Here is a 144,179-nt window from a genome sequence, read left to right on the forward strand (position 1 = left end):
GATGCCGAAGGGCATGCGCAGGGGTTAAATTGGGATTGGTTATGTGGGGGGGCTCTGCCTCGTACCCGCCCCTGCCCCTGCCACCCTGCCCCAATATACTTTTTGGAAAATAACCCTCTAATTTGATAACCATATCATATTGCACAGAGATATACACCTTATCTGTGTGTTGTAGGCCTATGTGTGTCTTGTAGTGCCCCCCTACACATTATGGCAGTTTGAATGTAGATTGGTTGGCCAATGTAACAGATTGTACAGGTTGTTGTACATTGGTTTGAAGGAAATGATTAGTGGGGGGTCTGGGGGTCCTCCCCCAGAAGTTTTTTATTATCATACATGTTATTTGCTGAATTCTGGTGCATTTTAATAAGTTGTTAGCTGACTTTACAGAGGTAGGTTGAGCAATATCATGTTAAATCTTGTCACATGCCTACAGGTGAAAAATGTGAAGGAGAAATGTTCAGTGAGAAAATTTGAAGGCTTGCACAATCTTAAACCAAAACAGTTGATTTATTTTGGAGGATAAATGTTAAATATGCCAAAACACTGTCAGTCAAATTGTCAATCAAATATATTCATGCAGTGAATGCAACCAAATACAAACAACACTATAACATTGGAAGCATTTATTATTATTGTTATTATTATGTATTCAATTATTTATTTGGCATGTGGTGCTTTTTGTATTGTCTAGAACATACATAAGATGAGCATATTATAGCAGCAAAATAGAAGCACAATCATTTGAATGCAGCAAAAGTTTTGCTGCATTCAAATGATTGTGCTTCTATTTTGCTGCTATAATATGCTCATCTTATGTATGTTCTAGACAATACAAAAAGCACCACATGCCAAATAAATAATTGAATACATAATAATAATAACACTAATACACTAATAATATTAACAATAAATAATAATAAATTAACATTAAATTAAATATTAACAATAAATAATAAAACACTAATAATATTAACAATACAGTGAACATAATCATTATCATATTTTTTATTATTAAAAACAAAATATCAAATAATACTGAAGAGGGGAAAAAATAATACTGATCTAAATATGTTGTGTTTTTATTTTTAGACAATATGTGTTTTGCAAAAGTTGTTAGGCTCAACTTTTGGTCAATCTCAGTAGCTAACTTTAACTGACATCTCCCCCTTCCCCCTGGCTAATTTCTGTCAATAACTGGGGACTATGGAAATTGAACTCGCCAAATGCACAGACAGTTCGTTCAAGCACCTCTGATGGATTAGGATCGTATGCAGGTAAAAGGGGAGATGGTGTATGGAGAAAATTATAAACAAGTCACAACGCTGAAACACAAGCCCAAAAACCCGCAAACCACGACTTCTGATTTTTTTTTAAAGCGAGCTCACAAAAAAAGAAACCCCAAAGTCGCTTATAAAAAGCGGAATTGACAACCCACGCAGTGTTCCAGAAACCAGAATCTCTGATCGCAAGTTCTGTTCTAAATAGCTTTGACAGGTCGTCTTGTTATCAGGAAAACTATGATCTATCTCATAAAAGTCATGGGTTTATTGATTAATAAAACGATATTTAATTATTCAGAACTGAAAATCATGAAGAGGGTTTGTTGCTTTTGATGTGTGCGTGATCATATGCCATCCGCTCCGAGCTTATGTGCTGGGGCTCAGCCCCGGACAGCCCCGGCCCAATTTAACCCCTGGGCATGCGTAGGAATCTGAAGCGCCCAAACGGGGTACTGAACGTGGTCAGCATTGAAGATTTCTTGTCAAGGCGTATCTGCCAGAAAGAATTCTTGGCATCCAAAACTGAGAACACTGTCGCTCCCGACATCTGTGCTGCTACTTCTTTGATGCTGCGCATTGAGTGATGGGGCCTGTTCAATGCCGTGTTGAGGTCTTTTGGATTGATACACAGCCTGATCTCGCGCTTGTCCTTGTCTGCTGCTACCATGGATGAGACCCAGTCGGTTGGCTCTGTGACTGGTGTTATGACGCCGATGCGCTGCATGTGCTCAAGCTTGCCCCTGACTCGCTCTCGCATTGCAACAGGAACGCGGTGGGCAGGGCAGACCACAGGCTGTACATTGGGATCCAGCTTCATGGAGTACGTGACAGGAAGTTCTCCTAGCTCGTTGCTGAACAGATCTTTGTACTGGGCTAGTACCTGTGAGCTGAAGTCGGTGTTGCTTTCCACGCTGATCTGGTGGACATCAGGACTCATTTTAACGATGCCCATGTTCTTGCATGCCTTAAAACCTAGCAGTGGTTGTACCTCTCTATCCACCACGAAGAAAGGCAAGGGGTGGTATTGCTCCTTTAAGCGACATGGCAGTGTGACTACGCCACTGGTTTCAATTCTGGTACCCCCATAAGCAACAAGGCTGACAGTTTTCCCTCGCTTGACAAGTTGTTCTCCATTTGTCACTCTTTTGAAAGTCTTCAGTGACATTACATTACATCTTGCTCGTGTCAACTTTCATTTTGATGTGCTTGTTGTTTATGTCCATAGTGACGAATCCCTCGTCCTTTTCAATTGCTTCCGAACGAACACCATCCACCTGGCTGTCTCTCTCAACTCCATCCACATAAAATGTCTCGTCTTTGAATGTCGATTCATCTACTTCTATTTCGTTCATGGGCTGTCTGGTTCTGCGTAGCTGGCTGCGTGGTTTAGACTTGCAGCACTGTTTGTAGTGATTTAGTTTCTTACAACTGTGACACTGCTTTCCAAATGCCAGACAGTTTTCCCGCCTAACCGCGTGGCTGCCTCCACAATTTGAGCAGTTTGTGATCGTCTGTGGGGCGGACTGTGGCTTTGATTTGAGTAGATTGCTTGAGGCTGGTTTAACAGCGTCAACACTGGTAGCTGGTGGTGCCAGCGTCCAGAGGTGGAAAGAGTACTAAAATATTATACTCAAGTACAAGTACTGTTACTCTGACGAAATTTTACTTAAGTACAAGTAAAGTTACCAGACAAAAAATCTACTCAAGTAAAAGTAAAAAGTAGATCATTTAAAATGTACTTTGAGTAAAAGTAAAACGTTACTTTTAACAATGGGTGTTTTCTGCCTCCATTGTGTTGTGCAAAAATGAAAAAGAAGAGGAAACAAGGATATATGTACATCTCAACCCAGATGTTTTATTTAAAGGAAGTGCATCAAATTGAATGCTTAGGATAATGCTGCATTAAAACTGAGACAAACAAAAAAGGTCAATACACACACAGTCATGTCGTTTACATCGCCCTGACCACACACAAAGCATTGTACATGAAATATGAAAGTGAAATGTTGCACCGAAATCTCGTAGCTTGCCTGTGTGCACTGTGTGTTATTGAACAATTCAATTCAAACATTATTTGTTTTGCTTAGTATTCCTTTCTGGCCTGTTGGATGTAGAATGGTAGGAGGACTGATCACGTCAGGTTGGCGAGCTAACTTGCTTGCATGATTAGCCAACCGAATAACAGACTAGTTACCGTTATGTTACAGTACCAACAGGTTGCTACTTCAACATTAGCAATGCCATCCACTATTTTTGGAATATAACCAGCCTATTGTCGGTTTTACTATGGAAAGGAAACATTATGATCAGGGGCGCAGATACGTTTTTTGAACTGGGGGGGGGACAAAAAACTGGGGGGGACAAAGCTGCCAGCAAACCAACCCCAACCCCGATATGCCTGTCAAACTTGTTGTGGGTAACCATAGCAACCAAGCTCGAGCTCGCAACCTGTGCAGTCTGCACAGCTCAACCAACCGAATATCAGTCTTTGTTTTGTTTTATGTGAGTTGTTGCAACTATGTATACACTGCTGTGCACCTCAATAAACCGAATGGTAATTAGTCTTTTGATTTTTCCGTGAGGTTTGCCTTATGCAAAGAAAGACAGCATAGACGTTTTTTCCTCCCTATAAGTGGGGGGGACCGAACGAGGTGAATTTAAATCTGGGTGGGACGAATCCCACCCGTCCCACCCTCTATCTGTGCCCGTGATTATGATGCCAATGACAATACTTACCTCAACATGCTTGCGCAGATTAGACGTCGAATTTTTGTATGCCGCAATGGTTGTCTTCTTGGGCACACATAATCTGCATTGCATAATGAAACTGTCACCCCTTTTCTCTACACAGCTGAAGTGATCACGTATGTAGGGCCAGGGGTGCACTTCATTACTGGAAGAAATTGCGTTTTCTGCAGGGTCGTCCACCACAGGTTCCTCGGTCTCCTCCATGTCCACAGGGGCACTTTATCAACACCCGTGGCCCAGGGGCTAGGCCCCTCATAGGCTACCTGTCAACCCTACCCTTACCATTGGCCAGGAAAACACTCTTATTTTATTTGCAATACGTGTCAAGCATTTACATTGTAAGCGCGTAATTAGCCTAGAAGCCTACGATAGGTTACGTTTGGCTCAGTGTAGCTGCGCAAGGCCCACGCTCATATCGCTCAACACATCTGACCACAGAGGGAGAGAAGAACGCGTGCATTATCATTACAGAGCTGGTTCTGATTATTACCACGGACAGGACAGTGATACTGCGTAACTTTCACGCAGGGGCATGGCCAGAGATAACCACACAAGCGCGCGTGCGCTAATGTAGACCTATGTGTTGTAAACATAAAACACACACACCTACAGACAAGTCCTTTTAAAAAATAAAATACATAAAAATAGCTCAGCGGCATGAAAACAAACATTCACTGCAAGACAAGGTGCCCTAGAATCACCATCAGTTTTTAATATCTATATGGACTTTGTTGTCAGGATTGCACAGCATGAGATATCAAAACTGTACCCAGATACAGGCTTCAAGTTCAGATATTGGATTCCAAATGAGGTATCCACAAGAGAAATGCGTACGAAAGCACGAGCATCAGGAGAGGGTTGCATAACAGATTCTATACGCAGATGATCAGGCCATACTCGCTGGATCCATCGAGGAGCTTCAGAATATTCTTCAGTTGTATGATAAGACCTACACCCGCTTTGGTTTACAAATATCATGTCAAAACAGAAACAATGGCTTTTAACGTCAATGAGGATATCAAATGTAAACCAAGTATCATTTCCCTTGGAGGCACTAATATTAAAAACGTCCGCACCTTTAAATATCTTGGTTATAATGTCAGCAACTGTGATGAATCCTCACACTTCCTGCATGCTAGGATAAGTGCTGCATTCATGAAATGGAATGAACTGAAACACGTTCTAACTGACCACCGAATACTACTAAAAACCTGTATAAAGTTCCTAGTGGCATGCGTTCGATCTTGCCTCCTGTACAGCACACAGGCATGGCAACTATCATCCAGTGAAATTCACAAAATTAAGGTAGTGTGGCACGGCTTCTGAAGGAAAATGATTAAAGGTGGATATAAACGAAAGAATGCCCCTGACCAAAAGAACACTACAAATGAAGATATAGACTGGAGCTACAAGATGTCCAATGCTGACCTCCGGAAACTGACAGGAACCCAGGATATAAAACTATCCTGCTACGTACAACAACTAAAATATATTGCTCACGTTTGCCGGATGGGCAATAACCAAGTGCAAAAGCAGCTCCTGTTTGACAAAAATGGTTACAAATAGATGAAATGGGAAAATCTGCTGGGCATAGACACCCAACAGATAAGACGTATGATGATGGACAAATCAAACTTTGAGCAACTGCTGCAACTGCTACAGCAGAAGCACCCCTAGAGAATTTAACTTTTGACAGGGGAACATGATGATGAAGGTACTTGGCTCGGCGGCCACATGAAATGTAAACACCATGGACAGCGGCCAAACTCATAACTCTACAGACCGAAATACACGAAACCAAGTCCTACTAGGGTCTATTTTACCGATCTATGTTCAAGCATCATGCAAGTCTTCCTTCTCCTTGAATAAGACCGTGCATTCAACTGCCTTTTTGACATGACTGCATCGAAATACCACTCAACAATATTTCACGCACTCCATCAAGAAAAAAGTTAAACATGATGAACAGGGGCATACTGTTTTGAGCATACGATTTTTTAAAAAGAAACTAGCTACATCAAAGTCCTTCAATAAACCCATCCTTTAGCGCAAATGAGCTTAACCTAGTTCAAAGCATGACGCTAGCAGTAGCTGCATAAGGCAAAATCGTGTGGGCCTTTCGTCAACAACAAGCCACGGCGGGCAAACATTAATAATCAAGTGTCCTTACCTTAAAACGTTGTCTTGACCACAGAACTTCTCAAGTATTTCACTTAAATCCACACGGGTTAACAACACACCCAACACAGCTAGCGAGAAATGTGGATCTGCGCTAGCTTTGTATTGCTATTCCCCTCAGTATGCTTACTCTGTCTGCTGCCCGAACTGTGAACATTATAGCCTACAATCTTTTCATCAATTTCTTCAGCAGATGCCGTTTTAGACATTTTATTATCCCCATCGAAATATGCTATTATACTAACAGGATTATAACTCAAATCACATGACACGTATTCAAAATCACAACTGATTTATTTTACTGTTGGACAGATCATAGCATATCTAGCCTAGCTGCACATAGCCTAGCTGCTGGTAGGCTGATAACTGATAAGTAGCTGATATTCTGAACAGATTGGTGATCCTTACCTAAAAAAGTCTGTGACTTTAGGCAACGATTCTATCATTACCTGCATCTCTCTCTTTTTTTCCTTTTATGCACCCCGCTAACATGTGAACGCTTCATCTTTCAAAGCCTCTAAATTTGTGTCTCAGTAGTCTGCAGTCTTTGGCGCGCTTTCGTGCATGATGTTACATTTTGTTACATTTTATTCTGGTACAGTTGTGGGTGTTCGTTTCGCGAACCACATCCACCATGTCTCTTACAGCAGGCTACTGTGCGCTCATTTATTTCTAACCTTATTTCTATCCGTACATTAATGTAGGCCCACGATTCCGACAGTTTATTATTTTATTAATATTACAAGGCCCCTGATTGGCTGTGGCCCAGGGGCTTGAGCCCCCCGAAGCCCCCCCCCCCTTAAAGCGCCGGTGCATGTCCGCCATCGTCTGTGTGAGACTCACTCGTGCGCGCGACAACTGTCCTTCCCGTGATTCATTTCCAGAACGCATTTCCCCTTCTCTGTTTTAGCCTTTTTTTATTTTTTATTTATTTATTTTTTACTCAGTAACGGTTGTGATGTAAAATGTACCGAAGTACACTACTTAAAAGAAAACATACTTAAGTAAAAGTACACTCTTTAAAAATTACTTGAAAAAAAGTACACAAAAAAGCTACTCAAGTACAGTAACGCGAGTAATGTAATTCGTTACTTTCCACCTCTGCCAGCGTCTTACTACTTTCCTCAGTCATTTCATGAATGCGAGTGATTGAAATGGCTTTGGCTAGAGTTAGCTCGCTATCTCTTAACAAGGCTTTCCTTAAAGTGTCACTGGTGATGCCATAGACAATGCGGTCACAGATTAGCTCATCCGTTATTTCTCCAAAGTGACAACACTTGGCCTTTATCCTCAGATCACTAATAAATGATTCGATAGTCTCACCTTGCTTCTGATTTCTTGTGTGAAACTTGTGTCTTTCCATCATCCTGTTGTTTTGTGGGTTGCAGATTTCACAAAACAACTTCTTCAAGCACTCCGGATCCTCTCTGGACTCGGCAGAGGTGACAATCCTGAACCTTCCTTCTTCGGCAGGAACACGCACCTCTGGGGCATAGACGAATGAACGCTCCCATTCAATGGCATCTGGCCCAGCGATGTTGAGGAGGATGTAAGCCTGGGTCTTAGCTGGCTTGTCGGAGTGTGCCGCGGCAATAAAAATGTCATACTCTCGTTCAAAAACTCGCCAATTCTCGGCAATGTTCTCATTGAAGATGAGGGGGTCGGGTCTGCAAAATCCGTCCGCCATTACGGGGAAGAAAAGTGGCTAGCGTCGGGTAACTTTTAACGAAAACAAAAGACTGCACGAAAAAGACAAAAAAAAAATACTCGCAGGCGAGAAGGTCTATCCCACCGCTGCCACCATGTAAAGATTCGCTTATTGCATGAGTCAGTCAATGATCACACAAGGTTTACCGTGACTGTAGTTTAATCCAACCGGGAACAAGGCTGGCGCCAGATACATATAACATAATAGAGCTGGGGGGCGGCACGGTGGTGTAGTGGTTAGCGCTGTCGCCTCACAGCAAGAAGGTCCTGGGTTCGAGCCCCGGGGCCGGCGAGGGCCTTTCTGTGTGGAGTTTGCATGTTCTCCCCGTGTCCGCGTGGGTTTCCTCCGGGTGCTCCGGTTTCCCCCACAGTCCAAAGACATGCAGGTTAGGTTAACTGGTGACTCAAATTGACCGTAGGTGTGAATGTGAGTGCAAATGGTTGTCTGTGTCTATATGTCAGCCCTGTGATGACCTGGCGACTTGTCCAGGGTGTACCCCGCCTTTCGCCCGTAGTCAGCTGGGATAGGCTCCAGCTTGCCTGCGACCCTGTAGAAGGATAAAGCGGCTAGAGATAATGAGATGAGATGAGATGAGATAATAGAGCTGGGGAGAAGAGCATTCTGATTGGGCCACGTAACAAGTACGGTGGCCAGTGGTAGACAAACAATGCAGGGAATCATTTACCAAATGATCTACAATCTGGTTTGGGAATTGTACAGTCGTCAAGTCAAGTTTATTTGTATAGCGCTTTTAACAATAAACATTGTCACAAAGCAGCTTTGCAGAATTTGAACGACTTAAAACATGAGCTAAATTTATCCCTAATCTATCCCCAATGAGCAAGCTGTGGCGACGGTGGCAGTCTTGGATCGCAAGACAGTACAGCGACTAGTGAGGACAGCTGAGAAGATCATTGGAGTCTCTCTTCCCTCCATCAAGGACATTTACACCACACGCTGCATCCGGAAACCCACCAGCATTGTGGATGACCTCATGCACCCCTCACACAATCTCTTCACCCTCCTGCTGTCTGGAAAAAGGTACCAAAGCATTCAGGCCTTCACAGCTAGGCTTTGTAACACATTTCTTTCCACATGCCATCAGACTTCTTAACTCTGAGGGACTGGACTGATATACACGGACTGTTGATCACATCACTCTGATTGCAGACTTTGCACAGTGAACAATAACGCACTATCACTTTTACAATGTTTACAATGCTTCTCTCACACACAGTGTTTACATTTATTTATTCCTTTTTACATATACTACCTCAATACACACACACAACTTTCTGCACATTAACAGGTACTGGTTGGCAATATACTGTTTGTGCTTGTTGTCTGCACTTTGTTGTATGTAGTTTGTCTGCAGTGTTTGCACTCGCTGCACTCTTGCACTTTATGTTGTAGTCCTCTGTGATGTTTAATGTAGTACCATAGTCATGGAGAAATGTTTTGGTTTTAACTGTGTACTGTACCAACTATATATGGTTGAAATGACAAAATAAAGCCTTGACCTTGAGATACAGCCCATGACAGCAGCAGAAAGTGTTGCAAGACAGAGCTCATAAGTGTCTTTAAATTATTTCACATTTGAACTCATTGTGCATGACATCATTGCACAAGTGACAAAAACCTTGCATCAATTTCATTGATCCCCAGCTCTTGAGAATTTTTTTTCTAATCCAAATCCAATTTGTGGAGATGTAACTTAAAATCTAACTTTGTCTTGTTTTCCATTCAATAACAAGAGAATGGATAGTGATACAAATAATCCTGCAGCCAGCCACTAGAGAACCTCAGGGACATTTTGGCTTCAAATTTAAACCTCTGTTACTAAACTAGTCTAAAGAGAGAAAATCTGCAGGCTAACAGCCACCAAACTGCCTACGTCAGGTGATTGTGATTTGCCGATTAAGAGGAAAAAAACCAAAAACAAAAACGATACGTGATGACTGGCTGGTTGTTTTTGTTTAGTAGCTGACAATGTTTGCTTAGCTTTATGATTCAGGTGCTTCATTCAATAAATAAATTTCGACTGCCTTTCAAATTCATGTGTGTGTGTGTGTGTGGGGGGGGGGGGTTTAGATATAGGAGTATTCACAGAATTAAACAGTTACATTAATCTCTTATTGTCCCTAAAGAACCCTGCATGTTACTTTGAGTGACGTATGTGTTTCTGATGTAAGCCTCCCACTGTTCATTTAACCAATAAAATTGAGCCAAGTTATTGATGGAAGGATTACATACTCAGGAAAATCAGGAAAACATTTCCACATGTTGTGAAACAACTTTTGAAACTTCCACCTGAATAAAAACATGAACAAGGTTTATAATCTGCACATTTCTGTTACCTGATCCAATCTTCTGTAATCAAGGATGTCTGTTACTATCTCCCGTCGTGTGTGTCAAGCCCCCGTCCCTCCCTCCCTCAAAATCCACCTGTGGCGCACTTTACCACCACAAGCTCCACACAAACAGATGTGCAATAAATTACAGTACTATGCATGACTATCCTAGAGCTCACAGACAAAGCCATTTTTATTATTTACTCAGTTAAGGTTCCTAATATTAGTTCTATAAGTTTTTTGTTCATGTTTTTATTCAGGTGGAAGTTTCAAAAGTTGTTTCACAACATGTGGAAATGTTTTCCTGATTTTTCACCTAGACTCACTGTGGCCCCATACTGTCTGCGCTCTACTACAGTTAATGAATTATAATGAAAAGAGGGTAGGTGGTTATCAATCAAGCTGTGTGCCCAGTCAGCACTGACTCTCACACACTCTCACTTGCACTAATTAGCCCCTTTTATTATAGTCTACCACTGACCCAAAACTTCACATTTTCCCACAGGTCTTGACCTTTGGCCTTAAAGCATATACACAGAGCCATGGCTTCACTTTCATTTATAAATGCCTTGAGACCTCAAGAATGGCATAGGAATAGTTTTAAGCATTAACAATAAATCCATCCATACATCCATTATCTGTAGCCCCTTATCCTGTCCTACAGCTGGAGCCTATCCCAGCTGACTATGGGCGAGAGGTGGGGTACACCCTGGACAAGTCATCAGATCATCACAGGGCTAACACATAGACACAGACAACCATTCACACTCACATTCACACCTACGGTCAATTTAGAGCCACCAATTAGGCTAACCTGCATGCCTTTGGACTGTGGGGGAAACCGGAGCACTCAACAATAAATCTCATCTCATTATCTCTAGCTGCTTTATCCTGTTCTACAGGGTTGCAGGCAAACTGGAGCCTATCCCAGCTGACTATGGGCGAGAGGTGGGGTTCACCCTGGACAAGTCGTCAGATCATCACAGGGCTAACACATAGACACAGACAACCATTCACGCTCACATTCACACCTACGGTCAATTTAGAGCCACCAATTAGGCTAACCTGCATGCCTTTGGACTGTGGGGGAAACCGGAGCACTCAACAATAAATCTCATCTCATTATCTCTAGCTGCTTTATCCTGTTCTACAGGGTTGCAGGCAAACTGGAGCCTATCCCAGCTGACTACGGGCGAAAGGCGGGGTACACCCTGGACAAGTTGCCAGGTCATCACAGGGCTGACACAGACAACCATTCACACTCACATTCACACCTATGGTCAATTTAGAGTCACCAGTTAACCTAACCTGCATGTCTTTGGACTGTGGGGGAAACCGGAGCACCCGGAGGAAACCCACGCGGACACGGGGAGAACATGCAAACTCCGCACAGAAAGGCCCTCGCCGGCCACGGGGCTCGAACCCGGACCTTCTTGCTGTGAGGCGACAGCGCTAACCACTACACCACCGTGCCGCCCAACAATAAATCTAATATAGTAATTTTTACGATTAAAGTGATTCATATAGGTAGCGGTCTGAGTGAATGACCTTGACGTCCGTAACTTCACAGCAGGAAGTCTGTCGGTCTCCTCGCCATTTCCGCCATACTAAAAGACAGAGCTGACTGCAACTCTGATCCTCCATTTGGAGCTAATTTATTGCCATGCCATGTAGATGTGTTGCTGGTCAGCGCAGCAACATGACAGAAGGTGGATTTATGTTGCATTCATGGCCCAAGAATGTTCAAACTGCAAAGATTTGGACGCGTTTTGCGAGAAGTTCAAGGGCACATTGGGTGGCTACAAAGTGGTCTCTCTTCTGCTCTGTACATTTTACTGAAGACTCGTACGAGACCTCTGATCTGTTGAGGAGCGTTGACTATAAGCCCGTATTGAAAGAGTGCAGTACCAACAATTAGGGGAAAATAAAACAAGAAAAGGAAAGTGTTGATTTATTTTAAAGGAAAGTGAGTTTAGTTGCACCAGTTCTCCCAAAGTGAGCCGAGGGTTGTTGCTAAAACCTGGGATGGAACAGGACGGAACGGGATGGGACATATCGCTTGGGCAGTGACTTCCCCGTGGTTGCTGCTAAAACTGGTGACATCCCGTTCCGTCCCGGATTTTAGTAATTGCCTGAGCCAAGCAGTAATGGCAGGGTACTCAATAATGGAGAAAATGGAGAATGAGTGGAGCAGCCGTCTTATTTCTGCGCTGGATATTGCTGCCATCTCGCCCTTACATGGAAGAAGTGAATGAATGGAGAACTGAACGAACACCTGAAAGTCAAATTGTTTCAAAACAATTGGCCACAAGGTCGGCCTTCAAGAAGCGAGAACACAGACAGGTAAGCTTCGACTCTCATTTGGATACAAAACAACAAAAACGACACGTTGTTTACCTGCATTTAGATTAATACATGTAACTTGTATTGTGTGTTTAAGTTACCGGTATAAGATTATTTAATTTGCTTCAGAATGTGATTGTCTCAGTTCATCTGATTTATTTAATTAGCCTTTTACGTTTTATCAGTGAAAACGCATGCATGTACATGTATGTTGCATCAGTTATAACACCTGTCCTGTTGTAATGAGAGTCAACCCACAATCAATGAAATCAAATCAGTCTTAGTTGAGCAAATCGGTAACGGTATTTCTTACTTTCACCATAAATTTTTATGTATATGACCTTGGTCTATAGCTGTCAAAGGCCTTGGCCTTAAAACCAGTTACTACTGTGACATCATGCATTCAGGGCTGGCTGGCTCAGCGGGGCAGCTCCAATGACAACTTTGCAGTCAATTTTAACTCTCAAAAATATATATATTTTTAATTCCCATTTATGCAGCATACAAGAGTCAAGGATGGAGATACTATCCACTCAGAAATTTATTTAAAAATAAAGGCTCTGCGTATCTGCTTTAAACTGAGCAAGTCAGCAGCATGTTCTCAGTATGCAACATCAGCCCCCTCCTCTGTCAGGTTTTGTGAGATCGCCTCCTGTTGAGCTTGATTGGTTCTGAAGTGTCTGACAGATACATAGAGACTAAAAACTGCTAACAGCTTGAGTGTGACATAAATCAAAACAACAAAAAAACGCAAGTGGATCAGTTTTAATCCAGATAGAAGTTTCACAAGATGTGGAAATAGGAAAAATCAGGAGAATGTATTGGGTGTAAATGAACAGTTGAAAACTAAACATTAACTTGTTTTTAACCGTGACAAAAATGAATGCTCAAATTAAGTTTTCCTAAAAACTCGCCATTTAAACAGCCAGCTCTACTGTCAGCATGAATGTATTTTGCCTCAAGATTTCCAAGATCTTCCTGTCAAATAGATTAATTACCTGCTTCACAGAAAGGTGAACCACAAATCTAACGTAGGTTTAACTCTTTACCCCTTAAAGCAGTTGCTACAGCCACCCTTGTATATGTATATACTGTTCACCCTGAGAACATATTTACAAGAAAAAAAGTCTAAAGACAAGGTTTTGACAAGGCATCATATGTCGTCATTATGAGATATACACGGGGTTGTCATATGTCGTCATTAAGGGATATACACGGGGTCGTCATATGTCGTCATTAAGGGATAAAAAGTTAAACTCTGACTTTTCTGCACCTTTTTGGCTGGGAAGATCACCATGGACAGGCCAAGATGAATCTAACCACACTGAGCCTACATATCTGTGAAAAAGTATTTGCCCCTTCATTTTTTCCCTATTTTTGCATCTCATCTCATTATCTCTAGCCGCTTTATCCTGTCCTACAGGGTCGCAGGCAAGCTTATCCCAGCTGACTACGGGCGAAAGGCAGGGTACACCCTGGACAAGTCGCCAGGTCATCACAGGGCTGACACATAGACACAGACAACCATTCACGCTCACATTCACACCTACAGTCAATTTAGTCACCAGTTAACCTAACCTGCATGTCTTTGGACTGTGGGGGAAACCGGAGCACCCGGAGGAAACCCACGCGGACACGGGGAGAACATGCAAACTCCGCACAGAAAGGCCCTCGCCGGCCACGGGGCTCAAACCCGGACCTTCTTGCTGTGAGGCGACAGCGCTAACCACTACACCACCGTGCCGTCCCTATTTTTGCATATTTATCACAATAATGGTAATGGATGCAGATACAAAAGGATAAGGAGAACATGAAGAAACACAAAACAGTCTTTAGTCTTCAAATGGTCATTTCATTTATTGAAAGAAAAAGGTTATGCAACACCTACATCATCCATGTGAAAAACTAAGTGTTCCATAAAATTTTAAAACTGGGTTGTCCCACATTTAGCAGCAACAACTGCAACCAGATGCTTCTGATACCTGAAAATCATTCTTCCACAGTGCTGTGGAGGAATTTTGGTCCTTTCATCTTTGCGGAATTGCTTAAGGTGGGCTGTCGAGCATAAATTGGTCCTGCCACAGTATCTCAATGGGGTTCAAGTTAGGACTTAAGATTTGGGAATGCGGACTTGCTCTTGTGCTTTGGATTGTCTTGCTGCAAAACCCACTTTTGCTTGAGCTTCAGATCATGGACTGATGACCAGATATTCTCCTTCTGGAATTTCTGGTCGAGAGCAGAGTTCATGGCTATCACATGACCACCACCATGTTTGTTGAGGCGCATGATGCTCATACTGTGGAATGTTGTTACACCAGATGTAAAGGGACTCCAGTCTTCCAACAGTTCCACTTGTAACCTATTAGTTCACATATTATTCCAAAAAGCCTGAAGGCCATCAAGGTTTTTTGATAAACATGAGACGTTTTACTCCTTTAAATGTTCCTCTTGATTAGCAGTAGTTTTTGCCTTGCAACCCTTCAATGGATATCATTTTGCTCTGGCTCTTTCTAATGGTGGAATCATGACTGCTGATCGGAAGTGAGCAAGGCCTGCAGTGCCTTAGATGGTCACTTGGGTTCTTTTGTGATTTCTTGGACAGGTTGTCAGTGTAGTAGCCTGGGCACTTGTAGGAAGTGTCACCAATGTTCTAAGATTTCTCCATTTGGAGGTAATGGCTAACACTGTCATTCACAAGAGTCCCACAGTCTTAAATATGGCTCTGTAGCTCTTTCAAAACTAAAAAATACTGTATTTCAATCGCTTTCTTATCTCTTCCAGAATGTGTTTTGTTTGTGGCATAGTGTGCTGCTTGTTGAGACCTTTTTTCCCCACTTCACATTGCTGGAAAGGTTTTTATTTAAGTGATGTTTAAATCAAACTGAATTGCCTGTATTCAAGTCTGGGTGTGTCTAGTCCATCCATCCATTATCTGTAGCCGCTTATCCTGTACAGGGTTGCAGGCAAGCTGGAGCCTATCCCAGCTGACTATGGGCGAGAGGCAGGGTACACCCTGGACAAGTTGCCAGGTCATCACAGGGCTGACACAGAGACAACCAACCATTCACGGTCAATTTAGAGCATAACCTGCATATCTGTGGACTGTGGGGGAAACCAGAGCACCCGGAGGAAACCCACACACACACCATATTAACATGCCATTGTTGTGTGTTATGCCTGATGTCAAGACTCTCGTCTCTGTGAGCCTACCACACAGACTTAATACTTGTCATTTTTAGGGCATACCTAACATGTTTTCTTTCTCTCTCTTCCCCCCCCCAATCTGTCCCTCTGAGTTACATGTTGGGCCTGGGATTGAGATGCTGGCCTCTTCTGCCCCTCGGGCCTGCTTGGTCCATCCTGGTGCTCTGTGTCTGGTCGGAGTTTTATCGCATTGCTCCTGTGAAGGACGGCCCCATGAGGATAGTTGAGGGTTATACCTGGAGGATGCTCTGGACTCTTACAGTAATGCTTTTATGGCTGAGGACTACAGTTGTCTTGCTAACTTTAGGACTGCAGTTATCATGAACAGTTTTGCACTCAAGTTCCCATCAATGAAGAGCTATAACATCAACGAGACTGTCCTCATGTTAAAACTGTTAATATTATAGTCAGGCTGTCTGTTGTTGCCCAAATGAGGATGGGTTCCCTTTTGAGTCTGGTTCCTCTCGAGGTTTCTTCCTCATGTCGTCTGAGGGAGTTTTTCCTTGCCACCGTCGCCACAGGCTTGCTCATTGGGGATAGATTAGGGATAAAATTAACTCATGTTTTAAGTTGTTAAAATTCTGTAAAGCTGCTTTGCGACAATGTTTATTGTTAAAAGTGCTATACAAATAAACTTGACACACATCAAGGGACAGAGAACATGCAAACTCCACACAGAAAGGCCCTTATCGGCCACTGGGCTCAAACCCAGGACCTTCTTGCTGTGAGGCAACAGTGCTAACCACTACACCACTGTGCCGCCCTGTGTTTAGTCTATCCGTCCATTATCCGTAGCCACTTATCCTGTTCTACAGGGTCGCAGGCAAGCTGGAGCCTATCCCAACTGACTATGGGTGAGAGGCGGGGTACACCCTGGACAAGTCGCCAGGTCTGCATCTAGTCTAATTGAACCCAAATAAATTTCTTTAATTAAGGGGACAATTACTTTTTCCCACCTAGGTACAGTTGGTGCTGGATAACTTTTGCTTTCAAAAATTAAATGATTGCTGAAAGTCTGTTTTTGTGTGTGTTTACTTGGGTGTGACAAATATAAATAGATGAAATAAAATGGGGGAATATACTTTTTCAGAGCACTGTATATAAAACCTGCCTTCTACCCAATCAAACCCATAGGCATTAAGATCACATCACATTTCCTCAAGGATCATATAGCACTGAGCTCATGTAAAAGATGACTAAGAAAACCCGAATGGATTCTGTACGTGTCTACATTTTATATAGATTTTATTCATAGTCTTTACTTAATAGCAGGTCTTAACAGCATACTGATCATTAATTGCAAATTATTTAATCAGAAGTAGAATATCCTGCAAATAACCAGTATTCAGTTAGCTAAAATTTTATTTGCTGTATAGATAATTTAGAACAATTTCACTAAATTTGATGCAAGAATCGAGGTTAGTTAAAGCACAACGGACTACTGACTGACTAGATCACCTAATAATATGGGGAGATGTTAAACGGATTCAATAATTCATTTTTTTTTAAGATATAGATTTACCTCTGAAGTCAGTCTGATATGCCTACATACGGAGGTTTCAACTTGGAGCACACAAAGAGCCCCACCCCACAAAACTTATTAACTGTCTTTGTCCTCCACGTTTTGTTTGGTCTGTTCCCCAACTTGCAACCTGATTTGGAACTTTATAAAGTGCTTTGACATCAGTGCTTTTTTGAAAATCTAAAAATCTGGGGGGGGAATGGTGTACCCTAACCTAGTAGTCTGTTGGTTATATCTATTGTAGCTAATGAGGTTGTCCAAGTGTCCCATCTGGATTATAACACATTCAGTGTTTAGAACAGAGTCTTATTTACAGAATTACTAAAACTGCTGCAGGATTGGCTATCTTAATGAGGCACATTCCAATACAGGAAATGGAGCAGGGGTCATCATATGACAGAGTACAGCCTGGATTCAGACCCAGGAAAGAATCAGTAATTAATATATATATATTAATTATATAATATATATATATATATATATATATATATATATATATATATATACACACACGACACACACCTCTGGCTTTATATCCCTGTAGCTGATCCCACATTGCAGGGGGTAGTAGCAGTAATAATTCTGGTAAACAACATGAAGGCAGTTCATCAAACCAGAGTTTAGTTACCGACCATGAAGTCAGAAAGGAAAGTTTTCAGAATTAAAAAAAAAAATTATGAAAGTGACCTTTTCTGGTGTGACTAGTGTTGCAACAACATGATATATAAAAATGTTTAAAGATAGATGGAGAAGAATGAAGCAACAGTTAGAGTTACCTAACCCTCCTGCCCCCAGCCCGCGATATAAGCAGTTCTCAGTTATAGATCAGCAAAGTGTTGGTGTCACTCTAATCAACTTTTCTGGCTGAGAGTCGCTTCTTTAGCTGTCGAAACACAGAGGTGGTTCAAGATCACTGCTTCATGAACCAGTCCTGCAACTGCCTTGGTGGAAACAGGGTAACCAAGCAACTTTGCAGTCCATTTTCATCAGGATTTGAACTTGTCATCTGACAATTGTGATCTTTAGAGTTTTTTTCCCTCCCTCTGAAAATGAAAATAGTGAAGGGTATAGATCAATAGATCAATGAAAAAAAAAATATATATATATATATATATATATATATATATATATATATATATAAACAAAAACTGCTGTATTTATGTTTGTGTATGGGTGTACACACCGTCAATAAATTACTTACCTTTAGCAAACATTTGGATAAATCAATGACATCTAAGGCAGTTTGAGTCAGGTTTACCTGTTTTAATAAACCCTGATTACAGTTTTAAAAAGGAGACACTAGAATACATGATATCAAGTTACATATCTTCTTTAGAGTGTTACACATAACTGCTGAGAGTATAAGCGTGAGAGAAAGATTAATCCATGTACAGAAAAAAAAAAAAAAAAAAGACACCTTGTACACAAATTCATTGCTCTACATCTAACCAAAATGCAAAAATATGTACACTTTTTATATATATATATATATATATATATATATATATATATATATATATATATATATATATATATATATATAGTGAGACATCATAATGTTACCCCTCCCCTTTACCTGGTTTTTGGTGATTAAAACCAGCAAACAAAGCAAGAACTGGGTCTGTATTATGGAATACACTTTGTTGCACTTTTAAGAAGCTAATCTTTCAAGAAATATATCTGTTTAAAAATAAATGATGACATGAACAGGTATAACAGCAATATCTATACTGAAGATATGAAAAATATATGCTTTTTTTTTTTAAACAAGTATGAATAAGTAAGGCAGCTGTCAGATAGAGCTGGTGTAATGCAGCAGCACTGATGAATCTAAAATAGAGATAAAAGGAAAAGGAGGAAAACTGTGGCAAAGTTTTGCACTGCCATAAAACTGCTTACAATATGTACTCCGCAATGGGGGAGGGGATGATACACATTTTAAAACATGCCTTGTTTGTTCCAATGCTTACGGGTGTAGCATTTAACATCAATGGTCACTCCTTCATGATCTCCGTCATCATTAATGAAGGTTCTGAGTTGGCCGGGAAGCGACAATTCAATTCAACTTGCATGAACGATCCCTGCCTTCACCTTGCATTCTGCACTTGTGTGTGATCCATCATCATGAAACATCAATGCTTAAGGTACAAATCACTTTGTCTTTTCTTTAATAACACTTAATAAACCCTAATCCATTCCCAGAAAGGAAATGTAGAATCCTTCTAATTACATAGTTGAGGTTGCGTAATGCGTATTTTAAAAATTATTATCTTGAAAAATATAATTACCAAAACTATTCCAAGTTTTGAATATAGATCATCTGTATCAAATATATAAATATAGATAAACATATGCAATATATGGGCTTTTATTTTGATTTTCTTTCTGCTTTAAAAAAAAAAAGTCCAGGACATTACAGCAGTCTGAGATCACATTTTTCTGTTTGAATGTGGGAGAATTTTTTTTTTTTAAAGAATTGCAACGCAAATGTGTTTGTATAGAAAAAGGCACAATCTCTTTTTAAAATTATTTTTGTAAAAGGCTTCATGGACCCGCAGAGCCGAGGTTAGATCTTGCTGACGTATGCCTGAGATTTTTGCTCACAAACTTGCTGTTTTTCAGAAACTCTTTAGACCGGTATGAAGAACAAACACATTACAGCCTTCTATTCCCTATCCTCAGCTGTAAGAATAACCGCTCAGTGTACACTACTGTCTCTGTCAGGGTTAAAACTGACTAAAAGGGGAGAAACAGTCATTATTTACAAATCATACTTGGTTGCGGGGATTAATGCCAAGCTTTAAAGAGGAGAGATGCACTAAAATTTATCCTGCATCAGGGATGAATATACATGTGGAGACATCAGCAGAAGGTCGAGTGGTCCCTTTAACTAACGAGGCTGAGTGAATAGGATGGGAAAGAGGTGCTCTGCTATGCCTCTGAAACACTTTTTTGGACCCCAAGTGTGTTATAAGGCAGTGTTTAGCAGTTAGCATGTAGCATCAAGGTGTGAAGGCGGAGAATTTGAGGTGGTACTGTTTTGGGGGCAAAAGGCAACGCTGTTCAACAAAAGGCCAACATGTTCGGCAAACGTCCCTCAAAGGACCTGAGTTTTGTTTAAGAAAGTCACATTGACAGAAGACTGTTCTTAATTTAATGTCTGGGAGGATAAAAAGTCACCATTGAATGACTGACTTTCCTTATCTAATTTGTCATAAGCACTACAGCCCAGAGATGAGAAACATTTCTCAGTATGGGTTTGGAAGGTTGCCACCTCTCCTTTTCTTGTTCTGTATAGCAGAGTGCATTGAACACTGTTTCAGGCACTTCATTAACTGTTAAACTGGGCATGAAAAGCATTGATGCGCCTCCCTTTAATGCAAATAGCAGAGTCTCTAAGGAGTTCCAAGGAAAAGACATATCCATTATAGTGTGTCACGGTCAGTTTATACATGTAAATTTGATAGGATTGAGTGACTAAGAAATGGAGCAGACCAAGCCAGCTGCGAGCACAGGACTGTTCACGTCATCCTGCAGGAGGAGGAGCAGTCAGTATCAGACATTTGTAGTGTCTCAGCACCATGACGTGAGTAAAGCTGTGATTCTGTGTACATGTGTCAGGTATTCAGGTATGAAAAACAGCTGGAGAGTTACTGCATGTAGATTTATTCTTTCAGCCAATGGTTCTGAATGTCTGTATCCACAGCCAATAGCTAAGAGCACAGCTTGGTGCGTATGGTCTTGCATGCGACAGTATATACAATTTTCCCCTCAGCACCCATTGTTTTCTAAAGACAGCTGTGCTGTTGCTTTCTGAAGCTCAGAGCTCACTCTCCTCTGGCCTGTGCACAGGGGTGCAGCCAAGTTCACAGGGCTCCTTCCCTCATCACTTGGCTGCATCCTTTGTGGTTGTGCTTCTCGGGCTAAGGGTTCCTCCTTTTCAGCACGGCTCTTTTTGTCTTCAGCCTCCTCGGCTTCTGCCTCCATTCGCTGGTCCTCACTCCAGCGGCGCTTGAAGCGTAGTTTCAGTGGGATGCACTGGGTGCCACTGGGGCTGCTGGGACTTCCCTCTCTAGGTTCAGCTTTGAGGCCTGGCAAAGTCATGCCAACCCCAATGGTAATGCCACTAATGGTGCTAGAAGGGGGTGCAGCTGGGGTTTTAAAGACGTCTTCCTCAAGATCATCTTCCTCATTGTCTATGATCCCATCAGGGCAGGGCAGAAGGGCAGGCCCTCCATTGCAGTGTGATGGGGCAAAGACGTCACAGTTATCATCTTCACTTATATCAGTGACCTCTACTTCTTCCTCAGATTCTATGTCTGAGACAGGTTCAACCTGGAGAAGAGAAGGGTTGGAGTATTTAAGCCACGCATATATGTAACCATTACACCATGTCTGATGTGTATAAAGTGTTGAATATAACATATTATTCTGGATGTCCGCCATGCCTCCTGGTTGCAGAAACAGTTTTTTTTTTTAATTTTTTAAATGTGTTATGTTGTGATCTTCGGTGTCAGAATCAGAAATGATCATAGACGCGCTTATTTGATACAGCATACCATCAAACTGGACACCTTTCCAAGACAACAGAAGACAGCTGTTGTTACAGGCATAGTAGGGGATAACTGGCCCAAGAAGCTCCTTCTTTGTTATTCACACTTCATCTCAAAGTGGCTAACTATATCAGTGAACTAAATAAGAACTTAAATGCAAATATAAATATAATATAATTAAAGCAATATAAATTGGGGAGGTTAGCTAACTAGCAAGCTAATCAGCTTGCTAGTTAGCTAACCTCCCCAATTTATATTGCTTTAGCTCACCTAAAACCTACATCAAGAAGCTAACTAGATAATGCTAGATACCTACCTCACATTCTTAATGAGAAAAGTTGAACGTTTGCTTAAATCGTAAATCGTTGTGTCTTGAATGTTCCCACAAACAATGTTGTACTCATTAAAAGACTTCTATGCTTTCAGTTTGTCTCTAGTATCAATGCTAGATCAAACCAGTTTAGCCAAATAGCACTCCCTGTCGTTCAGTGGTAATCCATAATAAGTGGATAACATTTTAGCCCATGCCAGCCTAATTCCTAATTAAAATTCTTAATAGTTACAGAGTCCAATTATGCACAAAGTCTCAATATGCTACACTACTCAAATCTTTTTTTGCAACCAGATTATGTAGGCTATACATTATATTTATTTCATCATATTACAATGCTCTCAAAAATTTAGTAAAAACCCAACCTTGATCTTTGGTGGCCCTCCGGTACCACTGTTGGCCAGTTCAGATGGTACAGAATTGGAACCCTGCCCTGTTGCAGAGCCACATTCACCCACAAACAAGCCTGTGGAGGAAGTACCAGAAGGGAGGTGTCCTGGTGCTGAGAGGGGCGGGCCATCCCGATGTTTTCGACCCAGCGGTGGTGGCTGAAGTTTGAATTTAAAGGGTGAGGGGTGTGGCTCTTCAGGCTGCGGGAGGTGCAGTGAATGAGCGGTGAAGTGTGCACCTGCTGCTGGCCCCGCCAGGCCCTTATCAGGACGTTGTGGTTGGGGCACAACAATGCTAGGATAGTGTGGGAAGGCACGTGGACTGAGGTGATAGTTGTAGACACTCTGAGCATGTGCTTGTAGATAGCGCTTCATGTCTTCAGGGCTGAAGGAGAAGCGTGAACCAAGCATGGGGGATGCCAGCGAGGGTGAGGGTGTATACGGCAGGTGTGAGGTTGGTGTAGAAGTCATGGACAGTGCAGGCGAGAGCTGTGGGGGCAGTAGGGGGCCACCAGGCACAGGTGAGGCTGGGAAGGGTAACGGGGCAGGAACACCATATATGCGGAACAGAGAGTCGTGAGTGAGCCGAGGATGGTGTGGCAAGAACAGAGATCTGAAGGCTCGCTCTGCTGGGCGCTCGTCACTGGCAGCGATGCCCACCTCCTCCAGCTCCGAGGCTACAGAGGTGCCGTCACTGCAGTCGGAGACAGACCCCCGTGCTGCCCGCCGTGCCACACTGGCAAACACACCAGGACTGCGTAGCTCTTCACCGTTCGGGGACAGAACATCAGATGGAGTAGAAGGAGGAAAACGAAAGTGGGTTCCAACACCTGATGGAACAGGAGGAGCACTCTGGGGTACGCTTGAACCTGACATGAAAGCAGGAAAGAGAGAATGTAAAAAGTAAGCAGACATACTGATATATATAAATATATACCCAGCAAACATCCTATAAAACAGTGAATTTTACCTGCAGACCCCATGTCAATGAACGGGTAGTTGACTAGCACAAGCTTGTTGAAATTAAACTTGTAGGTGAACCTTTTTCCTTTAGTTTTGTGCAGGATCCTTTTATTGTAGTAGTATCTGAGAAAATAAGGTCGGTATGGTTATACGTCTGTGGAGCATGAGTGAGACTGAATTAAACAAGACATTTGTTTCAAATATTTGTAGTAGTGTACAGAAAGACATTTAAAAATAAATAAAATAAATAAAAATCCCACACATGTGATGCTGTCCTGTGAAAGTCCTTCACTGAGGCAAAACAGAAAAGGAAAGTGATTGAGACATCACTTTCCTTTTCTGTTTGCCTCAGTGAAGGACTTTCACAGGACAGCATCACAACTGTGGATTTGTTTATGCGGACATATTGTCGAGCAAGCTGTGTGCGTGACAACGACCGGCACAGTAGCATCCATGTTTACATGAGTGATTGCGAGCCCAATTTAGTAAGCATCTACAGATAAACTCAGAAGTTGCATCTAAAAGAACAATGCCAGAGACCTGTAGTGCTTTTGGATGTAATAACAGACGTGGAGATAAGCCTTTGAAGCACACTGACCTCTCCATCCTTTTCTTTTCACCGCTTCCCAGCGAACTCAGACAAGAAAAATGGCGAGCTGCAGTTAAATGGGAAGACTTGATAAAGCACTCATGTGTGTGGAAAACATTATCAGGTTAGTGTGAAAGCTCTGTGCAACATTAAAATACGTCTGGATGTGGGCTTTAAATGCGATAGATTGTATTAGACCTAATGCTTTGCGAGACGACCAGCATGTCTGTTATATACTGATAATGCAGACGAGGCTAAACACCATAAAATATGCTAGATCTCGGCCCTGGCTTGTTTATTACTATTCGAAGTCCACGTTTGATCTTACCTTTGTCGTAAGGTATTTTTCTTTATCAGGAATTTCTCATAACATTCTGGCATGCACGAAACCTGCCTCAAAATATTGGAAGGCACCTGTACTTTCGTATGCCTTTAGCATCTCTGGTGCATTTAGAAGTCCCAAATACTAAATAGTTCAGGATGGCATAGTATCCCAAATCCGGTAGCTAGTTTGCCATACACTTTTCAAGTGGAATAAATACATTTCAGTCAGGACCACCGTGTCAGAATTTTAATTTACATGCAACAATTTTATTTGGCCATGGGGCTCTGTTCCATGTGCCTACATGGAACAACTTAAGACAAAGACAGCAGCAGCCAAAGACTCTACCTGGGGTACAGAATGAGCAGACAACAGAGTGACAAAGGTCAGAACAGCAAAAGGAGGAGGAGCTGAGGTAGAGGTGGGTTGCAAAAAATGGCTTGCAGAGGGAGCAGGCAGGTTACAGCAGCTTAAATAGGCGCCCTGTGAGAGATGTGTCAATAGAATGCTTAGAAGGGAATCGGCTGAGCCATCAGTTCATGTGGGTTAGCTTGAGACCGGCTGCAATCAGCTGATGTATGTGCGATTGAGGGCTGAGCTTGACTCCGTGACCTGCCCGAACAATGCTATGCTCGATTTCAGTCAGGACCACTTTGTCAAAGAATTTTAATTTACATGCAACAATTTAATTTGGCAGTGTGGCTCTGTTCTGGGACCTCCCTGCCCCTCCACGCACCTACATGGAAAGCCTTGAGGCAAGGAGAGCACAGCTCCCTGCCGTTCCATGTGCCTAAATGGAACGGCTTAAAACAGGGAGAGCAGCAGCAAAGGGTCCCCCCCAAATAAATAAATAAAATCACCCTACCACACCAGGTAGCCCTCCCTGGCCTTCCATGTACTTACATGGAAGATCCAGCAGGAGGAGCTTGCTTTAGTCAGTAGAGTGTGAAATTGAGATGAAATTCAGTAAGGGAAACTGAAGCTTCACAGATTACGAGTTGAGGTATCATAGCTAATGAGTTTATACATATGGCCAGAGCAGTTATGCAACAACATTTATTGTATGTGTCAACAGATCATAATGCACTCATAGCTTTTTGAGCTTTTATGATGGCTTGAGCCTCAGCCAGAGATAGCATTCCTAAGCTGATTATGCCCATCGAGCCATAGCCTTCAGCGTTGGAACGAGAGTTATGGACGTTGCTGTCGTTGCCACTCCTATGCAGAAAGAATAAGCAGTGTAGTGTTCAGGTGGGAGCCCGCAGGATTGGCAGAGGTGGCAAAGGCGAGTGGCAAACCAAACTCAGGATATGGATTTCCCCTCCTCTGTGGCAAAGAGGGGCTCTTGACGGCTGGCTCAAAGTCAGTTCCTCAGATAGCGAGTTACGTAGAACAGAAAGCAGAATTAGTCTCAGAAATCAAAATCGATGCTCCTTTCGTATCCCTGTAGGTTTTAAAGTGTTTTAAAAATAAAGAGAAGTAGTGAGGTTTGATAGAAACCAACTATAGTGAGGTCCTGTGAAGGGTCAAAAAGATTCTGTGCGAGTAGTGAATTCTCCCCCTCTAAGAAATCCATAAAAAGCGGTGAGGAACACGGTTTCGAATAAAAGGTCTGTATAAGACCCAAAGCACCCGAGAGTAAAAGGGAGATATACATCATTGCCTTGTGGTTTCTCTCCCTCTTCAGGTCATTTAGCAGGAGATGAATAGATGGGGTCCCAAGTAGAATGGAGGTGGATGGATCTATACAGCACAGATGAAACTGAATACCTGCGACGAGTCCTTTAATGGAAGATGGCTGCATTTTGCAGGATTCCAAAACAGTGAACTATGAAGGTACATATGATAGAAATATTGACAGGCAGGATAACTAGAGACGGTGGCATAAAAAGAAGTGAAGTAAAACCATGCAGAGTCATACATTTTTAATATGGATTTGGCTAACCCTGATCACATATAGCAAGCAGCAGAGCGCATGCAAGTTTGCAGGGTTGTCTCTAATCTAGCAGAGTTTGAATGAAATGGGGAAAAGGACAGGCTGGATGGTGTTGCAATCAGGCACAGTTGGCAGAATTTCTGAAAATCAAAGCGTGATTATATCGACTGCATTCATCTCAATTTTCATTATTACCTGTTGCCACTGTTTCTTTCTTTGCCTGGCAATATGGTGGACATTGCGTGAAAAACAAATTTGTGATGACAGTGAAAGTCCTCTATGTTGCCAGGTCAGAAAATCGAGTTTGTCCCTTCCTTTTCTATGCCAAATGAAACTTTTTTTACCTTCAACTCCAAAAGGCTGAAAAGGATCTGACCAGATGTGCATTCATTCGTTTTCATTAACTGCTTTCCCCTGGTGAGTGCCTCAGTCACTACGTTTACATGCACATAGAGAGAATCGAATTTCTGCCGTTGCTCGACTGAAATCGAAGTTCAAAATGCCATGTATACACCTTAATTCGGCTGAAATTGAACCGAACTTGATTTCTCGGAATCGAGCTACACGACCTAGTTTATGCGATTTCTGCCGAGCTATTTTGTGCATGTAAACCCTATCGAGCTAGTTGTCGAGCTGCTTCAGGAAGTGACGAGTGACGAGACCACAAGCGGGAAACACAACAGCCTCGGTCGGCATGACAACGAATCATGACAACGGCATGAATCTTTTCTTTTTGTGGCATTGTTTGCACTGTTAAAATTTAGCTCACTTACTGTATCACCAAATACATCTGTACAGCTGTTGCATAGCTGTGAATTGTGTACATAAACAAGTCATTGTATTTGTGTGTGTATATATGTCCAACATCTGAAGAATGTCAATAAAAACAAAACAACTGAACTTTGTGTGTTTATTAAGACAAGTTAAATTGTAAGCAAAAAAAAAATATATTTTTTTGTAAGCAAAAAATGGACTTTAGAAAAATATTATTGTGCAAAATAAGTTGTCTTACAAAACAGTGGTCTGCGCCGGACAGTTTGTAGCCATAGTCTGTTAGAGCAAGCCTAACAGCTTGAACACGGAACTCTAGTGTTGCCAGATTGGGTGTTTTAAGTGCATTTTAGCGGATTTGCACATGTTTTGGGCTGGAATACGTCAGCAGTATCTGGCAACACTATAGCTCTTCTTCATGACGACAACCGGAAGTGTACCAACACGATGGGGCGTGTAGCGCCACATGTGGTTCGGGTGCACAATGCACCTTGCACAATAGCCCGATTTCACTTGTGCATGTAGGATTGGATTTCTCTGGCACCCCTGCTGGGACCCTTTGCTCGATTACCAACAGCAGCTCGATTTGGACGTGCATGTAAACGTAGTCAGTGTGAACACAATGTATAGACTGGGTTTATGCACAATAAGACTGGGTTTTAAAAAAAAGTTTGTATGATGCTGATTATGTAGTTGGTGGTCTACACCAGCCTCTCTCAACCGGGGTGCCGTCTGGCTTCGTTAGGGGTGCTGTCAAAAAAATTATACATTCTAACACTGAAATAAATAAAATGAATTAAAATTCCAAAAAGCGACAGTTACACTAATGCAGATCACCGCCTCAGGCATCATCAAAATTTGTCTCACAGCCCCCTTTCCCAGGTCACATCACTGCCGGGGTCAGCGTGACTGCGTATATTTTATATGTGGGGTGCCTTGAGAATTTGCATACTTCTGAAGGGTGCAGTGAATGAAAAAAGGTTGAGAAACACTATTGTCTAGATTTGCACATGCTCATACTCTCGATTTTTTTTTTTTTAAATACCTTGTAACTTAATCTCCATGAAATTGACAATGCTGCGACTAGTTATGAGATCCCTAAAAGAACCTTTACCTTGGAAAGTGTGACAGGAGTTTGAAATAACAATTGAACGGTCAAACATTTTCTACAGACAAAGCCAGAACAGAGAGCTGGACATAGAGATGTGTACATACTAGGGTTGTGACAGTACTGTGTATTGTATCATAATGCTCAACACAAGACTCTCGATTCAATACACCTGCATACTGTACAATGAATTCAACAGACTGAACGATAAAGTAGGACTTTTGGCATAAGATTCTGTGTGGGTCAGTTGTTTGTTGTGACTTATGCCGTTCCAAACACAGGGAGTTGCATTGTGCCCTCTGGTGGACAAACTACATAACAGTCATAAGTGTTCTAGCCAGTTTACCAGGGAACCACACCCTGCCCTCAAATACCAACTCCATGCCCAAATGTATATGCATCCTGCTCATAAAAGTGCCCTTGACATACATTCCACCACAGAAAGCGTGCCTTAACAAGTAACAACCGTTGCCGATTTCGAGTGGAAGTAACGCATATTGACCAAATCACAGCACACTATTAGCGTGGGTTAGAGTCATGCTCTGTCAACCATTTTGTCTTATTAGCAGTGCTCCCCGCTATTTAAAAACACTGGGATTATTTGCCAACACATTTTATGGAAAATATTCACAACAGTTTCAGATTTTCCTTCACAAATTTCCAAGATGATATGCTGGTGGGGAAAAAAAAAAAAACTCGAGAGCCTGGGGTTTTGGCCGGATTCCCCGACGCATGTGCAGCCAGGTCACTAACGAAATTAGTTTCGAGTGTTTTTGCTACTTTTTATTTTCATACTTAAGGTTGGTACCAAAATACTTCTAATAGCTTGTTTTTTTTTTTTTTTTTACAATCACAACAATGCAACAGAATAAAAAGTCTAACCATTTTGAAACTGCTTGAGGAATGTTGTAACAAAATGGTGAGTTATCACTTTTTATCCTTTGAAACTGCAACGTGAGAATTCTAGATGCTTGCCAATGAATTAAGCGGACTCGAGCTTAACTTTAGTCTTGTAGAGAAACTGGATTATTTAAGCTTATTTATTAATATTTATTATTATTCTATTCAAGTTGATTGTGCTCTTGCAAATATTTTGCTCATATTCTCACTCATCTGGAGCGCCGCTTTTAGGTAGTGCCTAAATAAATACATTAATACAGCAATAATCTAAATGTTACATCTTTAGTTTGTTGTACATCAATAGGTCTAAGGGCCTCTGCATGCTCTTGCGACAAGGCTTTCACAGATAGCTTTTCGCAGACAGTTGTAATTTATCGTTGAGCAGGGAGTAATAGGCGTGCGCGATGTTATTCACTGCCACAACGCAAGGGGGCGCGAAGTCGCTAGGAGTAGTTGGTGGGTGTGGTTAGTGGAGTGTCTATCCTCCGGTTACTTATAATGACTAGAACTGGAGTCGTATAGATGTACGTACTTCCTCACTTCCTCGATCAACCGCTCTTCGTGATGCTCCATCTTCGCTCGTGTTTTTAAAAATGGCGGTCGTGAAAACAAACCAAACCGGGAAAGTAGGGAAGTGGAAGTGCGTGTACAGCGGATGTAGAGTGGACCAATCAGAACCCTCTTGTCTGCGGTGGTCACAATTTTTGGGAGGTGCGCGCAGAGCGTCTGCGAAGGGGGGGGCTTCGCAGACGCCATCTGCGAGGACTGGGTTGTCAGCATAAATTGGCCTTAATATTATTGGTCTACATTTGGCCCATGATCTCGTTTCAGGTGATTTACAGATCTTTATTCTCTAATATTTGTGCAGCAATATTACTTAAAACTAAATCCCAATGCACCATGTTATTGCCGATTTGTGCAATATACAGACATGATTAAAGCTACATTTATGAGATCTACACTGACAAGTCAGCACTGAATCCATCATCATCTACAAACTTTTCCTTTAAGTTTGTTTAGTGTATTGAAAAATTTGCACAAATTGACTATTTGAATGTAGAAACTTGTCGGTGAACTTATTAAAGCAGTCTGTCTCGGATGTAGCGTCAGCATGGTGCATTTTTCTTTAATAATATTGTATTAACCAGGATGTAATGCTGGGTCTGTTACAAACAGAGATGTTAATTGGCAGCAAATGTCTACATTCAGGATTAGTTTTTATATAAAAATGGCCTGCACTGCTTTGCAAAATCTCCGCCTGTTTAGAAAAAACAACCAGTTATTCTCAGCAGGTCTGCAGCTCAATGCAGGGATTTTTTGTCTCTGCATCATGTTGCAGAGACAAATCACTTCAAATGCCTTTTTTAGAATTATTAGAACACCTCTGAAGTCTCAATTTTTTTTTTTTTTACACAGTGTGTGTGTGTGTGTGAGAGAGAGAGAGATATATGCATGTAGATCAGAGCATCCTTGTGATGCAGAGATGGCGAGACGTCAAAAATAATTAAATTTTTATACACAGCACATCTGTCATAGGAACTGTGTAATATTTGTGAGAAAGTATGCATAGAAGATTGTGTCTAAGACATTAAACTAGGACACTGTGTGCACGCGCACGTGCGAGTGAAATCGCTGTTCCAAAACTTCACATGCTCCAATATCATTTAAGAGAGATTTAACTGCCAGGGGGGTGGTATGGTTTGGATGCAGTGTGTTAGCAGCACTGCTCCTTTTAGTGCAAGCTGATGTGATATTATTATGGGGTGGCAAGGACAGGTTCAATGGGTTTGAGTGGGTATCTGCTGTTGCCGTGGAGACAAATGCAAAGACATGACTAACATGCAGACAGACAGAAGGACTGCAGCACAGTGGGGGAATGTCAAACGAAGAAAAGCAACAAAACCAGAGGGGAAAAAAAAAAAAAAGAACGAACAAGTTATGAAATGCCAATCAATTTTCTTCTAAAAAGAGCAACACTAATTCATCATAAATAAATAAAACGAGTACAAGAGACTTTTTATGCATCATGACCAGACTTTGACCAAAGAGAGAAAACTTGAACATAAATTGAAGATTTTATGAGATGGTTTGTTTTGTAGCAACCCATCCTGTGTAAAACTAAAATCCCTCACAGGATCTGCCAGCGCCGCTGACGCACACGAGCGATTTAATGATTAAATGAATGAATATTAAGGAGTACACAAATCACTTGTTGCAAGTCTGAGTCAAGTGAAGTGCAAAACTTGAGACTTGACACCTATAAACTTTAGCTTATTACACATAAGAGGAAACAACATTTCAAGGAAAATCACTGTGGTGCACAGCAAACCACCTTCCAACTACTAAAATTATTATATTCTGCTGAATGACACCATCATCTGTCCAGTTTGGGCAAGACTGACCCTCACTGACAGGACAGGAACCCAAGATGGTTTTTTTGCTGTTGTAGCTCATTCACCTCAGTGTTCAATATGCCATCGGTGAGCAATTCATCTCAGGGTAAAGAAATGTCATACTTGATGGTTACAGAGCACAGGAATCCAAGCACTGTAGTGCTACAGCAAGCTATGTTGCCCCTTTTCCACCAAAGCAGTTCCAGGGCTGGTTCGGGGCCAGTGCTTAGTTTGGAACCAGGTTTTCTGTTTCCACTGACCAAGAACTAGCTCTGGGGCCAGAAAAACCGGTTCCAGGCTAGCACCAACTCACTGCTGGGCCAGAGGAAAGAACCGCTTATGTCAGCGGGGGGGGTGGAGTTGTTAAGACCAACAACAATAACAAGACCGCGAAAGATCGCCATTTTTAAGCGACAAGAAGCAGCAGCTGTACAAACGCGAAGTCATTTATTATTATTGTTGTTGTTGCCGCTGCTGCTTCTTCCGTGTTGTTTTTGCTTTGATATTCGCGCCAAGGTTTATGTAAACGTAGCGCCGTAACTGACGTATACAGCGACGTAATGACGTGGCTCCGCTTAGCACCGCGAGCGATGGAAAAGCAAACTGGTTCTCAGCAGGCTCGCAAGTTGAACGAGTTATGAACCAGCACCGGCTCCGAACCAGCCCTGGAACTGATTTGGTGGAAAAGGGGTACGTGACTTACATGAAAACGCACAACTAAAGAGCAGAATAAGAAAAGGTCTGGTGGGGCAGACACCTATGACGACTACCTCTCGGAAGCGGTTTTAAATTTCATCCATTTCACAGTGCTGGGGTTTCATCTGACAGCACTGAATTATGGGACCTTATGTCCAATCATGAATTTTCCACAGGTTGACTCAAACACCCAAATTCAATCCAGGGGGGGCACAACCCAGCCCACTCTGTAGCTCTTTATTTGCGTCTGGCTGCATCTTGAGGTGGAATATTTATTTACTCAGGAGTCAAGCTGTGTTCAGCATTGTAATAAAATGTTCAAGCTCAACACTAAAGAGCAGTCTTGCTCTCGAGGCATATTTAAAATAAAGTAACAATAAAACTACAGTTTGTAAATTTGCCAAATCACTGATTTCAATACCAAAAGTGCAACAGAACACATCAGAACAGACATCCTGATCCTCACCTGAGTGCTCGGCTGAGCTTGTCGTAATTCATCTGAGGTTTGCACTTGCGGGCACCCCATAGTCGAGCCACTTCATCCGGGTCCTTGATGACAAACTCACCGTAGTCACCCTGCCAGGCAATGACATCATGGTACTCCTCCTTCCTGAGCAGCTCCAGGATGAAATGCCAGAGCTGGATCTGTCTGGAGCCCGGGCTCGACTCTGGCTTGTACGCCCATTCCGGGAAGGCAAACCCTGCACAGTACGGACATGGAAACTGTTAAACGGTATCTGTAAAGCCCATGACCAAGTCAAGACCTGGTTTTACCTTTGCATACTACAACATGGGAAACTGGATGTAATTAAGAGAGTAAATTACCCTCACCCTAATTATTCTAAAAGAAACAATACCAAATACTTCAACTAAAGTTCTCTTTTACTGTTAATATATTTTTGACTAAAACTTGGGTTTAGCAGAATTTTTCTTCTTCTTATAAGAAGTACTGAACACAGCATCCTTGAGACTGAAGTCAAAACAGAACTCAAGCACTTAAAAAACTGTACACGTTCATGCGTTATCAACTGGACAGACTCAATAGCTTCTTAGAGAAAGGCCATACCCTGGGGACTGGCTACATTTTCTGCATTCATACTAGATGTAATATGGAAAGGAAAGCAAACATTTCTCTCTCACAGTCAAATAATATTGTCTGTGTACAGTCAGAACTCCAACAGTGCAGAATGGGAATACAGAAAAAGTCTCTAAACTATTAATACCAACCTTGTGTGAATGTTAAATACATCACCACCCCTGACTGAGTGTGATAACATGTCTCCTGATTTCAATTCCAGAAACCTGCAGTCAACTAAAGTGTTTCAGTTTTGAAGTTTACAGCTTTGGCCAAATTGACCTAAACCAGAGAGTTATTCAAACTTTTCCCCACATGAGCCCCACTTCCCAGTGTTTTTGACTTTTTTTGCTCAATATATTTTGGTGGTTTCCCTAATAAACACAGTTGAGCTGATGTTGACTATGTATTAATTTTGTTTTTTTGCTCAAAAGATGGCGCCGCGGATGGTTGCCTTGGTACTTTGCTCTCTTGTACTTTCTACGTTTTTGTGTATTTGTTGTGTTTTTTGCGCTTCTTCTCTGGTCACATACTCCAGAGAAGAACTCAAACATTGGAATAACACCAGTAAAGTTTTTTTCATCGGTTTTCATCGATCCGGAAAGTTTTCCAGAGCTACTTGTTGGAGGGGCAGCAGCTCTCTATGGTCTCCGCCGAGGACACCGGGGGAAGCGAGCCGGCGTGCTAGTCAGGCTGAGGCAGCGGGGGTTTCGCACTGCGCTCCCATCTATTCACCTGGCTAATGTCCACTCTCCGGCCAACAAGATGGACGAACTGCTGCTCCTCAACACAACACGGATTTTAACAGATCTGCTGCCTTGTGCTTCACCGAAACCTGGCTCGGTGGACACATCCCGGACACTTCTCTCCACCTGCCTGGATTTCACCTGCACCGAGCGGACCGCGAAACAGAGCTCACAGGGAAAACGAGGGGAGGCGGAGTCTGCTTTTACATTAACGAAGCTTGGTGTACTGATGTCACAGTTCTAAACAAATCATGCAGTCCTCATCTGGAGACATTATTCATAAACTGCAAACCGTTTTATGCTCCGCGAGAGTTTTCCTTGTTTATTCTAGTTGGAATCTACATCCCTCCTCAGGCTTGTGTTACTGAGGCATTACAACACCTGGCTGACCAGATAAACAACGTGGAGAAAAAAAAACACCTGGACACTTCGCTCATTGTTTTGGGGGACTTTAACAGAGCAAACCTCAGCCACGAACTGCCAAAATATAAACAGCACATTAAGTGTCCCACCAGGGACACTAACACTCTGGACCATTGTTATACCCTGTCCACACTAGGGATTTTGTACCGATATGAAACTACTTTCATACCACAACACCTGTCCACACTAGCAACTATACCGGTACTGTAGCGGTATAACTGTATCGGTACGAAACCCACAAATGTATGGGTGTCGTACCGGTACAGTATCGGTACTGTAGTGCTTCGCTGTAGTGTGGACAGATGAAGCGGCTCTGTATCGATACAAATATAATGCGCATGCGCAAAGTCACACACCTCAGTCGATGTCTTCGCCGAATAAAATAGTGAAGAACGGAGATTCGTTTGTTTCTTTCTCAACTGCCTCGCACGTTTTATACGATTCGACTGAATAAATGACCACCAGAAATACAGACTGTACACTGACAACAAAAAGCACACACACGCTGTTTCATCCGTACGGAAGCCGAGAGAGGCCCTTCATATATTCCTTTTTTTTTTTTTTATTCACCTTGTTATCCCGAGATAACGACATAATTCAGGATCTCGAGAAAACAACACAACTAATTCGAGATCTCAAGAAAACCGTTATTTCGAGATCTCGAGAAAACAAAATTATTTCATGATCTCGAGTAAACAGCTGAGAAATGGTTCATTCAGGTGCGCCAAGAGACTTGTGATATGCTGACTTTGGGGCTATTTCTCATTCTGTATAGACGCAACTTTGGTCATTAGAATGTCTGGAATAATCGATCACCTAATAAGGCAATATTTTGATCAGGGGTTGACACAGGGAGAGATTGCATCAAGTCTTTTAATAAGAGATAATTTCAAAATTAGTCCGCGGCACCTCCGCAGAAGACTGGCCCGGCTTCGTCTCTACCGACGGAGATACGGTGATCCAGCTGAGATCATGAAATAATTGTTTTGTTTTCTCGAGATCACGTAATAATTTTGTTTTCTCGAGATCTCGAAATAACGGATGCCATATATTCTCAGAAGGAAGTTACTCTGTAACCACGGAAACATTTCACGCATGCGCATTTCAACTACCGTGAAAGAAAACCACAAACATTTCTCACTAGTATGGACAGATGCACTAAACTGTACCGGTATACTTTGTATCGATACAGTTATACCACTTTCGTACCGGTATAAGTGTGAACACAGCAATACACTGTTTTAAAAGGACTCATACCACTCTGTCCCCCGTGCAGCCTTGGGACTATATGATCACTGTATGGTTCATCTTATCCCGTCCTACAGGCAGAAGCTGAAATCTGCTAAGCCTGTGGTAAAGGCGGTGAGGAGGTGGTCTGATGAGGCCAAAGTGGAACTACAAGCCTGCTTTGACTACACTGATTGGAGTGTTTTTGAGGCTGCAGCTTCAGACCTGCATGAGCTGACTGATACCATGACATCTTACATCAGTTTTTGTGAGGATGTGTGCGCGCCCACCAAGGAGGAGGCCTACAGAAGTGGGGACAGAGTCCTGTACAAACAGGCCAGAAACACACTGACGAAAGAGGTGAAAGCAGCTAAGAGGAGTAAAGGCCAATTTATGCTGACAACCCAGTCCTCGCAGATGGTGTCGCAGATGGCGTCTGCGTAGCCCCCCCCTTCGCAGACGCTCTGCGCGCACCTCCCAAAAATTGTGACCACCGCAGAAGCCTCGCAGACAGCGTCGCAGACAAGAGGGCTCTGATTGGTCCACTCTACATCCGCTGTACATGCACTTCCGCTTCCCTACTTTCCCGGTTTGGTTTGTTTTCACTACCGCCATTTTTAAAAACACAAGCGAAGATGGAGCAGCACAAAGAGCGGTTGATCGAGGAAGTGAGGAACTACGTACATCTATACGACTCCACTTCTAGTCATTATAAGTAACTGGAGGATAAACACTCCACTAACCACACCCACCAACTACTCCTAGCAATTTCGCGACTTCGCGCCCCCTTGCGTTGTGGCGGTGAATAACATCGCGCACGCCTATTACTCCCTGTTCAACGATAAATTACAACTGTCTGCGAAAAGCCATCTACGAAAGCCTTGTCGCAAGAACATGCAGAGGCCCTTACGTTGAAAGGATCAAAAACAGCCTTTCAGCCAATGATCCAGCGTCAGTGTGGAGAGACCTGAAGAACATCAACTACAGGAGACCATCCCCCAACACTGCAATGAACCATCAACTGGCTGACGAGTTGAATGTGTTTTACTCCAGATTTGACACATTCACACCTCTCCCCCCCCCGACATTCAAGACTCATTTACACCCCCTGCTATTCTGCCTCCTCTCGCCTCTGACCCCACACCAGCACTCAAAATCTGTGAAGAGGATGTTGGTCAGCTTTTTCGCAGACAAAAGATCAGGAAGGCACCTGGCCCAGACAGTGCGTCACCCTCCTGTCTGAAGGTCTGTGCTGATCAGCTGGCCCCCATCTTTACCCAGATCTTCAAAAGATCCCTGGAGCTGCGTGAAGTCCCCTCATGCTTCAAACATTCCACAATAATCCCGGTTCCCAAGAAAACCACCATCACAGGACTGAATGACTACAGGCCTGTAGCCCTCACATCTGTAGTCATGAAATCCTTTGAGAGACTGGTGTTATCACACCTGAAGGACATCACAGACCCCCTGCAGTTTGCCTACTGGGCAAACAGGTCAGTGGATGATGCAATCAATATGGGACTGCACTACATCCTGCAACACCTTGACTCTGCTGGACGTACGCCAGGATCCTGTTCGTGGACTTCAGTTCGGCAACACCATCGTTCCAGATATCCTTCACACCAAGCTCACCCAGCTCACTGTGCCCTCCTCCACCTGTCAGTGGATTATAAACTTCCTGACTGACAGGAAGCAGCAGGTGAGGCTGGGGAGCATCACATCCAGCACCCGGACAATCAGCACTGGCGCCCCCCCAGGGGTGTGTGCTCTCTCCACTGCTCTTCTCCCTTTACACCAATGACTGCACCTCAAGAGACCCGTCTGTTAAACTCCTGAAATTTGCAGACGACAACGGTCATCGGTCTCACCCGAGACAGTGACCAGTCTGCATACAGACGAGAGGTTGAACGGCTGGTCTGTTGGTGCAGTCAGAACAATCTGGAGCAAAACACGCTCAGAACTGTGGAGATGACAGTGGACTTTAGGAGGAGGCCCCCCCCGCCTCCCATCACCAACAACATTGTGACTGCTGTTGAAACCTTCAGGTTTCTGGGTTCCACAATCTCCCGGGACCTGAAGTGGGAGACCAACACAGTCACCATCATCAAAAAAGCCCAGCAGAGGTTGTACTTTCTGCACCAGCTCAGGAAGCTTAGACAGGTTGTCTAAGGAGCTGCTGACAATTCTACACTGCCATCATTCAGTCTGTTCTCTGCTCTTCCATCACTGTTTGGTTTGGATCGGTCATCAAACAGGACAAGAACAGACTGCAACGGACAATAAGGTCTGCAGAGAAAATTATTGGTGTCAGCCTGCCCTCCATCCAAGACCTGTACCTGTCCAGAGTCAGGGAGCGGGCAGGTAACATCTCTGCAGACCCATCACACCCTGGTCACAAACTGTTTAAACTTCTGCCCTCTAGGAGACGCTACAGAACACTGTACACAACAACCAGACACAAGAACAGGTTTTTTTTTTTCCCCCTCAGGTTGTCTCCGTGATGAACAGCTAAAACCGGACTCAAATATCAGTAACATCAACTGTGAAATATCTGCACACTCGTACCGTCATTCTGTGCATACTGTATATTTATATTTACTAATTCATCCTTGCACTATGCTGTCTATACATATATTTACCCTTCTACATGTACATAGCTTTGTTTTTTCTACGCTTTTTATCTGTTTGTACTAAGAGAGCTAAGTGAAACCGGAGTCAAATTCCTTGTGTGTGTTCACATACCTGGCAAATAAAGTTTTTTATTATTATTAAATGATAGTCAAGTTGGACATACACTATGGCCAAAAGTATGTGGACACCTGAGTAATGAACATCCATTTCCAAAACCACGGGTGTTAAGATTCAGCTCTTCCCTCTTTGCTGTTACAATAAGTTCCACTCGTCTTTCCACAAGATTTTGGAGGGTGGCACTGTGGGGATGCATGTTCATTCTGTTCAGCTGCAAGAGCATTAATGAGTTCAGGCACTGAGGCTCCAGTCCCAGTTAATCCCAAAGGTGTTCAGTGGGGTTGAGTTCAGTTGAGCTCTTCCACTTCAACCTTAACGCACCATATCTTCATGGAGTTCACTTTGTGCACAGAGGCACTGTCATGCTGGAAGAGGTTTGGGCCTCTTAGTTCCAGCGAAGGGAAATTGTAATTCTACAGCATACAGACACATTTAATACAACTGTGTGCTTCAGACTTGATGGAAGAACCCCACATATGGGTGTGATGGTCAGGGGTACACATACTTTTCACAACAGTGTACACTGAATTTTTATTTCACATGAACTAACCAAGTGGCTCCCCCCCTCCCACTTTATATCCAGTCTGTTATATTTCAGCACCTTTATTACAGTTTGGCAGAAATATTGAGCTCGGTGTTGACTACAGCAGATTATAATTCTGTATAGCAATGTGATTTAAAATTAGCAATTTGTTCCAGAAGGTCTCGAATGAGATTTATTCCATTTAATTATTCAACATTAAACAGTTAATCTTGCTCCCAAAAACAAAAAGCCAAGGGTTTGCCAACACAGTTGAGAGACACTCCGTGTGAACAGACTGAGGGCTTGAAGTGACGCTTGGTGGGATTCCAGGCTTAGAATGATGCTCTGCTAAAAGGGGATTTCAGTAACAATTATTAATTTTGCCAATAGCCTAGTCTTGGTCACTGCTGAAAAGCCCTATTGGCACACTCATTCTGAACAATTTAAATAGTAATGAATCAACACACTAAAACCTATGATAGACATGCTTTATACTTAGAAAAATGTGCTGAGAAGGACTTTGATGTAGAAAACCTAAAGGCTTTAAAAAAAAAAAAAAAAGGTCACAATGAACTCATGATCGAAGCAGCAGAATGAATTCAAAAGTCTACAGAAAAACATTGGCTGCATTTCTCTGGAAAATGTCAGACAATCTAATTGGTAGGAACTTCATCATGCAGCAAGACAGTCCTAAACAAGCTGCGAAGAAAACAAAAAAGACTTAATCGGGGAAAAAATTGAACGTTTTAGACTGGACAAAATCAATCACCAGGCCGTAACCCAACAGAACAGCATTACACCTCCAGAAGAAGAGACTGAAAGGAGAAACACCCCCAAAACAAACAACCGAATGAAGCTGTAGCACAAGCCTGAAAAAGCCTCATAAAAGAACAATGCAAACAGTTTGGTGCTGTCAGTGGGTCACAAGTTTGATGCAGTTACTGCAAGCAAGGGATATGCAACCAAATATTAAGACCGTCTGTTCCAATACTTTTGCTCGCTTAAAGATTGGGTGGTCTGCCACCAAAGATACTATGTTCCAAGTTGTTTAACACATCTAGATGTAAATATTAGGAATGAAAGCTGAAATTCCATTTAATATTAAAAAAAACAAACAAAAAAAAAACCACACACTGCTCAGAGAGCACAATATCCCCCGCTGGCAACTATGCCATACCTCTGGTAAAATGTGACTGAATTGAACAAAATTGCAATATGCGTATTACTGACAAAGAATCCCGTCAAGTTTCGTGAAATTCCTCCAAAAATTGAGAGAGGAGCTGATTTCAGAAGGTGACTACCCTTCCCAGGACAGACAGACATCGCCACAACATAATCCCCCTTCGGGCCTTTCGGCCAATGGGGGATAAAAACCACATCCACGACATATAGGTCAAGGGCGTTTCTAGCTATTGAAAGACCAGGGGCTAAGTCAAGTTTTCCTGGGGCTTGCATTTTTTTAAAAGGAGTTTGACAGATACAGTGGGGCAAAAAGTATTTAGTCAGTCACCAATTGTGCAAGTTCTCCCACTTAAAAAGATGAGAGAGGCCTGTAATTTTCATCATAGGTACACTTCAACTATGAGAGACAAAATGAGAAAAAAAAAATCCAGAAAATCACATTGTCTGATTTTTAAAGAATTTATTTGCAAATTATGGTGGAAAATAAGTATTTGGCCAATAACAAAAGTTCATCTCAATACTTTGTTAAATACCCTTTGTTGGCAATGACAGAGGTCAAACATTTTCTGTAAGTCTTCACAAGGTTTTCACACACTGTTGCTGGTATTTTGGCCCATTCCTCCATGCAGATCTCCTCTAGAGCAGTGATGTTTTGGGGCTGTCACTGGGCAACACGGACTTTCAACTCCCTCCAAAGATTTTCTATGGGGTTGAGATCTGGAGACTGGCTAGGCCACTCCAGGACCTTGAAATGCTTCTTACGAAGCCACTCCTTCGTTGCCCGGGCGGTGTGTTTGGGATTACTGTCATGCTGAAAGACCCAGCCACGTTTCATCTTCAATGCCCTTGCTGATGGAAGGTTTTCACTCAAAATCTCACGATACATGGCCCTATTCATTCTTTCCTTTACACGGATCAGTCGTCCTGGTCCCTTTGCAGAAAAACAGCCCCAAAGCATGATGTTTCCACCCCCATGCTTCACAGTAGGTATGGTGTTCTTTGGATGCAACTCAGCATTCTTTCTCCTCCAAACACGACAAGTTGAGTTTTTACCAAAAAGTTCTATTTTGGTTTCATCTGACCATATGACATTCTCCCAGTCCTCTTCTGGATCATCCAAATGCTCTCTAGCAAACTTCAGACGGGCCTGGACATGTACAAGCTTAAGCAGGGGGACACGTCTGGCACTGCAGGATTTGAGTCCCTGGCAGCGTAGTGTATTACTGATGGTAGTCTTTCTTACTTTGGTCCCAGCTCTCTGCAGGTCATTCACTAGGTCCCCCCGTGTGGTTCTGGGATTTTTGCTCACCGTTCTTGTGATCATTTTGACCCCATGGGGTGAGATCTTGCGTGGAGCCCCAGATCGAGGGAGATTATCAGTGGTCTTGTACGTCTTCCATTTTCTAATAATTGCTCCCACGGTTGATTTCTTCACACCAAGCTGCTTACCTATTGCAGATTCAGTCTTCCCAGCCGGGTGCAGGTCTACAATTTTGTTTCTGGTGTCCTTTGACAGCTCTTTGGTCTTGGCCATAGTGGAGTTTGGAGTGTGACTGTTTGAGGTTGTGGACAGGTGTCTTTTATACTGATAACGAGTTCAAACAGGTGCCATTAATACAAGTAACGAGTGGAGGACAGAGGAGCCTCTTAAAGAAGTTGTTACAGGTCTGTGAGAGCCAGAAATCTTGCTTGTTTGTAGGTGACCAAATACTTATTTTACAGAGGAATTTATCAATTAATTCATTAAAAATCCTACAATGTGATTTCCTGGATTCTTTCCCCCCATTCTGTCTCTCATAGTTGAAGTGTACGTATGATGAAAATTACAGGCCTCTCTCATCTTTTTAAGTGGGAGAACTTGCACAATTGGTGGCTGACTAAATACTTTTTTGCCCCACTGTACATCCCATGGAAATTGGAGACTTCTCAACATAGTTAAGCAAACATTTCACTCTCTTGATACAGTGCCTACAGATAAAGGAGACATACTTGGAAAAAAACAAGGAAAATTAGCTCTTTCAATCATTTACTGAACAAAAATATCAATTGATGTAATATTTTTCTGTGGAGAAAGTAGCTTCAGAAGCTAGTATTGTCCCCTTTAACAGAAATAAATTCTAGATGTTTTGCATAATTGTCCACCAGTCTCTGACATCCGCTTGCTGAAAATTTTCACCATTCTTCCATGCAACATTCCTTCAGTAGCAAGATGTTTGAGGGTTTTCTTGCATGTTCTTCCCTTTTCAAATCTCCCCACAACATTTCAGTGGGGTTCAAATCTGGGTTTTGACAAGGCTTAATGAAAATTACAGGTCTCTCTCATCTTTTTAAGTGGGAGAACTTGCACAATTGGTGGCTGACTAAATACTTTTTTGCCCCACTGTAGGTTGGGGAGGTTATATGCAACTTCACAAGAAAGATCACCCACACACATTCAAATGTTAGAACATCTTTATTACTGATTTTTGCACTCCTTTTTTAATTTATGTAGTTCACTTCAGTTTCTGTCTCATTATTAACACTCCATGTCTCAGGAAACTGAGGCGTGTGCTAATTGGCTTAAATATCACTAGTAAAATTTATCATCAGTTTAATAAAAAATACATAATTTCTCATAAATGCAGGGCTCGAAATTCACCGTGGTCCGGTCGCCCGAGGCGACTTAATTTGTCATTTGGCGGGTAATTCTTGTCACTAGCCAGCCCGGCTGGCTAGTTGAAAATAAGAAATATATATATATGAAGCAAAGATTCAGCCTAGGGCTGTGCGATATATCAAATATATTCGATATATCTCCGAAAATTCTGTGTGAGACACAGTACATAAAATTATTATATTGTAACTACAGAGTATTTTATGGTCATCTGCCGACTTGCGTTTGTTTCATGTTTGTTGCGTTTGTTTAAAACCTTTTCCGGTGGTTTTCTCCCTGTCCCTCAGGCAGTAACGTGAGAGGCTGCCTAAGAGTTTAAAAAAAAAAAAAAAACAACCCATCACACACTTCAACCAATCCCGGGCGACATCTCGGTGCTGAAAGGAACTTGCGGGAAGATTTTCTAGTTTCGGTTTACAGCGCTGACCCAGTTCATGCAATCGCTGGTGTTGCATAGGCTACCGTGTAAGCTCTGTCAATTTCAGCGACAAATTAAAAATGGAAGCAGATGAATTGGTTCCTAAAAGAACTAGTAAGTGGTCAGTCATCTGGCATTTTTTTGGATATCGCGAGGAGGACATGGAACAGCAAATGCCAATTTGTAAAGTGTGTTTAAAAAAAAAAAACAAAAAAAAAAAAACTTGTCATCATGAAAGGCAGCAGCACTACAAAGCATGTTGGACATATTTTGGATGCTATAGTCATGATAGTAAGTATATTTGTTTTCAATACTCATACACCAAGTTGCCAAGTTTCCAATATAATAATATTTGTTATTATATTATGGTGCTCTGTGTTGTTCTCATTTATGTATTTAACAACTGTATTAAAATACTCTGGTCTTGAAATAAATGCACATTAGTCATGAACAAATGGTAACTGCTCTCTTTTTTGCGTTATTTTTGACAGAAGTAAAATTCATACATGAACAAATTTTGGCGAGTTGGTTTTCTGTTTGGCTAGTTACTTTGGAAGGTAACTAGTCCGGCTGGCTGGTGAAAAAAATATATGAATTTCGAGTCCTGTAAATGTGTCTTCCATGTTTCACTCACACACACTTTTCTCCACTGCATCCAGGCTCAGTTGACTGCAGCAGCTTATGTTCTCTGGACAATACAAATTTATGCTGACATTAATATTGCGTGGCCGATTTTTTTTTTTTAAATGCCTATATATGCCAAGGACTGGCTATGGTATGGTCAGCTGGCTGGGCTATATGTAGCATGAAACATATGATTAAATTAATGTTAGGGCAACTGTTAGTGTTGACATGAACACAAATTGTTGTTGACTGGTTAAACAAACTTAGCTGGGGCAAACAGACCACCACTTTAGATATTCATTAAACCACTTGCACTTTTGAGCTTACCTGCACACTAGTCATACAGACCTTACGCAGTAAATTCAAAGGCTACATGGAACAGTTTTTGTGCATCAACATAATTCAATAGGTTACACTGTTGATATATTTAAAAACATACACACAGTCTATGACACCATGTTTTAGGGTGTATTCAGACCAGGATAGTTCGATAGTTCACTTGCTTTGGTCCGAACCAAATGTTTTTTTTATTTTTTCATTTTGGTGCGGTTCGCTTTCACACTGTACATTTTAGTAAGCGAACCAAAATGTGTCAACAAAGCCACGCGCCCTGAGGTCGTTCAGCTATTGGTCAGAGACGACACGCGCACAAAGCCTCAAGTTCAAAAGTAGTCATGGAGGCTTTCCGTGCTGTTATTCTTTTTAATGTCATCAAAGCTATATGTTTTTTCCAGTTTTTACTGTTTTCACAATTGTGCGATTACTATGCTGTTGTACAAGTAATTTATCAACGACGACTTCAAAGGGCAAGGCGGCTACGGAGGATAGCGCTGATGAGCACACATCATGTGACAGTTCTGGCTCTTCACGCAAGACGGAGGAGGTATGTGTCGGGATATTCGCCTTATCCATCGTAATAGATGAATTTCTTTTTTGCGTCGCTAGTACCGCCACTTTTTGAAAGAATGTCCCTGATTTTAGCAGACATTGTTCTGGGGAGTGCGTGAACCCCTTCTCCATTTTCTCACTGAATACAGCAAACACGTCGGCATTTTTGTGTGTTCTCTCCAAAAGCTCAGATATGTGGACATCTGCCCATATATCCAGAAGGGTACGCGTTTCTTCCTCGGCCCACGTTTGCCCCCTACTCATTTTTTGTACTCTGTAGTCTAACCTACCACTGGTCTGAATGACTGAACGACTGTTGTAAGGTTTCCTTGACAACCGAAACAGTGTTTGCACTTTGCGGTGGAGTGTCAAGACTCTGTTTCCCATAATGCTCGACAAACGACGGAAGCTCCCGAGGTACAAAAAAGCAAAACCGTCAGATTAGGTCCGGTCTGCTTTCACACCTCCAAAAGGTCCGCACCAGAGTTCCTTTGGTCCGGACCGAGTCCGACCTTGCAGCTCGGTCTCAGTCCGCTTGTTTGGTCCGGACCAGAGTTCGGCGGTTTGTATTCAGACCAACCCAAAAGGTCCGGACCAATGGAAATTTGGTTCGTTTAGTCCGGACCAAACAACGTAGGTGTGAATACGCCCTTAATCTTGAAAAATCCGGGGGGGGGGGGGGAAGACAGCGACACACACAACAAAGTCATCTTCCAACCAGTTCTGAATGTTGTTCTGTTGGCGGTTACCAAAATTTTGTACGTGCACCGTGTCGCGCTCAATTACGTCCCCCCCTTTTGGACGCTGCAAGTCAAGTTCCAATCCGTTTCAGTTACTTGTTTTCTATCAATCAATCTCTCTTTTTTTTTTTGAGGGCGAAAATACCTGGGGATATTGCTCCTACTGATAGGGCCAAAAGACACCACTGATGTAGGTAGGTTTGTGTCAAAACACAATGCTCTACATTTAATTAATCTAATTGCTTTATCAAGGTATATCTGCTTTTCACTTACACCAGGTTACCAGTAGCTGAACAATGGTGTCTCCCATGGACACAGAGATATTGAAATTGGATTATTAAGGAGAGGGAAAACCTGCTGGATTCGACAAACCCAGGTATGTTCTATAGCAACTATTAGGATTCCATCCTTTCTGCTGTATTATCAGTGTACAGCTTTAAAGTTCAGTGCACCTTCTATGAGAGTCAAGTGAAAAGCTTAATTTTTAAAATTTGCATCGTTTACTCCTCCATCACTAGTTTGTGGAGGTGCTACATTTTTGAGACATCTGTCCTTACAAGGTTTTCATTAATGCTACATGTCCAGAGTGCATGGTCTAAGATTTTATGGAATTATCATTAATCATTACAGTCGGTTTCTCTAATACATTTATCACTTAAGGTCTTCAACTGACTCGCTCTTAGTCATTTTTGATGCAAAACTTGCTGAAAACAAACCTGTGAAATATGCAGTTAAGACAAGTTTCCCACCTAAAGTAGATTTTATTTGCCTGCTGTGATCGACAGAAAGGTCACACCACACAGATGGAGCTCATACATGATGAGCCAAGTATGTGTGTGGGACAAGAGCTGGAACATGTGAGTGGGAACAGCACTGACTCATGGTATGAGTGAGCGTTTGTCATTCAGATACCATAAGTAAGGCACCTTTTCACTCAATTCTCATCCTTTTCTCTCTCCTCTTATTTGCTCCCTTGCTCTCATGACATCTAGCAACAAGAGACTTGTGACAAATGCACTTTAACTACAAGAAGACCAGATCATTACTGTAGGTACTTCACTAGTGACCCAATATATGCTTCGTCCCAAATAAATGGTCAGATTATGAATTAGTCACTATCAGCAGGTTATGGGACTAATGCAAAATCGACACACTGTTAAAAACCAGAGCAAGTTTAATTCTGGGCTCTCTCAGCAGAGCCCATTCCATATTTCATTACGTTGTCTATGCTGGAAATCCAACACAAGCACACCTCATTTTACTTGAGCTACTGATTACGTGAATTATCTGAACCAAACCTCATTTAGTGAGGAAAAGTATAAAAACCGCTGCTGTGGTCATCACTATCCCCTTGCAAATTACGTTTGGATGGCAAAAACCGTGCTAGTAATACCTTAAATTTAATTGCAATAAAAGATACTTATCATGCCAAGAGTTAAAAAGAAAAGTTTTGAGTGAGGAAAAAAGGGTTCAATTCTGGCTTTACTGGCAGAAGGATACAGTGAGTGTCAGGTTGCTTCCATCCTCAACATTTCAAAGGAAGCAGTTCATAAGAACTAGGGGTCGACCGATAATCGGCCTGGCCGATATATCGGGCCGATATTCTGCATTTTTAGGGTTATCGGTATCGGCCATAATTTCTACCGATATGCCGATAACATGCCTTTTTGCAGCCATTTTGTTCCTAACGCGACTGTCACTGCACGTCCTTTCCTGCACTCGCCTCTCGGAGTTCAAGAACACGGTCCCACCCACCACAACATCTGATTTGTTTGGCACAAGAGATACAGCCAATCGACACCCGTAGCTAACCGCTGTGAACTGTTTCAAGGCGCCCGTATGGGCACTCGGGCAGAAGCAGATCCCACTTCAAGGTAAGGACACGCTGCTTTTGCCGCAATAAGTCACAAACACACAAGTTGCAAAAGCACAACATTATATGTTTACATTCTTCATCTACTACTCGTTAAAATTGTCCATTTGCATCTGTGTAGCCAGGCAAACTTAGCTTATGGAAGGAAGCACTTGAATTAGCCTACAACCAACTAGTCTCGCTGAAACTACATGTCATGTTGTCCATAGTAAGCAGTCCCCAGCATAACGTAGGCTGCAGTCATTTTTAAATCCCCGTCTGGAAACGTTGTGAATGTGTCAGTAGTTCTACTCGAACAGTAGAATGACAGCCATACAGAGAGGTGGTCAAGGGAAGACGAAATAAAACATAGTGTTTGTGTTCTGTAGGCTAGCGCAAGCCTACTGGCTGTTTGTTATGGTGATGAGTGACTTCATGACGTGACTCGTGCTCAGAAAGCGCATTGCACTTGTATATGTTAGGTAACTTTATAAAGCGCTATTTGAACATTTAAACAAGCCAGGTGTGACTAGTATTTATAATTCTTGCGCAAGTGATTCTCCTCGCTAGCGCTTCTGATTCGGAAAGCGATATACTCTTAAAGGAGCAGCCGCTCCTTTTAACCAGAGCTTTTAACATGCAGAGCAACTGTGCTTCCTTCACTACAATATAATCCTAAATTGGGAATATTAGGCTTGGGCATTCAAAGCATTAGAATGTAGATGGTTACTTGTTAAGTTGTTACATAATAGGGAGCGATAGCCGACTTTGTTTGATTTTACTTTTTAAAAAATGCTGCAGGCAGCTCCCGACACTTGATTTGTTATTTAAAAACTACTTGAAGTTGGTAAGTCTTACTTAGTTCTTAGTGTAAAAGAATCCAGAGTGTATTTTCATTTATTTTCCACTGAAAATGGTGAGCTGTAATATAGTAGGGAGTGAGTTTTTATTTTATTGGTGAATATTTTATTATTATTTTATTTCTCATTTTATTCTAACTAATGTTTGACTTTATTGTACAAATGCTGCCGGCATCTCCCTGCACAAAATTTCATGTTCAATTTTACAATTAAACATACATTTCATGGATATGAAGGTCTGTGTCAGTGTGTGCCATGTTTAATTTCATGTGAATTATAATGTTTACATTTATCGGTTGCACATATCGGTTATCGGCATCCCAATTCCATAATAATCGGTATCGGCCCTGAAAAAAAAAAAAAAAAAAATCGGTCGATCCCTAATAAGAACAAGGTCAAGCAGCAGACAATAAGGAGTCAAGTCATTTGTGTAGGGCTTTTAACAACAGACATTGTCACAAAGGAGATTTACAGAAAATTAATTACTTTAAACATGAGCTATTTTATCCCTGATGAGCAAGCCTGTGGCAACGGTGGCAAGGAAAATCTCCCTCAGACGACACGAGGAAGAAACCTTGAGGAACCAGACTCAAAAGGGAAGCCATCCTCATTTGGATGATAACAGACAGCATGATTATAAATAACTTGTTTCTATAACCATCTATAGTCTCACAAAGAACAACTGGTCTAACCAGGAAATTCATTATAGTTTTATCATGAAGTCTAGTTTGCTGAAGTTATCAACTGTTCATTGACAGAGACTTGGAGTGCAAAACTGTTCATGACAACTGCATGTGCAAAAAAAAAAAAAAAAAAAAACATGAAGGAGCGCGAGAGGGAATATGTTGTGTTCATGGGCGCCGCCAGGGGGGGAAAGGTTAGAACAATTCTTGGGGCCCAGCACTGCCATGGGGCCCTTTAAGGGGCTGATAATATGCTTTTAATGATTTTAATAAGACTTTTGAAATAACAATGCAATATTCCATCTGGTAAAATGAGCTAATTGAACAAGGTTGTCTATTTCTTGAGTTCTTCAACATAGTCATTTAACCCTCCCCCTTTTGCGAAATGGTACGGTCCAGTTCTGGTAGAAGCGCGATGCGTTAAATCTGTGTGCTGATCAGTGCAACGCTACTTGCTGCTGTGTCGCGGTGCAGCAGCCAGCCAGCCAGCAGTGGAGTGCGTACAGTCTATGATTGCTAAATATGAAGAGTGGCTGTCAAAAACGTAAAGAAAGGCAGCTGAAAGCTGAGAGGGACCGGAGAGGCAGGCAACTGGTCACTCAGTTTTTCCCAAAGAAAGGTAGCTATCGCTCACGTGTTTTCAAAATATTAGCGAATGGTAAATGAACAGTATGAACATGGTTGGATTAGCCTATCAAGAGAACACTTTTACAGTTTGTACAGTGACATTTTTTCCATTTTAATAACTGAACTGACTTGTGTGATAAACAAGATGAAATATTACATTATGCTGGTGCTAATAACCAGTTTCATAACTAATGGGGTGCCCTAAATATGCACAGATTCAGCCTCAGGGGGACCTCCGCCCTACCAAACCACTGAACCCCCCTTTGGAGAAGGAGGTAAGCAGCAATACAACCCATAAATGCTTTAGGATTGAAGTTTTTAATGAGCGAGCGCCATATACAGTTTGCTAGATTAAAGTGTTGCTAATAGTTTGCTAGATTAAAGTGTTGCTTAGCAGCAGTGGCGGCTGGTAGTCTTTCAAACAGGGGAGGCTGGTCGGTTACGATATTTCCAGATTTTAAAAGAAAAAAGAAAAAAAAAAAAACATCACTTTTGCCCATACTCTTGCCTCTGATCTGGCTGATTGTTGGCAGGGTCACAAACTGTGAAATAACAGGTTCTTTTGGCCCATTAGCCTACTGTCCAATATACATGATGGTGGTGTTGGGGGGGGGGAGTAATATTTTAACATTTTATATTTTAAAATTGTGGCATGTTGTTTAAAAATTGATTATTGAAAGCAGCTCTTTGTCAGGAACCTCAGCAGTAACAGCAGAGTGTTCTGGAATAGGCACAAGCACTGACCTTGGGGAGCCAAACATAGAGCTGGGTGCCACACATTTCATTCAATGACACTTTCCCTATATTTTACTTATTTTGACTAAGAAATGTTTTATTGACAATTTTGATAACCCTTCACTTTTAATCCAGGTCTGTAGTGTGAAATGTTCTCGGCTGTGTTTTTGTTTAAAAATGTTTTCCAAATTGTAGCTGTGTTTAATTCATATCCAGATAAATATATATTCCAATATAATATACTCAGCATAAACATTTTAAATAGATTCTATATTTTTGGTCCATCCATGACATATTACTAAAGTAGCCTATTTACTGTTGTTGATGTGGGTCACTTGCTGTTAGCTAATTCACTTTCTCGTACCAGGAGAGCTGAAAGGAATGAGTATTATTCCCTACCTTTTTCACCAAGTCAGTTTGAGGCGTTGGTCTACCCTGCTCTTTAATTTTAATTTTTTCCTCGAAAGGAAGACTGGCAAATGGCTTCGCCAAAATTAAATCAGCAATGCTTGGCATCCGTGCGCAGCTTTCTTGCTAGCTGACTAGCCCCCTCAAGTTCAAGTTCAGTCACTCAAATAAGCGAAATTTCTGGAACTAAGACAGCAAACTTGACAACACTATATTTACACTTTATTTACAATGAAAATATATACAAACTAAAAAAGCTGGTAGAAACCGTATGTAATGAATGAAATCGAAATGCAAGCTGATCTCTTACAATACACCACAGCACTTGCGAATCTGCATGGGACTGAACTGAAATTCACCGCTGCCTGTCTATTTGAAACGAGCTGTCAATCAAAGAAAATATCCGGCCACTTTCACCAATCACCAGTCTCCTCGCGGAAAGCTTTGCCATGTCCCTCCCACTGTGAGGCTCGGAGTCCGTGGGCGGGCATTTTCGCAGTATTTGTCCAATAACCGTCTTGCATTTTGAGATTGAAAAGCACATAGCTCCCAAATGCCACTGAAGTCCACTGAAGCTGGGAGTCCGTGAGACTCCGTGGGCAGGCGTTTTCACAGTATTTGTCCAATAATCGTCTTGCATTTTGGATATTGAAAGTGCATAGCTCCCAAATGCCATTGAAGTGCACTGAGGCTGGGAGTCCGGTGGGCGGGCGTTTTCGCAGTATTTGTCCAATAATCGTCTTGCATTTTGATATTGAAAAGCGCAGAGCTCCCAAATGCCATTGAAGTGCACTGAGGCTGGGTTGCATCGCACTGTCACGAGGGGGAAAAACTCACGCGCACATTAGGCGAACTGGGGAAAGTTATAACGGAATGATTTCGCACTGTAGTTGGGTTGAGCACATATATTTCTATGATTCTGGATCTGAAATAGCAACGTTATAAGGTCGGCTAATAACATAAGCCTAGCGCAATTCATCCTACATGATGTTCGTCATTTTTAGAGGAGGCTGAGCCTCCCTCGTTGTCTTAGGCCAAAAAAAAAAAAAAAAAAAGTGTTTTTTTCCGGTTACGTAGATTTCAAAACTAGGGTCGGTAGGCAAGCTTTTTTTTTTTTTCAAGATGGCTGCCATAACCTATATTTAGACAGGAATAATTTCACAAAATATAATGAATTTCTTTGCAGGTCACCTGAGTTACCACCTTCTGATGAATCTGATGCAGCATGAGACACCTTTTAACATGAATTTTTCTGTAAATATAACAGCTCAATACACCATGAGAGAGAGAGAGAGCAGCCCCGCCCCTCTCTGCTCCCTGAGTGGAGCTCGTCGCCTTGGTAACGGTGCAGGGAAAAGACAATATAACAAGCAAAGAGCGCTTTTTCTCAGAGTTCCCTCTTCTCGAACAACGCTGATTTACACGGAAACGAAAGGAGCTATTAACAAAATTCTTTCACATTGAGTGCTACAAGGCTCCCATGAACACATAAATGTAATTTTTTTTTGTCCCTAGTGTAAAAAATGTGGACACTAGAGCGAGTTAAAAACAAGTGACTTTTCTGATTTTGCATTAAAAGCGCTGCCACGTTTATAATGTGAGTCTATGGGAGAGCGCGGCTGCCCTCTCCTTACTTTCAGGCTTCTCATTCAAAAACTGTAAATCCTATCGCTCAGGGAGACACTTGTCTTGATTCACACAATGTGTGACTACAACTTTTGAGAAAAGTTGTGTGTGTAGGGTGAAAATTGTGGCTGAGAAAACAGTTTAAATGAGAAAGTTAGAGCTTTTTTTTTTTCAAGCTGCCTAGACTCTAAACTCCTGAGCTCCGCTGGTGTGTAACGCCATAGACCCCCATTATAAAGCCTGAATTTCTCCAGATTTGCTCATGGTGTTTGATCTGTGACTGATCAAAAAGTATAGAACCTAGGAAAAAAGTTGAATGCCAGATCCACACAGGAGAATTTTGTCTCCGTTTTAAAGTTTGAATCATGTCTCTAGGTGAAAGACAAAAGCGTCATCTCTACTTCTGTTCCCTCCGACAGCCCCGACACACTACTGCCTCCGCAGAGTGCGCGCACACACCGCATGTCAGGGCCGCGGATGAGTTACTCTCCTTTGATCAACGAAGTCTGCGGGGAATTTGTGGTTATTATCAGTACAAACAGCGCGACTCACAACTTAAATGAGTGCGGTTCAGTTTGACATTATTGTCAGTCCGTTAGATAAACATTTAATTTTATTAAAATCGAAAATTAATATTTAGAGCCTGTGGGCTACAAAAATAAGTCATTAAAGTAGCCGGCTGGACTTAATTGTGTAGTCGGCTGTATGGCCAGCAGCCGGCGCTTGCGGAAAGCCCTGATTTTCCCAGTGAGTGACAAAAACTTCCGGTTCACGCGGTTGGGTTATATGTAAAAGTCGCGACTGGGAAAAAAACGAAAAAAAAAAAAAGTTTAGAGTCGGGCAGTACGGATTAGGGTCGGTCGGGTAACCGGAAACACACACACTTTTTTTTTTTTGGCCTTAGAGCAATCGCCCGTGCTTAGCAGTCACATCACACATTTCACTACCAATTGTCCTAGCACAAGAAGGCATGTGGCAAAATCTTGAATTTTCATTTGTGATTGTAAATGCACCAGAATTAGTCACTGACCAGTTTTCATCTAGTCCCTGGTAGGTTAATACATAAAATGTAATAAAGTCACAAACTCAAGGTCCATGGGCTATCAAAAGTCAAATAATGACAATAGTGCAATTGTGACGAGGGTGGGCAAAGTTGGGGGGCCCAAAATTCTAATCTTTCATGGGGCCCAAAATTTCTGGCGGCGCCCCGGTTGTGTTTAACATATGTATTAAGCTATATTACGATGGCTGCAGAAAGTCTTGAAAGGTGTATTTTGCAGGGACTTTGCAGTGGTTTGAAAATGATTAGCATCCTTAATTAATATTTTTTCTGATGTCTGCCCAGTTTTTTTGGCTGAAATATCCTGATAACAATCAATCTTCACAAAGCAGCCTTCTTTACATCACTTTCAAAAAATTTCACAAAGAGATGCATTTCATAAATTTTTTTTTTTAATGTTTGTAAATATAAACACTCAGACGATCAATGGCTGAAGGTGAAATTTAGAGAAAGCATGTAAAAGTTATTAGAATGTTCGAATTACAATGTTGTGACCATACACCCTACAAGAATTCAATTTCACTGCACAGCATCCGCAATATGTTCTATAGAGGACGAATAGTGCAGTTGCCAAACTGGTGTTGGTCTGACCATATGGCTGCTGCTAGACTATCATTTATGAGTTACTGCATAGCCGGTTCAGATTTCAGGCGGCGTAAAAGTGATTTGACAAAAGCCGATCATGTCATCATTAAAGCCTGAGTACTTAAAGTTGTGCACAGGGCATGTAAAATGAGAATTCATGCTCACTGTTCATCTCCAGCGCTTTTAACCACTTCGAGGACCCATGTGTGTAGGTTTACATGTTAGCAGCCTCAGATTTATACCTCAGAGAAACATGACCTGGATAAAGGCAATGGACTGCCTGCAAATTATAAAGAACATAAAATTCAGGAATTACATATTTTGTTTGCATTCATTAAAATACTCTATGGCAGGGGTCTTCAATCCTATCCACAAAGGGCCAGTGTGGCTGCAGGCTTTCATTCCAACCAAGCAGGAGCTACACCTGATTTCACTTGTTTAATCATTTCACCCTCGTCTCCAGTCAACAATCAAGTGAGCCTCCAATTTGGCTGTAATGAAAGCCTGCAGCTACACCGGCCCTTTGCGGATAGGATTGAAGACCCTGCTCTATGGTTATCAATAATTTTGGCACATGATTTTACTATTTTGTTGAGAATATATATATATTTTTTTGTTGTTGTTGTTCAAGATAAATAGTCCCCTACCAGGCTTGTCGAATAAAAATTTTATTTCTCCAGCATCAGATTCGGACCCACCAACCTTTATACATGGTGTCGAAGCGCCTCAATTTAACAGCAGGAGGCGCTTATGAGAGTCATCATAGAAGTGCAGTCTCTCGAATTAAACAGATCAACAATTACACCAACAGTGCCTCCTCTTCCCCATCACATTCACTACACTCAAATCACAGAGTTCATTAATGTCTAATTAAATCTTTTGGTGTGTTCCACTTTGCCAACATTAGACCCATGCAGATATTTAACAGTTAACTTCTCATTTACACACACACACACAAAAAAAAAAACCACAACCCGATAGCATGGCCTCACGTCTGAGTGGAAATATCAAATAAATTACTGTAAGTATTTTTATGAAAGGGAGCCAATAATTCTGGAAGGCATTTTAAATAATATTTCCGTCTCTTGTGAGGGCTTTGAGAATGTTTAACAAGTCAACATTCTGAAACAAATGCAGCGCACCTTGACATACTGCAGCTGAGAAACACACACACGGCCAAGGTGCAATAACAGGCACAGCCCCTGAGGTCTTTACACTCTGCTGGGACTGCTGCTTCTCGAGTACTTACAGTCACCAGTGGGTACAGATGTGAGAGACCACCTGACAACACGCATACACCTCACCTAATGTAAACACCCTGACACAATCCTTACATGATACAAATGTACAAACGAGAATGAGATTCAGGCTCCCAAGTGAGACAACAAAAGCGTTAGTCCCATCATCTGGCGGTCACGGCTTCAAGTCCTGACAATGTTGCAGCCATCCATGGCCAGGAGTTTCAATGTGGGAGAGGCACACACTGTGGGATGCCCTGTCAATCACACTCAGTACGTTTACATGCACGTCCAAATCGAGCTGCTGTTGGTAATCGAGCAAAGGGTCCCAGAGAAATCCAATCCTACATGCACAAATGAAATCGGGCTATTGTGCAAAGTGCATTGTGCACCCGAGCCACACGTGGCGCTACACGCCCCATCGTGTTGGTACACTTCCGGTTGTCGTCATAAAGAAGAGCTATAGTGTTGCCAGATACTGCTGACGTTTTCCAGCCCAAAACATGTTCAAATCCGCTAAAATGCACTTAAAACCCCCAATCTGGCAACACTGGCAGTTGCGTGTTCAAGCTGTTCGGCTTGCTCTAACAGACTATGGCTACAAACTGTCCGGCGCAGACCACTGTTTTGTAAGACAACTTATTTTGCACAATAATATTTTTCTAAAGTCCATTTTTTGCTTACAAAAACATTTTTTTTTTGCTTACAATTTAACTTGTGTCTTAATAAACACACAAAAAGTTCAATTGTTTTGTTTTTATTGACATTCTTCAGATGTTGGACATACATATATCACACACACACACACACAAATACAATGACTTATGTACACAATTCACAGCTATGCAACAGCTGTACAGATGTATTTGGTGATACAGTATGTGAGCTAAATTTTAACAGTGCAAACAATGCCACAAAAAGAAAAGATTCATGCCGTTGTCATGATTCATTGTCATGCCGACCGAGGCTGTTGTGTTTCCCGCTTGTGGTCTCGTCACTCGTCACTTCCTGAAGCAGCTCGACAACTAGCTCGATAGGGTATACATGCACAAAGTAGCTCGGCAGAAATCGCATAAACTAGGTCGTGTAGCTCGATTCCGAGAAATCAAGTTCGGTTCAATTTCAGCCGAATTAAGGTGTATACATGGCATTTTGAACTTCGATTTCAGTCGAGCAACGGCAGAAATTCGATTCTCTCTATGTGCATGTAAACGTAGTGAATGACACTAACCAATCATGACCTTTTGAGAGCTGATGCATGTGGAACAAGGTAGACAGCACTTTCCACCTTCAATGCTAGAACAATTTCACTCGATCAAAAACCGTGATTTCATCGTTATACTCATCAGAGCTTCTCATTCAGTAAAAGCCAGTCAAAGGCTCTCGTTAATCTCGCAAAACAGTGGAAGCTCTATGTACCTGCTTGAATATTAAGCGCTGTAGTGCTTACAAGACGTCTTGTGAGGGAAGCCGTGACCTAATGGTTAGAGAAGTAGCTTTGGGACCAAAAGATCACCAGCTCGATTCCCTGGACCAGCAGGAACGGCTGAAATAGCCTTGAGCAAGGCACCTAACCCCAAATGGCTCCCCAGGCTAACTCTGGGTATGTTGCACATTGCTCTGGATAAAGAGCATCTGCTAAATGCCATTAATGTAATGTCCTTCCTGATTTTCCAGCCATCACACACATCTTCCCTATTCAATCAGTAAACAGCATCTTGGGATACTTCAACAAAACACTGTGCTTGAATGATGCTTCAGTGGGTTAAAAATAAAGGAATTAAGTAGAAATACTCAGACTGTTCCAGTAACCTAATCAATATAAAATTAGCTCATACTGACTGTACAGCCACTGCCAACACCTTTGATCTAAAAGGTAAGGCTATTAAATATTAGATCTCTTACATCTAAAGTGCTAATTGCTAGTGAACTTATTACTGATGAGTTTAATGTACTGTGTTTAACTGAAACATGGATTAAGCCAAATGAATATATATAGCATTAAATAAAGCGAATCCTCCTGGATATGGTTACATACACCAGCCTCGTCTAACTGGCAGAGGAGGAGGCATCACTGTTATTTATGATTATCTAGGTGTAACACAAACCTGGTTATAAATTTAATACATTTGAAGTTCTTCATAATGTACGTAGCCTCAAAAAAAACAAGTCTACCCAGTTAAATCAGTTATTTATTATTTACAGGCCCCTGGGGTCATATTCTGAGTTTCTTTCTGAATTTGCAGATTTTCTCTCAGACCTGGTTATTTCCTTAGACAAAGCTCAAGTTGGAGATTTTAATATTTCACTTCGATAACCCAGAAGATCTTTTGAAAACACCGTTTGTGTCCATTTTCTCATTCAGTAGGGGTTAATCAGAATGTCATAGGACCGGCCCATAATGGTGGTCACACTCTCGATCTAATACTAACATTCGGGTTAAACATGGAAAAATACAGTCACACTTCCACATTCTGAAGTTCTCAGATCATTATCTCATCTCATTCAAATCATGTCTGAGTAATAATATGCGCACATCACCACGCTACTGTATTAAACGTACATTCACGTCAACTACTGCACAGAGTTTTATAAACGATCTCCCAGAGTTAACAACTTTGATCGGGTCACCGTCAGCCCCCGCAGAACTTGATCAGGCAACTGAATGCTTAGAGTCAACTTTCCACTATACTTTAGATAACGTAGCACTCGCACTTTAAAACAGACCACTTGAAAATTGGAACGCAAATTGCGTCAAACAAAATTGGTAGTGTTCAAATTAGCTTGGAAAGAAAGCTTCCTGAATTACAGAAAAGCTCTTAGTGCTGCTAGATCAACATATCTCTCCTCCCCAATAGAAGATAAAAATAATCCTAGATTCCTATTTAATACTGTAGCAAAATTAAACAGGAAAAAGACCACTATAGACACATGCACACCTGCAGTATGTAGTAGCAACGACTTCATGAATTTTTCAATGACAAAATTGAAAATATCTGATAAAATTCAAGCTACTAATTTAAGGTCAGACAATTTAAGTAACCCTTTAGTTAACAATATAACTATCAGATCAGCAATTAGAATGTTTTACTCCCCTTAGAGAAATTTAACTACTTTCATTAATCTCCGCATCAAAATCCTCAACTTGTGTACTAGATCCCTTACCTACACGTCTATTCAAACAGACAATACCTGAAGTAATTAAACCGCTTCTAAAAATAATAAATAATTCTTTTAGGATTGGCTATGTACCCAAATCTTTTAAAACTTGCAGTTACCAAACCCCTGATTTAAAAAAAAAAAAAAAATTGACCTCAATCCCCATCAGCTATCCAGTTATCGGCCAAAATCAAACCTCCCCTTTCTTTCCAAGATCCTAGAAAAAGCTGTGGCACAGCAGTTATGCTCATATTCACATAGGAAGAACATCCATGATATCAGTCAGGATTTAGACCTCATCATAGCACTGAGGCAGCACTGGTTAAAGCAGTAAACAACGTCCTGTTAGCATCTGATCAGGGCCATGTCTCGCTGCTTGTGTTTCTTGACCTTAGTGCAACATTTGATACCACTGATCATTCCATTCTTCTGGATAGACTAGAAAATGTAGGAGTTAAGGGAACAGCCCTCTCCTGGCTCAGCTCTTATTTAACTGATCACTATCAGTATGTTGATTTTTCTAGACATGCTGATGTAAAAAAGTTTGGTGTTCCACAAGGTTCTGTCTTGGGTCCACTGCTTTTTTTCTTTATATACACGTTACCTCTGGGTGATATTATTCCAGTGTTTCCGCTATGTACAATTGGCTGCGGCGGGCCGCCGCACCTTGATTTTTGCCGCTGCACCTTCAGGAATTCCTGAAGGGGGGCCGTGGCCCGGGTAACTTTTTGAAAATTATTTTTGGAAATTATTTAAAAAATAGGCTAAACCAATATTTTTTGATGTTGAGCGGACTCGAGCCTGGCATGAACCGCTCCGACGCGTCATAATGACACCAATCTATCACCAGCCAATCAGGAGAATCAAACGCATCCCCCGCCCACCAATCTATCACCAGCCAATCAGAAGACTTAATCAAACGCATCTCCCGCCCACTTGTGTCCGCGTCTGAGAAGTTGAATTTTCACAGGAGGGAAGAAGTTGACTGAGGTAAGACTGTGAGATAAATTAACTAACTAATAAGAGAGGAATTTCAACATATAGGGCTTAAGTTTGTTACCGTTAAATAAGCATTGCTTGTACAGTAGCGTTATGTCGTTACAACGTTGACCCATTTTTAACGTGCCGAGTACCGACTGTCGCCGCTAACAAATGCTAATTAGCTTGCTGTCAAAAGTGCAAAGACCTTAAATTGCTCTGTGAAAATTAGAAAATGGTGCAACTTCCTCTGTAGCCGTCAACTCAACTTGTCTTGAGTTTTGAGCTGATCACAACAGGGCAGCACTGTGGCCTGAGGTAAAACAATAGTTTTAGTTTGTTTAAATTACAAAAATGAGTAACCCAATGACTGTCTCATATACTCATACTGTTTAAGTAATGCAATAAAACTAATCTTTAAAAGTGGAATTTACTCAAACTGTTTGCATAGAATGAACTTTCGGGTTAACAGTGTAATAGTGTTGCAGTGCTCTGCAAATTTGCAATTTAATATTTCAGATCTTGAGACATGAAAGTGCTATTTTAAAAAATAAAAGGTCAGAAATGTTTTCTTTGTCATCCATTTAGTTCATTTTATTTCTTCAATAATTTTCCTTGATTGAGAAATCAGTCTGGGCTCTTATGGGTTAATCAGTAGCCTGCATGCTAGTATATGTTCCATTTACAGTCCAACATTTTGATGAACTCCAGGCTCAGTTTTGATTAATCAAAAATCTGTGTAGTAGTACAGTCTGAAGATGCTCTTGCACATTCGGTGTCAATTGAACAAAAATTATGGGAGGATATAGGTTTAAGTTTTACAATTTTTGAAGTGAGTGATGGATTGATAAGTTTAGATGTGTTCAATATTTTCTTATCTTCAGACATAATATTGTAGATGTTTCTTTACCTGCTTGATAGTTTTGACCGGGACTCCAATCTTCCTCAGAAGAGTCATTAGTCCTTAAATTAAATTCATTATAGACATGAACTTAAAATCATGGTTTTATTTTCTGGCCTCGGTGCTCTGGCTTTTGGCCTTCGTGCCCTCGACATCAGCAGAGCATTCGTTTTCCACACTTCGTCGACTGAAATCATACCTCCGCCGATCCACAATGACACAAAAGAGACTGAATGACTTAATGAACTGCCATATTCACCGTGACATTCTGGAACAAACTGACATGACAGCCATCGCAAAGGAGTTTGTGCAGGCCAATGACAGACGCAGGCAGGCCTTTGGGAAGTTTTAAGGGTAAGTCATTGGTTACTTCTGTTAGCACCGCCGAGTGCACTGCTTCCTCTGTTTTCAATGTTTCTATACTGCATTGGTACTGATACAAGCAAGTTGTTTAAGTTGAGTTAGCCTACTACCGAGGTGCTTTTGTTGTGTACTGTTGGCTGTTTTAGCATTTTATTCTGCGCAGTTATGTGCTGGCATGTTGTGGGCTAAAGTCATGACCGATGGATTAATCTATGTATAGCCTTCTGTGCTGTTGGCTGTTTTTATCCTCATACTGGGGTGGGACGTCTGAGCGCAGGTCTTGCCACCGCACCTTCAAACATTTTCTAGGGGAAACACTGTATTCGTAAGCATGGTATTAGATTCCACTGTTATGCTGATGACACACAGTTGTACGTTTCTGCAGAACCAGATGAGAGACACCAGCTTAATAGAATTGAGGAATATGCGAAGGACATTAGACACTGAATGCTTATTAACTTCCTTCTGCTTAACTCTGACAAAACAGAAGTACTTGTACTCGGACCACATGCAGCTAGAAGTAAGTTTTCTGATTACACAGTAACTCTGGATGGCCTTTCTGTTTCTTCATGTGTAGCAGTAAAGGATCTCGGGGTGATTACTGAGCCCAGTCTTTCATGTGAAACTCATATCGATAACATTACCTAGATAGCTTTATTTCATCTCAGAAATATTGCTAAGATAAGAAATTCAATGTCACTACATGACGCAGAAAAACTAATTCATGCTTTTGTTACCTCCAGGTTGGATTATTGTAACGCCTTACTGTCTGGATGTTCCAATAAGTGCAGAAACAAACTCCAGTTAGTTCAAAATGCAGCAGCAAGAGTCCTTACTAGAACTAGAAAATATGACCACATCACCCCTGTCATTCACATTGCATTGGCTCCCAATCAAATTTCGTATTGTTTCTAAAAAATACTACCATTGACCTTTAAAGCACTGAATGGTCTCACGCCACAGGACCCGAGCGAACGTCTGGTCCTTTATGACCCGCCACACCTACTTGGATCAAAAGGTGCAGGCTATCTGCTGGTACCTCGTATAGTGAAGGCTACATCAGGGAGCGGAGCCTTTTCTTACAAAGCCCCACAGTTATGGAACAGCCTTCCAAGTAGTGTTTGGGAATCAGACACAGTCTCAGCGTTTAAGTCTAGGCTGAAAACACGGCTGTTTAGTCAAGCCTTTTGTTAAGAGTGTTTATGAGGTAAAGGAGAGGATCCTAAACTGGGATGTATGGATGCTGTCAGTCCCCCACTCACTCAAGCTTGTTGACTGTGTAGTGGCTGGCTGCTTTAGGTCCCAGGCTCCCTCATGCCTGTGTTACCTTCTGGCTCTCCCGTTTTAGTTATGCTGTCATAGTTAGCTGCCAGAGTCCCTGCTTGCACTCAGTGCAAAATGTCTACTGTTCCTACTCATCAGGTGACATTGTGCATACCTAACCACCTGTGTTTTTCTCCCCCCGTCTGTCCATCTGAGTTACAGGTCAATCCTGAGATCGAGATGCTGACCTCTTCTGCTCCTCAGACCTGCCTGATCCATCCTGATGCCCCATGTCTGGAGTCTCATCACATTGCTCCTGTGGAGGATGGCCTGATATGGACAGTTGAAAGTCACACTTGGAAGATGCTCTGGACACTTCTAATGCTTTTATGGCTGAGGACTACAGTTGACTTGCTAACTTTTGGACTGCAGTTGTCATGAACAGCCTTGCACTCAAGTTTCCATCAGTGAAGAGTTATAACATCAACGAAACAGACTTCATGTTAAAACTGTTAAAATGCTATCTGTTATCACCCAAATGAGGATGGGTTCCCTTTTGAGTCTGGTTCCTCTCGAGGTTACTTCATGTCGTCTGAGGGAGGGTTTTCTTGCCACTGTCGCCACAGGCTCGCTCGTTGGCGATAGGTTAGGGATAAAATTCTCATGTTTAAAAGGTCATTAAAATTCTGTAAAGCTGCTTTGCAACAATATTGTTAAAAGCGCTATAAAAATAAACTGGACTTGATTAGTCAAGAAGATGAATGTTTTCACCCTTCCAAACACAGTTCATGCCATGAAAGATGCATGTGCAAGTATCTTTTTGTTGATCAACACTACATTATTTCTTTTTTTCATCTTTTTAACAAGTCAATTATCTGATTCCAGCAATGAAATCCAAGTCAACCCCAAAGCTTTGGAGTCAATTCAATACACCAAAAATGAGTCGCCTTACACTGACATGGCGAGCAAAATTCATTTCACATCAGTGTGTTTCAGTTAGCGAGACGGCCAGCAGACATTTATTTTGAATTGATCTGATCAGAAGAAATCATGGGATGAAATGCAGACAAGTTGGAAAGAAAAGTGCAAAACACCATCACCTTATGTTAGTTTCAGTGTCGCATTTGGTTGGAACAAACAATTATTATAATTTCATGCTGTGACGGTTTATCCGATACATTTCAGATACTTAGTGACTTGATATTTAATTAGGACTAGTTAAGAGTTCTGAGCAATGCTCTTATTGGAGTTACTTAAGTACACATACGTATAAACCAGTATGACACTATTCCCCCTTATTCACTTTAACCAATGAGCTCTGATGACGTACCACGCAAGTGACGCATTACACACTGATGCCCCTTTTCGATCAACAGGGAATGGGTCCTGTTCTTGCTCATGCACCAAATGTTGAACTGTTCAGAGCATTTTGACCAAAAATAAATTGATGCAAAATTTGGGTCCCAGCTGGAACCAAAATATAGCTGATTTTTCCAGCACGAACCGTGACATCAGTGTGGGTGTCATTAGTTTGAGAGGAAGTGGGGCACAGAAATGGAGAATGCAATGGAAAAAAAAAGGGGGGGGGGGGGGGGGCAAACATATCTGCAATAATAATTGAAGAAATAAGGATCCAAGCTTTTTGGTTTATAATTGAGAGCATAATTCTTATGATTTTTGATAGATTTTATTAGGGACAATGTGTATGTTTGTGAAACTCTTACATTACGGTAGCAGGCTCACCGATAATGCGCACCACCATCTTGCAACTAATGTTTACTCCCATTGTGATTTGTGCAACGCCCTCTGTTCATGACGCATCCTTGATTACAACAGTTCCACTCAAAACCGGTGAAAACATGGGCCGGTTCACTAACTGGCACCAACATTCAGGAAGCGGTTCCCTGTAGCTTGAAAAGGGGTATACGAGAGTGTGAGTGTGTGTGAGAGAGAGAGTGAGAACGAGAACAAAAACATTAAACTTAAATGGTGTTAATACTAATGTTTGATTTTAACCTTGTGCTCTTGGTACGCTAATATGATTAGCATTTTATACAGAGTATTTAACAGCTGTTGCAGTACAAAATGTGCTGTTAAATCCGTAATCTGAAATGCAGACAACTGAGTCAATACAGCCTGCTACCATAATGTAAGAGTTTCACAAACGAACATATTGTCCCCAATAAAATCTATCAAAAATCGCAAGAATCATGTTCTCAATTATAAACCAAAAAACTTGGATCCTTATTTCTTCAACAATCCTGAACCTTGAACTGTAACAAAAATATTTTTGTGGTGATTATTATATGAGAGAAGACAAAGTAAACACTTGAGACTGAGACAGGGAGAAAGGCTGAGAACACGTGAAGCAGGAAGAGATGTATGGAGGTTAGGAGGAGAACATCAAAAGAGAGAGGAAGTCAGCTACAGGTGCCAGATGTCGAGCTTCAGGCCGCAAAATGTCAATGTGTTACTCTATCACAAAACGGTGTGTGTGTGTGTGTGTGTGTGAGACAGAGAAAGAGAGAGACTCTCCCTCCAAGTACAGTCTAGAGCACAGGTTCCCAAAATTTTTGGCTAAACACCCCCAAGTGACCATTATAAACCATCATCAACCTCAAACCTTAACATTACTTTAAAAGTTCCAGATGTATAATTTAGGACTAGTGTAACATTTGAACTTATTATGCTAATAACATACATGTGTGTAATAATATAAGGGACTAAGACCAAAAGAATATTCCTTACATTGACTCACCAGTCTATTGGGAGTTGTTGTGTCATTTTTTTTTTTTTTTGGGGGGGAAGATCCATGCTGGGGTGGTGTGATGCAGCCCACCACAAAGCTGAAGAGTCTGGCTTATACTTGACGTGTGCTGCTTTGAATGTGTGCAGAACCAGCAATAACGTGAGCAACATTATTCATTCAAACACTCACCTGTGTGTCTTTTGCACATCTGGAAGATTTAAACACACTGATGAGCTCTTTCACCTAATACCTTCCACTGTTATGATCATCAACTGCATCTCAAATTTAAATAAATAAAAATTTAAATTCAAATGCTAACTTGGTTAGGGTTAGCACTGAATATCAGTCTAGAATAGAACATATGTACTGTATGTGATTTGATACACAACACTAGCTTGTTTAGTGACACGAAACAGATGGGGCAATTTATCCATTTTTAGCACAGCGTGTTAAGACAGTGAAGTGACTAAAACGTACATTAATTTAAACATTCACATTCATGTGATTCATGACTGTGTGTAAATCAAGCAGCCCCTAGTTTGGGAAGCCCTGATGTAGGCTCACCTTGCAAACACTAGTTGCCCAGTCTGAGAAAATGAAAAATGATGAGGTGAAGGCTACTAGCTATGGATGGGCTGAGGACCTGTGACAGTGAAATGTTTATTCAGAACATCAACACCACAGTTAGGATGCTTTCACACTTGGGACTAAATATTCAAATCTAAACCATGGACCAACTGTGCAATTAAATACACATGCAATTTGTGCACACAGTTTTGAAAAACAGTAAGCACAAAGTTCCTCCATTTGCTTTTTTTGTTGCTTTGGTCCCAACATTCAAGTGAAGAACTGCATTTTTGGTGCCATGGTATAATCTCAAACTAGGTGCCATTGTAGAACAAGAACGGTTTGAGCCCAGAAAAACATTCAGGTGGGTAAACGACCTTAAATGTGCATTAAGCTAAGCTCTCATCCAGTACACATTAACAGTAATGGTGCTTTATGTCATCTCTCAGCACAGGTTAGTCTTTGGGAGTTTACGCTTTCCAGTTTATCTGCAAAATGACAAGTGGCACAGATTTGCGGAGGTGTTTTGTATTCTCCGATATTAACTGACCCCCATGTAAGCCCCGCCCCTTCTCCCAATCTCATGCACCTTCACTTTCTGCCAACAATGTTTTGGGTGAAAGTTTGACTGCGCCAACATTAGACAAGAGGCTTAAAGAGGAAAAAAAAAAAGTACAAACCCTTTGACCTCAGAATTAGATCAGCATCCCTGCAAGTAGGTAAACAAAATCAATACCACACAGAACCCGTACCTTTAGTGTACACAGGTTTTAGTGTAGAAATCTGTGCACACACAAGCATGTTAACGGTGATCAGTTAAACCTTGCATTTCTATTAACACAGTGAGAGAAACTGATTAGCGTAATGCAGCCTCTCTGGTCAATAGGCTTGAGATGACTGATGATAAAATCAGGAATCGCTGATAGATTCCAACTTTCACGTCAGCCATCAAGTCAGACGATTTAAAAAAAAGTCAGTGGGAAAACATGGTGGCTGCAGCTTTAAAGTGCACATCTTGGGTATATTTAGGAGCAAGATCAATGCAATTATTTTATATTAAACTTTGGTCAAATATCTGTCACATTTGGCGCAATTTTTTTTTTTACCTTGAGCAATACCGGAAAAATTCAGTTGAAATCAAGCCATTTGAGGTGAATTGGTCCGCCTCTGAAAAAACTTGCCATTTGGATTTCCCGGCAAACATTGATTTTTGTGACGTCACGTGCAGGACGCCTCCTTCTGAATCCTAAGTCAGCGTTGGTTTGTTTATGAGAAAACGACCTGGTGGTTTTCTGCAAATTTCTTCAACGTTAGCATGTAATTATTAAAATGGTTAACAGATGTATCGTAGGAGGGTGTAGCAACACCAATCATGATGGGATTAGTACTCATCGTTTTCCAAAAGACTGGACAATTTGAGAGAAATAGGAGCGCCTCGTGCGAGGCACCCGGAAAAACTGGCAACATGCAACAGACCACAGCATCATATGCGGGGCTCACTTCATAAAGCCCGATGACTTTGAGAACTATTTGCAGTGGGAAATGGGCTTCAAGAAGCAACTTGATCTGAAAAAAGACGCAGTTGCATCTGTTAGAATGCCCAAAGCAACACCGTCTCCATCCGTGTCAGCGTCACCAAAGGAGCCAGCCGTGTTCGTCTCCCCTGACCGAAGGCGAAGTGCCGCATCCGCTGAGGCCCTTGAAGCCGAGGGCCAAGCAGAGCCGAGAAAAAGACCAAGAAAATCGGCAATTCACAAGCCGACTGTTGCCTGAGTAAGAAATAGAGACTATACTCTAAATTAGGTGTTCCTGTGGTACACGGATAACGTTATTTATTGACACACACAAAAGTAAACACAAAAGCGCTGGGCAATAACACACTTCACATGCATCAAGGGATATGAGTGACAGGGCTTGAGATCTTGGGACCTGTCAAACACATTAAATGTACATACAACCCTGCTTAGCCGGTTCCATGTGTGTAGCTTATGAAATCTTTCTCCTACAGTAGCCAGTACACTTCTAAACGAATATATAAATACATAATTAGAAAAAAAAATATATGATTTATGTAACAATAGATAGATGAGCAAAATCGCTAGCTACTAAACTTTGTCTACACAGACTGTACACCGAATCCATGCAGGATCTCTCTGCCTGCTGGCGGATCCGCACGTGACGTCACGAATCCGGATCAATATGGCTCCAGACTCCCTCTGGATTTTTCCAGACGCGTTTTATTTTATTTTTTTCTGCTGTAGACAGATGGCCTTGTGCAAAATTACCCTTTTGGATGAGTGTGTAAAAGGGACATACTTTCATATACATCTAAAAAAAAAAAAAAAAAAAAAAAAAAAAAAAAACCACTAAATTGGTCCAGGATATGCCCTTTAAGTGAAAAATAGTGTTGAATTTTGTAACACATTTCCTTTAATCCCATATGAACTTTCATATGGGATTAAAGGAAATGTGTTACAAAATTCAACACTATTTTTCACGCCATAGTTCTGTGTACATATCAAAGGTAACCAAGTCCATTCACTCCTATGGGAACCTCCATGTTATCTGATGTTTGCGCAAAACTCCTACTTCCATTATTTCCAGTCCAGAGTTTGCCTCGAGTATGCTGACAAATCTGAACTTTTGTGGCAGGTTTTTTTGTGGTCATTTCCTTCAGTTCAGTTGTTTGACTAAAAGAAACTAATTTAGCTAGTTTAACACTTGGTAAATCAGTTTATTTTGCTAAAAATAGGGATGGCCAACAGCCACCTAAAACTAAAGTTAAATAAAAGTCAGTGCTGCATGTACATATTCCAAACAATTGGATACAGAAAAACAGAAAATCCATCCGTAAAGAAACATTTCCTTGCATTGAACAACTGCATTTCTCTACATCTCTCGTTTGGAATTAAACACAAAACAAAACTTCAAAGCAGAGCAACTGAACATATTTCTCTGATTAATCTTCCCCCTCCTTTTGCTACTTTAAGGCTACGTTCACACTGCAGGCTGAAGTGACTCAAATCCGATCTTTTCGCCCATATGTGACCTGTATCCGATCTTTTATTGACAATATGAACGACACAGATCCGATTTTTTCAAATCCGACCCAGGCCGTTTGGATATGTGGTTCTAATTCCGATCCCTATCGCTCTTTTCATATGCGACTTCAGTCTGAACCGCCAGGTCGCATTCATCCGACTTACACGTCATCAACAAGCCACAAACGTCACTATTCTGCGCTGAAGTAGGCGGCGGGTCTCTCAAAAAAAGTTACAACAACATGGTGCATGACATCAATGCGAGGGACGCTTCGGGCTGTGAAGGTTCTGAATCTTCTCAATGGAAGGACGCAGAGGTTAGGGAGCTGATTTCCATTTGGGGGGATGCAGCTATTCAAGCTAGATTGGATGGGTCATACCGCAACCGGGCGGTTTTACTTCCGTAAACACTGGCCATGCTCACTGCGTGTGACGTCGTCGTATCCTGCAATGCGCATGCGGAACACTTTTAGGTCGCTTTTCGTTCATACTGAGGATCACATACAAGTCGCATATATTTGTTAATGTGAACGACCTCACAAAAAAAAAAAATCGGATTTCACAAAAAAATCGGAATTCAGCATTAAGCCGTGCAGTGTGAACGTAGCATAAGAGCATCAAGCACTATTTAGATTATAAAAAATAAAAATAAAAAAAAAAAACACTATTATTGCGTTGCAGAAACTTTTTGTTTAGTTGTGATGCAGGCAGCAAGTTTAAAAAGATTATGATGCACAGACCATGACAATCCTGATGAAATATATACTGCTAAATGCACTTCATGTTAGTCCATGCTCACAGAAGCTATTTGATTCTCAGGGGATGAAAAAAAAGCCAGATCATCTGCTGATCCTTGAGGACTGAATATTAGAGCTAAAAAGACGACTGGCACATGGATTGTTTCATGTTTTCACAGGGGTAGACTACACAGGGTTGACAGGAACGAGAATTAGTTGAGTGTGCTTGCCAGCAACTATGGCTATGGCCTAGTCATAACACCAACCATGTGTTGCTTGATCCAACGTGCTTAAGATCAAACACTGGCAAAAACTGTTTAGGAAAATTTAATTCTGTATGAGACACCTGAGGCCATGTTGCATTAAAGTTATTCCCATATACAACACATCTTGGTAGGTCACACAGACTATTCCCAATCTAAGGCCTTGTGTCTAAAATGAAGCAACTGTTATCCATGTAAGACTTGAACAGATGTGTCTCTGCAAGCAGAACATCTAGGAGCTGTTATTTTCACATCTTTGTGTCAACACAGGCAAGACTAAAATGCCTGTTCCCGGCAAACGGCGGTAAAGACCATGCTCCAGATGTCCGGGACGCCACAGTGCAACAGCCAACTCTGTCCAGACAGAAACCAGACACATCACAGGGGAGTTCCTTTTAGGGCTGTGATTAAATCAGCCATAGATGGTCAGGCAGGGCGCATTTCTGGGCCAATTTTCCTGCTATGTGAAGACTGCTAAGCATGAGAAGCAGCCAAGTGACTCCACCAACAGGCCCGAGCAGGTCTACAGCATGCTCACCAACAGGACAGACACGTTAATGGTATCCTTTTGACAACACAAAAGAAGAGCCTCGTTTACTCCATTCCACCAAGAAGTGAAAAATTATAAACTGTTGCACATTAGCTTCACAGACATCCACAGAGGATTATGTAGTGGTCAGTGATGGGTTGGAATGGTCCTGAATTAATTACAGTTCAGAATGCAATTAAGCATGAAAGATATGGATCAAACCAACTTTGTGGAAATTGAAGAAATCCACGCCAATCAGAATTTGCCGCAATAATGCTCAAGTCTTGTTCATGCATGGCATCAGAAATCCGACTGCTGAGCGAAAGTAATCAGCTGAGACAGAGTGCTGCAGCTCCTGATAGTGTTTATCCTGACTCATCTTCAACCTCAGGGTAGGGGCTCACCTTCCTCCTCCTCTTCATTGCCCAAAATAACACAGAAGCACATCTTTGAGACTCAAACCTTAAAACTGAATTTAAAAAATGTTAAAAATGTTACATGCTCAGCAATAGCACTCTTCTACAAGAGTTTGGAGCAAGGCGGAGAACACGACCCCAGCGTTAACTCAGCCCAAGCACCTCTGTTAGAGGGCAGGTGGAGGTCGGCCAGTGTGAACCCAGCTCAGGTCAAACTTAACTTCTACTTCTTGTTGTATGCTCGTTCTGAGCATCTAATTTTAAATGCCATTGCCCTGCCTAGATTAGATTATACTAGGCTAGATGAACAGTGTGTCTCCTCTCCAGACACGCTCAAAACAGCAACATTTACTGTAGTCATGCAGCCAAAACAGTTTTGTGAGCAATAAACATGCTCCACATATAATCTCCCGTCTTGGCAGGTCTTCATTTTTAAGTCAGATTTGAAAGCACTAACAACTAGATTTTCTGCCTGTTGCAAGTTCTTGTCTCCCCATGGATTGCATTGGATTAAATTCTAACTGGTCTGAGAACAGCTATTCCTATTTTAATTCAGAAATGAATGAGGCCTTTACATGGTGCATCTGAGTGTGAAGTGTCCTTCCGCATTGTTCCGGGATGTCACCAACCACAGACTCATCACAGAGTGTACAGCTACAAGTCAAGGTTTTTCATTGCACTAGAATCCCTTGTTAACTGATAGTGGCCGTTGGTTAAGAACACCACACTAAGGCTACGTTTACATTAGACCGTATCTGTCTCGTTTTCTTCGCGGATGCACTGTCCGTTTACATTAAACCGCCTGGAAACGCCGGGAAACGGGAATCCGCCAGCGTCCACGTATTCAATCTAGATCGTGTCAGCTCCGGTGCTGTGTAAACATTCAGAATACGCGGACACGCTGTGCTGAGCTCTAGCTGGCGTCTCAGTGGACAACGTCACTGTGACATCCACCTTCCTGATTCGCTGGCGTTGGTCATGTGACGCGACTGCTGAAAAACGGCGCGGACTTCCGCCTTGTATCACCTTTCGTTAAAGAGTATAAAAATATGAAAATACTGCAAATACTGATGCAAATACTGCCCATTGTGTAGTTATGATTGTCTTTAGGCTTGCCATCCTTCCACTTGCAAGTGGTAAGTGATATGCGCTGGGATCACACACAGCGGCTCAGTCCCGAATCACAGCTTGTGCACTTCACTCGCGTGCTGTGTGAGCTGCGCAAGGCCAGAGTGCGCACCCTCCAGAGGGCACTCGTTGTTCAGGGCGGAGTGATTTGGAGCGCAGGATGCCTGCAGAGACGAGCGTATCCGTGTATTGGTGTTGCTGTGTGCAGGCGAATCGTGTATTGGTGTTGCTGTGTGCACACTAATCGTTTTAAAAACGTTAATCTGATGAGCCGCTGATACGGTCTAATGTAAACATGGGCTAAGGGCCTCTGCATGCTCTTGCGACAAGGCTTTCACAGACAGCTTTTCGCAGACAGTTGTAATTTATCGTTGAGCAGGGAGTAATAGGCGTGCGCGATGTTATTCACCGCCACAACGCAAGGGGGCGCGAAGTCACGAAATCGCTAGGAGTAGTTGGTGGGTGTGGTTAGTGGAGTGTTTATCCTCCGGTTACTTATAATGACTAGAAGTGGAGTCGTATAGATGTACGTACTTCCTCACTTCCTCGATCAACCGCTCTTCGTGCTGCTCCATCTTCGCTCGTGTTTTTAAAAATGGCGGTAGTGAAAACAAAAACCGGGAAAGTAGGGAAGCGGAAGTGCGTGTACAGCGGATATAGAGTGGACCAATCAGAGCCCTCTTGTCTGCGACGCTGTCTGCGAGGCTTCTGCGGTGGTCACAATTTTTGGGAGGTGCACGCAGAGCGTCTGCGAAGGGGGAGGGGCTTCGCAGACGCCATCTGCGACACCATCTGCGAGACGAGAACTGCGTTGTCAGCATAAATTGGCCTCAAGTAAGAGCTGTTTTTTCACTCACACAAGGTCATCTAGTCTGCATTTGCTGCTAGCGATGAACAAATAGTGATGTTTTATCAGGTGACTTGTATTGTAGGAAGATGTTGTAGTCTGTGTTGCTTCGATCATCATTCATGTACTGGCTAACAGAAATGTGCCTCATCAAAACTTGAGAAGGGCCAAGAGATGATGATCTGGGCTCCAGGCAATCACTTCAAGGTGGCACGGTGGTGTAGTGGTTAGCACGGTCGCCTCACAGCAAGAAGGCTCTGGGTTCGAACCCAGCAACCGGCGAGGGCCTTTGTGTGTGGAGTTTGCATGTTCTCCCCGTGTCTGCGCAGGTTTCCTTCGGGTGCTCCAGTTTCCCCCACAATCCAAAGACATGCAGTTAGGTTGACGTGGAGCGGCCTTGGGTTGAGGTGCCCTTGAGCGAGGTACCTGACCCCTGACTCCTCCCCGGGCGCTCTGGTGTGGCTGCCCACTGCTCTGAATGTGCGCGCGCGTGTTCACTGCTTCAGATGGGTTAAATGCAGAGGATGAATTTCACTGTGCTTGAAGTGTGCATGCGACAAAGGTTTCTTCTTCTTCAAGACCTGCTTTTCTGTAACTTACATCTCTGGATTTCTTAACCTTCTAAATGTGCATGCAAGAATAATCAATTTTTTAAGTTGATAAGCAAATCAAGAGTCAAAGAATGAAAAGCAAGCAGAAGGAATAAAGAATGGAAATGAGGCACAGACAATCTGTGGAAAAAGAGGAGAAAGGAGGGGAGTGAATGTGTAAGAACAGGAGAAAGCAATAGACTGTCTATTTTTAAGTTTGTGTTGTGGTTAGGTCTCGAGTCTCCATCTTTACTTTCATTTTGCTCCAGACGCACACGGTCTCACACACAGACACACACACCACAAACGGAGTGCTGATGACACGTGCTGGCTCCAGCTGTGGGATTAGAACGCCGTCTCCACAGGGAGAGAAATGCGACCAATCCTGTGATTTATAAATGCAACTTTTACTTCTGAGACCCCAGAACTCCTCAAAGTCACACAAAGCTCTCTGCCATATCAGCATCAGAACAGAGAAAAACCCCAGCTGAGAGCACAATGCTCTTAAATGCTGATCGACTTCAAAGCCCTTGACTGAGCAGGTCTGGAAATCACCTGGAGGAAAGACGTGGCAGCTCTTAGATGAAAATATTGTCATGTAACAGATTTATTTCCACTGAGCTACGCAAGCGGTTCCAGTGCACTCAATCGGAAATCCAACGGTGGGGTGAGAGAGTGAGGTCTCCTTCACATATAGACCTATGCGAGTCAGATCAGGAAGAACTTTAATAGCCACACATGGCACTGAAATACACGCCGTAGTCAAAACACACACTCTTCTAACGTTTCAAACACCACACGTGCAGCTCTGCAGAGTCCAAGCCGCACTGTGCCAACACTGGCTCTGCCTTCGAAAATAAATTAGACCAGCAAAAATAAGAAGGAGCACGTCAAAGTGGCGTCACCACAAAGATGGCAACTTAAGAGACGGAGACGGGCCCAAGTGTGTGCGTGTGTAATGCAATGCAGACACAAGCCATTAAAGTGGAATGTGGAGGAGTCAACACCCCAATAAACTGTGCAAGAGCCTGTGTTAAGCGCCATGTCGTATAAACCCGCTTTTCTTCTATTCATTACAACCAAATGAACACCAAATGAACCATGAAGCAAAAAGGCAGGGTGACAAAATGATTTAAGTGAACTGGTGTCAACACAAGTGTCTGAGCATTAGTGTCAGCTCAAGTTATTCATTTAGTCTTTATATTTTAGAAGCTATACAGTTTTAAGTGCTAAAAATATAAATATAGGGCTTAAAACATTCATATCTGTTTCTATATTGGGTTAAAACTCAAACTTGAATGTGTTTGTTGTTGACCTTACCACTATGCCCTGGAAATAAACATTCACAAATTATACCTAATAAAAGATTTCTATCTCAGGTTACTCAGTCAGCAAAGTTAACCATGTTACAAAACTTTCCTAAAAGGAGAAACTTGTTTTGGATACAATCAACTTTATCCATCGAATAATATTTCAACAGATTTAAGTTTTTAGGTTTGTTTGTTCTAGTCCAGCAAATTTCACTGGGCACACCATCAGAATCTACGATACAGCTGGAAGCTCCATCACTCCTACTGAGCATCAACATGGCAGCCATAAGCAGTGCTTTATAAAGACTATGACTTTCTGAAGGTTCGGGAGCAGCATTTAGGTAACTCATCTCCTCTAAGTATCACAAAACTTCTAATTCCCGTGAGCAGGCTCGAATAACAGCTCATAGCCGCAATGTCATCAAACAACTTGGTGACTTTTTGTCAAGTTCATGAATAAACCGTGCTACATGATGAACTTTATTCAGACCATGGTCATACTGTGCTCCCCTCCCCAGAACTTCAAATACTCATTCATTTCCCTTAGCCTGTATTAATGCACTTGAGTAGCGATCTAACTTAAGGTCAAGTAAATTACATTTCCATGCAACCAAAACATGGGACTGGGCAGGCACACTTCTCACACAAGCTAAAAAACAATTTGTTCACAACACTGCTAGGGTTAAACATGGGTACTCGGCTAACTCAACTAAAGATTTTAACACTTTTCTAAAAAGCAAGAGGACATCTAAGGCTACGTTCACACTGCAGGCTGAAGTGACTCAAATCCGATCTTTTCGCCCATATGTGACCTGTATCCGATCTTTTATTGACAATATGAACGACACAGATCCGATTTTTTCAAATCCGACCCAGGCCGTTTGGATATGTGGTCCTAATTCCGATTCCTATCCGCTCTTTTCATATGCGACTTCAGTCTGAACCGCCAGGTCGCATTCATCCGACTTACACGTCATCAACAAGCCACAAACATCACTATTCTGCGCTGAAGTAGGCGGCAGGTCTCTCAAAAAAAGTTACAACATGGCGCATAATCACGGGCGCAGATAGAGGGTGGGACTCGTCCCACCCAGATTTAAATTCACCTCGTTCGGTCCCCCCCACTTACAGGGAGGAAAAAACATCTATGATGTCTTTCTTTGCATAAGGCAAACCTCACGGAAAAATCAAAAGACTAATTACCATTCGGTTTATTGAGGTGCACAGCAGTGTATACATAGTTGCAACAACTCACATAAAACAAAAAGACTGATATTCGGTTGGTTGAGCTGCGCAGACTGCACAGGTTGCGAGCTCGAGCTTGGTTGCTATGGTTACTAACAACAAGTTTGACAGGCATATCGGGGTTGGTTTGCTGGCAGCTTTGTCCCCCCCAGTTTTTTGTCCCTCCCAGTTCAAAAAACGTATCTGCGCCCCTGCGCAGGACATCAATGCGAGGGACGCTTCGGGCTGTGAAGGTTCTGAATCTTCTCAATGGAAGGACGCAGAGGTTAGGGAGCTGATTTCCATTTGGGGGGATGCAGCTATTCAAGCTAGATTGGATGGGTCATACCGCAACCGGGCGGTTTTACTTCCGTAAACACTGGCCATGCTCACTGCGTGTGACGTCGTCGTATCCTGCAATGCGCATGCGGAACACTTTTAGGTCGCTTTTCGTTCATACTGAGGATCACATACAAGTCGCATATATTTGTTAATGTGAACGACCTCACAAAAAAATCGGATTTCACAAAAAAATCGGAATTCAGCATTAAGCCTTGCAGTGTGAACGTAGCGTAATAGTCATAACGCACAATTTCCGGGGGGGGGGAATGAGAATTTCTACTCAGGGACTCGCATCAAATCAGCACAAACACAGGAGTACTTCTTTCCTTTGAATAAGTTATACTGTACATACACGCACACACACGTTAGATCAATCAACATACAGACATGCTCACTTCTTAAATCTATAACACTGACTACAGTTCAACCTTGTGTGGGACTTGGAACAAATCGCCGACCACTAACGTTCCCCACAACCAATCTCTGACCACCACTTACACTTCATTTTTTAATTCTCTTCTTGGACATATTTTACAAGTAATAAAGGCAAGCAAGTGTTTCCTTCACGGCTACTCACCACTGCTGCTTCTTTTTGTTTGCATTCTTGATAGAAAGTGCCACATTTTATGAACTTGTTAAAAAAAATAAAGATTAAATAATTTTTAAAAAGTGTTTTGAGGAGGTAATCAATCACTCAGCACAGTTCGTTGGCTAGCCGTTTGCTAACAAAAGACAAATATGGAGGAGTCCATGTTTTCCCCACTGTGTAGCCTGAGAAAATTACATAATTCCAAGTTCCAGCTTATCAAAACTATTGAGTCATTTTATCCATGAAGTAGTGAATCCCACCAGTAGACCCTCTACACTTCCACCCCAGGTCACTCCAGATACACTTTATGGCTGCCTTTCCCTGAACGTTGGCTAACTGCCCATATCGGTCCTTTCACTTCACATTCTAAAATGTGACGACAATTTGCCCGTTTCCAGATGTGCCAGACTATTACCATAATGAGTAACACAAGTGGAGTAACACACGCTGTTTTAGTAAAGAACCAACAGGCTGAAGTGCTTAACACTGCCCAATAGCAGGCATCATGTGAATATGAGAACCATAAAATATAAAAATGATAAAACAGATGATGCAAATGATAAAACATTAGGTAGACAGTCTAATTGCATTTTCCTATCTCAATTTCACTATGGACACTTGGTGTTGTGGTTTGAGTGTTGGAAATGGATTTCACAAAGTCACAGTTGCACGAAAAATGTGTGATAAGACTTAAAAAGTAGCAAATGAGTTGTATTATTAACTCAAAAATAAAATAAAAAAATAAAAATTGGTGTAATATTTCCTCATGTGTGGCATACACAAGCTTCCACTGTAATTAATCCCTTGGGTGCACAAGCATGAATTTACTGGAAGGGGAGAATCACAATTCCTGAAAAAGAGCTGGAACGAGTAACACACAGAGCCTGAACACAATATTCGGGGAAAATTTCTCGACTACTTGACACAGTTTAAAACGCTGAATTTGTACAGAACCTACAAATCAGTATGGATTTATATTTTGTTGTATAAATCAGTGTTTATGGGAAAGCTCTATTGTAGCGTAGCTGTGTTTTTATTACATTTAGGGCCCGATCTTAACACTGAAAAGAAAGTGCTTTAGTACTGAGAGGAAAGGGAAATAAACATAGCACAGAAATTATGATGAGTGACATCACAGCAAATATCTGCATAAACAGTAATATGAACAATGTTCTCTCACACACGATTGGAGCATACTTCTGCACACATCACTCCTATAAACACTCATTTACACAGTGTTAATTTAGCAACTTTGTTGAGTAAACCTGGCTCTCTGCAAAGTTACGCACCCTGGTGAAAATCAGGGATTCTGCCTTCAAGTCCAAAGACAGAGAGGCTTATACTACAGCTAGAGCCAAACTTTCATGATCCATCAAAGAGGCAAAGCAAGCATATGCAGAGATCAATGGTCACTTTACGGACTCAAAGGACATGTGGCAGGGCATTCAAACCATCACAGACTACAAGCCAACACATCAGGCCTGCAGCAGTGAGTCCTCTCTGCCAGATATACTAATGACTTCTTTGCATGTTTTGAGACACAAAACAGGGAACCAAAAGACGGTGACCCCCTCTCCCAACAACCAAGTACTCTGTCTTTCTGCAGAGTCAAGACAACTCTTCACAGACTGAATCCACGAAAAGCAGCAGGCCCTAGCAACATACCTGGCCAGATGCTCGGCGATATCTTCAACACACCCCTGAGCACAGCTGTGATACCTGCATGCCCCAAAATCGCCAAAATCATCCCGGTGCTTAAGAAGTCTACCGTCTCAATGACTACTGGCCTGTAGCACTCGCACCCATCATCACGAAGTGCTTCAAGAGGCTGGTATTGAGGCACATGAGAAAACAACTGCTACAGGAATTAGACCCCATACAATCTGCTTACCACCAAAACTATGCCGTTTACTGACTTTGGTTTAGCACTCAACACAATCCTACAGAAGCTGGAACAGAAGTTGGATCTGCTGGAAATAAACACCTCCGTTTGTAATTGGATCCTGGACTTCCTGACAGACCGGTCCCTGGTCGGACTCGAAAGGACAACACCTCCAGGGTCCTCAGACTGAGCACAAGCGCCCCTCAGCGCTGTGTGCTCAGCCCACTGCCATTTACTCTGCTGTCACACAACTGTGCTACCCAGCACAGCTCAAATTACATCAGGTTTGTAGATGACACAATAGTGGGTCTCATCAGTAACAACGATGAATCCGCATACAGAGCAAAAGGTCAAACACCTGATGGAATGGAGTTAAGACAACAACCAGCCTTGATGTCAAGAAGACTAAAAACAGATGGTTGTTAACTTCAGAAAGAATCTGGGTGCTCGCTCCCCACTGCACATCAACAGCTCTACTGTTGAAATAGTCAGCAGTATGAAGCTCCTGGGAGTGCACATGGAAGACAACCTCTCCTGGACCCTGAACACTACCGCCATCACCAAGAAAGGTCAAAAGCATCTACACTTTCTGCAAAAGCTGAAGGCAGCCACCCTTCTACAGAGGGACCACAGTGTGTGTTCTCTGCTGTAACATCACTGTCTGGTTCGGAAACTGCAACGTCGCTGAACAAAAAGTCCCTGCAGCAGATAGTGGGGATGGCAGAGAGGATCACTGGGGTCCCTCTCCCACCCATCTCCCACCTCTATAAGAAGCACATTGTCCACCGTCCTGCATTATGCTGTTGGCACAAGCCTCACCCATCAAATGCACTGGTCTCCCTTCTACCGTCTGGCAGAAGGTACCAAAGCATCCGAACAGTCACTGCCAGACACTGCAACACCTTCTTCCCCTGGGTAGTCAAGAACCCTCAACTCACCTTTACCCCTGAAGGAGTGACAGTAGTCAAACAGTTCAAACTGAAACTAGAGTTTCTCATCATTTCTCATCCATTTGCACACACATGTACAACGCTCACTTTGCACCTGTCTCTCGTCATTCGTGTCGTTTATTGTACTAACCTCATTTCCAGAAAAGTTGGGAGATTTTCCAAAATGCAATAAAAACAAAAGATCTGTGCTTTGTTAATTCACTCAAGCCTTTATTTAACTGATAGAAGTACAAAGAAAATATGTTCAAAAGTTTTATTGATCAACCTAATTGTATTTTGTAAATATAAACAAAGTTAGAATTTGATGTCTGCAACACACTCAAAAAAAAAAAGTTGGAAGAGAGGCATTATTACCATTGCATTACATCACCTTTCCTTTAATAGCACTTTTTAATCGTATAGGATCTGAGGATATTAATTGTTGCAGTTTTGCAATTGGAATTTGTGTCCATTCTTGCTTGACAAGACTTCAGCTGCTCAACAGTACGTGGTCACTTGTTAGATTCTCCTCTTCATGATGCACCATACATTCTCAATAGGAGACAGATCTGGACTGGCAGCAAGCTAGTCAAGCACGCACACACTGTCTCCAAAGCCATGCTGTTCTAGCCTGTGCAGAATGAGGCCTGGCATTGTCCTGCTCAAATAAGCATGGATTTCCTGGGAGGAGACGTCACCTTGATGAATATGTCTCTCTCTCTCTCCAAAAAAAAAAAATTATTATATATTTGCACCAATAAATGCACACACGTGCACCTCACCCATGTCATGGGCACTGTGCCCTCCATACAATCACAAATGCTGGCTTCTGCACCTTTCTCTGATAAACGTTCACCTTTGGCACTCAGAACTCGACATTCGTTTTTTCCAAAAGCAAGCTGAAATGTGACTCATCTGACCACAGCGCACGGTTCCACTGTCTTTTGGTCCATCTGAGAAGTTCGGGCCCAGAGAAAATGGCTGCTTTTCTGCATAGAATTGATGAATGGCTTCCTCCTTGCATAATAAAGTTTCAGGTTGCATTTCTAGATGCAGCGGTGGACTGTGTTAAGCAACAACTATTTCCAAAAGTACTCCGAAGCCCATGTGGCTATATTTGTCACATTAGCATGACAGTTTCTCAGGCAGCGCCACCTGAGGGCTAGGTCAGCACATTCAATAGTAGTTTCTGACACTTTCCACACTGATGTCTCCAAATTCTCTGAATCTTTTCACAATATTATGTACTGTAGAGTTTGAAAGACCTAGAATCTTAAAATCCTGCATTGAGAAATGTTCTTTTTGAATTGACTAACAATTCTCTCATGAATTTTGGCACAAAGGAGCGAACCACAACCCATCCTTGATTGCAAACACTGAGCCTTTGGTGCTGCTCCTTTTATACCCAATCATGGTAACAATTAACCTGCTTATTGTGGAATCTTCCAAAATAGTGTTACTTAAATATACTATAAAAACTTTTCAATTTTATTTTGCCTCTGTCCCAACTTTGTGTGGTTTTTTTTTTGCAGGCATCATAATTCTAACTTTATTTTTACAAAATACAGTTAAGTTGGTCAGTAAAACTATTGAAAATATTTTCTTTGTACTTTTGTCAGTTAAATAAAAGGTTCACCTGAATTAACTAATCACAGATTGTTTTTATTGCATTTTGAAAAATATCCTAACTTTTCTGGAAACAGAATTAGTACTTAGATAGCTACATGTTTAAATACCCAACTGTCATTTAGATAGCTACAGATAGTCATTTATATACCTCGTTACATTTCCTTGTATATGGACATAACAATAAAGCTTTCTTGAATCTTGAGTATGATAGATGAACATTTATACTAAACTCCCCCCAACATAAAGCAGATTCAGAGCTACCAACTTAGAGACTTTGTTGCTAGATTAGGTGACTTTTTAGACCTCTTTAGTAACTTTGATTTAAAAATATATATATTTAAAAAAAAAAAAGAGCCTAGCAACAAATCTAGCGACTTTTTGAGCAAGATGTTAGCAAGTGTCCTGAACTCAGTACGGCTCTCCAGCTCATACCACAGCTGCTGATATGTGACAGAGCAAACACACACAACTACCATCAGTGTGTAATGCTTGACTGGGTTGCACTTGTGTCCAATCATTGATCACTAATGTTCCCAAGAACCAAAATCACCGATCACCATGATTTTGCCTCCTCTGTGATTTTATTTCCATCTGGATTGGCCATGTCAGTGTTTGTTTCCGTACTCAGAAAATTACAAGCTGAACTGTTTTTCACTAAACTCATCGCTCGTCTGATCATCTTGGTTCGGATATACATCGGCAAGGTTTTTTTCTAGAAAAATTTAGTATGAGGGTGCTCACCATGGCGAGGAAGCGAAGCGAGGGTGCCGGTTGTCCGTCCCCCCCCCCCATGTGAAGCCTTTGAAAAACTGAGGCTACAATGGGACATTCTGAGGCTATCTGAGAGGGAAATTGTAACAAATTGTCTGTTAACATTGAAAAAGAAAGAAGTAATCATCTTCTACCCCGGACAGTCTTTGGCTTTCTTCCGTTTCGTGCCGTGGGATGACATCTTTAAATGCCCAAGTGTCAACAAAAACAACTCGCGAACTACTTCCGTCAAAAACTCCCGCACCGGTGGGTGAAAGGTCATTCAGTCTCGAGAAATCTCGCTCTACAAGTCAGCCGACCTTGTATGTAACCCATGTCAAATCTCGCGAGAGCAGCCGCGACAAGTAAACAACATGGCGCCTCAGTCTGGAAAACGCCAATTCGGATAGATTTTGCACCGCCTGGCGGTGTATCTACTATGATTGGAATATTTTTGGAGTAATTATAACGTATTTGATGATCAGACACATTGTCACGTGGTGTTGCTTTGATCTTTTCAGGAAGAAAAGATCGTTTTGAGAAAGACTGCATGTTGTGCAGTAGCATACAAGTGCATGGCCTAATGGTGATGATACACGGGGCAACTTTTTGGGCAATGTTGCCGAGCAATGTTGCTGGGCAATTGCGTTTTGACTCTTTTCTATTGAGATTGGGCAACATTGCTTCTTTCTGAATGGTTTTGATAATCTCTGGCAACTTTTTGAGATAAGCCAATCAGAACGCGAGTATCGAGTCATGTGACCTCCGGTGAGGTTCGGATCAGAAATTTCAAACAAATATGGCGGCCGCTCAGTGTCAGTGGAGTGAAGAGACTCCTCATCTGTTTTTACGCCGGTAAGTTAGTTTAATATTCTATATGGAGGAATTTACCTCACCAAAGCTCTAAAAAACAACAGACAGCTTGATTAAATGGTCACAGCAAAAATTAAGACATCGATTTTTTTTAGCTAACTGTAAACTGCCGTTGCTAACTGTTGTTGCCCTGAAAAGTTGCCCTGTGTCTCACCTAGTTGCCCGTTGCCAGCAACTTTGCTCGGCAACATTGCCCAAAAAGTCGCCCCGTGTATCATCACCATAAGTGTGACTTGGGGTTCAATCGGCATTTCGGTAAAGGGGCGCACGCCAAGAGTAAGAGGGCACAGCGCCCCCGTTCCCCGGTTTAGACGAAAGCCTGCATCGGCGATTTTCTATGCATTGTGGGAAAAAGATGTTTGACTGCTGCTACATGCAGTATTTAGTCTTGTAGCGTGTGTATCAGTGCCCAGCCCTGAGATAAAGATATCCTGAATCAAGAAACAAATAATCGCAGATGTACAATGCATCCATTATGAATTGTGTTTCCTAGTTATTTCTGGAACCTTGGTCTTGTCTCCACTCCAGCACCTCTCTGACATCACGCTGTGACAGAAGCAAGACCATGTGACGCAAAAAAGTCTTACAAATCCACTGATGAACTGATTCCATCTGAACAAGGCTTAAGTGAAAAGTTACGTAATTTGTAATTTTATTTGCTAGTGATCTGGATGAATAACGGAAATATGCAAATAAGTCAATGACGTCTCGTTTTCCTTGTTGGAGGAGAAGCCTTGTCTGGCCAGAAAATGACCCAAACTTCTGGAAATCTGTGGTTGACGCACAGGAGTGTGTTCATGATTACAGCTAATGTAATGAAACTCATTATTTAAAAAAAAAAAACAAAAAAAAAAACACTTGATTTGCTTAGGCATTAAAGAAATCTCATTATGAAGAACTTTGAACTAATTTGCAGCAGATAATGGAGTCCAAAAGTCGTTTCTTTTAAAAAATATGTTTCATTACATAAAATGAAACCTCTGTTTAAAACAGGTAATATAGAGGTGTATAGAGACCGATAAAGACCTGGGGGTTGTGTGGAAACTCGCACTTTTCCGTGGAAGGGAGGAAAAACACAAATGGAAGATACGATAATGGTCATAACCCCTGCCCTGGTTAATACCCCACACTTTTATTCTTCGACATGTGTCATTAGTCACCCAGAGGAGTAAATATTACTACAAACACAGCTTAGCTTAGCCGATCAGAGCTAGCGGTCTGAGGAGGAATGGAGTTAAGAGCCAGCTTAAAAAAAAAAAAAGTTTCTTCCGCTTCAAAACGAAGCTTCTCGTCTCTCGCTATTTACCCAATCTCAACTCTGAGATTAAACAAACATTCCTGCACAACTTTCCTGACAAATTTTACCTGAAAGGGTTTACAGCAACTACAAAACTTCCATCGAAAACAAACTTGCGCTAGTTAGCCGAGTTAGCATGAAGTCCTGTGCCCTGGCTCCATGATGAAGCAGGAATGTTTTCGTCACCATGATCCTGATATGAGGGGAACGTTAGGGATAGATCTTGGCAAAGTTTGGATTACTTTAGAACAAGAAACAGAAAACGGTTGTGTGTTGGTTCATTTGTTATGTTACGTCACGTTAGCTGGATATGTTCGCATTCAATGTCCCAACTCTAATGTGAGCTTTATAAATAATTCCAGTTAAAACGGTTTTATTACATAGAATAGTGAACTTACCCGAGTCCCCCGGGGTCTTCATCCTCTCCCTGAGCCGGGATTTGTTAACCAGTCTGCAAACAAACTCCTCGCTAACTTTTCCCTACCCCTTTTAGCTATTTTCACTCCTCCACCACCCTCTCTACTCCACTTCACCGCTGTTCCTCATGGATTTCGCCTGTTTTTACACCAGGAGAGCTGCACTCATGCTCGAGGAGGAGACAGAGAGAAGTTCACCACGGTGTTGTCTCTCTCTCTCTGTGTGTGTGTGTGCTGCCTCTCCGGGCGCCAGTGGCCTCCTGAGCACTACTTACTAAATTACTAATTAGTTTGGTCGCGTTGCGAAGTTGCACCACGTCATTCTGACGGTCAAATACACATCATGTCCGGATAGAAAAATATGTATTTCTCTATAGTGTCTGAGTGCTTTTCTGTGAATGTTCTTTTTTTTTTTTTTTAAACACCCCCTCTTCGTTTTTGTTTTTTTTTTCCACTCTTTTCATCCGTCGCCCTCTCTTTCTCTCCCCCCTCCGTTTCTGAGCGTCGTGTTTCGTTCTCCCGACCACACGGGGCCGCCCACGTCTGTGAGAGAGAAAGACCACGCCCACTCGCCGTTCTCGCGTCACTCTTTTCTCGATCTGCTGTTACTGTGGAAACCTCCAACGCCGCCCGAGAGCGTGCTGACGTCACGACGCTGGCCTACGCACGCAGTCCCGAAAAAAAAGTCACAACTTGCTGCCGCGCGTGTCCTCACGTACTGTATGTTATGCTTTATCAGTGTACAGTACGGGTTGTTTTTTACTGACGTCACTGCGACCTACGCGATGGCTCACAATGCACGGTGTTTGCAGCCTGCGCCGCCATTTTGGTTCCCTGGTCTTGTCATGTGAAGAGGCTGTCTTATCTGGGATTCAAAAATGTTTTATTTAATTTCTTTAAAAAGAACAAAAATCACTCCAATTTGCTAAAACTGCAAAAAATGTCCTGGGGGCTGCAGCTGGAACAGGGAACAGGTCCTGCACACACACACAGCTTTTCTGTGGTTTACTAGACACCAGAGTTTGATTTGTCCATTCAGAACTAGAGTTTACACTGCAAAAAATGGCCTTTCAAAAATAAGAAATAAAAGATTAAAACAAAGCATATTTGCTTGAATCAGGTGAAAAAAAAAATCTGCCAATGGAACTAGTCAAATTTGACTTGGTAAGATTTCTTAAAGTAAGATGAAAAATCTAACCTGTTTTTAGATGAAATAATTCCAAAATAAGATGTTATTATGCAAGATCTGATTAACTCAAAATAGTTCTTATAACAAGATTGTACTTCTTACATTTAGCCATTTTTATTTATTTCATTTTAAGGGTCTCATCTCATTATCTCTAGCCGCTTTATCCTTCTACAGGGTCGCAGGCAAGCTGGAGCCTATCCCAGCTGACTACGGGCGAAAGGCGGGGTACACCCTGGACAAGTCGCCAGGTCATCACAGGGCTGACACATAGACACAGACAACCATTCACACTCACATTCACACCTACGGTCAATTTAGAGTCACCAGTTAACCTAACCTGCATGTCTTTGGACTGTGGGGGAAACCGGAGCACCCGGAGGAAACCCACGCGGACACGGGGAGAACATGCAAACTCCACACAGAAAGGCCCTCGCCGGCCCCGGGGCTCGAACCCAGGACCTTCTTGCTGTGAGGCGACAGCGCTAACCACTACACCACCGTGCTGCCTCTCATTTTAAGGGTATTTCACTTAAATTCATGACAAAGTCTTAGCAGTAAAAACTGAATTTAAGATAAATATACTAATATTAGGATTGTTAAATTCTACAACTAAGCATTGCTAGCTTAAAAGATTCTCCTTTTGTGACCTGTAATTAGTAAAATACTCTAGATATGAGACCAGAGACTATCTTGAATCAAGTTGACAACACATGTAGCATTGCAACGAGTTTATTTTTTTTCCCCATTTCAACATTCAAACATTAAAACATCTCTTAAGATTCCACTTCCCCAGGACCTCAGGCACCAAAAAAATAATAATAATAATAATAATAAAAAAGTCTACGCATTTTGACTTACAGTGCTTACACAACGCCAAAGCAGCAGTGCAGTGTACGAGGGGTTTACAAGATCAGGCACACAAAAAAAACACTGAACTTAACTCACAGCATTCCAAAAAGACCTCACTAAAACGCCCTCCACTCACTCATAGCCTTTTTGAAGGCACTTGTCTGGTCTCGAGTATGTAGAGCATCTAGAAGGAGCTCACTCTGAATGACTGAGAAAACAGTCGCAGTAAACTTAGGATATGTAAGGTGGAGTTGAATTGTAATGAAAGATTCAAAGATTTCAGTAAAGTTCATTTATTCTCAAAACAAGCATACTTCTTTTTTCTTGAAACAAGATGAACCGCGGCGGCACGGTGGTGTAGTGGTTAGCGCTGTCGCCTCACAGCAAGAAGGTCCTGGGTTCGAGCCCCGGGGCCGGCGAGGGCCTTTCTGTGCGGAGTTTGCATGTTCTCCCCGTGTCCGTGTGGGTTTCCTCCGGGTGCTCCGGTTTCCCCCACAGTCCAAAGACATGCAGGTTAGGTTAACTGGTGACTCTAAATTGACCGTAGGTGTGAATGGTTGTCTGTGTCTATGTGTCAGCCCTGTGATGACCTGGCGACTTGTCCAGGGTGTACCCCGCCTTTCGCCCGTACACTGTGTGCACAATTATTAGGCAAGTTGTATTCCTGATGATTAATTTTATCGTTGAACAAATACAGTGCTCTCAGTCAATCCAAATTGTTAATAAACCTAAAACCAGAATGATTAACAAAGGAAAGGGGAGTTTAGGCCTTCTCAGGGGAATATATAAGTATGCAGAATTATTAGGCAACATTTAGTGTGCAGAATTATTATGCAACTAAATGAAAAGCTTAAAGTTTCCCATCTCACTTGTTTATTTTAATTTTCAGTGTAACAAATAAACAACTCAGAATTAACAAATAAACACTTCTAGCATTTCAAAAATATTCAGTGACCAATATAGCCACCCTTCTTTTCAATAACTGCCATGAGCCTTCCATCCAGTCTGTTAGTTTTTTGATTTGTTGACAATCAACTTTTTGTGCAGGAGCAACCATGGCCTCCCAAATGCTATTCAGAGTGGTGTATTGTCTTCCCTCGCTGTAAATCTCATGCTTAAGAAGGGGCCACAAGTACTCAATAGGGTTTAAGTCAGGTGAGGAAGGGGGCCATGTCATTACTTTGTCATCTTTAAGGCCTTTGTGGGCTCGCCAAGCAGTGGAGTACTTGGGTGCATGTGATGGTGCATTGTTCTGCATAACAATCATGGCCTTCTTGAATGATGCAGACTTCTTCCCATACCACTGCTTGAAGAATGTATCTTTTAGAAACTGGCAGTAGGTTTGGAAGTTGATGTTAAGTCCATCTTCAACCTGAAATGGTCAAACTAGCTCATCCTTAATAATAGCAGCCCATGCCATTACCCCTCCACCACCTTGCTGGTGTCTGAGTCAAAGTGCCCTGTGTCCATTAGTTATCCAGCTATGGGCCCATCCATCTGGTCTATCCAGAGTCACTCTCATTTCATCTGTCCATAAAACCTTTGGAAAATCTGTCTTCAGATATTTCTTGGCCCAATCTTCACATTTCAACTTGTGAGTCTTGTTTAGTGGTGGTCATGTTTCAGCCTTCCTTACCTTGGCCATGTCTCTGAGCACCGAACACCTTGTCCTTCTGGACACTCCAGGTTGGTTGCAGTTCTAGAATATTGTGGCACTGGAGGATAATGGGTTCCTGGTAGCTTCATGTTTAATCTTTCTCAAGTCTTTTGCGGTTAATTTGTGTCTTTTCTTCTCCACACATTTTTTGCGACCCTGTTGACTATTTGCAACAAAACGTTTGATTGTTCTGTGCTCACATTTCTATAGCTTAGCTATTTCAAGAGTGCTGCATCCCTCTGATAGGCATTTTATAATTTTTGTCTTTTCAGTGTCTGTTAAATCTCTTTTTTGGCCCATTTTGCCTGAGATAAAGAAGCTGCCTAATAATTATGCACACCTTAATATAGGGTATTAATTACTTTAGGTCACACCCTCCCTCATTACACAAATAAATACCACCTGAGAATGCTTAAATCCAATTAGCATTCAAGTGTATCTAGCTTGCGGTTGGAAAACATGCATAGAAATAATGGTAGGGTCAGAGTACTCACTTGCCTAATAATTGTGCACACAGTGTAGTCAGCTGGGATAGGCTCCAGCTTGCCTGCGACCCTGTAGAAGGATAAAGCGGCTAGAGATAATGAGATGAGATGAGAAGATGAACCGCAATTGACAAATGTCCAAAATTTACTTACTTGTTTTAAAAAAAACTTGTTTTATTTTCAAAGGTGCTCCAAATAAGACTTTTTCAAGACATTTTGTCTATACAAGATTTTCAAGATGGACTGTCTAAAAACTAGCCTTTCTAGCTAAATGAGGTTTTGCTTGTTGGGCAATTATGTCTTATAATAAGGGTGGCTAGATGTTTTGACTTGAAAATAGACAAATAAACTTCCTAAGATTTTTATTTTTTGCAGTGTAGAGTCAAAAGTCCTTATACACTGCAAAAAATCCACGTAGGAGCTAATGATATATGCCTTCATCAGTCTGATGTTACTAAGAGTAACTTTGTAGAGGTGTTTAAATTAGCGAAGGCAATGTCCGATGCTGTAGTATGCTCTGGCCCCATCCCAATGCGGTGTGGCAATATAGCTTACAGCAGGTTATGGTTGCTGAAGTCCAGGTGGTGCTCTGAATACAGTGTGGGCTTTATAGATAATTGGGCTAATTTTGAGGGCACTGCTGGCCTGTTAGGGTGGGACAGTATCCATCCCACTCGGGAAGGTGCTGCTTTCATTTCTTGCAGCATAGCTCATAGTCTGATAACAGGTTTAGTTAACTTCTGACAATCCAGAGCCAAGGCCAGGGAGCAGATAAACAGGCTAAACCGACTGTCTGCTAGTTACACAAAGTCGTCACTCAGGGTCCACTACATCAAGACTGTGTCTGTTCCCTGAGCTAAACAAAAAAGTAGAAATACTTAGAGAGTTTGTTCCAGTAACCTAATCAATATAAAATTAGATCATACTGACTGTACAGCCGCTGCCAGCACCTTTGATCGAAAGGTGGGGCTATTAAATATTAGATCTCTTACATCTAAAGCACTAATTGTTAATGAACTTATTACTGATCAAGAGTTTAATATACTGTGTTTAACAGAAACATGGATTAAGCCAAATGAATATATAGCATTAAATGAAGCTAGTCCTCCTAGATACAGTTATATACACCAGCCTCGTCTAACTGGCAGAGGAGGAGGCGTCACTGTTATTTACAATGATTATTTAGGTGTAACACAAAAGCCTGGTTATAAATTTAATACATTTGAAGTTCTTCATACTAATATAATGTATGTAGCCTCAAAAAATAAGTCTACCCAGTTACTTATTATTTACAGGCCCCTGGGGTCTCAGGAATTCTGAGTTTCTTTCTGAATTTGTAGATTTTATCTCAGACCTGGTTATTTCCTTAGACAAAGCTTTAGTTGTCAGAGACTTTAATATTCACTTCGATAACCCAGAAGACCCTTTGAAAACAGCGTTTGTGTCCATTTTCTCATTCAGTAGGGATTAATCAGAATGTCATAGGAGCGACCCATAGTGATGATCACACTCTCGATCTAATACTAACATTCAGGTTAAACATAGAAAATACAGTCACACTTCCACAGTCTGAAGTTATCTTAGATCATTATCTCATCTCATTCAAAATATGTCTGAGCATATATGCACCTCACCATGCTACTGTATTAAACATACATTCACGTCAACTACTGCACAGAGTTTTAAAATTGATCTCCCAGAGTTATCAACTTTGATTGGGTCACTGTCAGCCTCCACAGAACTTGATCAGGCAACTGACTGCTTAGAGTCAACGTTCCGCTATACTTTAGATAATGTATCTCCACTTAAAAGGAAAATTATCAGAGAGAAAAAAATTATCACCCTGGTATAACGATGACACTCGCACTTTAAAACAGACCACTCGAAAATTGGAACGTAAATGGTGTCAAACAAAATTGGTAGTGTTCAAATTAGCGTGGAAGGAGAGCTTCCTGAAGTATAGAAAAGCTCTTAGTGCTGGTAGATCAACATATCTCTCCTCCCTAATAGAAGATAACAAAAATAATCCAAGATTCCTATTTAATACTGTGGCAAAATTAATGAGGAAAAAGACACATAGACACATGCACACCTGCAGTATGTAGTAGTAATGGCTTCATGCACTTTTTCAGTGACAAAATTGAAAATATCGGACAAAAAAATACAAACTACTAATTTAAAGTCAGACAAAGTAAGTGACCCTGTAGTTAGCAATATATCATGTATATGTATCAGATCAGCAATTACTGTAGAATGTTTTACTCCCCTTAGAGAAATCGAACTACTTTCATTAATCTCCACATCAAAATCTTCAACTTGTGTACTAGATCCCTTACCTACACGTCTATTCAAACAGATAATACCTGAAGTAATTGAACTGCTTTTAAAAATTATGAATTCTTCTCTTAGGACTGGCTATGTACTAGCCAGTAAACTAGCAGTTCTCATACCCCTGATTAAAAAACCTGACCTTGTTCCCTGTCAGCTGTCCAATTATCTGCCAATATCAAACCTCCCCTTTGACTCCAAGATCCTTGAAAAAGCTGTGGCACAGCAGGTATGCTCATATTTACATTGGAATAACATCCATGAAATGTATCAGTCAGGATTTAGACCTCATCATAGCACAGAGACAGCACTGGTTAAAGTAGTAAATGACTTACTGTTGGCATCTGATCTGGGCTGTGTCTCACTGCTTGTGTTGCTTGACCTGAGTGCAGCATTTGATACCATTGATCATTCCATTCTTCTGGATAGACTAGAAAATGTTGTGGGAGTTAAGGGAATGGCCTTCTCCTGGCTCAGGTCTTATTTAACTGATCGCTATCAGTGTATTGGTGTAAATGGTGATTTTTCTAGACATACTGACGTAAAGTTTGGTGTTCCACAAGATTCTGTCTTGGGTCCACTGCTTTTTTCTTTATATATGTTACCTCTGGGTGATATTATTCGTAAGCATGGTATTAGTTTCCACTGTTATGCCGATGACACACAGTTGTATGCTTTTGCAAAACCAGATGAGAGACCAGCTTAATAGAATTGAGGAATGTGTAAAGGACATGAGACACTGGATGCTTATTAACTTCCTTCTGCTTAATTCTGACAAGACAGAAGTATTTGTACTAGGACCACATGCAGCTAGAAGGAGGTTTGCTGATTACACAGTAACTCTGGATTGCCTTTCTGTTTCTTCACGTGCAGTGGTAAAAGACCTCGGGGTGATTATTGACCCCAGTCTTTCATTTGAAACTCATATCGATAGCATTACCCAGATAGCTTTCTTTCATCTCAGATATATTGCTAAGATCAGAAATTTAATGCCGCTACATGACGCAGAAAAACTAGTTCATGCTTTTGTTACCTCCAGGTTGGATTATTGTAATGCATTACTGTCTGGATGTTCCAATAAGTGCATAAACAAGCTCCAGTTAGTTCAAAATGCAGCAGCAACTAGAACTAGACAATATGACCACATCACCCCTGTCTTATCCACACTGCATTGGCTCCCAGTCAAATTTCGTATTATTTATAAAATACTACTATTGACCTTTAAAGCATTGAATGGTCTCATGCCACAGTACCTGAGCGAACGTCTGGTCGTTCATGACCCACCACATCACTTAGATCAAAAGGTGCAGGCTATCTGCTGGTACCTCATATAGTGAAGGCTACATCAGGGGGCAGAGTCTTTTCTTACAAAGCCCCACAGTTATGGAACAGCCTTCCAAGTAGTGTTTGGGAATCAGCCACAGTCTCAGCGTTTAAGTCTAGGCTGAAAACATATCTGTTTACAGTGGTGCTTGAAAGTTTGTGAACCCTTTAGAATTTTCTATATTTCTGCATAAATATGACCTAAAACATCATCAGATTTTCACACAAGTCTTAAAAGTAGATAAAGAGAACCCAGTTAAACAAATGAGACAAAAATATTATACTTGGTCATTTATTTATTGAGGAAAATGATCCAATATTACATATCTGTGAGTGGCAAAAGTATGTGAACCTCTAGGATTAGCAGTTAATTTGAAGGTGAAATTAGAGTCAGGTGTTTTCAATCAATGGGATGACAATCAGGTGTGAGTGGGCACCCTGTTTTATTTAAAGAACAGGGATCTATCAAAGTCTGATCTTCACAGCACATGTTTGTGGAAGTGTATCATGGCATGAAAAAAAGGAGATTTCTGAGGACCTCAGAAAAGGCATTGTTGATGCTCATCAGGCTGGAAAAGGTTACACAACCACCACTAAAGAGTTTGGACTCCACCAATCCACAGTCAGATAGATTGTGTACAAATGGAGGAAATTCAAGACCATTGTTACCCTCCCCAGGAGTGGTCGACCAACAAAGATCACTCCAAGAGCAAGGCGTGTAATAGTCGGCGAGGTCACAAAGGACCCCAGGGTAACTTCTAAGCAACTGAAGGCCTCTCTCACATTGGCAAATGTTAATGTTCATGAGTCCACCATCAGGAGAACACTGAACAACAATGGTGTGCATGGCAGGGTTGCAAGGAGAAAGCCACTGCTCTCCAAAAAGAACATTGCTGCTTGTCTGCAGTTTGCTAAAGATCACATGGACAAGCCAGAAGGCTATTGGAAAAATGTTTTGTGGACAGATGTGACCAAAATAGAACTTTTTTGTTTAAATGAGAAGCGTTATGTTTGGAGAAAGGAAAAGACTGCATTCCAGCATAAGAACCTTATCCCATCTGTGAAACATGGTGGTGGTAATATCATGGTTTGGGTCTGTTTTGCTGCATCTGGGCCAGGACGGCTTGCCATCATTGATGGAACAATGAATTCTGAATTATACCAGCAATTCTAAAGGAAAATGTCAGGACATCTGTCCATGAACTGAATCTCAAGAGAAGGTGGGTCATGCAGAAAGACAACGACCCTAAGCACACAAGTTGTTCTACCAAAGAATGGTTAAAGAAGAATAAAGTTAATGTTTTGGAATGGCCAAGTCAAAGTCCTGACCTTAATCCAATCGAAACGTTGTGGAAGGACCTGAAGCGAGCAGTTCATGTGAGGAAACCCACCAACATCCCAGAGTTGAAGCTGTTCTGTATGGCGGAATGGGCTAAAATTCCTCCAAGCCAGTGTGCAGGACTGATCAACAGTTACCGGAAACATTTAGCTGCAGTTATTGCTGCACAAGGGGGTCACACCAGATACTGAAAGCAAAGGTTCACATACTTTTGCCACTCACAGATATGTAATACTGGATCATTTTCCTCAATAAATAAATGACCAAGTACAATATTTTTGTCTCACTTGTTTAACTGGGTTCTCTTTATCTACTTTTAGGACTTGTGTGAAAATCTGATGATGTTTTAGGTCATATTTATGCAGAAATATAGAAAATTCTAAAGGGTTCACAAACTTTCAAGCACCACTGTAGTCAAGCCTTTTGATAATAGTGTTTATGAGGTAAAGGAATAGATCTGGAGGGTCCTCAGACATAGAGTGTTTTTGTAACCTGGGATGTATGGGTGCTGTCAGTCCCCCACTCACTTGCTCACTTGAGTTTGTTGATGGTGTATTGGCTGGCTGCTTTATGTCCTGGTGTGCCCTCATGCCTGTGTTACCTTCTGGCTCTCCCCTTTTAGTTATGCTGTCATAGTTAGTTGCCAGAGTCCCTGCTTGCACTCAGCAGAAAATGTATACTGTTCCTACTTATGAGGTGACATTAGGCATACCTATCAACCTGTGTTTTCTCTCTCTTTCTCTCCCTCCCCACTCTGTCTGTCCCTCTGAGTTACATGTCAATCCTGAGATTGAGATGCTGACCTCTTCTGCTCCTCGGACCTGCCTGATCCATCCTGATGCCCTACGTCCGGCTGGAGTCTCATCACATCGCTCCTGTGGAGGATGGACCCATATGGACAGTTGAAAATCACATTTGGAAGACGCTCTGGACTCTTACAGTAATGCTTTTATGACTGAGGACTACAGTTGACTTGCCAACTTCAGGACTGCAGTTGTCATGAACAGTTTTGCACTCAAGTTTCCATCAATGAAGAGTTATAACATCAATGAAACAGACTTCATGTTAAAAATGTTATAATCACGTTGTCTGTTATCACCCAAAAGAGGATGGGTTCCCTTTTCAATCTGGTTCCTCTCGAGGGAGTTTTTCCTTGCTACTGTCACCACAGGTTTGCTCATTGGGGATAGGTTAGGGATAAAATTAGCTCATGTTTAAAGTCATTAAAATTCTGTAAAGCTGCTTTGCAACAATGTCTATTGTTAAAAGCGCTATAAAAATAAATTTGACTTGACTTGAAAGAAGTTCCTGTTTTATTATGTCATGCTTAAAAGCCAATCAAATGAGATGTTATATATCGCAATAATCTTCTGAGGGATGCCAAGCAACAGCAGTTGAATAATATTAATTTTACTGACAGTGTGGATCTATATGAACTCCCGTACAGAATAGAGTAATGATTAACTTTCCTCTTACATCTTTTCATTTTTGGTGTGTGGCTTGTCCCAGCTGAGGAAAAAAAATTGCACTGACTGTACATACTGAAGAGACAGGGCTTTTTTTTTTTTTTTTACCATTTCTTTAAAACTACTGATGCAAATGCTATCAATCAAAATTAGTTGGGAATGCCATATAACCCATCACTCAACCAATTTTCACAGCCTGTATGAACTTAGGTATTCCTTAGTGAAGTTAGATATTATTTAGAAAACTTAGTGAAAGGTAGAAAATGTCAGTGTAGTGTATAGAATGTTGTTTTCCCACATTACTTCTGAAACTTTCCTTCCCTAGTTTTTACAGAACAATGTATATTTTTTAATCATGGCATACAATGGTGCTGCTGTGGCAGTTCATAACACAGCAGTAGCTTCCCAACCACTTCCTGTTTAGAATGGAACATATTCCTCAATCATTACCATACGTAGTTTTATTTACTAATACAGTCAGTTCAATTTATACTACTCAAATATTAACAATAAACTCTAATTAATTGAAGACAAAAGTCAATATTAATGAATTGCTTCTTCTTGGAGAAGCATTCTGGGTGGTTATGGGTGTCTGTCTCTCTGTTGCATTTTTTAAATTTCGATAATTGATAATTGGGGTTTTTATGGTTTTATGGGGTCAGCCCTGCAATGACCTGGGGCCTCATGTACAAAGCTTGCGTACGCACAAAAAAGCTACGTACGTCACTTTCTGCGCAAACATTCGTATGTACAAAGATTGACTTGGCGTGGAAAAGTGCGGTACTCTACCCAAACCTCATGGCTGGCGTACGCACATTTCTGGTGCATCTTGGTACTTGGCGACACTTAGAGGCAGAGCAACGCAACTACATTTAGGCCTACTCGGTCAAGAGTCACGACATGGCGATAAGAGGCATCCAAAAATGCATTGGAACATCAGGATGCGTGAATTGAAATGTATGTCAGTCATACGACATTGTCGAGACACATAATGCGAGACTGTTGGGTAAATGCCAACAGATCCATCAACCATCCCTTCCATATTGTAATTACGGGAAATGAGAAACCACAGCAATATCATTTCGATATTATTCCCATTGACTATTGGTTAATTAATTAAATTAAAGAATGCACATGCAGGACCATGCATTGCAGCTAGCTTAATAGATCTTCCTCGCGCATTTGCCGCGAGGTGTCAGACTGAAATATTATTAGTTGATGTTGCGTGGGGTAGCCTTATCACATAATTACCAAGATCAATATATGAAACGATTTCCAAGTGCGTACAAATCAGACACAACCGCGGTGTGTGGCGTGTTACACAATGTGGCGCAGCGGCACGGCGTGCCAATAATGGAGCGAGACCTGCTGGAGGACCCAGACCCTGGGCCTCACAACGAGGTGCCACAGCGACATGGCATACAAACCCGGCAGCGCTTAATAGCCACAATGTGAAAAAGTAAGGACAGACAGGACACGGGACACCATTCATTTTTTAAGATATTCTTTTAATGTGTTATTCAGTTCCTTCAATTCCTCGCGGATTCCCTCGAGGTTGTCGTTAATCGCCTCTATCCCCTTTAAAATTTCCCCCTGCGACTCAAGGACCGCGCGCGTCAGCACCCGGCCTGTGGAACCAGCGACAGGGGCAGGCGGTGGAGAAGGGGGGCAGGTGACAGTGACGCTGGATCCGCTCGGCTGGGGGTCCTCTTCCTGCTCGGGTGGGATGGACTGGGGGCCTCCTGTTGTTCCCTGGCACCCTGCTAGAATACATTTGTCATTAAAATCCTATTGTGGAAAATATGTGCACGTTTTATTTCTGGTTACATGTGGCTAGGAATATTGGGCCTACTAAGAGAGGAAGACATTTCCTCAAATACAGGGTGTCCCCAAAAAAATGTACACATTAGAGCACTAAAGGTGTTTTTTTGTTTTCAAAACCCATGTAACTCAAATAGACACTCATTGTGGCGCAGGCACTGCGGACGATGCGAATCATACCGTTATCTTGGTATAGGCTACATTCACATTCAGTGGCATACAATCAGTGACCGTTGCATGTCTCATAGCATACACTTTGAACATCACTTTAATTGGAGGTGACAGAACAATTAAGTGATGTATGTGAATTCTATTACACTATGCTAAAGGCAGGGATTAACGCGAATAAATGTTAATGTTAAATGTTAATAATAAATGTTAAATGTTAATTTGATTAACGCGAGATTTCTAACATTTAATTAACATTAACGCGTTAGTAAAAGTTGCCATGTCTTTTACCTAACGCGGGCCTTACTGCAGGTCTATTTATACTAATTAACATATTCAGTGTGGAATAATTAAGGGAGGAGATGGGGCGGGGAACGGGGCTCGTGCATGTGCGCGAATTCCACGTTGATTGGGATGTACAACAGGAGAGTGCGTGGAAACCTTCGTACGCACTGATTGATACATCCGGATTTTTTTGGTCGTACGCAAATTTCCCGATTTTGACGTGCGCACATATTTAGTGGGAAATCCACGCAGGTCTTTGTACATGAGGCCCCTGATGACTTGTCCAGGGTGTACCCCGCCTCTCACCCATAGTAAGCTGGGATAGGCTACAGCTTGCCTGCGACCCTGTACAAGATAAGCAGCTACAGATAATGGATGGATGGATGGATGGATGGTTTTCTGGAAATATTCATGTTGTTCACATACTGCTTTTGGGTGTGATTTACTCAGAGTATTTTGCATAGTTTGCCATTTCAAACACATCCAATTATGACTAAAACCACAGCAGTAAGTAGTACATCCATCCATCCATTATCCATAACCATTTATCCTATGCAGGGTCGCAGGCAAGGTGGAGCCTGTCCCAGCTGACTATGGGCGAGAGGCAGGGTACACCCTGGACAAGTCACCAGATCATCACCGGGCTGACACATAGAGACAAATAACAATTCACACTCACGTTCACACCTACCATCAATTTAGAGCCACCAATTAACCTAACCTGCATGTCTCTGGACTGTGGGGGAAACCTGAGCACCCGGAGGAAACCCACGCAGACATGGGGAGAACATGCAAACTCCACACAGAAAGGCCCTCGCCGGCCACTGGGCTTGAACCCAGAACCTTCTTGCTGTGAAACGACAGTGCTAACCACTACACCACCGTGCCGCCTGTAAGTAGTACACTAAGTTGTATTTATCTGACACCTATGGTATGTTGCTAAACTAAATAATATGTCAACATAACCATAAGTGGCGTATTCTCCGGACTTATTTTAATGTACAGTTAGGTCCATAAATATTTGGACAGAGACAACATTTTTTCTAATTTTGGTTCTATACATTACCATAATGAATTTTGAACAAAACAATTCAGATGCAGTTGAAGTTCAGACTTTCAGCTTTAATTCAGTGGATTGAACAAAATGATTGCATAAAAATGTGAGGACCTAAAGCATTTTTTAAACACAATCCCTTCATTTCAGGGGCTCAAAAGTAATTGGACAAATTAAATAATTGTAAATAAAATGTTCATTTCTAATACTTGGTTGAAAACCCTTTGTTGGCAATGACTGCCTGAAGTCTTGAACTCATGGACATCACCAGACGCTGTGTTTCCTCCTTTTTAATGCTCTGCCAGGCCTTTACTGCAGCGGTTTTCAGTTGCTGTCTGTTTGTGGGCCTTTATGTCTGAAGTTTAGTCTTTAACAAGTGAAATTCATGCTCAATTGGGTTGAGATCAGGTGACTGACTTGGCCATTCAAGAATATTCCACTTCTTTGCTTTTATAAACTCCTGGGTTGCTTTGGCTTTATGTTTTGGGTCATTGTCCATCTGTATTATGAAATGCCGACCAATCAGTTTGGCTGGATTTGAGCACACAGTATGTCTCTGAATACCTCAGAATTCATCCGGCTGCTTCTGTCCTGTGTCACATCATCAGTAAACACTAGTGACCCAGTGCCACTGGCAGCCATGCATGCCCAAGCCATCACACTGCCTCTGCCGTGTTTTACAGATGATGTGGTATGATCATGAGCTGTACCACGTCTTCGCCATACTTTTTTCTTTCCATCATTCTGGTAAAGGTTGATCTTGGTTTCATCTGTCCAAAGAATGTTCTTCCAGAACTGTGCTGGCTTTTTTAGATGTTTTTTAGCAAAGTCCAATCTAGCCTTTTTATTCTTGAGGCTTGCACCGTGCAGTGAACCCTCTGTATTTACTTTCATACAGTCTTCTATTTATGTTAGATTTGGATATTGATATGCCTACCTCCTGGAGAGTGTTGTTCACTTGGTTGGCTGTTGTGAAGGGGTTTCTCTTCACCATGGAAATTATTCTGCGATCATCCACCACTGTTGTCTTCTGTGGGCGTCCAGGTCTTTTTGCATTGATGAGTTCACCAGTGCTTTCTTTCTTTCTCAGGATGTACCAAACTGTAGATTTTGCCACTCCTAATATTGTAGCAATTTCTCGGATGGGTTTTTTCTGTTTTCGCAGCTTAAGGATGGCTTGTTTCACCTGCATTGAGAGCTCCTTTGACTGCATATTTTCTTCACAGCAAAATCTTCCAAATGCAAGCACCACACCTCAAATCAACTCCAGGCCTTTTATCTGCTTAATTGAGAATGACATAATGAAGGAATTGCCCACACCTGCCCATGAAATAGCCTATGAGTCAATTGTCCAATTATTTTTGGTCCTAGAAAAACAGGGTGGCACATGTTAAGGAGCTGAAACTCCTAAACCCTTCATCCAATTTTAATGTGGATACCCTCAAATGAAAGCTGAAAGTCTGGACTTTATGTCCATGTCCGTTACATAACTATAACTTGAATATGTTTCAGTAAATGGGTAAAAAAACAAAATTTGTGTCAGTGTCCAAATATATATGGACCTAACTGTACATGTTTGGAGATGATTTTAAAAAAAAACCTTGTCACCCACTGAAAGTCTGACCTTTTGTACAAAGCAGTTAACATGATCAGTATCACAAATTTGCTCACATTTAAATAGGGACCTAGAAATAGTGCAGAATCTTGAATATTAAAAATTCAAAAATACTGAACATTTACTTTCTTTGTTTTAAAATTTAAAAATTCTAAGTTACAAATTGTAAAATTACATATATTTATATATAGATTTGTGTATGTGCATGGACAACATAATTTACATACACATGACAACTCAGGGAAAATATCAGTAGAACAGGACCAGACTGAGGGAGGGTGAATGGAATAAAAAGAATGGGTGGAGGTAGGTGGCTTACACTGTCTTTCCATTTCCACTGTTCTCCTCCTACTTTTTCTCTCTCTGCACTTGAACAGTTGTTAGCATGCTCATGGGAATGTGAAGTTCTTAGCCATTCGGTTTGATTGTTAGTGAGTGAGTAACTGAGTGACTGAATGAGAAAGAATAGATTTGTTTTCACGTTGTTCGTAGATGTTTTCCTTCTTCTCCTTTGTTGAAGAACCTTGCCATCCCTAATCAGGATGACATGCAGCATAAAAAGAGAAGAATGAGAACAAGGGGACAATATATTAAAAAGGAGAGACAGTCTTCCCATGGCCTACAAGTCTTTGCTGCAGTATTGTCCAACATCAAAATTGCCATAGTGTATCTGCACATTAATAACAGAAAGATACCACTGCATTTAGGCCTTTGCTTTTATGTTGAAACAATAGTTTTTTGGACTGAAAACAAGGTCTTCCACTTTGTTAAACAACAAGATTGCCTCTCTTGCAGTCTTCTGTTGTCAGCTATTTTCCTCCACCAAATCAAATTACCAGCTTAGATCTGTTTAAGTCTCTTGATTAAGATTCACCTTACCATTCACCCTACCAACAATCATTCAACATTTCATGTTAAGTTACATCATAAACAAGTCTGTTTGTGATGTGTCTTGACATGTTTGTAATTGAAACTCAACATCTGGTGTACTCCAAAGCATAATAGAGGGTTTGAAAGCTATCAGGCAAAGGGATTTTTATAAACCATGCTCATGACTATACAGCTGGAAATAGTTTTGTTTTCTGCTCAGAAATTATGACAAAATGAATGACCAAATAATGAAAACCTTGCTAGGCAAATGAGTGTCTAAAATATAATTTTCTACAGGACCTATTCAAATCTGTAATCTGCTATTTTCAACACTTCAAATTTGTGAAAGTTTTTACAAAATGTACTTTTAAAAATGAATTACTTTCATACATTATGTAATATGTTAGAGCAGTCATTGCTTCAAACTAGTAAAAATGGGCACTTGCATTTGATAGATTACATGAAGTTTGTTAGATTTGTTCGAATCTCCAAAGATGACTAAGTTAATAATAATGATAAATTGAGACGAGCAGAGATAAATAATTCAACGTCATGCAAAAATAACTATATCTGCTAACAGGTCGTTCAAATCAGAACAAACAAAATTATTGATCACTGCTGTCAGTCACCGGAAACAACAAGCCATATCTAATTAGTAGCTTTCCAAGCATGAGCTACTGTTGGATTGAGATAAACTGATTACAGAGAATGGTTTAATGCTGACTGAGCAAGCTTACCTGCCACTGGCCAGTACTAATAGTTAATGATTAAGCTGATAAAGTTGATCAAAGCGTTGGCCTAGATTTGTGGCCAAAGTTGCTCTCAATCCATTCGACGGTCTTCTAGTGAGCAGCGAGCAAGGAAACACCATATGAGAATCTGGTCAGCTGAGTTCAATGTTAATATGTTTGGGGTGCAATAGTGCTTCCTCAGCCAACATAGCTTCAACTCTTAAATGGTTCCTATTGATCCTGGAAAAGAGGCCCAATGTACGGTACATGTGCACATATGTGCATGCATTCCCAATCCAAACAACACACACACACACACACACACACACACACACACACACACACACACCCATGCATACAATCATGCATACACAAAGGGAGCTTTGTGCACCAGGTTTTCTTTTGTGTGCCTGTATGTAATATGAATCTTTATGAAGACATTTTCAGGTGTCAAGGTCAACACTTCTTTAGAATGTTCCAATTGCTTTTTTTGTATAATATAATATAATATAATATAATATAATATAATATAATATAATATGGGCGGCACGGTGGTGTAGTGGTTAGCGCTGTCGCCTCACAGCAAGAAGGTCCTGGGTTCGAGCCCCGGGGCCGGCGGGGGCCTTTCTGTGTGGAGTTTGCATGTTCTCCCCGTGTCCGCGTGGGTTTCCTCCGGGTGCTCCGGTTTCCCCCACAGTCCAAAGACATGCAGGTTAGGTTAACTGGTGACTCTAAATTGACCATAGGTGTGAATGTGAGTGTGAATGGTTGTCTGTGTCTATGTGTCAGCCCTGTGATGACCTGGCGACTTGTCCAGGGTGTACCCCGCCTTTCGCCCGTAGTCAGCTGGGATAGGCTCCAGCTTGCCTGCAACCCTGTAGAAGGATAAAGCGGCTAGAGATAATGAGATGAGATAATATAATATAATATAATATAATATAATATAATATAATATAATATAATATAATATAATATAATATAATATAATATAATCTCTCATCTCATTATCTCTAGCCACTTTATCCTGTTCTACAGGGTCACAGGCAAGCTGGAGCCTATCCCAGCTGACTACAGGCGAAAGGCGGGGTTCACCCTGGACAAGTCGTCAGGTCATCACAGGGCTGACACATAGACACAGACAACCATTCACACTCACATTCACACCTACGGTCATAGGCCCTGTCCACATGGCAACGGATTCAGGTGACTCCGATACAATTGCTTATCGTTTAGGCCTGGCGTCCACACGGCACCGGCATTTTGGGTGCCCAAAACGCAATCTTTTTGAGAACGGGTTCCAGAGTGGAAAGATCTGGCAACGTTGCCGTTGTGAAGTCGTCTGGATGAGTAGAACGGATTTGTTTACGATGACGTCGCAACCACATGACTGTGAGTGCTTCATGCCGGGTAGAAGTGTAACGAACTCGATGCGAGTTGTCAACAAATCCTATAACTTGGTTCATGAAACGCGCTTACAAAATATTTTCACTGTGAATATTTATTGTGTAATGGTGCAAAGTGAGAGAGAGAGAGAGAGAGAGAGAGAGAGAGAGAGAGAGACTCTGCCCTTAGGGCAGAGTCAATCCTGCCAGCAAAAATAGGGAAAAAAAGGAGCGATCTCACCTCTTCAGATGATGGTTTAAGTCCTACAATACATTCCTCAAAAAGGGCGTAGAGGAGCAAATTAATCCGTCAACATAGCATTCAATTTATTCCGGACCATTAAAGACGCCGCCTTCCACGTAGAATCATACGTCATCCTCGCCGCCATATTGGATAGGTCAAAGCGGAGAATAAAGATTCATGTGCTGCGTTTAACTGTACCAACAGGTTTACCGTCCAAACGAGATCACATGGGATTACCTTTCACAGGTGAGAAACAACAAATTAATCCATCAACGTGTAGCATTCAATTTATTCCGGACCATTAAAGACGCCGCCTTCCGCGTAGAATCATACGTCATCCTCGCCGCCATATTGGAAAGGTCAAAGGGGAGAATAAAGATTAGCTGTGTTTAACTGTACCATCAGGTTTGCCGTCCAAACGAGATCACATGGGATTACCTTTCACAGGTGAGACTGGAAAAATACTTTTCATTGTACAGTATTTGGTCATTATAATGTAATTTTCCAAACAGATTTTCCTGACTTTGTGGCTAATATGAAGTCTCGCGCATAATAGTTTATGCGCATGCGTCCTTACTTCTTCTCTTGTTCTGGTGTCTCCGAAGGGACCGTCTTACAGCGCCCCTAGAGGTGTGGCATGTGTATTGCATCGTTTTCAGCAAGCGTTGCGTTGCCATATAGAGCTGATATTTTACTGATCGTTGCCCATTTGGACGCGATATTTTTTTAAATAACATCTCGTTGCCGTTGTCGTGTGGATGTAGCCTTAGAGTCACCAGTTAACCTAACCTGCATGTCTCTGGACTGTGGGGAAACCGGAGCACCCGGAGGAAACCCACGCAGACATGGGGAGAACATGCAAACTCCGCACAGAAAGGCCCTCGCTGGCCACGGGGCTCGAATCCGGTCCTTCTTGCTGTGAGGCGACAGTGCTAACCACTACACCACCGTGCCACCCCAATATAATATAATATAATATAATATAATATAATATAATATAATATAATATAATATAATATAATATAATATAATATAATATAATATAAATTGAGGTTGTGTCTTCCTCTGAACTGGGGGGAAAGAGGGACTGAGAGATAGGAAAAGAGAGAATGGAAGTGGGGTGGGGAAGAGAGAAGAGGCCTCGGGAGGATAAGAGATTAGGAAAAGGATAGAAAGAAATGGGTGGGAACAAAATGGTAAGGGTGTAAAAGGGATAAAGTAGAAAGTCCAGCATGGAAAGAAAACAGGGGAAAAGAAAACATGAGAGAGAAAAAAATGTGAGTGTGCCAGAGTGATCAGATGACATGACACATTTGATCCCATTCACACCTGTACTTAATCCTGTCCATTTGTGGTCTGTTCATCTGAGATGGTTGTTGAATTCAAGTTTGAATGGGGCCAGAGAGAGGAAAAGAGTGGCTCTGTGTAGATAGGTGGATGGGAGGGTGAGACCGGGGGGCAGGGTGGGATTGGGGGGAACGTGTGAATGCACTCTTTGTGATCAAAAGACTTGTTTATTTTCTTAGTGCTTGAACTTTTCAGGAAACACGTTGGGTCTCTCTCTGGTGTCTGCCTCACTCATTTATAAGACTTTACTTCTACCTTTGTATACACACACACACACACACACACACACACACACACACACACGCATATTTAGTTTTATGAATGAAGCTTGTGCCCTTAAAAACATGCTGATAATGTTGACCATTTTGGACCTTACATGACAATGTCTATGTCTCATCTCATCTCATTATCTCAAGCCGCTTTATCCTTCTACAGGGTCGCAGGCAAGCTGGAGCCCATCCCAGCTGACTACGGGCGAAAGGCGGGGTACACCCTGGACAAGTCGCCAGGTCATCACAGGGCTGACACATAGACAACCATTCACACTCACACCTATGGTCAATTTAGAGTCACCAGTTAACCTAACCTGCATGTCTTTGGACTGTGGGGGAAACCGGAGCACCCGGAGGAAACCCACGCGGACACGGGGAGAACATGCAAACTCCACACAGAAAGGCCCTCGCCGGCCCCGGGGCTCGAACCCAGGACCTTCTTGCTGTGAGGCGACCACTACACCACCGTGCCGCCCACAATGTCTATGTATCACATACAAACAAAATCCTCTCTTTTCCTTTTCCTTCTCCTTGTTCCAGCTAGTATTCACACATTTGTAATTGGATTAACACTCTCCAGCTCTAAGGAAGAGAGGAGAGAGTGATGAGAAGGAAGAAAAGGTGGAGGAGGAGTTAGCAGGACAAAATGGAGAAGAGAGAATAGAGACTGTGAAACATCACTAACTATTTACAATCAAAGAACAACTGGAACATTTTACAGCTAGCAGTATTCAAACTATACATATGCTTTTCGAAACAGGTCCACACAAAGAATAAAGTGGAACAAATCAATCATGTAGATTATCAGTATAGTGATAAAGGAACATATATGCTAGCCAGCTAACTATGAGTGAGCTAAGTGATGTATATTTACCTCCTCAAATGGTGAACTGTAGAGTCAGTGTTATAGATTTAATAAGAAAATATGTCTGTATGTTGATTGATTTAAGGCAAATACTGTGATATGTACAGTACAACTTATTTAGGGGGAAGAAGTGCTGCCATGTTCACTGTTGAAGCTGTTGATTTAACATCATTCCCGAAGACCGTACCAAGTTCTCAAGTGGGAATTCCAGGTTGAGGAAGTGTTTTCTTTGATTTTTTTTTTCTTGTAGGAGAATGGAACTATAACCTTTTGTTGAGTGTGGCATTATAGTATCTGAACCATTTGGAGGACTTTTGCCAAGTAAACACATAATAACGAGAGAGAGAAAGAGAGAGAGAGAGAGAGAGAGAGAGAGAGAGAGAGATTGGTATGTGTGGAATGGTGTCAGTCTATATTTCACATGTAAGTTGACAGTGTCACCTATATCTCTATCACCTATATCAGAACTGTCCTTTTTTATTTCCATTCTTCTCATTAAATACACATTTATTCTCTCTGTTTCTTTCTCTTACTCTTAATCTTGAATCCTTCTTTCTCCATGGAAGACTTAAAAACAGAAAAAAAAGAAACCACAACCACACATCTCTCTGCTGTTTGAGTTGGAACAAAAGTAGCCAAAATGGTTTCATACTAAAGAAAAGTATAGCTTTATTTGAGGTGTAGAGGACAAAGGAAAGAATCGGAATAATGGATTGACAGGCCAAACCAGGCTATATGGTTTAAAGTAAATGAGCGGCACAGTGAATGTGGAAAGAATGAGCTTCAGTCTGGGTCTGTGGACCATGTGGCAGCAGCTTCCTACTGTCTTCATATATATAGTTCATGGAAAATGTGTGTTTGTGTATCACCATATGGGTTAATGTGATTTCATGAGACTGTCATTAAGCACAAAGAGTATACTCTGCATGTATATTTCTGAATTAATGTTAAAAAAATTCTGTTGATATATGAGACGATGACTCAGTTTGCCTGTCATCTATGTTTTCGTGTGTGTGTGTGTGTGTGTGTGTGAGAAAGAGAGAGAGCGCATGTGTGTGTTCATCAGGATGACTGTGGCAAGCAGCCGGTCTGCCAACACTCCAACCTCAGCCATGTGTGACATCTGTTGCCACGGTCACCACTCGCTGTCTACACAAAGCCCAAAGCCTACCAGTTAATAATAGCAACATTAACAATAATAATAACAGCAGAGCATTCTAAAATCTGTGCCATACTTTGGCCTATGCACCCTATACTTGTATGTGTCTCCTAAATGATTTCCTAAAAAGCTGGAAAGTTTTTTTGGAACACTGATTGCACGGTGTCTGACACTGATAGCTGTTGTTTTTGAAAGTTTATTAATCATCAAAAATCCTTGTTACTGCAGTAACAAGGATTTTTACCGAGCTGATTTAATTATGAAGGGTTAGGTATAAAAGATCACCTCATCAAATAATTTAAAAATGCATATACCCAAAAACTTTAAAGTTATGACAACCCTAATATGGTTATGGTGATGTATTTTTACCACTAATGATTCTTATAGTATTAAGACAGTATTACTATATGGTTTTTAAGTGTTTTTATTACCAGAAATAAAATCTGAGATACACATGCAACCAAACATATAGCCACCACAAAAAACCAGTCTTCTCACAAACACTTTTCTTTTTCCTCTCTAATCTTCAAAGGATTTGGATTCTTCTTCACTCTTTAGCTGCTGATAGAATTGCTTATCAATTTTGCTCACTATAAGCTTTTTTTTTGGTAACTTCAAGCCTTGCACTGCTGAAATGTTTCAGTCATGTGAAAGTTTCATACTGAACAAGGATGGCACTGATTCAACATCTATGTCAAAGACCATTAAATGCATTGCCTTTCCAATTAGTTACGTACATTTTGCAAAATATTAATTGTACCAAATTACAACCCTGATTACAAAAAAGTTGGGACAAAGTACAAATTGTAAATAAAAACGGAATGCAATGATGTGGAAGTTTCAAAATTCCATATTTTATTCAGAATAGAACATAGATGACATATCAAATGTTTAAACTGAGAAAATGTATCATTTAAAGAGAAAAATTAGGTGATTTTAAATTTCATGACAACAACACATCTCAAAAAAAGTTGGGACAAGGCCATGTTTACCACTGTGAGACATCCCCTTTTCTCTTTACAACAGTCTGTAAACGTCTGGGGACTGAGGAGACAAGTTGCTCAAGTTTAGGGATAGGAATGTTAACTCATTCTTGTCTAATGTAGGATTCTAGTTGCTCAAATGTCTTAGGTCTCTTTTGTCGTATCTTCCGTTTTATGATGCGCCAAATGTTTTCTATGGGTGAAAGATCTGGACTGCAGGCTGGCCAGTTCAGTATCCGGACCCTTCTTCTACGCAGCCATGATGCTGTAATTGATGCAGTATGTGGTTTGGCATTGTCATGTTGGAAAATGCAAGGTCTTCCCTGAAAGGGACATCATCTGGATGGGAGCATATGTTGCTCTAGAACCTGGACATACCTTTCAGCATTGATGGTGTCTTTCCAGATGTGTAAGCTGCCCATGCCACACACACTAATGCAACCCCATACCATCAGAGATACAGGCTTCTGAACTGAGCGCTGATAACAACTTGGGTCGTCCTTCTCCTCTTTAGTCCGAATGACACGGCGTCCCTGATTTCCATAAAGAACTTCAAATTTTGATTCATCTGACCACAGAATAGTTTTCCACTTTGCCACAGTCCATTTTAAATGAGCCTTGGCCCAGAGAAGATGTCTGCACTTCTGGATCATGTTTAGATATGGCTTCTTCTTTGAACTATAGACTTTTAGCTGGCAACGGTGGATGGCACGGTGAATTGTGTTCACAGATAATGTTCTCTGGAAATATTCCTGAGCCCATTTTGTGATTTCCAATACAGAAGCATGCCTGTATGTGATGCAGTGCCATCTAAGGGCCCGAAGATCACGGGCACCCAGTATGGTTTTCCGGCTTTGACCCTTACGCACAGAGATTCTTCCAGATTCTCTGAATCTTTTGATGATATTATGCACTGTAGATGATGATATGTTCAAACTCTTTGCAATTTTACACTGTCGAACTCCTTTCTGATATTGCTCCACTATTTGTCGGCGCAGAATTAGGGGGATTGGTGATCCTCTTTCCATCTTTACTTCTGAGAGCCGCTGCCACTCCAAGATGCTCTTTTTATACCCAGTCATGTTAATGACCTATTGCCAATTGACCTAATGAGTTGCAATTTGGTCCTCCAGCCGTTCCTTTTTTGTACCTTTAACTTTTCCAGCCTCTTATTGCCCCTGTCCCAATTTTTTTGAGATGTGTTGCTGTCATGAAATTTCAAATGAGCCAATACAGTGGGGCACAAAAGTATTTAGTCAGCCACCAATTGTGCAAATTCTCCCACTTAAAAAGATGAGAGAGGCCTGTAATTTTCATCATAGGTACACTTCAACTATGAGAGACAGAATGGGGGGAAAGAATCCAGGAAATCACATTGTAGGATTTTTAATGAATTAATTGGTAAATTCCTCGGTAAAATAAGTATTTGGTCACCTACAAACAAGCAACATTTCTGGCGCTCACAGACCTGTAACAACTTCTTTAAGAGGCTCCTCTGTCCTCCACTGTATTAATGGCACCTGTTTGAACTCGTTATCAGTATAAAAGACACCTGTCCACAACCTGAAAAAGTCACACTCCAAACTCCACTATGGCCAAGACCAAAGAGCTGTCAAAAGACACCAGAAACAAAATTGTAGACCTGCACCAGGCTGGGAAGACTGAATCTGCAATAGGTAAGCAGCTTGGTGTGAAGAAATCAACTGTGGGAGCAATTATTAGAAAATGGAAGACATACAAGACCACTGATAATCTCCCTCGATCTGGGGCTCCACACAAGATCTCACCCCATGGGGTCAAAATGATCACAAGAACAGTGAGCAAAAATCCCAGAACCACACGGGGGGAACTAGTGAATGACCTGCAGAGAGCTGGGACCAAAGTAACAAAGGCTACCATCAGTAACACACTACGCCGCCAGGGACTCAAATCCTGCAGTGCCAGACGTGTCCCCTGCTTAAGCCAGTACATGTCCAGGCTCGTCTGAAGTTTGCTAGAGAGCATTTGGATGATCCAGAAGAGGACTGGGAGAATGTCATATGGTCAGATGAAACCAAAATAGAACTTTTTGGTAAAAACTCAACTTGTCGTGTTTGGAGGAGAAAGAATGATGAGTTGCATCCAAAGAACACCATACCTACTGTGAAGCATGGGGGTGGAAACATCATGCTTTGGGGCTGTTTTTCTGCAAAGGGATCAGGACGACTGATCCGTGTAAAGGAAAGAATGAATGGGGCCATGTATCATGAGATTTTGAGTGAAAACCTCCTTCCATCAGCAAGGGCATTGAAGATGAAACATGGCTGGGTCTTTCAGCATGATAATAATCCCAAACACACCGCCCGGGCAATGAAGGAGTGGCTTCGTAAGAAGCATTTCAAGGTCCTGGAGTGGCCTAGCCAGTCTCCAGATCTCAACCCCATAGAAAATCTTTGGAGGGAGTTGAAAGTCCATGTTACCCAGCGACAGCCCCAAAACATCACTGCTCTAGAGGAGATCTGCATGGAGGAATGGGCCAAAATACCAGCAACAGTGTGTGAAATCCTTGTGAAGACTTACAGAAAACGTTTGACCTCTGTCATTGCCAACAAAGGGTATATAACAAAGTATTGAGATGAACTTTTGTTATTAGCCAAATACTTATTTTCCACCATAATTTGCAAATAAATTCTTTAAAAATCAGACAATGTGATTTTCTGGATTTTTTTCCCCTCATTTTGTCTTGAGGTATACCTATGATGAAAATTACAGGCCTCTCTCATCTTTTTAAGTGGGAGAACTTGCACAATTGGTGACTGACTAAATACTTTTTTGCCCCACTGTATTTGGCCTGAAATTTCAAAATGTCTCACTTTAGACATTTGATATGTTGTCTGTGTTCTATTGTGAATACAATATCAGTTTTTGAGATTTGTAAATTATTGCATTCCATTTTTATTTACAATTTGTACTTTGTCCAAACTTTTTTGGAATCGGGGTTGTAATTGTATTTTGTAAATATAAATGAAGTTAGAATTTGATGCCTGCACTCAAAAAAAAGTTGGGACAGAGGCAAAATAAAACTGAAAAGTTCAAAGAATATTCAAGTAACACCATTTTGGAGGATTCCACAATAAGCAGGTTAATTGGTAATATGATTGGGTATAAAAGGAGCAGGCACCAAAGGCTCAGTCTTTGCAATCAAGGATGGGTCGTGGCTCACTCATTTGTGCTAAAATCTCATCTCATCTCATTATCTCTAGCCGCTTTATCCTGTTCTACAGGGTCACAGGCAAGCTGGAGCCTATCCTAGCTGACTTTGGGCAAAAGGTGGGGTACACCCTGGATAAGTCGCCAGGTCATCACAGGGCTGACACATAGACACAGACAACCATTCACACTCACAACTACAGTCAATTTAGTGTCACAAGTTAACCTAACCTGCATGTCTTTGGACTGTGGGGGAAACCGGAGCACCCAGAGGAAACCCACGCAGACATGGGGAGAACATGCAAACTCCGCACAGAAAGGCCCTCGTCAGCCACGGGGCTCAAATCTAGACCTTCTTGCTGTGAGGCGACAGCACTAACCACTACACCACCGTGCCGCCCCTTTGTGCTAAAATTCATGAGAGAATTATGAATAACGGCTGCCTCTCCAGTAGTTTTTAGCTCTTTAAACCTCTTTTTTCCACCTTTTTTTTTACTTTTCTGCTCTTCTTACGAAGACATAGTGTGTTTTACTATATAACATGTATATATTTAACTTTAACATGCAACCAGGAGCCAGTTTTCTCTCTTATTCGAGAGAGGATCTGCTGGCCCTGAAAACAATGGGACGAGCCGGGATACGACACCCCATCCCGGCCGAGCTGAGGAGGAAACCCAGGGGCTGCAAAGCTGGAGCTAAGCTAAAGGCTAGGCTAGCGGACAACCGGTGGCGCTACAAACCATCCATTCCCTCCGTTATCATGGGGAATGTGAACTCGCTGCCGAATAAGGTTGACGAGCTTTCCGCTCTGAACAACCAGCGGATTTACCGGGAGAGCAGCTTATTTATCTTTATGGAGACATGGCTAACACACCTTGTACCGGATGCTAATGTGGACCTGCGGGGATTCACTGCTGTGAGAGCCGACAGAGACGCTAACACATGCGGGAAAAGCAAAGGTGGGGGACTCAGCATTTATGTTAATAATTGCTGGTGTAACCCGGGACATACCTCCGTAAAGACAGTTTTATGTTGCCCGGACTTGGAGCTGCTAGCTGTTAGCCTGCGGCCATATTATCTGCCGAGGGAGTTCAGTCATGTGATCACCATCTGTGTTTACATCCCTCCGAGGGCAGCTGCAGCCGCTGCATGTGAGAAGATTCACTCTGTCACAGCAAGGCTGCAGACACAGCACCCTGAGGCATTTATCATCATTTCTGGGGACTTTAATCATGCTACTTTGGACTCTACTTTGGCTGCTTTTTACGAGGCTGTGGATTGTCCAACAAGGAACAACAGGACAATTGACTTGCTGTATGCTAATGTGAGGGTTGCATACAGGGTCACACCCCTCCCCCCACTAGGGAAGTCTGACCACAACCTGGTTCTTCTACAGCTGAAGTATGCCCCCCTGGTTCAAAGGCAGCCTGCAACAACTAGCTCCATCAGGAGATGGTCCCCTGAAATGGAAGATGCCCTCAGGGACTGTTATGACATCACAGACTGGGATGTGCTGCTTAGCCCACACTGTGAGGACATAGAGGGGCTGACACACTGTCTGACGGATTACCTTAACTTCTGTGCAGACGTGGTCTCCCCCGCTAAGACTGTACGGTGTTACCCTAATAACAAGCCATGGGTAACACAGGAAGTCAAAGTTGTCCTCAACAGGAAGAAGGCTGCCTTCAGGAGCAGGGATAGAGAGGCAATGAAAGCAGCACAGCAGGAGGTAAAACGCTGCGTGAGGGAAGCTAAGGACAGCTACAGGAGAAAGGTGGAGCAGAAGCTGAAGGAGAACAGCATGAGGGAGGTCTGGGAAGGTGTGAAAACCATCACAGGCCACAATACAAATACCAGAGTTGTTGAGGGGACAGTGGAGAGGGTGAATGAGTTGAATGACTTTTTCAGTCGGTTCAACCAGCCCACGTCCCCCCCACCTTCTCCCTCACTGGAGCCATCTCTCCTTCTTCCCTCAACACATCTCCCCCCAGTCATCACAGCAGCCCCCTCCTCCCCTACCTCAACACAGACTCCATGCATTACTGCAGACCAGGTCAGAGGTCAACTGAGGAAGCTTCACCCCAGGAAAGCAGCAGGCCCGGACAAGGTGTGTCCCCAACTACTGAAGACCTGTGCTGCTAAACTGGGTGAACCACGCCAATGCATCTTCAACCTTAGCCTGCAGCTGAGGAGAGTGCCCACCCTCTAGAAGACATCATGTATTGTTCCAGTTCCCAAAAAGAATTGGCCCAGCGTGCTGAATGACTTCTGACCGGTGGCACTCGCTTCACATCTGATGAAGACGTTGGAGCGGCTCTTCCTCAGCCTCCTCAGACCCCAGGTACAACATGCCCAGGACTGTCTGCAGTTTGCGTACCGGGCAGGTGTCGGTGTGCTACACCGAGCCCACTTGCATCTGGATAAGGGAAATGGCACAGTGAGGATCCTCTTTTTGGACTTCTTGAGTGCCTTCAACACTATCCAGCCCCTATTGCTTCAGGACAAACTGAACAGGAGGCGAGTGGACCCCTGCCTGGTCACCTGGATCTCCAGCTACCTCACTGACAGGCTGCAGTACGTCAGGCTGAAGGACATCACGTCTGACACTGTGATTAGCAGCACCGGAGCACCCCAGGGCACGGTGCTGGCCCCTCTTCTCTTCACCCTGTACACCGTGGACTTCTGCTACAACTCGGAGCTGTGCCACATTCAGAAGTTTGCCGATGACACAGCCATCGTTGGGTGTATCAGTGACGACAGAGAGGAGGAGTATAGGAGCCTGGTGAGGGACTTTGCTGTGTGGTGCAACAGGAACCATCTGCAGCTCAACACCTTGAAGACCAAGGAGCTGGTCATTGACTTTGGGAGGTTGAGGCTGTGGATTCCTACAAGTACCTCGGGCTGTGGCTGGAAAGCAAGCTGGACTGGACTTGCAACACCAAACACTTATACAGGAAGGGACAGAGCAGGCTATACTTCCTTAGGAGGCTGCGGTCCTTTAACATCTGCAGGAAACTCCTATGGATGTTCTATCAGTCTGTGGTCGCCAGTGTCCTGTTTTACACCATGGTGTGTTGGGGGGGCAGCACATCCAAGAAGGACACATCCAGGCTGGACAAACTGATCAGGCAGGCCGACTCTGTGGTTGACATGAAGCTGGACTCTCTGGTGATGGTGGCAGAGAAGAGGTCTATGGACAAACTATTGAACATCATGGACGATGTTGGTCACCCTTTGCACACCATCATCAGCAACCAGAGGAGCCTGTTCAGTGACAGAATGCTCCTTCCCAAGTGCAGGATGAACAGACTTAAAAACTCCTTTGTCCCTCATGCCATCAGACTGTACAACTCCTCTCTGGGGGGGAGGAGGGGTAACAGGAGGCCAGAGGATGGGAAGGAGCAGTAGCCTAGCCTAACAATAAGCAATACCGGACAATGTGCAATATAATGTGCAATATAAACTGCAATATCTCTCCTGCCACCCCCCCCAATTCTCCCCACATTTCCCCCCCTCCTTCCCCCCTCTCCCCTTCCTCTCTTCCCCATATCTTATTCTTTTTATATTTGTATATGTAAATACTTAATTTATTTTAATTTATCTAGAAGTTTTCTCTATTTCTTTTCTCTGTTTATCTGTAATGATGCTGCTGGAATCTTAATTTCCCTGAGGGAACTCGCCCAAAGGGATCAATAAAGTTTTATTTATGTAATCTAATCTAATCTAATCTAATCTAATCAGTCAATTCAAAAAGAATATTTCTCAACACAAGATTTTAAGATGTTAGGCCTTTCAAAATCCATAGTTCATAAAATTGTGAAAAGATTCAGAGCATTTGGAGACGTCTCCGTGCATAAAGTGTCAGTGCACATCAGTGCATGACCTAGCCCTCAGGTGGCACTGCCTGAGAAACCATCATGCTAATATGACAAATATAGCCACATCAGCTTCGGAATACTTCTGGAAATAGTTGTCACTTAACACAGTCCACAGAGCTGCATCCAGAAATACAATCTGAAACTGTATTATGCAAGAAGGAAGCCATTCACATAAATTCTGTGCAGAAACCGCCGTTTTCTCTGGGCCCAAACTCATCTCAGAGAAACCAAAAGACAGTGGAACCATGTGCTGTGATCAAATGAGTCCACACTTCAGCTTGTTTTTAGTAAAATCGGACATCCAGTTCTCAGTGCCAAGGGTGAACACAACCATCCAGTTTGTTATCAGAGAAAGGTACAAAAGCCAGCATCTGTGATTGTATGGGGGTGCATCAGTGCCCATGGCATGATTGAGGTGTGTGTGTGTGGTGTGTGTGAGGGTACCATTGATGCAGAGTTTTAGATATCCCATTGATATTGTGATAAATCCCATGGATATTGGGATTTTAGAGAGATATATTCATCAAAGCCTAGTGGTTAGCGTGTCTGCCTCTCGATCGGGAGATCATGAGTTCTAATCATGGTCGGGTCATACCAAAGACCATCATAAAAATGGTACCTACTGCCGTCTGGCAAGGTATGCTGCAATACAGACATGAGTGGGGAGTCAAACTCTTGCGGTTACCAGAGGACTAGCCCCCCACTGTAACCCTAGCTATGTAATAGGCGAGAGGCCGAGGGCTACAGAAATGGAGATCAGCGCCGCCCTATGCACCACATGGCGTGGGAAGGGATTTTGACTTGACTTATTCATCAAAATAACATCTCTTCCCAGGAAGTCCATGCTTATTTGAGCAAGACGATGCCAGGCCTCATTCTTCACAGGCTACAACAGCGTGGCTTCATAGACACAGCGTGCATGTACTTGACTAGCTTGTTGCCAGTCCAGATCTGTCTCCTATTGAGAATGTATGGTGCATCATGAAGAGGAGTATCAGATAACAGTGACTACAGACTGTTGAGCCATTGAAGTCTTGTATCAAACAAGAATGGACAAAAATACCAATTGCAAAACTACAAACAATTAGTATCCTTAATTTCCATACAATTAAAAAGTATTATTAAAAGGAAAGGTGATGTAACACAATGGTAACAATGCCTTTGTCCCAACTTTTTTTTGTGTGTGTTGCACACATCAAATTCTAACTTCATTTATATTTACAAAATACAATTAATTTGGTCAGTAAAACTTTTGAAAATATTTTCTTTGCACTTTTATTTCAGTTAAGCAAATGTTCGTGTGAATTAACAACTCACAGACTTTTATTTTTATTGCATTTTGGAAAGTGTCCCAACTTATTTGGAAGTGGGATTAGTAAAAACATAGAGTACCAGTCAAAACTTTGGACACCCTTACTCATTCAAAAGATTTCTGTATTTTGACTATTTTCTACATTATAGAACAATACAGATAACATTAAAACTATGAAATAATATGGAATACATATGGAATTATGTGGTAACCCAAAAAAGTGTTAAAAAACAAAATTTGATATTTTATATTACACACACACACACACACACACACACACACAGACAGAGAGAGAGCCCTCCACAATTATTGGCACCCCTTGTGAAGTTTAGAAAAAAAAAAACACCTTTCAGTGAAGCAGCTTCATCTCGTACTTGAAAAAATGAGAAAAATCAAACCTTTAATTGGAAACAACCAACCATACAAATTAACTGACAAAGTACAGCTAAATAGAGAAAAAAAAAACTCCAGCAGCTAACCCCAGGCTAGACAGTACATAACCTAGGTTGGTCTAGACCAATATGCAGTTACATAGTGGGCAGGGAAGCAGGGGAGAGATGCAGTCTGAAGAGCTGAGTCTTCAGTCTGTGTTTGAAGGTGGTCAGGGAGCTGGCAGTTCTGACCTCAATGGGAAGGTCATTCCACCAATGGGGAGCCAGGACAGACAGCAAACTTGAGTGGGCTGGGGAGGAGCAGAGAGGAGGATGGGCCAGGTGACCAGTAGTAGCAGAGCGTAGGGATCTGGCTGGCATGTAGGGGTAAATCAGACTCTGGGGGTATGCTGGCCCTAACCCCTTGACAGCTTGGTAAGCTAGCACCAATGTCTTAAATTTGATATGAGCTGTGATAGGTAGCCAATGCAGGTCAGCAAACAGAGGGGTGACATAGGAAGAACAAGGGAGGTTGTAGACCAGGCAAGCTACAGCATTCTGGATGAGCTGCAGGGGTCTGATGGCAGATGTTGGAAGGCCAGCAAGGAGAGAGTTGCAGGAGTCCAAGCAGGAGAGGATCAGAGCTTGAACCAGGAGCTGAGTAGAGTAGGAGGTCAGGAAAGGCTGGATCCTTTGGATGTTGAAGAGGAGGAAGCTACACATCCAGGTCACTGCAGCAATGTTCACTGAGGAGAGAGTTTGTTGTTGAACATGAATCCTAGATTCTTCACATTTGGTGAAGGTGACCTAAAGATGTCCTCCAGGGAGATGCCAATATCCAAAGATGGAGAGACTGGAGCGGGAATGTAGATTACCCCTGTCTTGCCTGGGTTGAGCTTCAGGTGATGGTTGTCCATCCAGCTCTGGATGTCACGCAGGCAAGCAAAGATGCAAGCAGAGATCTGTGTGTCAGAAGGAGGCAAAGGAGAAACAGTTGGGTGTCATCAGCATAGCAGTGGTAGGATAGACCATGAGCAGAGATAATTGGGCCAAGAGACTGGGTATAGAGGGAGAAGAGAAGCAGACCAAGGCCTGAACCTTGAGGGACACCAGTGGTAAGTTGGCATGGTGCTAATACTGTACCAGACCTGGAAGGAGTGACTGGGCAGGTAGGTCTTGAACCAGTCTAGGGCTGTCCCGCAGATCTCCAGAGCTGATAAGGATGACAGGAAGATGGGGTGATCAACAATGTCAAATGCATCAGAAAGGTCAAGGAGAATCAGAACAGAGGAGAGAGGGAGGCAGCACGTGCTGTATGAAGTGCCTCACTGATGGAGAGAAGCGCAGTCTCAGTTGAGTGTCCGGCTCAGAAGCCAGGCTGATGAGAACCCAAGAGGTTGTGTTAGGGTTTTGCTGGGATTCGAACCTGGTTCGTTGGTGTGATAACCCAGCAAACCCCCACTAGGCCACCAGGGGGATGACTCAAATGCAGAGGCGTGAGGCGGAAGTAGAAAGAGAATCAAAAGGTTTATTTATACTATATACACACTATATACAGGGCAAAACAAAAAACAAAAAAGAGTATAATCTAACACTGGGAAGACAAAGGGAAAAATAAAATATCAAAAGTTTAAGGTCCAAAAAAGAAAAGGCAAAAATGCAAAAGCTCAGAAGATCCAAAAACAGTCACTACTAAATCCAAAGGTACAAAACAAAAGCCAAAAAACCAGAAAAGCAAAGTGCAAAACAAAGAACACGGTACAGAGGAAACTGGAGATAAACATAACAGCACAAAGACTCCGTGACAAGAGGACTGAACTCAGGGGTATAAATACACAAACTAATTAAGGACACAGGTGAAGATAATTAGGACTAAACAGGCAATTAACAAAAACACAAAACACAGGCAGCCTCTAGAAGCCAAAATAAACATGACACGAAAAGGAAATAACAGCGGCCTCTAGAGGCCAAAACAGTCCTAGTCCTAACAGGACCCCCTCCTCTAGGAGCGTCTCCTGACGTTCCCAGGGCGATCCGGATGGGCCAAATGGAAGTCCCGACACAGTTCTTTATCTAGGACATCCCGAGCAGGAACCCAGCAGCGCTCCTCAGGACCATAGCCCTCCCAGTCCACCAGATATTGCAAGCCGCTGCAGACCCGGCGGGAGTCAAGCAGGCGATTCACAGTGAACACAGTCTGCCCCTGGAAGATGCGGGGGGGGTGGGGGGTTCCTAGGGGCAGTGGCATATGTAGACGTCAGTACGGGCCGCAACAGGGAAACATGGAAAGTGGGGTTGATCCTCAGAGTCCGGGGCAACTGGAGCCGGTAGGAGACAGGGTTCACCCTGTGCACCACCTTGAAGGGGCCAATATAGCGAGGAGCAAGCTTGCGGTTCTCCACCCGCAGCGGAAGGTCCTTAGTGGACAGCCAAACCCGCTGCCCAGGGTGGAAAGTGTGTGCAGGTCTTCTATGGCGGTTGGCCTGAGTCTGGTTGGTTCTGGAGGTCTGTATGAGGGTCTTCCTGACCTTGCTCCAGGTCTTGCGACACCGTCTCACATATTGGTTGACCGAGGGCACCCCCGCGTCCTCCTCCTGGTCTGGGAACAGAGGTGGCTGGAACCCGAATTGGCACTGGAATGGCGACAGCTTGGTGGCCGATGACTGCAGAGTGTTGTGGGCGTACTCTGCCCATGGCAGCCAGGTGCTCCACGATGTCAGGTTATCCATAGCCAGGCCTCGCAGGGTGGAGCAAACCCCCCACTAGGCCACCAGGGGGATGACTCAAATGCAGAGGCGTGAGGCGGAAGTAGAAAGAGAATCAAAAGGTTTAATTTATACTATATACACTATATACAGGGCAAAACAAAAAAAGAGGATAATCTAACACTGGGAAGACAAAGGGAAAAATAAAATCAAAAGTTTAAGGTCCAAAAAGGAAAAGGCAAAAATGCAAAAGCTCAGAAGATCCAAAAACAGTCACTACTAAATCCAAAGGTACAAAACAAAAGCCAAAAAACCAGAAAAGCAAAGTGCAAAACAAAGAACACGGTACAGAGGAAACTGGAGATAAACATAACAGCACAAAGACTCCGTGACAAGAGGACTGAACTCAGGGGTATAAATACACAAACTAATTAAGGACACAGGTGAAGATAATTAGGACTAAACAGGCAATTAACAAAAACACAAAACACAGGAACAGTGGCGGCCTCTAGAGGCCAAAATAAACATGACACAAAAAGGAAATAACAGCGGCCTCTAGAGGCCAAAACAGTCCTAGTCCTAACAGGTTGTTCCAGGAGAGAAAAGAGGAGAGGTGGTTAGCAACAGCACACTCAAGAGTCTTTGATAGGATGGGGAGAAGAGAAATGGGGTGGTAGTTCTGGATGACAGAGGTGGGTTTTTCAGCAGAGGATTGATGTGGGCCCATTTGAAGCTGGAGGGAAAGTATCCAGAGGACAAGGAGGAGTTGATAAGGGAGGTGATAAATGGGAGGCTGTCAGGAGTGATGGTCTGGAGAAGATCTCTTCTCTCAGATCCTCTCATCTGAGGGGATAGGGTCAAGGGTACAGGTGGTCAGACAGTGAGAAACCTGGAGCTGGAAGATATCAAAAGGGGAAAGAGGAGAAAAAGCAGAGATCAAGGGGGAAGAGACAGGGAGGGAGGGTAGGGAAGGAGTGGGAGGGGGAGGCAGGCGTGGTGAAGGAGTTGCAGATGGCCTTGATCTTTTCCTCAAAAAAGATTGCAAAGTCCTCTGCAGTGATGGCAGACTGAGGTGCAGCTGGTAGAGAGTTGAGGAGAGAAGAGAAAACAGAAAACAGTTGATGAGGGTTGGAGATGGAGGCATGAATTTTGGAGTGATAACACTTGATCTTGTCTGATTTGAGCAAAGCTGTGAACTTGGTAAGGAGGGACTGGTAGCGAGACAGGTAAGCTGGGACCCTGGATTTTCTCCACTTCCTCTATGATCGTCCAAGGCTGCTTCTGTTGGAATGAAGTGTCCCAGACATCCAGGGACTAGGAGGGGAAGATCTTGCTGGCCTTGAGACAAGAGGAGATAATAAGTCATGTGATGAGGAGAGAGAGGAGAGCAGAGAAGATGCAGCAGATTCAGTGGGGAGATTGGAGAAGGATTCAGGAGGAAACAGTCACAGAGGAGGCAAGAGAAGAGGGAGAGAGGGAGCAGAGGGAGGGAGGCAGGGAATGAACTTTAAAGCTGTAATCCATGACTTCCTGATGAGGTGACACAGAGGCCAAATTCCCTTAGTCATCCATCAACATGGGAAAGATAAGAGAACACACAAACAAAATGAGGGAGAAGTATGTTGATCTTCATAAGTCAGGGAACGGTTATACAAAAATGCTACCTGCCTCAAAATGCTACTGTTAGGGCAATAATGAAAAAGTAGATACCAACTGGAACTGTTACAAAGGTGCCTGGAAGAGGATCCAAGTTTATTTTGCCCCCATGTACAGTGAGGAAGATGGAAAGAGAGACAAAATAATCCCCAAGGATCACTGTTTGTAAATTACAAGAAAACAATTAAATGTTGGGGTTACCAAGTCTCCAAAACCACCATCAGATGTCTGTAAAATATGGTGGAAGTTCTGTGTTGTTATGGGGCCATTTTTCCTCCAAAGGCCCTGGAAACCTTGTTTGGGTACATGGCATCATGGACTCCATGAAATACCAGGACATTTTATGTAAAAACCTGGTTGCCTCTGCCAGGAAACCAAAACTGGGTTGTCACTGGATCTTTCAGCAAGAAAATTATCTGAAGCATATGTCCAAATCAGCAGAAAAATAGTTAGCTGCCCACAGAATGAAGCTTCTGCCATGGTTGTTATAGTCCCCTGACCTGAACCCCATTGAAAACTTGTGCGGTGAGCTGAAGAGGAGAGTGCACAAAGGAGGGCCTGGGATCCTGAATGATCTGGAGAGTTTGTGTAAAGAGGAATGGTCTCAGATGCCATGCTATGTATTCTCCAACCTTAAATATTTTACGTGAAGACTCAGTGCTGTTTTATTGGTAAAAGCAGGTTGTACGAAGCACTAAATGCAGGGGTGCTAATAATAGTGGCACATGTATTTTGGTTGAAAACAATTATTTCTTGATGAGGGATTTGTTTTTCTCTGAATAAATTTATTTCAGTTAAAGGTCGGGTTTTTTGGATTTTTACTTCAATAGGAAGTTTTTTTTTAATAACCATTTTTACTAATCTTTAAAAGGGGTGCCAGTATTTGTGGAGGGCACCAGACATACATACATACATACATACATACATACATACATACATACATACAGAGAGGATATTACATGGTTGCACAAAAATCTGAAGTTTATCTTCAAGTGGTGAATGTATATATTCATGAATGAGCAAAGCAAACAACTGAAAATAATTTCAACACGAGAAGCTTCATTTTATATCTTCATTCATATCTAAATATCTTTATATTATATGGACATATCCAGAAAAAATACACAAGTTAATCAAAAGAATTTTAAGTTTGAATTAGTTCGGCATTTTGACAATGTGCATCTAGTCAGTGGGTAAACACTGGGAATGATGTCATTGGAGTGAAATACTGGAAATTATTATACATACAGGACACTTTTTAGATGGAATAAAAACATGTATTCTATTCCTTTCTAGCGGGTTCCATTCATTTGGTTTGATAGCATGCAATATTGTTAGCATATCACTTATCTTACGTGTATTACGTCACTCTACCCAACAGAGAATGAGTGTTGAATATGGTTTACGACATTGCATGGTTGTCAAGACAACATGACGTCGCACATCGGAGACATAAAACTTCTGCGCTAGCAAGCGACTGTGACAGTTTCTAAACAAACATGGCTGCCAGGTTTGCTTCATTAAATACAGAAGCTTTTGAGAGAATTTTGAAAGACAAAGACGCATTGGAATATCTGAATGGAATGTGTATGCATAATAATAATAATAATAATAATAATAATAGGTGGCACAGTGGTGTAGTGGTTAGCACTGTCGCCTCACAGCAAGAAGGTCCGAGTTCGAGCCTTGTGGCCGGCAAGGGCCTTTCTGTGGTGAGTTTGCATGTTCTCCTTATGTCCGCGTGGGTTTCCTCCGGGTGCTCCGAGGCGACATAATTTGTCATTTGGCAGGTAATTCCTGTCACTAGCCAGCCCGGCTGGCTAGTTGAAAATAAAAAAATATATATGAAGCAAAGATTCAGACTAGGGCTGTGCGATATATCGAATATACTCGATATATCTCCGAAAATTCTGTGTGAGATACATATAATTATTATATAGTAACTATTGAGTATTTTATGGTCATCTGCCAACTCGCGTTTGTTGCATTTGTTTAAAACATTGGTGGTTTTCTCCCTGCCCCTCAGGCAGTAACGTGAGAGGCTGCCTAAGGGTAAAAAAACAATAACGTCACACACTCGCCAACCAACGGTGGTGTAGTGGTTAGCGCTGTCGCCTCACAGCAAGAAGGTCCAGGTTCGAGCCCCGTGGCCGGCAAGGGCCTTTCTGTGTGGAGTTTGCATGTTCTCCCCATGTCCGCGTAGGTTTCCTCCGGGTGCTCCGGTTTCCCCCACAGTCCAAAGACATGCAGGTTAGGTTAACTGGTGACTCTAAATTGACCGTAGGTGTGAATGGTTGTCTGTGTCTATGTGTCAGCCCTGTGATGACCTGGCGACTTGTCCAAGGTGTACCCCGCCTTTTGCCCATAGTCAGCTGGGATAGGCTCCAGCTTGCCTGCGACCCTGTAGAAGGATAAAGCGGCTAGAGATAATGAGATGAGATGAGACTCGCCAACCAATCCCGGGCAACATCTAGGTGCTGAAAGGAACTTGCGGGAAGATTTTCTAGTTTCGGTTTCCAGCCAGTGTTGCCAGATTGGGCGGTTTCCCGCCTAATTGGGCGGTTTTGAATTCTACTTTGCGGGCAAAAAATGGCTTGGGCTGGTTGACAAAAATTGGGCGGGTTTGACGTTAGTTCGGCGGGTTTGATGTTAGTTCGGCGGGTTTTTATCAGATGTTTATATAGTTTCACTACCACTAGAAAGCAGAGATGGGAGAGAATGTAAAAACCTAAGCCAAATGATGTTCTTGAATATGCGAAGGAAATCAGGAAAAACAGCTCTCTTTGGTCAACTGAGGCAAGTCATAGACCTAGTTTACCCAGTACCCCTTAGGTATTTTAAACTACCAAAATTGAGCATTGGCCTAAATTAATCATTAACAATAAACATTAATCTCATTAAGTATTATTTAAACAAAAAAAATGTCGATGTAACTGTAAGACTAATATGAATGTGTGCAGGGGCGCCGCCAGAAATTTTGGGCCCCATGAAAGATTAGAATTTTGGGCCCCCCAACTTTGCCCACCCTCGTCATAATTGCACTATGGTCATTATTTGACTTTTGATAGCCCATGGACCTTGAGTTTGTGACTTTGTTATTACATTTTATGTATTAACCTACCAGGGACTAGATGAAAACTGGTCAGTGACTAATTCTGGTGCATTTACAATCACAAATGAAAATTCAAGATTTTGCCACATGCCTTCTTGTGCTAGGACAATTGGTAGTGAAATGTGTGATGTGACTGCTAAGCACGGGCGATTGCTCTAAGACAACGAGGGAGGCTCAGCCTCCTCTAAAAATGACGAACATCGTGTAGGATGAATTGCGCTAGGCTTATGTTATAGCCGACCTTATATCATTGCTATTTCAGATCCAGAATCATAGAAATATATGTGCTCAACCCAACTACAGTGCGAAATCATTCCGTTATAACTTTCCCCAGTTCACCTAATGTGCGCGTGAGTTTTTCCCCCTCGTGACAGCGCGATGCAACCCAGCCTCAGTGCACTTCAATGGCATTTGGGAGCTCTGCGCTTTTCAATCTCAAAATGCAAGACGATTATTGGACAAATACTGCGAAAATGCCCACCCACCGGACTCCCAGCCTCAGTGCACTTCAGTGGCATTTGGGAGCTATGCGCTTTCAATATCAAAATGCAAGACAATTATTGGACAAATACTGCGAAAACACCCGTCCACGGAGTCTCACGGACTCCCAGCCTCAGTGGACTTCAATGCCATTTGGGAGCTATGCGCTTTTCAATCTCAAAATGCAAGACGGTTATTGGACAAATACTGCGAAAACACCCGCCCACGGACTCCGAGCCTCACAGTGGGAGGGACATGGCAAAGCTTTCCGCGAGGAGACTGGTGATTGGTGAAAGCGGCCGGATATTTTCTTTGATTGACAGCTCGTTTCAAATATAGACAGGCAGCGGTGAATTTCAGTTCAGTCCCATGCGGATTCGCAAGTGCTGTGGTGTATTGTAAGAGATCAGCTTACATTTCGATTTCATTCATTACATACGGTTTCTACCAGCTTTTTTAGTTTGTATATATTTTCATTGTAAATAAAGTGTAAATATAGTGTTGTCAAGTTTGCTATCTTAGTTCCAGAAATTTCGTTTATTTGAGTAACTGAACTTGAACTTGAGGGGGCTAGTCAGCTAGCAAGAAAGCTGCGCACGGATGCCAAGCATTGCTTATTTAATTTTGGCGAAGCCATTTGCCAGTCTTCCTTTCAAGGAAAAAAATGAAAATTAAAGAGCAGGGTAGACCAACGCCTCAAATTGACTTGGTGAAAAAGGTAGGGAATAATACTCGTTCCTTTCAGCTCTCCTGGTACGAGAAAGTGAATTGGCTAACAGCAAGTGACCCACATCAACAACAGTAAATAGGCTACTTTAGTAATATGTCATGGATGGACCAAAAATACTGTATAGAATCTATTTAAAATGTTTATGCTGAGTATATTACATTGGAATATATATTTCTCTGGATATGAATTAAACACAGCTACAATTTGGAAAACATTTTTAAACAAAAACACAGCCGAGAACATTTCACTACAGACCTGGATTAAAAGTGAAGGGTTATCAAAATTGTCAGTAAAACATTTCTCAGTCAAAATAAGTAAAATATAGGGAAAGTGTCATTGAATGAAATGTGTGGCACCCAACTCTATGTTTGGCTCCCCAAGGTCAGTGCTTGTGCCTATTCCAGAACACTCTGCTGTTACTGCTGAGGTTCCTGACAAAGAGCTGCTTTCAATAATGATCAATTTTTAAACAACATGCCACAATTTTAAAATATAAAATGTTAAAATATACCCCCCAACACCACCATCATGTATATTGGACAGTAGGCTAATGGGCCAAAAGAACCTGTTATTTCACAGTTTGTGACCCTGCCAACAATCAGCCAGATCAGAGGCAAGAGTATGGGCAAAATTGATGTGTTTTTTCTTTTTTCTTTTAAAATCTGGAAATATCGTAACCGACCAGCCTCCCCTGTTTGAAAGACTACCAGCCACCACTGCTGCTAAGCAACACTTTAATCTAGCAAACTGTATATGGCGCTCGCTCATTAAAAACTTCAATCCTAAAGCATTTATGGGTTGTATTGCTGCTTACCTCCTTCTCCAAAGGGGGGTTCAGTGGTTTGGTAGGGCGGAGGTCCCCCTGAGGCTGAATCTGTGCATATTTAGGGCACCCCATTAGTTATGAAACTGGTTATTAGCACTAGTTATTAGCACCAGCATAACGTAATATTTCATCTTGTTTATCACACAAGTCAGTTCAGTTATTAAAATGGAAAAAATGTCACTGTATAAACTGTAAAAGTGTTCTCTTGATAGGCTAATCCAACCACGTTCATACTGTTCATTTACCATTCGCTAATATTTTGAACACACGTGAGCGATAGCTACCTTTCTTTGGGAAAAACTGAGTGACCAGTTGCTTGCCTCTCCGGTCCCTCTCAGCTTTCAGCTGCCTTTCTTTACGTTTTTGACAGCCACTCTTCATATTTAGCAATCATAGACTGTACGCACTCCACTGCTGGCTGGCTGGCTGCTGCACCGCGACACAGCAGCAAGTAGCGTTGCACTGATCAGCACACAGATTTAACGCATCACGCTTCTACCAGAACTTGACCGTACCATTTCGCAAAAGGGGGAGGGTTAAATGACAATATGTGACCCCTCACCAGATCCAGGGACACATGTCGGCCGAAACGAATCCAAGATAATCGCAAAAGAAGCATTTTTTTTTGAAATTTGTGATTTTTGTTGTTTTCCATCATGTGCAAGTTGAGATCTTGAAGAATGCAATCAGTATTTACAATAATAATAACAATAATAGATTGTTTTGTTGGAAAAGCATACATTTTTTGTTGCAAATTGTCTTGTTTTTGTCAGGACTGTAGCCTGCTGGGGGGTGTGGGTAAATTACCATATGGGCCATTCACATGATGATTTAAGTCTTTTTCTTTTTTTTTTCACGAATCAGCTGTATGATCCGAGCTGAGCGCATGGCTACTTAACTGCATACAGGCGTGTGATTTCACTATGGAATGAGTTACTAAACAGAGCGCAGAGGAGCCCCGCGAAGCAAACAGACACTCGGTATTTACATCGGAGATAACCATTTCTAGCAAAAAAAAATGCAACCTCGTTTTCCAGATTGAATGGAATACTTGAATGATCGGATGATACACGGACCGTTCTAGGACTACATTCCATCGGAGGCATTGGTGTGTGCAAGGCGCCGTTTCTCTTTCTGATGGGGTAAGTTTATTAATCTAAGGCTGTGTGGTTATTTTTGCATGTAACGGAGAGTGTTGTGGTTTGGTTAAGCCTAGGTCACAACCGGACGTACGATTTTTTGGCCGTGTTATTTTTGGCGTTTCCCAAATCGCTGCGGTTTATTTTTGTTCATGGAGAAAGACGCGCGTTGGCCGTAAGTTTGTCTTGCAACCTGAAAAAAACGTAAGCACCCGTAGAGTTTGTTTGACATGACAAAGAACCTCTGCGGCCGGTCTGCGGCTCGAAAATCAGCACATCACACGCGCGCTCTCGTGCGTTTCTTGCGCGCTCTCCGTGTGTTTCTTGCGTTTTTTGCACATAGACCTGCCGTAGGAGCACATACGGCTGGTTGTGACCGAGGCTTTACATGAAACTAGTGTTGTGTTAGTTGTGTCATCATCGTGCTATCTTTCTTTCTTACAGTGTGAGTAATTTTTCAACCACAAAACAAAGTATACTTTAGGACTTATTTTTGTACTTCATAATTGTGTTGGGCATACTTTGCATGGAAGGAAAATTGATGTGGTGATCTTTGTTTACATGAAAGTAGTATCATGCTAGCTAGTAGGGGGTAGGGCTTTCCTTAATGTCATGCAAATGAGCACCATTATGTGCCCGCCCTACACCCAGAGTAGCTGAGATGGAAAACTTTGAGGGTGATTCTCTCCCTTTTCTGTTTTAAGAAGTATACACTTTCAAAAGGCCACACATTCTTCAAATATTGTCAGATCTCCACATGGAAGGCATCATTGGAAAGCTTAGAAACTGTACTTTCTGAATCTGTCAATAACTCAAAATGCTCCCGGGCAGACATGTGTCCCTGGATTCTGTGATCTGCCACATATGTTGAAGAACTCAAGAAATAGACAACCTTGTTCAATTAGCTCATTTTACCAGATGGAATATTGCATTGTTGTTATTTCAAAAGTCTTATTAAAATCATTAAAAGCATATTATCAGCCCCTTAAAGGGCCCCATGGCAGTGCTGGGCCCCTAGAATTGTTCTAACCTTTCCCCCCCTGGCGGCGCCCATGAATGTGTGTAATGTGGTGCAGAAACTAAACTCATAAACTAGTAAATAAGAATGACGCAATCCATTCTCCATTGTCTCTTCTCATGTTACATTCAGCCATGCATTGTAGCCTAATATATTTTTTTAAAATTGAAGTGTATAAAACCGGTACAATCTAACAAATCCACAAAAATCAGGATAACAGATGAAGAAAATACATGGATGTAGACAAAAATAAATTAAGCAGAATAACTAGGCCTATAAAATTAATTAAAAAACAGGATAAATAAAAAGATAAATAAATAAAAGACAAATAAAAAATAAATAACCTCAGCAATGCAGATGTTAGATATGCATCGTAGCCTAACATAGCCTACATAATATTATGCGTGTGTGTCGCCTACTGGTGCATGTAGGATTCAGAACACAGCAGATGATTGCAAAGTTATAATCTGATTCAACCACACGGAGCTGAGTACCAGACAGCAGATTTTTCACCTCCAGCACTGACGGTCTCATGTTGCCATTTAGAAGCTGTTTGCATTGTTGTTCGATTTACAAATAGTATACTGGTCTATAGCTGCATATTTTTACTTTACAAGATAGGCATCAAGCACATTTTACATTTTGGGTGGTTTTAAGTGCATTTTGGTGGGTTTTGAACATATTTTGGGATGGAAAACGTCAGCAGTATCTGGCAACACTGTTTACAGAGCTGACTCAGTTCATGCAATCGCTGGTGTTGCATAGGCTACCGTTTAAGCTCAGTCAATTTCAGCGACAAATTAAAAATGGAAGCAGATGAATTGGTTCCTAAAAGAACTAGTAAGGGGTCAGTCATCTGGCATTTTTTGGGATATCGCGAGGAGGACGTGAAACAGCAAATGCCAGTTTGTAAAGTGTGCAAAAAACAGTATCAAAATACTCAGGTCTTGAAATAAATGCACATTACTCATGAACAATGGCAACTACTCTCTTTTGTGTTATTTTTGACAGAAGTAAAATTCATACATGAACAAATTTTGGCTAGTTGATTTTCTGTTTGGCTAGTTACTTTGGAAGGTAACTAGTCCAGCTGGCTGGTGAAAAAATATATGAATTTTGAGCCCTGGAATATATCTGATATACCACTCAACACCAGCCAATATTATTTAAATATTTCACTTAGATCCGTGATGTATTTTGGATGAAAAATGTGAGTTTTTCAACACAAGAAGATAAAGTTCATATCTTCAAGCCAACGTGTGATGTTCTTTTTATTATATAGACACAAACAAAAAGTACCCAAATTTATCATAATTCATCAATTTCCTCATGAGTGATATATAGAGATTTATGTCATAGAGTCTGCATGTCCCAGATGTACAGTAGCATTCATGAAAAATACGAGTGGTATATTGCCTATTTCCCAATAAAAAAACACTCATATATATATATATATATATATATATATATATATATATATATATATATGGCGGGCGGCACGGTGGTGTAGTGGTTAGCGCTGTCGCCTCACAGCAAGAAGGTCCTGGGTTCGAGCCCCAGGGCCGGCGAGGGCCTTTCTGTGTGGAGTTTGCATGTTCTCCCCGTGTCCGCATGGGTTTCCTCCGGGTGCTCCGGTTTCCCCCACAGTCCAAAGACATGCAGGTTAGGTTAACTGGTGACTCTAAATTGACCGTAGGTGTGAATGTGAGTGTGAATGGTTGTCTGTGTCTATGCGTCAGCCCTGTGATGACCTGGCGACTTGTCCAGGGTGTACCCCGCCTTTCGCCCGTAGTCAGCTGGGATAGGCTCCAGCTTGCCTGCGACCCTGTAGAAGGATAAAGTGGCTAGAGATAATGAGATGAGATGAGATATATATATAGCAGACCCGGGTGGCTACCAATGGTCAATGGTTAAACCTACCTGAGGTTTTATCCAAAAACTCAGAATAACCCCACTTCAAACAGTGCTATGAATTGTCACCCCAATTCAGGTAATTCAATGAAATGAACAAGGCAGAGATGCAGGCTTCCTCAAATGCATATCATGTATTTATTTCACTGTAGTCATGAAAGGTAAAAACAAGTTAAGAAAGCACAAGGACTCCAATATGAGGTCAGTAACAAATAGATCTTCAGAGGTGACAGTAAAACAATGACCTCTACACAGTTTTCATCCCACTAGAAAAGAAAACCAACAACACAAATGTCCCCAATCATAAACAACCATTTTCAACTTTGTGGTACCACACAAACATAATCAAATCAGAACTCAAATCAAGTACAACACTCAAAACAAACCCAAATGAAACACAACCAAAAGAAAACTGTAAGAGCACAAAGTAAACCCCATACATTTGCCCCCTGCCCCAAGCCAATACAAAGAGTTTACAGTGCTATTAGAAGGTTAATTAAAAAAATCTAAAAATAATAAGAAATTAAACAACAACAAAACATGAAAACAATTGGTAGCATGCCATTCATACACACCCACTGGACACCATTCAACCCACACAAACATGTGACATACACTCCATCAACTCACACGCACAACAACAGACACCAACCACACCACAAGCACACCAGACAACGCAGAGGGAAAGTGTCCCATCCAGTGACGTGGATGTGGCATGGTTAAAAGAGCAGCATTAGACAAACATCAAGGAGTTAGGAGCTAAAAGCAAGCAGCCAGTGGTGAAGCAACTCAGCAAGGTGGCCACAACAGCCAAAGAAGCACAGTAGCAAAACAGCAAAGGAGCAGCCAACAATTTTATGCAGGTAAGAATCATAATTACACCCCATAATAATGATAGACAAATTACCTACTCATAGTAGCAAGACAAAATGTCTGAATGGCAAACCTGAGACAATACGTTTTTGAACTTATTGTTTCAGGAACGTCTCATCGTTATTTAGGAACGATGGCGTTGCTCAGGGAGATGTTCTCACTGACAACTTCAACATCTCCCTAAATGCTTCAAGACCACTACCATCATCCCCAGGCCGAAGAAATCTTCAGTGTCATGCCTCAATGACTACCATCCCACTGCACTCACACCCATCATTATGAAGTGCTTCGAGAGGCTCATCATCAGGCACATAAAGACCCTGCTACCTCCATCACTGGATCCCCTGCAGGTTGCATATTGCCATAACCGGTCCACAGATGATGCCATAACCACCACCCTTCATCTGGCCTTTAGCCACCTGGACAACAAGGACACATACGTAAGAATGCTGTCCATAGACTTCAGTTGAGCATTCAACACAATCATTCCTCAGCAGCTAATTGGAAAGCCGAGCCTGCTGGGCCTGAATACCTCCCTCTGCAACTCGATCCTGGATTTCCTGACTGAGAGCCTTCAGTCAGTCCGGATTGGGAGCAGAACTTCCAGCACCACCATACTGAGCACTGGGGCCCCCCAGGGATGTGTGCTCAGTCCACTGCTATTCACTTTGCTGACTCATGACTGTGCAGCAACTCACAGCTGGTACCACATTATCAAGTTTGCTGATGACACAACTTTGGTGCATCTCATCAGTAAAAATGGTAAGCATACAGAGAGGAGGTGCAATGGCAATCAGACTGGTGCAGAGGCAACAACCTGTCTCTGAACATGGACAAAACAAAAGAGATGGTTGTTGACTTCAGAAGATGATGGAGTGACCACTCTCCACTGTACATCAATGGCTTACTCATGGAGAATGTCAAGAACACCAAATTCCTCTGTGTTCATCTGACAGAGAACATCATCTGGTCCCTCAACACCAATTCCACTGTCAAGAAAGCCCAGCAGCTCCTCTACTTCCTACGGAGGCTGAGGAAATCCCATCTCTTATCCTTACTATATTCTACAGAGGGACTATTGAGAGCATTCGGAGCAGCTGCATCATGGTCTGGTTTGGGAATTGCACTGTCTTGGATCATAAGACCCTACAGCGGATAGTGAGGACAGCCAAGAAGATTATCTGAGTCTCTCTTCCCTCCATCATGGACATTTACACCACACGCCACATCCGGAAAGCCACCAGGATCGTGGCTGACCCCACACACTCCTCACACAATCTCTTCACTCTCCTGCCATCTGGAAAAAGGTACCAAAGCATTCGGGCCTTCACAGCCAGACCCTGCAACAGTTTCTTCCCACAAGCCATCAGACTCCTCAACTCTGAGGGACTGGACCGATTCTCACAGACTGTTGATCACACCACTCACATTGCAGTTTTTGCACAGTGGACAATAATGCACAATTGCTTACATTGGTTGCAATGTCTCTCTCTCACACACACACTACCTCAATTCCTCATGCCATCAGACTCCTCAACTCTGAGGGACTGGACTGATTCTCAGGGACTGTTGAACACACCACTTACATTGCAATCTTTGCACAGTGGACAATAATGCACTATTGTCTTACAATGTCTCTTGCACACACAAGGTTTACATTTATTTATTCCCTTTCATATACTACTGTTAGGGTTTTGCTGGGATTCGAACCCAGGTCGCTGGTGTGATAATCCAGCAAACCACCACTAGGCCACCAGGGGGATGACTCAAGTGCAGAGGCATAAGGCGTAGGTAGAGTATCAAAAAACAGTTTATTTACAATATATACAATCTGATGGAAAAAACAAAAAGAAAATCCAAAAGCTCAGAAGATGACCAAAAATAAAAATATCCAAAGATTCAAAGTCCCAAAAAACAAAAGGAAAGTCAAAAATGCAGAACATTCAGAAGATCAAAAATACAAAGTCCAAAGAAAGCAAAAACATCAAAAACACAAGGGCACAGGCAAGATACGTGGGACAGAGGAAACTAGCACTAGACAACATAGCATAATGACTCCATGACTAGGGGAACAAACAGAGGGGTATTTATACACAAACTCATAAAGGAACAGGGCGGGGCAGGAAACAGGCAATCAAGACAAACACAAAACACAGTGGCGGCCTCTAGAGGCCAAAACAACCATGACAAGATAAACATAACAGCGGCCTCTAGAGGCCAAAACAGTCCCAGTCCTAACAGGACACCCCCCCCAGGATCGTCTCCTGACGTTCCCAGGGCGATCCGGATGGGCTGAATGGAAGTCCCGGCACAGTCCTTTATCTAAAATGTCCCGGGCGGGGACCCAACAGCGTTCCTCAGGGCCATAGCCCTCCCAATCTACCAGGTATTGAAGCCCGCCACGGACCCAGCGGGAGTCAAGCAGGCGATGCACGGTGAACACAGTCTGACCCTGGAAGATGCGGGGGGTGGGGGATTCCTATTGGCAGGGGCATACGTGGACGTCAATATGGGCCGCAACAGGGAAACATGGAATGTGGGGTTGATCCTCAGAGTCCGGGGCAACTGGAGCCGGTAGGCGACAGGGTTCACCCTGCGCACCACCTTGAAGGGGCCAATGTAGTGAGGAGCAAGCTTGCGGTTCTCCACCCGCAGCGGAAGGTCCTTGGTGGACAGCCAAACCCACTGCCCAGGGCGGAAAGCATGGGCAGGTCTTCTATGGCGGTTGGCCTGAGTCTGGTTGGTTCTGGAGGTCTGGATGAGGGTCTTCCTGACCTTGCTCCAGGTCTTGCGACACCGTCTCACATATTGGTTGACCAAGAGCACCCCTGCGTCCTCCTCCTGGTCTGGGAACAGAGGTGGCTGGAACCCAAATTGGCACTGGAATGGCGACAGCTTGGTGGCCGATGACTGCAGGGTGTTGTGGGCGTACTCTGCCCATGGCAGCCAGGTGCTCCATGATGTCGGGTTATCCATAGCCAGGCCTTGCAGGGTGGTTTCCAGGTCCTGGTTGAGCCTCTCCGTCTGGCCATTGGACTGTGGGTGGAACCCAGAGGAGAGGCTGGCAGTGGCTCCAATGACCTTGCAAAACCCGTGCCACACTCGGGAGGAGAACTGGGGCCCCTGGTCAGAAACAATGTCCTGTGGGAGACCAAAAACTTGGAAGACATGAGTGAACATGAGTTTGGCAGTTTCCAGGGCAAAAGGGAGCTTGCACAGTGGTATGAAGCGGCAGGCCTTAGAGAATCTGTCTACTATGACCAAAATGACAGTATTACCTTGTGACTCAGGGAGACCCATGATGAAGTCGACTGCCACGTGGGACCAGGGATGCCGGAGAATGGTCAGAGGATGCAGGAGACCCTGGGGATGCTGTCGTGGGTTCTTGCTTCTGGTGCACACTTCACAGGAAAGGACGAATGACCTCACTTCCTTCTCCATGCTAGGCCACCAGAAGCGTCTTCTCAAAAAGTCCAGGGTCCTTCGAGCTCCCGGGTGGGCGGTGAGAGGGGACGAGTGACCCCACTGGAGAACCTTGGCCCGGGCTTGATGTGGGACATACAAGAGGCCCAGTGGCCCCGTCCCAGGACTGGGGTCCTGGCGTTGGGCTCGTCAGATGGCCTCCTCAATACCCCAGCAGACAGGGGCCACAATCCGGGACACAGGGATAATAGGACCAACTTCGCTCTCCCTGTTGGTGGGATCGAACAGCCTGGAAAGCACGTCAGGTTTGGTATTTTTGGAGCTGGGGCGGTATGATAGGGTAAAGTCGAACCGACTGAAAAATAAGGCCCACCTAGCCTGTCATGGATTGAGTCTCTTTGCTTGCTGGAGGTACTCCAGGTTCTTGTGGTCCATCCAGACCAAAAATGGGTGTTGCGCTCCCTCCAGCCAGTGCCTACACTCCTCAAGGGCCAGTTTAACTGCTAGCAGTTCTCGATCCCCCACGTCATACCGGGACTCCGCAGAACTCAGGCGGTGGGAGAAGTATGCGCAGGGGTGCAACCTTCCTTCTGAGCGTTGAGAGAGGACTGCGCTGACGCGGCTGTCCGAGGCGTCCACCTCGATGATGAAGGGTTGCAAAGGGTCCAGGAGGACCAGAATGGGTGCCGTGCAGAAGCGGTGCTTGAGGTCTTTGAACGCCTTTTCTGCCTGAGGAGACCAGACATATGATCCACCTGTCCCTTTGGTGAGGTCCGATATGGGCGCTGCCACAGAACTAAAGTTCCTGATGAACTTGCGGTAGAAGTTGGCAAATCCTAAGAACTGCTGAACCTCTTTGATGGACTTGGGGGTGGGCCAGTCCCAGACAGCCAGGGTCTTGGCTGGATCCATCTGGAGTTGGCCTGTCCGTACAATAAAACCCAGAAAGGAGACCTTGGGAACATGAAATTCGCATTTCTGGGCCTTAGCGAACAGATTGTTCTGTAGCAGCCTCTGGAGAACCTGGCGGACATGGTGGCGGTGCTTGTGCACGGTCCTGGAAAAGATTAGGATGTCATCGATGTAGACAAAAATGTACAGGTTAATCATGTCGCTCAAGATGTCGTTGATTAGGGCCTGAAAAACAGCTGGTGCGTTGGTGAGTCCGAAGGGCATCACCTGGTACTCGTAGTGCCCTGACGGGGTGTTAAAGGCGGTCTTCCACTCATCTCCTTGTCGGATTTGGATGAGGTGGTATGCATTCCGTAAGTCCAACTTGGTGAAGACGGTGGCACCTTGGAGCAGGTCGAATGCTGTGAACATCAGCGGAAGGGGATAGCGGTTGTGCACAGTGATCTTGTTCAGGCCCCTATAGTCAATACATGGTCGGAGCCCCCCATCCTTCTTGCCAACAAAGAAGAAGCCGGCACCAGCAGGTGAAGTGGAGGGTCAAATGAACCCAGAGACCAGGGCTTCCTTGATGTATTCCTCCATGGCCTTGCGTTCTGGCTGAGAGAGGGAGAACAGTCGGCCCAGAGGAGGAGTAGTCCCAGGGAGCAAGTCGATGGCATGGTCATAGGTGCAGTGCGGAGGAAGAACGGCGGCCCTGCTCTTGCTAAAAACCTCTTTCAGATCCCAGTACTCTGTGGGAACTTGAGATAATTCGGTGAGATCAGGAGGCTCGGCAGGAGACACAGGAGAGCTAGAGAGCAGACAAGAGGCATGGCATGCAGGACCCCATTCCACAACCTGGCTTGTTACCCAGTCTATACGAGGGTTGTGGTGAGTAAGCCAAGGAAGGCCTAGAATAACTGGGAACTCAGGTGAATGAATAAGGTGCAGGGATATTTCTTCTTTGTGACCTTGAGACTGGAGAAAGACTGGAGAAGTAACTTGGGTGACTCTTCCATCACCTAAAAGCTTGGCCATCCAGGGCAGACACAGACAGTGGGACTTCAAGAGGCGCATTCGGGACATTGATACTTTGGGCGAAGTGGATATCCATAAAGTTTCCAGCCGCCCCTGAGTCTAACAAGGCCTGGCAAGAGTGGATGGACTCACCCCAGGAGATGGAAACCGGGATGTAGATTCCTTGGCCAGGAAGTCCGGGAGAGAGGGTAGGCCCCGTCACAACCCTCCCTCGGCTGGATGGGGCGGTCCTTTTCCGGAGAGCTCGGGACATGATGCTCGGAAGTGACCAGGTTTGCCACAGTAGATGCAGCACTTGTCCCTCCTTCTGCGCTCCCTCTCAGATGCGGAGAGGCGAGTACGGCCCACTTGCATGGGTTCTGGACAGTCACTGGAGGAGGTAGACGGGCTCCATGTTGAGGCAGTGAGGCCGGGGAGACTCAGGACTTGGCGGCGTTCTCTAATCCTGTTGTCCAGATGAATGGCATGAGAAATCAGTGTTTTGAGGTCACTTGGGCATCCAATAGAGGCCAGACCGTCTTTGATGAGGTCAGACAGACCATGGTGAAAGGCTGAAACCAGGGCAGTCTTGTTCCATCCACTTACTGCTGCGAGCGTCCGGAACGAGATGGCGTAGTCTGCGACGCTTCCTCCTTGCCGGATGGACATGAGCTTTCTGGCTGCGTCTTTGCTGATGTCTGCTTGATCGAAGACACGAAGCATCTCCCATAAACAGCTGGAAATCAGAGCACTCAGGTCCCTGTCTCTGCCAGATGGCTGTTGCCCAAGCTTGTGCCTTACCAGCTAACAAGGTTATCACAAAGGCAATCTTGCGGCGATCCGTAGTGTAGGTGGTAGGCTGGAGCTCAAAGGTGAGTTGGCACTGGGTAAGGAACTCCCGACACTCACTGTGCTTGCCGTCATACCTCCGTGGAAGGTACCACAGAGGTACCACCTCGCGAACCCAGGAAGGCTGGGTTCGCGAGGTGAAGGAGGCAGCATGGCAGTAGACACTGGAGCAGAAGCGGATGGTGGAGCAGGAGCAGATTCAGGAGATGGGGGCAGAGAAGTCAGCTGTGCCAGGGTTTTCCCAATTTGCTGAAGCAGTACCTCGTGGCGAGCAAGGGTCTCACGTTGGCTTGCAAGAGTCTGTCCATGAGTGTCCATGGTGGATCCGAGGCGTGTTAATGTGGCCATCATTCCCTGAAGGTTAGCCGGGTAGACAGTTGAAGAAGCCTCTGCTGAGTCGGTCATGACGGAGTCGTTCTGTTAGGGTTTTGCTGGGATTCGAACCTGGGTTGCTGGTGTGATAATCCAGCAAACCCCCACTAGGCCACCAGGGGGATGACTCAAGTGCAGAGGCGTGAGGAGTAGGTAGAGTATCAAAAAACAGTTTATTTAAAATATATACAATCCGATGGAAAAAACAAAAAGAAAATCCAAAAGCTCAGAAGATGACCAAAAATAAAAATATCCAACGGTTCAAAGTCCCAAAAAAGAAAAAAGGAAAGGCAAAAATGCAGAACGTTCAGAAGATCAAAAATACAAAGTCCAAAGAAAGCAAAAACATCAAAAACACAAGGGCACAGGCAAGATATGTGGGACAGAGGAAACTAGCACTAGACAACATAGCATAACGACTCCGTGACTAGGGGAACAAACAGAGGGGTATTTATACACACACTCATAAAGGAACAGGGTGGGGCAGGAAACAGGCAATCAAGACAAACACAAAACACAGTGGCGGCCTCTAGAGGCCAAAACAACCATGACAAGATAAACATAACAGCGGCCTCTAGAGGCCAAAACAGTCCCAGTCCTAACAACTACCTCAGTATGCACACTCAACTCTGCACCTTATGTTGCTTGTGTCTGCACTTTATATTGTTCATGTCGTTTATTGTCCGTTTATTGTTTATCTATTGTGTCATTTACTGTCTGCAGTGTTGCACTCTTGCACTTTATGCTGTTATATGTAGATTTGTAGTCCTGTGATGTTTAATGTAGCACCATGGTCCTGGAGAAACGTAGTTTCGCTTTAACTGTGTACTGTACACTGCAAAAAATTGAAAACTGAATTTGAGGAGAAAATTACTTAATACTAGTGAAATTATCTTGCTGAATGGACAGATATTTTTACTTGATAAGACATCTTAGAATAAGTTGGTTGCAATCTAGTACTAGGCTTAATAATCTCAGAATTGGTGTCTTGTATTCTTCTAATAGGAAATGCTAGATCATTTAAACTATTTTCAAGATATATTTACTTGCTAAGATATCATTTTTTGCAGTGTACCAACTGTATATGGTTGAAATGACAAATAAAAATACCTTGACCTTGAATGGCTTAACATTAGCACATTTGTTACCCCCAATTCCCCCTTAAATTATCTTCAAATACACTCACCTGCCTCACATATGAGTGTGTTACAGACTGCACAAATCACCAGGTCCACTTTTCATGTCAGAAACTCTTAACACACTCTCTAGACAGACCATAGGCCCACATTATGTGTCTGAAGCTCTTAACGAACTCCTGGTGCAATCTTGACACCTGACATGCAGAGAAACAAAACCAGCTTGCTCATCTCCCAACTCCAGGAGCTACGGACAATCAAACAACCTCTAGCACCTGTGCTCTTGAAGGAGACCATGCTGATGAATAAACCATCATATCATATTATATATGTAAATACACACAGTGGGAACACAGTATCCACGGGAGATGTGTTCCGATATCTAACAATATCGTGACAGCTGAAACTGTGGCCAGGAGTGAACCATATACAGTGCCTTGAAAAAGTATTCATACCCCGTGAACTTTTTCACATTTTTCCACCTTACAACCATGAACTTAAATTTTTTTTATTGAGATTTTATGTGATAGACCAACACAGAGTAGCACATAATTGTGAAGTGAAACGAAAATGATAAATGGTCTTCAAAATTTTAAACAAATAAAAATCTGAAAAATGTGGTGTGCATTAGTATTCAGCCCCCTGTACTCTGATACCTCTAAATACAATCCAGTGCAATCAATTGCCTTCAGAAGTCATCTAATTAGTTAATAGAGTCCTACTGTGTGTAATTTACTCTCAGCATAAATACACTTGTTCTGTGAAGGCCTCAGTGGTTTGTTAGAGAACACTGAAAAACAAACAGCATCACGAAGACCAAAGAACTCACCAGACAGGTCAGGGATAAAGTTCTGCAGAAGTTTAAAGCAGGGTTAGGTTATAAAAAAAATCCCAAGCTCTGAACATCTCAAGAAGCACTGTTCAATCCATCATTCAAAAATGGAAAAAGTATGGCACAACTGCAGACCTACCAAGACATGGCCATCCACCTAAACTGACAGAGTGAGCAAGGAGAGCACTGGTCAGAGAAGCAGCCAAGAGGCCCATGATCACTCTGGAGGAGCTGCAGAAATCCACAGCTCAGGTGGGAGAATCTGTGCACAGGACAACTATAAGTCGTACACTCCACAAATCTGGCCTTTTTGGAAGAGTGGCAAGAAGAAAGCCATTGTTGAAAGACAGGCATAAGAAGTCCCGTTTGCAGTTTGCCAGAAGCCATGTAGAGGACACAGCAAACATGTGGAAGAAGGTGCGTTGGTCAGATGAGACCAAAGTTGAACTTTTTGGCCTAAATGCAAAGCGCTATGTGTGGCGGAAAACTAACACTGCTAATCACCCTGCACACACCATCCCCAGTGTGAAACATGGTGGTGGCAGCATCATGCTATGGGGATGCTTTTCTTCAGCAGGGACAGGGAAGCTGGTCAGAGTTGATGGGAAGATGGATGGAGCTAAATACAGGGCAATCCTGGAAGAAAACCTGTTGGAGGCTGCAAAAGACTTGAGACTGGGAAGGAGATTCACCTTCCAGCAAGACAATGACCCTAAACATACAGCCAGAGCTACAATGGAATGGTTTAGATCAAAGAATATTCATGTGTTAGAATGGCCCAGTCAAAGTCCAGATCTAAATCCCATTGAGCATCTGTGGCAAGACTTGAAAATTGCTGTTCACAGACGCTCTCCATCCAATCTGGCTGAGCTTGAGCTATTTTGCAAAGAAGAATGGGCAAAAATTTCAGTGTCTAAATGTGCAAAGCTGGTAGAGACATACCACAAAAGACTCACAGCTGTAATTGCAGCAAAAGGTGGCTCTACAAAGTATTGACACAGGGGGCCTGAATGCTAATGCACATCAAATTTTTCAGATTTTTATTTGTTTAAAACAGGGGTGTCCAAACTGATCCATAAAGGGCCGTGTGGCTGCAGGTTTTCATTCCAGCCATGCAGCAGCACACCTGACTTGGCTCATTCAATCAACTGAACTGTCTTCACACAGTCAAATACTTGCAGCCACACCCACCCTTGATTAAAGGGTGGGTGTGTCAGTTGATTGAATAAGCCAAATCAGGTGTGCTGCTGCATGGCTGGAATGAAAACCTGCAGCCACACGGCCCTTTATGGATCAGTTTGGACACCCCTGGTTTAAAATTTTGAAGACCATTTATCATTTTCATTTCACTTCACAATTATGTGCTACTCTGTGTTGGTCTATCACATAAAATCTCAATAAAAAAAATTTTAAGTTCATGGTTGTAAGGTGGAAAAATGTGAAAAAGTTCAAGGGGTATGAATACTTTTTCAAGGCACTGTATAAAGCTTGTTTTCTTGTGGTTCTAGGAAATGAGGAGTCAGGAACAGCCTTGCAATAGCTCAGGTGGGTTAATTTTGCACTCTCACTTTTCAGCAGAACTTCTTTTTATTTGCAGGTCTCATACTGACACACAAACACACACACACAATTCTGTGCTGGTTCTCTCTCTGCTCACCAGCTTCCTTCTTCAAGCACAAAAAAGGACATAAATTGCCGGTAATCAGATATCAGCAAGACTCTTCAGGTGTTATCTCCCGGTTCAATCTGCCCCATCTCCCTCCACAGCAGACACTTAATCATGCCCCCACTGCAACATTACATCTACTGCCTGACTCAGGCCACAGAGGCATCTGGCCTGCAGCTGATGCCTCCCCAGATCCCCCTGGTGTGACCATCTGCACCCCCAGCCTGTTGACCACCTTGATCATAAATAGCTGAAGTGCCAGATACCAACAAGTGATCTGTGTGTTAGCATTTTACATGCAGTGGAGCCATTGGAGTGGGGCATAATCAGAACACAGTGTGAAAGGGTGTCCCAGCAGGTAGTATCGGAGGGTGTGGACTGTCCATTTGATGGCCAAACACTCCTTCTCTATCATGCTGTACTTCATCTCTTGCATTGAGGGCTTGCGGCTGATGTACACCATGGGGAACTCCTCCCCCTCCACCACCTGGAAAAAAATGGCCCCCAGCCCTCTGTCTGATGTGTCAGTCTGCAGATCAAAAGGGAGAGAAAAGTCAGGTGAATGCAACAGTGGACCCCCACATAAAACCAATTTTGCCTTGGTGAAAGTCCACTGGACTGGATCTGGTGCTCCCTTTTTTGTGGGGCCAGTCAGCAGGATAAGGCTGTCTGAAAAATTAGGTACAAACCTTCTGTAATAGTCAGGCAGCCCCAGAAACTGCGTCACCCTTTTTTTGGTTTTGGGTCACAGGCAGGTCACAATTGCTGCCGTCTTATCAATTTGGGGACACACTTGCCCATGACCCAAGTGGATGCTCAGATACTGTACTTCCATCCACCCAATTGCACACTTTTTTTGGGTTTGCTGTGAGTCCTGCCCATCTCAAGGACTTCAGGACAGCCCTCAGATGTTGTAAATGCCACTACAAATCATTAATATAAATGCTTATATCAACTAAATAGACAGTGGCATATGCATTGTGCTGGCAAAAGATTCTGTCCATGAATTGTTGAAACATTGCTGGGGCTCCAAACAACCCAAATGGAAGGGTGACAAATTGGCGTAACCTGAACAGAATGGAAAAGGATGTTTTTTTTCTCAGAATATTGGAGTCAAGTGAATCTGCAAACATGTCCCCATTGAGATCCAGCGTCAAATAAAAGTGAGCCGCACCTAACCGATCAAGCAGTTCATCAACACAAGGCATTGGATGTGCATCAAATTTAGACACTGCATTCTTTTTGGCTTTGGTCTTTAGGATCAAAACCTTCAGGCTGCTCCAATTGCTGTCACATTCCTAGATTTCCCCCTGTCACGGAGTGAGCCGTGACGCTTACGCCCAATCACACACACACGCGTACACCCAGTCACTCATGCAAGCGCATAGGCAGCTATCAGCCGGCAACATTCAAACATCATAGCTGACCTGCTGCTGTGAGTTGTCTTTCCATTTCTGTTTTCTGTCTTGGTTAACTGGTTTAAGCATTCCACACTTCACCGTTTGCCATAATTTCTCACTACCATTTGTTACAGAGTGTGCAGGGAGGCCTACCGCCATTATGTAGCATTTGTTTGTTTGTAACCACTCGCGTTTTCAACACGCGCCATATTCCGAAACATTCATGCATCTGTTAACACAAAATTGTATCAGTAACAAAACACACTTACACATATGGCCGTTTATGAGTTTAATGTTTTAGCAAACTTTAAAATAACACAGTTGTTTCTGTAGACTCTCCAGCGTCATTCCAAACACTTCCTCCTTTTCTGGGCAAAACCGAGGGACTGTTCCACTGTGCAATTATTGGGGGGGGGGGGGGGGGGGGTTCGTGCAGCGCATACCATTTTCAGTGGGGGTGTTTTACTGGTTTTGGGAAAAATGTATTTTATTATACATAGACGGGTTTTGTTTATTAAAAAATGATTTGGGGTGTTTATGTATTTTTTTTCAGTTGTTATTTTTATTTTGAATGTTGTTATTTAGGTAATTGATTTATTTTGGCAACTGGGCTCATCTGTGGGGAGGAGCTGCGAGTATTTAAGCTCAGTAGATTGCTCCAGAGAGTCAGTTGTGGTTTAGATGTCTTGGTGTAAGGTGTGTTTATTTTGGCTGTGTAGAAGTTTTGTTCAGGGTCTAGTGAGATTTAGCCTGGCAAATTTGAAGCCATTTTATTTTGTATCCTTGTACCGTTTTGTTTTGTTTAGGTTTTTTTTTTGTATTTTTGACTTTATTTTGGATATTGTAAATATTTGCCTCATTTTGAGAAATTTTTAGAAAATTAGAAAAATAAAGTACTATTTTTGGAAAAGAAGCTTCATCTCTCTCTCTGTTCACTCCACCGCCATCCATTCCTGTAACACGTGGTGTCAGAAGTGGGATTTGGAGTGACAGAGACGAAGATAATGATGACGACCAGGAAAGCCACTAGCAAAGCCAATGAAGAGGCAGCAGTAGCAGCAGTAGCAGTTGGGGGTGATACAGAGGTGACAGCAGGAGCCACAGCCGCAACCAACTCAACTGAGTCATCCCTGGACCGGCTGGCAAGGATGTTTGAGTCCTTCATGATGGTGCAGCGAGCCAGAGATGAAAAACTGGAGAAAGAGTCTGCTCGGCAAGCCCAGCAGTATTCCGTTCTCACCCACCAGGTGACTCAGCTTCAGCTGGATGTGGAGATTGTGAGAGAGAGGGAGAGCATTTCGGTTCCTTCTCGCAATCTAACACCCAAACTGTCTGCAGCCACCACTAGAGGGGGTAAGACGCCATACAAGCTGAAGATACCAAAGCTTGAAGAGGCAGACAACATCGATCATTACCTGACGATGTTTGAGAAGCTGGCAGCAGCCTGTGAGTGGCCGAAGGAGGACTGGGCAATCCACCTGATACCACTTTTAACAGGCAAAGCCAGGAGTGCCTTCATTGCAATGGACCCTGAAAACAACATGGACTTTGAGAAACTGAAAGAAGCCATTTTGAAAAAATATGAGATAAATGCAGAGACGTATCACTCACAGTTCAGAGCTCTGGACATTAACCAAGACGAAACACCACAAGAACTGTACATACGCCTGAAAGATCTGTTTTGTAAATGGGTGAAGTATGACAGCTGCAGCAAAGAGGCCCTCATGGAGACCATGGTGCTGGAGCAATACCTGCATGTTCTCTATCCGGAGGTGAGGACTTGGGTCAAAGAACGTAACCCAACAACAGCGGCGGAGGCTGCCACCCTGGTGGAGAACTTCGTCGCTGCACACAAAGGCTCCAAGAGGTACCGCTACGCCGGAACGCTGGACCGTCAGCTCTGGGGTAAGTCTGATGGTGTTGGTAGTGGTCGTGGTTCTGGTGTGCCCCCTAACTACAGTAGGAACATACCATCTCTTC

The 144,179-nt window shown here is 42.6% G+C and overlaps 1 protein-coding gene across 1 annotated transcript; it reads right to left on the minus strand.

Moving 5' to 3' along the window:
* Nucleotides 1–18,585: 18,585 nt before the first annotated feature.
* erf (Ets2 repressor factor) lies at nt 18,586–84,486 on the minus strand. Its single transcript, XM_060904943.1, has 5 exons — nt 83,964–84,486; nt 32,755–32,989; nt 23,581–23,696; nt 22,587–23,479; nt 18,586–21,672 (listed from the first exon to the last, which is right to left on the minus strand). The coding sequence occupies exons 1-5, from the start codon at nt 83,983–83,985 to the stop codon at nt 21,109–21,111; spliced, it is 1,830 nt and encodes a 609-aa protein (XP_060760926.1). The 5' UTR covers nt 83,986–84,486; the 3' UTR covers nt 18,586–21,108.
* Between the last annotated feature and the right edge of the window lie 59,693 nt (nt 84,487–144,179).

Source organism: Neoarius graeffei, chromosome 22 (genome assembly GCF_027579695.1).
Source record: "Neoarius graeffei isolate fNeoGra1 chromosome 22, fNeoGra1.pri, whole genome shotgun sequence".
Classification (NCBI taxonomy): domain Eukaryota; kingdom Metazoa; phylum Chordata; class Actinopteri; order Siluriformes; family Ariidae; genus Neoarius; species Neoarius graeffei.

Bases quoted from the DNA above. Each gene is read 5' to 3' on its own strand.
- erf (XM_060904943.1), bottom strand. From the start codon at position 83,985: ATGAAGACCCCGGGGGACTCGG. The intron at 23,697-32,754 runs GTGAGGATCAGG...TTATTTTCTCAG, and splicing joins AAGCTCAGCCGAGCACTCAG to ATACTACTACAATAAAAGGA. The intron at 21,673-22,586 runs GTTGGGTTTTTA...TCTCTTCTCCAG, and splicing joins GAGGGCCACCAAAGATCAAG to GTTGAACCTGTCTCAGACAT.